Consider the following 144,179-nt stretch of genomic DNA (forward strand, 5'->3'; position numbering starts at 1 on the left):
TCCTCCTTACTCCCTGCTCGTAATGATATATAACTGGAAATTAGGCAGATAGCAGAACAGGCTACTAATCTGCGGTATAGGCAGAGGAAGCCAGCAGCATGTCAGGCACCTATGTAGGCTACTGGTGAAAACTGCTGTGACCAGATAGTAGCTAACTAGATTATATTATATTCATTGATTTCAAACAATAGAAAGCGCTAGCTACAATCAGGGTGGCTATTGTGGGAGCATGTCTATGTTCCCCGGGTCCTATGTTCCCCGCTTGATTGATTGATTGATTGAAAATTTTAGACCACCAGCCCTGATTCCAAACTCTAACCTTAACCAACTTCGAAAGAGGGCCTAAGCTTAACCAGTTCGAAACAAGGCGGACATATGTGCGGCTAGGTGGTGTAGTGGGCAAGGCGCTCGCCACCAATGCGGGAGAGACGCTGGGTTCGAGCCCAGCTCTCCGCATTGCTATCAGCTTGGCTGGTCGTTCATACTAACACAATTTGCAGTGTTAGGGGTGGGAAAGCTGATGAGTGGAGATCGGACGTTGTGGACAGCGACTCCTACAGGTCGGTTGGTGCGCTTGCGCAGCAGAATCAGGAAGCGACGGGGGCGGCGTGTCCCTCCCACGCAGACCCCCGCCGCTGAGAGATTGCGCTGTGCAGGTGAAAAAATGCGACAGCTGCTTCCTCGAGTACCGGAGGGGACACGTGATGTAAGGCTTCGTCCACATTGCAGCCGGCTTGTGGGAGGCATGGCCTAACAGCGTTCGAGACAGGGGAGGGTAGAATTGGACGATACGAAATTGGGATGGGAGAAAAATAGAAAATTGGAGAAAAAAGTAGATAAAAAAAAGAAACAAGGCGGACATTAATAATTAATAAAATAATAAAAATGTATACAATTTTCAATCTATTAATCAATCAAGCAGGGAACATAGGACCCGGGGAACATAGGACCCGGGGAACATAGGGATGATCCCGCTATGGTAACCGAGTGAACCTGATGCCTCTCACCGTTTAGTGTTTTTAATTTGGATTTTAGTGTGCAGTGCTTTTATTTTGAATGTTTTTAGATGTGTTTGATTCTTATTCCTGCGTTTGCAGTGATTTTATTTTGCACGTGGCCGTGGGGGATCCTGATGTAAACAAGACAAACGTCTTTCTCTGGTCTGCATCCCCTTAACAATCGTGTGTATTGAGCGTACTGTATTGTACCCATTCTGCAATCTGTTAAATAAAGTTTTCATTCATTCACGCTTTGATTTGCTGTAAATTGCGCACGGTTTCTTGATTTCTCCTCAGCTAATTGTTTTATCTGTCACAGGTGTGCTGTTGACCTGCCCTTGTGTATATAAGCCCTCACCTCATGGCAACAGCAGAGCAGTTGGATGTTGGTCCAGTACAGGAGGACACCTTATTGTCTTGTCGTTTTGAGGTCTGTAGTAATTTGAATATGGTTGACCTTTCTTGTATTTTGGTTTGTGTTCCATCCTGTGCTGGACCAACAAGGTATGTAAACTGTCTCTTTTTATAGTGTTTTTTGTTGTTGTTTTAATTGGTTTTAAACATGGACTACTAAAATAAACACTATACTCTGGATATAATATAGAAGAAATAAAGTGGTAACTTGGTGTCTGTGGTTTTGGACACTCTTGCCGGAGACCTATAAAGGAAGCTCCTCTTTTAAATGTGGGAACAAAGGAATAGCCTAGACAAGGTGAACACTCCAGGAGGAACCCCTAATGTAATGTTATATTGATAATAATAATAATAATAATAATAATAATAATAATAATAATAATAATAATAATAATAATAATAATAATAATAATAATAATAATAATAATAATAATAATAATAATAATAATAATAATAATAATGCATTTTATTTATAAGGCGCCTTTCAAGGCACTCAAGGTCGCCGTACAACAATTTAAAAACAGTTCATTTACAATCACAATCCATTAAAAAATAAAATCAGACAAAAAAATTAAATCAGACATACGCCTAAACAGGTGGGTTTTGAGGTGGGTTTTAAATGGGATGATGGAGTCAATGTTCCTGATGTCGAGGGGGAGGGAGTTCCAGAGGCGGGGGGGCAGAGCAGCTGAAGGCTCTTGACCCCATGGTGGACAGACGGGCTGGGGGGACGGTCAGGTTGATGGAGGAGGCAGACCTGAGGGACCGGGTGGGAATGTTGATGTGGAGGAGGTCGGACAGGTATGGAGGGGCGAGGGACGTTTCCACAGCCCATGTGAAGCAGACATGACCCCTGGTTGTACAAAAATAATATATATATACATATGGAGCATAGAAGTGCTCCACATATATACACCATAAGACATAATCAAACCAATAGTTTTAGTCATGTGTCAAATGCTCCTTTTTCGTTTTCATCATATTTAGTCACCTTCATTTATTTTTCATTTTAGTCAGTTTTAGTCTCGATTAGTCTTTTTTGTTTTAGTCTAGTCAGGGGGAAAAGTTAACAAAATTAACACTGCAGCCACACGCTCATCCTTGTGCCTCTGTAACTTTCTGCATCAAAGCACAGGCTCATAGTTTGTGAAATATTGTGCAGACTCACACACCTTGATCTTGTGCAAATAAAGTACTAATCGACCACAGGCCAAAAGGTACATATTGTATGTTATATTATAGCCATAAGTAATATTGACATAATTACGAAAATAAGTAAATATATTACATATTCAAACATTTTAACGTTTTCAGAAAACATCTGAGCTGCCCTGCTGGGGAACAAACCTAGGCACCTATGGGAGGCAAGTGCCTTTACCTCAAGACTAGCACGATATCCCAGGGGTGAAATGTCCACTAGGGACAGGGGGGACCATGTGATACCCTCACTTTTCAAAATCTTGTTTTTGACCCTCTTTTTACAGTGTGAAAACTGACATTATATAACGTTAATTAATATGCAAGACTTTTTCTGTGATTAAATAGAAATCGTCGTGGGTATGATTTGAGCTTCACACACGTGCGTTCTTCACATGCATGAAAAAATCAATCAAATAATTGTGTGTCCCCCCACTTCTCAAACTAAAGTTTCGCCCTTGAGATCCATTTCTAATAGCCTCACCAAAACCCTAATCCTAACCGTAATCACAATTACCTTAAACTAACCATAACTGTCGAACCGTAACTTTATATCCCATAACAATTAAATATTAAAATAAACCATCATCAGGGCGGTCAGGTGGCGTAGCGGAGATTGCGTTCGTCACCAACGCCGGAGACGCTGGATTCGCCTGTTCGAATCCAGCTCCCGGCGTTGTCACCAGCTTGGCTGGCCGTTCACACTAATACAATTGGCAGTATTAGAGGGTGGGAAAGCTGGCGGGGTGGGTCCGGGTCGTTGTAAACAGCGACTCCTACAGTTCGGTCGGGGCGCCTGCTCAGCGCGGATAGGATCTAAAGGGGGGTAGTGTGATCCTTCCACACGTTACACCCTCTCAGTGAGAGTCCACGCTGCCAGGTGAAAAGAAGCGGTTGATTGGCTAGACGTGTGTCGGAGGAAGCATGTGATAGCCTCCACTCTCCCAGACCGACTGTGGGGGGTAAGTGCGCAGCGACCAGGAAGGGGATTGGGAATTGGCATAACGACTAACATTGGGATGGGAGAAAATCGGAGGAAAAAGGAGGGGGAAAAAAGACCAATAAAAAAAAATAAAAAATAAACCATCATCATAGTATTACTGTGTTTGTATCAGGGTTAGCAGGTGGTTGGGACAGCTTAATCTAGTGGTGAGAGCACTTGCCCATGACTACAATCATGTAAATACATTACTTATGGCTAACATAACATACATTATGTACCTTTTTTTTCTGTGGTCAATTAGTACTTTATTTACATTTTCTGATGAGACAGCCCCCCCCCCCCCCCCCCCCCCCCCCCCCACACACACAGGCGCTACTGAATGCATACTGTCTCCGTAGGCTCTGCCTCTGCAGACCTAACAAAAAAAACATTCTTCCCCAATTTCCGACAAAAGACGGGATACATTCAATATGAAACAGAAATGCTCATGCTGACATGTCACGTTTCCTGGCCTTTCCAACGCGCCCGTGTCCAAAAGGACCTCTCTCTCTCTCTCTCTCTGAGAAGAAAAGAACATTCAGGATCCCCACCGGCAGGCATCTTGGTAATAAATGAAACGGCGCTCCCTGCAAAGTACAAGAACACCTGGCTGACTGGTGGAAAACAGGACCAATCAACATGTAATGCCTGGAGTTAATGGCGTCCCACGCCCACTAAGTGAATTCCAGGGGAGAGAGGATTAAACAACGGGGCCTTTGAACCTTTCGCTTTAATGCAGGCAACAAAGACGAAATCCACAGGAGAAACCCAGCAGTAATGGAACAAGACAGCCTCATTTGCATATATATTCCCCATGAACATCACCCAAAATCAGACTGAATAAAGCAACAATTTTGACTTGTGCGGGGAAAATATGTATGCATTCCCCTTGAAGTGACAAAAAAACTAAACTAAAATCGAATGCACCTTGTCATGATTTATGTCTCAAAATTCTAATTAATATCTGTTTTAGACTGTCTCACCGACCTGTCTTATTCACTGGCGTAAAGGGATATTTCACTTTAGTAGAACGTGTCAAGTTTCAGCAGTCTTACCTCAATGTAAGGTCTTCTACAAGTAGGCTAGCGACCACTGCTGTCCCTGTTGTCTGCCGTTATACCTGTATGTCATGTATGTCAGAAATGTCATGATAATATCTGTATGTTGTATGTCATTAATGTCATTATGAATTGAAAATGGGGGACCCTGATGTAAACAAGACGAAAGTCTTTCTCTGGTCTGCATCCCCTTAAAAATGGTGTGTATTGAGCCGTACTGTATTGTACCCATTCTGCAATCTGTTAATAAAGTTTTCAATCAATCAATCAATCCCCCCTGGTGTCCCACGTCCCTGATTCACTTCAGTCCATTTTGAAGACCTAGTCTAAATATCATACTTTTGAGGTATAAACAAACCGATGCTTTGCATATTTCAATAAAACAAACAATAAAGGTGAAGGAGCTCTACAGAGGTTAATTTTAGGTTCACCTCACACCTTTTGGCTATAGGGGTTTTAGCATGACTTGGCAACATTAACTCTTTGACGGCCACGCTGTTTTTCCATCTTTTTTTACCATTTTCACGATGTTTGCAGACCCATCGTATATTCTATATTATACTATGGAGACAATAGTATGGCTCATTTGAAAGGCACTATTTATACTCCAACGCTGGGATCATTATAAAGGCATGTTTTATGATGGGGTTCGGTAAAACCTTTGTCAGCAGGTCCACCAAAACCCTGTCCACTCTTGTTTCAAGTGTCTTGGGTCAGAACAGGATCAATAAATATAACGTTAGTTGGCCTGTTAGCATCACCAGGGTAACGTTAAGGCCTCTGCATGCTACAGAAACTTCAAAGCAACTGCAACACAACATCGACAAAGCAACAGTGTTTTAGACACTCTGCCTTTATGCTTCTGCAACATCGACGCGCAGTTAGTTTAACTAAAGTTAGTTTAACTAAAGTTAGTTTAGGTTCGTGTTAACGATAGATAATGTACAAAATAAACGTATTTCCGGTGATTTTAGACGTCGCTCTTTTATTTTGAAATCCCGACCGGAAGTGTTATAGTGTCTGTTGCTAGCAGCTTAACTTTCTGTGCTTTTCGAGCTAACGTTACCGTAACATCATTAGTTTCCAATGGAGAGGACCGCGGCTCACATGCAGCTCAAACTACCTGTTGGAATAAATTAATTGATTGATGTTTAACTTGTCCCTGTGTGTGTCCAGTCATTTCGACTAGCAACCGTTGTATTTAACGTTACCTCAGGACGGATACCATTGTATTTACTTGGTTAGCTATGTAGCTAATGTGGATAGCATTTTGAATAGACCCAATGCTAGCTGGCTGGCTACAGCTTTATTTACTAAATTATGGAGGCTTTTTAATCGTCAAGGTAAGAGAGGATTTGTCATGATCAACTGAAGGCGTATGCTATGGAACAATATGTGCTTGGGTTTTCAGAAAAAGGCGAGCTATGTGACGCTAATTATTTAGCGTCAACGCTGGAAACAACAATGGAGGATGATATTCTCTGCTGGACTAATATTATTCTATGACAGCCCCGCCCCCATTCGCTAACCAACCAATCACTGCTACGCAATATCAACGCAACGGTTGTTTAGGTTAGATTTGAGGGACATGTACGCAACGTCCAAGCAACACAGTCTACAAGACCCTCTAAAACAACCGCGCTGAAATCGCGCCGATGTTGTGTTGCAGTTGCTCTGAAGTTTCTGTAGCATGCAGAGGCCTTTACATCTAGGTAACGTTACATCCAAGCAGCCGGTTTGAAAATACTAGAATCCAACATCCAAGTCTGGTGAAAACACACCTTATCATCCATAAGTGTGATCGTTTTGTCCTCTCCATAATAATCTCCAATAGTTTGCGGTCACCATTGGTACCTCTCTACTCACTGCTACTCCCTCTCGAGTGCTCTCAACTGCGGTGTGAGAGCCCCCCACACTAAACTAGCTCAGTTCAAAAGGTAGGCGATACTCAGGATTCGATCGTCATTTCAATTCTAATTACTCAGAGGTCCCAGGAACATACACCAAGGTCCCTGTGACTGTTTAGAATAATAATAATAAAAAAAAAAGGAAAAACAAAAATATGAGAAATCTCATTTTTGGCGTTTAATGAGTTAAAGTAATAATCTCGAACATTTTCATATTAATAAATGTCTATTTTTGCCAACTGATATAACACAATACTGATTTATATCTATACCCAGTTCATGAATGGTTCATGGATTTGCTGTTCTCAGCTGTTCTAAACACATGGTGTCTGGTAGGACATCCCGCACACAGGAAGTGAAATATTTTACATCACAAGCAGCACCAGCAGATAGTTTGGAATTAATAGAAGACTAACTCAATAGTTGGCATGAATCTTCAAGATGGAAAGAAAGTCAATATAGTGTGAAATTGCAACAAACGATCGCTTATTACCAAAAGAGGTCGCCAAAATAAACAGGAATTTTGATCTTACTGATTCCCACTTTAAACATTCTAAATGGACTATGTCAGTTGTTTCTATTAGCAAACACTGCAACTAAGAGGATGTGTCATCATAGGAATATTTGAAAATGTCTTCCCTCATTACCACTGGGAGGGAGACTAAATGCACAAGTGTTGGGGCTGTGACCCACGCTCTTCGCTTAAACATTTTAGGCAACCAACTTGCGCCTAGCTACGCCCCCGCGGCGGAGCTCTGCCGCAGCATTATGTAGCCGTAATCCCCCCTCTTTTAACATCGACGGTTAGCTCAAATTGTTCGCTGCCTTGCTGTGGAACGCATGGTGTGTCCCTTCAATTTTTTTTTTATTATTTTTTTTAACATGCATTCTTTCGCCGGTTAAGTTTAGGCATTGTTTCGGAGTTGGTTAAGGTTAGGGTTAAGTTTAGGCATTATTTCAGAGTTGGTTAAGGTTAGGGTTAAGTTTAGGCATTGTTTCGGAGTTGGTTAAGGTTAGGGTTAAGTTTAGGCATTGTTTCGGAGTTGGTTAAGGTTAGAGTTTGTCGCAGAGCATGGCAATAGAATGCAGCCTATTTCCGCACTGCCGCTGTCTCGCGCTGCCACGGTCACATGGGCGTCATGGCCAATCAGAGAAACGCTGAACACAAGTTGGTTGCCTAAAATGTTGACGCGGAACTTCTTGTTAGCACTGTGCATAAGTGTTGGGGCTGTGACCCATCCACCTCTTGGATGTGTTAGCACTGTGCATAAGTGTTGGGGCTGTGACCCATCCACCTCTTGGATGTGTTAGCACTGTGCATAAGTGTTGGGGCTGTGACCCATCCACCTCTTGGATGTGTTAGCACTGTGCATAAGTGTTGGGGCTGTGACCCATCCACCTCTTGGATGTGTTAGCACTGTGCATAAGTGTTGGGGCTGTGACCCATCCACTTCTTGGATGTGTTAGCACTGTGCATAAGTGTTGGGGCTGTGACCCATCCACCTCTTGGATGTGTTAGCACTGTGCATAAGTGTTGGGGCTGTGACCCATCCACCTCTTGGATGTGTTAGCACTGTGTATAAGTGTTGGGGCTGTGACCCATCCACCTCTTGGATGTGTTAGCACTGTGCATAAGTGTTGGGGCTGTGACCCATCCACCTCTTGGATGTGTTAGCACTGTGCATAAGTGTTGGGGCTGTGACCCATCCACCTCTTGGATGTGTTAGCACTGTGCATAAGTGTTGGGGCTGTGACCCATCCACCTCTTGGATGTGTTAGCACCAGGGTTAGAAATTAACATTTTTTTTCAAGGGCTTTTTTTGCCCCCCTTAATTGCTTTTCGGGGGCTTTTTTTTGTATTTCGGGGGCACTGAATTTTTATGATGAAAATTAACATAAGGATTATAAAACATTCTTGACACTTTTTTTTTACAGTCTTCGTCCCTATGTTTGATAATGTAATGTTAATGTCTCCATATATAGGGCTCTACGCTAACCTTTTTCCCAAGGAGCACATGTGCTCCTAAATAAAATGTTAATAAATAAAATCTAAATAAAAATTTAGGAGCACACAAAGAAATTTAGGAGCACAGTGAAAATTGTTCAAGTAACACAGAGTTAATTAACTATTTATCTCATGCATTATTATACTGTGCGTGTGCACACTATGAATTGAAAATGGGGGACCCTGATGTAAACAAGACGAAAGTCTTTCTCTGGTCTGCATCCCCTTAACTTGTGTGTATTGAGCTGTACTGTATTGTACCCATTCTGCAATCTGTTAATAAAGTTTTCAATCAATCAAACGCAAAGGATATCGGTTGTCAAGCTGCTTTTGTATGTTGTAGTGTTGTTATGATACCAACATTTTGACTTTGATACAGATAGGAAAGGTAATGGAATATATTATTAGATGACAGAACATTGAAAATTCTTTATACAATTATTTAATTCATTATGAAATAGAAATTCCGTTTTTGGGTGGAACGTTTGTTGCAAGGAGGGAGGAGGCGGGGACCGCTGCGTGTTACACACAACACGGAGAAATGGTCTAGCTGCTTCGGTGCGTCGTTAACGTTAACGTCGGAAGAAATTCCCCACTAAGCCCTAAATTCAGAGCAGAGCAGTATCCTAATGACTTTTATGCTTCAGTCGATAAGGTGTTTTGCGAATTCTGTCAACATACCGTGGGGACTGGACCCGCAAAAACACGTGCGAATATCACTTCAAAAGCCATGTCAGCCGGATTCCTCTCTTTCTCCTCGTCTATCTTTTGCTCAAAATAAAAATGAATGGGCTTCATGGCTGGCTGATTTTTTTGCGTTGTCTGATTCTGAATGTATAACTTGCCTAAGCCGGTACCGTGACTTTGTTTTCGGGCGCTACTGTGATTGGACGTTTATGCGCCTTGTGTAATGTGGGACTATTATAACAGCGGAGCTGTTTTGTAATCGTCACTCGTCTCGAGTAAATGATTTTTCCGGGTGGCGCACACACACATATTATTAGGGCCAAATACAAGGGAAATGCTCGCACTGTAGATCATATATATAATTATATATATAATTAGTAAACTGTCGGGGGCATTTTCTGCCCCCCTTAACTGATATTCGGGGGCATTTTGTCCATTTTCAAGGGCATTTTGCCCCGAGCCCCCGTTAATTTCGAACCCTGGTTAGCACTGTGCATAAGTGTTGGGGCTGTGACCCATCCACCTCTTGGATGTGTTAGCACTGCAACAGGAAACCAACTGCAGTCCAAGTTGTTCCCTAGCAATGCAATTCCAATTAAACATCTAGACATATTATATTTCTATGCAGATATTTATATATATCTGTCTGAATACCTGCATATAATCCTTTTATACCTATTTATTCACCTGCATAATAACCCATATAACTCTGTATAACATGTACAATAATGCTGTACCATGTGTGTATATATGTATCCACATGTCTATATACCTGCATATAATCTGTAGATACTATACCGTAATTTTCGGACTATAAGCCACGCCATTTTTCGACCCTGCGGCTTATATAACGGTGCGGCTAATCTATGGATTTTTACAGCTACACAGCACAGTACATGTTCTGTAGCTACTATTGCACTAAATGGTAACACTTGAATACGTTATGTATATGCAACTTGTTTGTTGAAATGTTAATAAATTCTTCGAGAAGTTCCAGTCTGGTTTCCGCTCCGCGCACAGTACAGAGACAGCCCTGGTCAGGGTAACCAACGATCTACTGATGGCGGCGGATGCTGGAACCCCATCCATTCCGGTCCTTCTCGACCTATTGGCAGCCTTCGACACGGTGGATCATCCCATTCTACTGGACTGTCTCCTAGACTCCGCGACCTAGCCATTGGCTTATTCCAGTCCCTCTTGGCTGGTCGGACTGAGTGTGTCTCCCTCGGAGGCGCAACATCCTCCAACCACCCTGTCACCTGCGGTGTCCCCCAGGGATCCGTCCTCGGCCCCCTGCTGTTCACCCTGTACATGCTCCCCCTCGGCCGCATCATCGGCCGGCACGGTGTGTCGTTCCACTGCTACGCTGACGACACCCAGTTATATATCCGGATCACACCATCATCACCTTCATCACCCCCCACACTGACCGCTTGCCTGGAGGAGACTAAGGCGTGGATGAACCACAGGTTTCTCCAGGTCAACAGTTCCAAAACACAAGCCATGCTGATCGGTACCCCACACCAGGTCCGGTCAACCACCATCACCACCATCTCCTTCTCCGGTCAGGACATTCCCCTCTCCACCCTTGTCACCAACTTGGGCGTGAAAATGGACCCCCACCTCAGATATGAAACACACATCAAACACCTCTGCAAGACCTCTTTCTTTCACCTCCGAAACATCACTAAACTCCGCCTCTCACTCACCCTGGCAGATTCCGAGAAACTCGTCCACGCTTTTGTTTCCTCCAGGCTGGACTATTGCAATGCACTCCTCATCGGGATCCCTAGTAAAAGCATTAAAAAACTGCAAACCATCCAGAATGTCGCTGCTAGGATCCTGATGAGGGTGCACAAATATGATCACATCACCCCCACCCTCAGATCCCTTCACTGGCTCCCCGTGGAACACAGAATTGAGTACAAGGTGTCCCTCCTCACTCACCAGTGCCTACACGGTGGTGCCCCTGCCTATCTCAAGGAACTCCTCACCCCCCAGTCCTCCTCACGTTCTCTCCGCTCCGGCACACGATCGCGCCTTCTGCTCTACACTGTAGCACTCAACACTTTGATGAACAATGTTACTCAGCGGATAGAGTTGTGCCCTTCCTGATGACTTGTAAGTCGCTTTGGATAAAAGCATCAGCTAAATTACTAAATGTAAATGTTATGGTAAAATATTACAAGTAAAGGTAGCACCGGGCACTGGGCAGAGATGTTGACAGTGGAACGTTGTCCAACTCTGTGCAGATGATATTGTCCGATTCCCCTGCCTCCTCCAAGAGCCTGGCATACATACGTAGCAGCATGAACATGCCTTGCTTTAGCACCTGCCAACCTCAGTCATTTTGAACAAAGAGATAAAACTAAATACACTCATCAAACAAAGCTGAAGGTCCAATAAATATCTAGGCATAGGAATGATAACAAGCTTAATTCAAAACACACACAGACAAACTGACTAAGAGGTTGCAAATTAATTGAGGATTCTTCAACAACATTCTTGCACATCAGAGGCCACGCTTCAGGACGCACTCGATGACGTCGACTGGGGAATGTTTGAGGGAAGCGCCATTGACGTCAGCGAGTTCACAGACACTGTGGTGTCCTTCATAACAACACTGGCTGATAGTATTGTCCCCACAAAGAAGGTGCAGGTGTTCCCAAACCAGAAACCATGGGTGGACAGTACTATCAGAGCAGCTCTAAACTCTCGCACCACTGCCTACAACCTTGGCGAGTCAGGAAACATGGAAGAGTACAAGACAACAGTCTACACTCTGCGCAAGGCTGTTAAACTTGCGAAAAAGACATATGCTGACAAGATGGAGGCACAAATGGCACAAAATGACACAAGAGGCTTATGGCAGGGACTGAGGACGATAACTGACTACAAAGTCAGCGCCCCCTCAATGGGGAGCGACGACGCCTCCCTCGCGGACCAGCTCAACATCTTCTACACACGGTTTGGTGCAAACAGTGGCGCCGCTAGCTCAACGGCTAGTGACGTCACTGGCGCGCCGGCTGTTGTGGAGGGGGGGGGCATCCGCGGGGGGGTGGGGACGCTCTCTCATTGACGGAACACAGTGTGGGAAGAGCATTTATGCAGGTGAACACCAGAAAGGCTGCTGGCCCAGATGGAATAACAGGACGCATACTTAAGTCCTGTGCTAACCAGCTAGCCCCTGTGTTCACCACCATATTTAATCGATCCCTGAAGAGTCAGTGGTCCCTGCCTGCTTCAAGATGTCCACCATTATCCCGGTACCAAAGAAACCCTCCCCAGCAGGTCTCAACGACTACAGACCGGTGGCACTCACCTCTGTGGCCATGAAATGTTTCGAGAGGCTGGTCAAGGATCACATGTGTGCCTCCCTCCCCAGTGATATGGACCCTATGCAATTTGCATACAGGCCAAACAGGTCCACTGACGATGCGGCCTCCCAAGTACTGCACAGCACCCTCTCTCACCTGGACCGTCAGAAGGGGGGCTATGTGAGACTGTTGTTCATTGACTACAGCTCAGCGTTCAACACCATAGTCCCCACCAGACTGGTGGACAAGCTGATCGAGCTGGGTCTGAGCTCCGCTCTGAGCGCCTGGATACTGGACTTTCTGAGTGAAAGGCCCCAGGCGGTCAGGGTGGGGGGTCAGACCTCCAACACCATCACCCTGAGCATCGGGTCCCCCCAGGGCTGTGTTCTGAGCCCCCTGCTGTACTCACTATACACACATGACTGTGTGGCCAAGTTCAGCTCCAACTCCATAGTGAAGTTTGCGAACGACACAGTGGTGGTGGGGCTGATCTCGGACAACGACGAGAAGGCCTACCGGGAGGAGGTTGAGGTACTGGAACGCTGGTGCCAGGACAACAGCCTGCTCCTGAACATTGGTAAAAACAAGGAGCTGATCGTGGATTGTAGGAGAGGACAGCAGGAGACACACAGACCACTGAGGATAAACGGGGCTACCGTGGACAGGGTGAGCAGCTTTAAGTACCTGGGGGTCCACATCGCAGAGGATCTGACATGGACAACACACATAGACTCAGTTGTAAAAAAGGCGAAGCAACGCCTCTACCACCTGAGACAGTTAAGGAAGTTCAGAGTATCTGGGGAGATACTCCAGTCCTTCTACTCCGGAGCTGTAGAGAGCATCTTGACTGGAAACATCACTGCCTGGTATGGAAACAGCACGGCACAGGACAAGAAGGCCCTACAGAGAGTGGTGCGCTCAGCCGAGCGTACCACGGGTATTGCACTACCACCCCTGCAGGTTCTATACAACAAGAGGTGCAAATCCAGAGCCTGCAGAATAATGAAAGACCCACACCACCCCAACAACAGCCTGTTCATGCTGCTGAGGTCAGGCAGACGCCTGCGAACACCAGCTACTAGGACAGAGAGACTTCGGCTCAGCTTCTTCCCCCAGGCCATCAGAGCCCTAAACACTGAACTCTCCACACACAAGCACACACACAACACACACACTGTACACACTCACACACTAGCAGCCACTTTAACATGAGCAAGCACACACTCATGCTGCACACGCCCACACTTATGGCCACGAAGGAAAGGTCACTTTAAAAATAGTATAGTATAACTGGAGATTGTATAAATTAGCATGTACAGAAAGACACTACCAAAGGACCTAGCATGTCCTCCATGCTCTGTAAATAACTTATGTACATATACCGATATGCCCTAATATGTTACTTGTTTATTGCACAATGGTACTTGTTTATTGCACAATGTTGATTCTATTATGTTATTTGCACATCGTTGCGGGCAAGACCACCCGCATTTCATTGTATACTTGTATGCCGTGACAAATAAAACTTTTGAACAAGACTTGAACAATAGAGCACTATCTTTCTTTTGTGAAGACAGTAATGAGAATACATTTAACCCTTGTGGTGTTCATAGGTCTGGTGGACCCACAGCATTATTGGGATTTTAAGTCGAAGCAATTAATGTAAAAATACTTAACAGATGTTAACTATATCTCAATTACAACCGAGACAGAATATATGGTTAATATTTGCCATTTACCTGTGCTAATCACATTTAACAATAAAAGTGCTATTAATTTTTTTTTTTAATAAAATGTAATGTCTATACAAAAATTAAATACATTATAAACAAGACATGAATGGAATAAATCACATTTATCTTGAAAAATATAAATAAAACAAGGTGGAGGCAGACAGTGAAGGAACACAGTGAACCTTTTTGTTTAATTTTTACCATAATTTACTTTCGGGGTCCAGTGGACCAGAACACCACGTTTTTTAATAATAAACACTGACTAATTGAATACGCTTCATGAAAGCTGCTTCGCCATCCCTCATTGCAAGAGGAGAAACTTCCTTTCTTGAGGGTGTTGGGGGGAAAAATGAGATATTATCAAATGCCTCCAGTTAAAACTGACCATGTCAGTTAGTGAGGCAAAATCTGCACCTGGCTCGCTGATAACAAACTATCATTACACCTGGGTAAAACAGAGTCCATTCTCTTCGGATCAAATAACAAACTCAGCAAGACCGATGGCTTCTCAGTTACAGTGGGTGACAATATTGTCACAAGGAAAGATGAAATTACATACCTAGGTTCCATCCTAGAGGCAAATTTCTTTCCTGTGACAAAATGGCATCCAATGTAATAAAAAAAGTCAACCAACGAACTAGATTCTAGTACCGGATCTCCTCTCTGGTAAACAAGAATACCCTGAAGACTCTGGCAGGAGCACTCATTCAAGGGTACTACGACTATGCTTGCACCTCAAAGGCGCTAAAAACTAAATTACAAACATCACAAAACAAACTGGTCAGACTACTGCTTGACCTTACTCCTAGAACCCACCTCACCCCTGCCCACTTTGACAACCTAGGGTCGGCTTAGAGTAGACGAGAGTACAGCAACTTGCAATGGGCCTGGTCTACAAGATACACTACACGACTAAGGTACACATGTACATGTGAAATTACTTCCCAAAGGTCAGTGAATACCACGACCAACACCAGAGGGAGCTCCACAAATCATGTGAAACCCAGATTCGGCTCAAACAAGGGACTAAACACGTTTCGCAAATTATGCCACATCAATGTGGAACACCCTACCCACAGCTGTAAAGGAATGTGAATCACTACCCACTTTCAAAACCACTCTCAAAGAGCACCTACGAGAGACTGCAATTCGAAACTGGCCCCTGTAAATGTCCTAACCCAACCCCCTCCAATGTACAGTAAATGTCCTAACCCAATAATACACGAGACCCTCTTCTTGGGACCAAGTAAGGTTTCGTCGATAATCCAATATAGTTACCCCACCCCGCCTACCCACCCACCCACCCAACCACCTCCAATGTACAGTTCCCCCCCCCCCCCCCCCCAACCTCCTCCAATGTACAGTTTCTTGGTCAAATGTATATTACTCTCTTTTTTAGACGCTTTTTGTATCACAAACAGTACTGTATTTGTAGATCTGGTATGTCATAAATGTCTAGATGTAGCAGTACTGTCTATCTGTATGTCATGTATGTTATGATGAATTGAAAAATGGGGACCCTGATGTAAACAAGACAAAAGTCTTTCTCTGGTCTGCATCCCCTTAACAATTGTGTGTATTGAGCTGTACTGTATTGTACCCATTCTGCAATCTGTTAATACAATTGTCAATCAATTCAATCAATCAGTTTAGTGGTAGACTTGTCACTGGACCACCGCTGAGCTACTCAAGTAGCTGGAGACCCGCTGGAGAAACCATTAGCAATCCACCACAGGACATCTGGCTCCAGCCACTGGCAAGAGTGATGATAATAACAGTTTTTTTGGGGGGGGATGGAATGAATTGAAAAGAATAAATAAAAGCTTGATCCCCTGTTGAACAGTTCGGGGGCGTCGATGGTGTACCATGTTAACGCGTTTATTTTGTTCTGTCCTCCCTCCATGCTGTGAGTTATGGTTGAATAAAAGAGAATTGCTTCCCTCATACACTAAAATAAAAGTAAAACACAATCAAATAAATTCTCTTCCTCTGGAGTCTGCATTCGATCCATCGCCGTGTCCACACGTCTCCCGCGGCTGTTTTGATTTGCTGCGTGACCCGACTGAGGCTTAGAGCTCCACTGTGTCCTATGATTAACAGGAAGCCACAGATCTCCATAGAACCCCAGGAGTGAGCCAAACAAAACAAAAAAGGGCAGCATAAATTTTGATGTAAAAGGATACGAGGCTCCCTTCTCTACAAAGAGCTGCGTTGTTGCATTCGGAATCAAGCGTGAGAAGGGTATATAATGTCCTACAGGGATTTCTATCGTCTCTTCCAGACCTGGATACCAGGTTTAAGATGTTCGCCGTGGCATCTCCCATCCGGCCCGTTCTACTGTAGATCGGTGATTAGATTGAAGGGCCCGGCAGAGGTGAAAGAGACCCTCTTCAAGCGCGCTGCGAGGAAAAGCAATGTTCCACAAGACTACACATTCATTACTCAAAATAAATCTCCATTACACAAACGCCGTATGCATAATTATAGGAATAATTATAATTGTGATTATTTTTTCCGCGAGCCGAACTACCCAAATTGTGATTGACACAGAGTGAACGTGGAGGACTGCCTCTGTGCTCTACGCTGAATGAATAAATCCAGTGGCGTAGCTTCCGCACACGTGGATATTCGTTATGAATGTGCATTGGCACAATGACAAAACATTTGAATATACAAAGAGACAACAATGGGATTTAGGGCATGGGTGGCTGCTAACAACACATTCATAATCCAAGCCATGCAAGATAGAACATAGCTACTGCATGTATTGTGTTGTGAATAAACGAGGGAGGTAGTCAAACATTACATGGGTATACAACGTTAGGCATACCTTACTATAAAATGGTAAATGAGTCATTCCACCAATCCGGTCCGATTTGAGTCCCTCTGATGTTTTTAAGTGTCTTTTATCTAATCAGTTACCAAAATGTGCTTTGAAATGCTATTTATTTCAGTTGCAATGTCCTCTTTAATAAAGTGTAAAAACATTGCATGAATGTAATTTTTTTTATTATGCATTAATGTTGTTATTTCAGTTGACACCATGTATTTTGACATGTCCCTCGTGGCATTTCATGAAAATGTATTTGGGATATGACCAAGAAAATTTGTAAAAAGTCCATATTTTTTTCCATGAACATACACATCCATCTGTGCTGTTAATGCTGGTAATGATTTATTTCAAAATAAATGAATAATTATTCATTAAAATAACATTATTCAGTCTGTCCCTCAGTAACCCTCAACCCCCTTACACTGAGCATTCTCCCCCCCACAAAAATAATGGTTCAATCCATAGAAGCATGTGAAACAGGAAGTGACAACTTTGAAGTATTTTGGAAAACACAACACCAGGAACAGGCAAGTAGCTACCTCATTGTACTATGTCATTTATCATGTAATATTATGGTAGTCAAGCATAATTACTCAACACCGTTACTTGAAAAAAATATAGCAAACTATTACTTGTGAATATGATCTTTGTTATTAAAAAAATGTAGATGCTTTCTTAACACTTTGATCGCCGGGGTTAAATTCATAATTTACCATCCCTCGCCAGCCCTATTTAACATGGAGAAGTTCCCCTTCTTTGCAGGGCTATAACTTTTTAAATTGTATTGCTCAATTGACATTACTATGGCCCATTCAATGTCCTATATCTATTGTTCAGGGTGTAGCAACGTTATACTTTTTCATTCACATATTCATACTAAAATACGGTCTAAAGTATAAGTATGTTTTTATCGTTTTCTGCAGCTTTCTCCAGAACTTGATTTATAGCCCTAAATGCATTATATTGATGATCAAATACAGTTTGGTAGGAATCTGTGCGAGATAAAACATTTCAAATGGACGTGGTTCTAGGAGTTACTACGTATGATCTGATGTTGACCGGATGGGCGGGGGGTCGTTTATAATTCCGTGGGCAACGTTATATCATTCATCTAGTGTGGGTGATATGATCATCAGAGCAGTTAGTATCGAAGACATTAACAAATAACGCTGAAACTCACCGTAGCTTCCTCTCGCCGTTGGGAGATTTTTTCTATTATGGGATGTCGAAATATCCGATCCATTTCCAGGTTGTATAATAGTATATACGTCCAAATCATGTTGTTTATCGAGTTATTGGTAACGGATCACTATCCATTGTGTCGAGCTCGAGTCCCGGGACCTATAGCGAGTGGTCGGACCAAATTGAAATGAGCACCAGCTTCCACTTCCTGTTTCTCCCCTGGGCGATCCGCCGATCGGCCACCAGATGGCGCTCTTGAACCGTTGTAGAGTTGAGAGGGACTCAACAGTACATCTCATGTCTCCGGGGGAGAAATATGATTTCGATCACAGATTTTTGAAATATTGATATCAAAGACGCTGTCCAGCGTCTTCGGCAGAATGAGCATGGCGGGGAAAGACGCGTTTCAGCGTCAACAGCGATTAAAGTGTTAATATCATGCATGCCATGTGCTCTCCTGGTATTCACCACATGTGGAGTATAGCAACCATTTTGTGCAAAAAATCACAACCCAGTTACGTTTGAATGTAACGTTTGAATGTAACAGGGTTGTGAGATTGTAACAGGGTTGTGATTTTAACACTGATTTTGAAGTTATACAATAATAGTTAAATTAATTATTGAGCTTTTTCAACATGCTTATGCCACATACATATTAGTAATGTGCATGTTGCTGTGTGTGTGCTCACACATTACCCTAGACTCAACCCTGTTACAGCTACATGTTTATTAATTATTTCTTTAAGTTTATGAAAAACAAATTCAACTTTTGAAATTTTTGTCTGAAACGTTTAGAGCAAACATAAGAATATCGATTTTAGTTCAAAATCTGAGGTCAAATCACATTTCTGATGAAAAAGCTTGCGGCCGCTGTCAAAAAAAGGCAAATTTCAGGGTTCAGAATAGCAAAAGTGTAGGATTTTACGTAATTTTTAGACGAGCAATTATAGAAATGGTGTAAAGGACATCTAATTATTATAGAAATGTTGACTTTAGCACAAATACATGTTTTAATCTTATTCAGAGAGCTTCCAGAGTGTCCGTAACGGGGTTGAAGAATAATGGTGTCCATATCATACAATAATGACCAAAAATAATAGAGATTTCATGCCTGAGATGGGGAAATATATTTGTCTGGAAGTTAAATATGTCATTCATCTTGAGGGGTGTTCAGAAAAGTAATACCTATTGGTAAAAAAAAATCCCAAAGTCCAAATCGGACTGGATTGATGGAATGACTCAAATACTGTATGTTCTCAATCCGTCACAAGACGGTGACAGAATTTCCATCGTCGAGTCCTAATATAAAAAGGCAGAGAATAGCAATTTGTACCTTTTTAAAACACTTATACCTGTGAATTTCATGCAATAGAACAGGCCTAGCGAGTGGACTTTGATTCCCCCCTCCCCTCTTTTCTATATTGTCAAAGTCAACACAGTCACATGGACACTGGACAGACAAAGAGAAGGGTTCCTGGTCCTTCTCTTCAAAAGGAACCGATTACGGGCAAAGCCTTGATCTGCCCCGACAGCACTGCGATCGTGCTGGCAGGGCTGGACTTGATATTCAAAGTGAAGATGGAGGGAGGCCCCCCCATTATTATCAGTCTGGGCCCGTTAAGGATTCCGCTTGATGTGTGGCTTTCATCTCCGGAGCCATCATCTCTCGGGGAGACAATGAGCAGCTCTGGCCCCTCTTTTTCAAGCCGCCATGTGAGGGCAGCAACGCAGACGCACGGTGAACAGGTGCCCTGGGCTTGTGGTTTGCCTTTTCCTTTGCTTTTTCCTTTTTCTTAATTCATGCATTTCGGACCGGATGGCTCTTTTCCGTCAATGCATATGGTAAATCCGACGTCAGCCGGTTTAATACATATGCTAAACCGGGAGGCGGAGTGTGTGGCTTCCTTTTTTACATTTTAATGAAAATGCTGGGGAAGCCTGATAAAAGCCCCACCGATCGAAAATGGGACATTTCATTGGTTCAACAACCGGTTACCAAAGGAAACATTGTCAAGCGGATCTATAGTCCAGAGCTGCCCTTTGGAATCCAATCGTTCACATTCACTTGGCTTCACATACTGTAGCCAAAAACATCATCCAGATTCACTTGGCTTCACATACTGTAGCCAAAAACATCATTCAGATTCACTTGGCTTCACATACTGTAGCCAAAAACATCATTCCGATTCACTTGGTTTCATCATACTGTAGCCAAAAACCTCAGATTCACTTGGCTTCACATACTGTAGCCAAAAACATCATTCAGATTCACTTGGCTTCATCATACTGTAGCCAAAAACCTCAGATTCACTTGGCTTCACATACTGTAGCCAAAACAATCCTTCAGGTTCACATAGCCAAAAACATCATTCAGATTCACTTGGCTTCACATAGCCAAAAACATCATTCAGATTCACTTGGCTTCACGTAACCAAAAACATCATTCAGATTCACTTGGCTTCACATAGCCAAAAACATCATTCAGATTCACTTGGCTTCACGTAACCAAAAACATCATTCAGATTCACTTGGCTTCACATACTGTAGCCAAAAACAGGCAAACCATGTCACTTGGCTCATTCCGAAATAAGGAGACTACATGACAAAACAATTAAGATATGTTGACATTTATTGTGCAGTGACTTTTATATACATACATTTTTATACACCTAATTTACATAAAAAGTAAATAAATTAATCTGCTAATGTTCCATAAATCATTTTTGCTTTAGTGTTGACTTTGGAAAAGCTAAAATCAAAAAGAAAAAGGGCGACACAGTTCCAAGTGACACAGGTGAGTAACGAGGCATGAATACAAGGTGTCATGTCAGTCTACTTTCAATTAGTTCAAGTCTTACACATATTCAAAGATGCAGTCTGTACAATTTTAAGATTGAAAACATTGCTTCTAGTGTTATCGTAACGCAAGGGCCTGTTATCACAGAACACTGCTTTGCCCCACACACACACTAACTAAATCTGGTGTCTGGTCTCCAAACCAAAAACAAAAAGAAGCCACGTAGCTTGAGATCTTTCTCTCAGAGGGATGCAGCTAATCGCAGTCACACCTATGCATAGTGAGGTTATTTGAGCCAAAAGATGATCGATAAAGGTAGCTAGTGGCAATGTCTCAAGACGAGATGGCAAAGCAAAACAAACCAGTCTTTAAGACCGTTCTTAAAAAAAAAAAAAAAAAAAAGTACAAACTGCATCTTTTAGACAAAAAAAAAGGTGAAATGACTTATTCTGCTGAGTACTTATTACAAATACACACGTAGCAAACGTAGCGACTTCTAATTAATGTGTTCTTTATATATATAAAAAAAAGTTAATCTATAATATGTAGTGTACAATTTAGTGTATGGAAACGATACAAAAAGAATACATGATGGCCTGGGCCCAAAACAGATCAACACATGGCCAAAGGAAGCACAAAAAAAGACAAAAAGACAAATGTAAACCAATAAGAACTCATCTCAAGGTTACCGCGTTCCAAGAACTGTGAATATAAAAAAAGGGACACCGACCAGCTCTCAGCTTTTCAGTCCAAAAAAAAAAAAGAGAAAAGGGAACCGACAGTGAAGTTGATTCTACGTCTGCTAGTTTATTATAGATTAAAACACGGATACGAACTAGTGTGACATGCCTTAGAAACACTACAACAACACAGATTCCAACCTCCCCACACCGTACAGAAGCACATATAGCATCTACTATGATACAATAACAGGTCTTCTTAGCGCTAAAAACGGCTGCAGGCAGCAATCGTCGCTCGTTATTTCTCTAAGCTATTAAAACATGCAGCTTTGCAGCGAGGCTCTACAGTACTATTGCGTGGCGGCGGTGGTGGTGGTAAGTGGCCGTGTGTAACTTGCTCTGACGGAACGGCCAGAGTTCATATTTATTACTCTGTCCATCACCAGACTTATTATGTTCGCCGTAGCCCTCTCTTGTCCACGAAGTCGTCAACCGAATAACCCCGACTCCCTCTTAAGTTAATTGGACCAAAAAAAGAAATCCTGTGGCCATCTTATCACCACGACATACAGTGAAAAGATTTTTTTTCTTTTTTATTATGGCACACGAGCACCGAAATTGCTAAAATGTTCATGCAGAACGTTATGAGAAACACCACTACACTCAAATCAGTGGGCCGGCTGTACGCCGTGTGACACAGCGATGGTAGCAGTTCTTTGGAAGACTAAAATGCATTGTTCAGAGGTTGGGGGGGGGGGTTACATCTAACTATGTGGCTACTTAGGCTCCTTCCTGGTTAGTATTACAATCGGAGTTGGGCAGGAATAATGTTTTTCAGAAAACGTAACATCGGGACACTCCACACTAAGCTTTTGACAGCCATTGCATTGCCTTTTTTTTTTTGTAGAAAAGAAAAATCTTTTGACTACTATAATTGCACTGAGGAGAGAAAGATTATTAGATATATAGTGCTATTTCTGTGAGGGAATCTACTAGCAATCAAACTTTGTCGACAAATATTCTCTGCACTTGTGTGATTTTAAAAACATATCATTACATCCATATCCAACATTCCTAAGCATGGTTTCTGTTAAAACACAAAAATAGTTATTTTTAAACACTTGCAGGAAGAATCCCAGCAAAGTAAAAAGATAGGCGTGCCGGGGCTCGTTCATTTTGGAGTAGAGAGCGAAGGAGACTCAAAAGATAGAAAAACGCCCCCCAAAACATAAAAACACCTTTGCAACAACTCATACCATTTCCCCCCGGGAACAACTCCATGCACAACTACACTAGTAGTGACAGTAGGGTTGCACGATACACCGATACTAGAAAGGTATCACGATACCAAGCCGCGTGTGTGTGTGTGTGTGTGTGTGTGTGTGTGTGTGTGTGTGTGTGTGTACGCTTTGCTTAGTGGAATTTTCCACATTCTGTCATCCAATATTATATTCCATTACTTTTCCTGATATTTTAGGTTTTTGCCGTGGTATCATTTTAGAACCGGTATCGCGATACTTAGGCTGGTATCAGTATCGAAGTCAAAATGTTACTTCACCCTAAGTGACAGGACATGTGGTAGAACAATAAGGTGAGACGATGAGCAGGAGAGAGAGAGGGGGAGGGGGAGGGGAGAATTAGGAGTGAGATAGTGTTAGGAGTGAGATAGAGAGAGTGTTAGGAGTGAGAGGGCTTGTTGTGATAGAGTTGGTGCTTCTCTTGGGGGGGGGGGGGGGATCATCATCGTCTCATCGCCTCTGGTCTTCAGGGGGACTGAGAGCCTGAGCGGTAGCTCTTGAAGCTGCCCAGCAGACTCTGGACGCCCTTCCTGACGCGGCGGGCCACGGAGTCGGCAGGCGGGGTGGGCAGGCAGGAGCCCAGGCTGGGGGGCCGCGCATCCAGACACTTCTGGTAGCGGAGCTGAGGACACGCACAACATTTTATTATACACAATATTAAAGACCAGTCTGTGTTTTGTTTCCCCTACTGTTGCCTTGAGGAGCGGGAAACTAAATATTTTATTCATGTTATTTACCTCATTTATGTACACTGGTTTCATTTCAGCCCAGTGTTAAGAGTCTCTACTGTGTTTTGCTGTCATTTTATGGTTGCGCTAGATTCTCTCCTCTCCTCTGCTCTCTGCGTTTCAGAGGGCGGGGCTTAGTCCCTCCGCAGGAAAAACAAGCATCTCACGTTTTTCTGAATTTATGTACATTTTAAAACGCTGCGACAATAAAATAATCTGAATCACACACACGGAGCAGAGGAGAGACGGGCACTGAATCAGATATGAGGGAAGTGCGGAAATATAGCAAAATGCATAAAATACAAATTCAATAACAGGTTGAGCACCATTTTATGGAAGAGGGAACTCTTATGAAAAGGTAGAGCAGGTATATCTTACATTTCTGAGTTTGTTTGATTGGTTTCCCTGTGTCCATTGGTTTTGTGAGAACAGTAATGTTTACAGGCAGAGCAGGAGTGACACTGACAGTGTTGTGCAGGGTCTAGTCCAGGGGTCGGAAACCTTTACTATCAAAAGAGCCATTTTGCCCCCTCCTGCACAAAATAAAATGGAGCCACAAAACCTATTCACCCTTAAAATTAAGTGTATAACATTTTATATATATACTTATACTGGACTGGAATGTATTCAAAATGTATTCAAAAGCTTATTTCTAGTATGTACCTATTGTTATTTTTCGTTCGTCTCAAGTGTCAGAGAGGAGACGGGCAGAAATGACAGCTGGCACCAAATCGCTTCCGAATAAGAGACAACAGACCCAGTACTTTGTTGGTGGTGTGAAAATATTGGTGACAGTAGGGTTTACAGTACATTAGTATTGCCGACAGTAGCCATGGTAACATTACAGTAATGGTGCCAATAGCGATGGTTAGGGCTGCAACTAACAACTATTTTGATTATGATTAATCTGTCGATTAATACTTCGATTAATCAGATAAAAAACATTATTCATTGTGTACAATGCTCTTTCAAACTACTTGCAAATTGATGGTTATAAAACAAAAAGTTAACATAAATGTATGCTATACATCAATAGTGCATTTTTACTGAATCCTGTTCCAAGTCTTCAGTTTGAATACGGTATAACTAATAATAAAGAAAAACACAAACTAATAGATTATAGAAATAGTTGGCAACTATTTTTATAATCGATTAGTTGTTGCAGTCCTAGCGATGGTACAGTAATGGTGGCTGTAATTTGGCTGTGTTCTAAAAGTCCACCGATAGTCCGGACTTTGTGGTGGACCAAATGTGAGAATGATACATTGTTTGATTTTGGTTTGTGTTCACTGGCCTTTTTTGAGCAAACCTACTTTGTAGTAGAGTTGAGAGAGATACTGTCATTACGCGCGCCGCACGAGTCGACTAGAGAGAGCGAGAGAGACTGTCATTACGCGCGCGCCGCGAGTCTGACTACGGAGCGCACTGTAGGCTACTTTGCTTCCTAGATTAGGTACTATAGTTCGATTGCGTTCACACCAACAGCAAAGCGCACCATGCTCCACTTTGAAACTGACCAAGTCCCAACTTTTCAAGAGGACCATGTTGTTTGGTCCTCATAATAGTTTGGTTTGTGTTCACACCTCTCCAAACGAAACAGACTATTGATTTAAAGGGACCATGGTTCACTTAAAATGGACCAAACAGGCTAGGTGTGAACGTGACCTAAGTGCAACGTTTATCAAGTCACGACTGTGCAGGCAAAATGAGTCCTGCCTGCAACGATGCCCCAACTCCTCTCCAGTGGTAACCTGCACCGATGCCCCAACTCCTCTCCAGTGGTAACCTGCACTGATGCCCCAACTCCTCCAGTGGTAACCTGCACCGATGCCCCAACTCCTCTCCAGTGGTAACCTGCACTGATGCCCCAACTCCTCTCCAGTGGTAACCTGCACTGATGCCCCACCTCCTCTCCAGTGGTAACCTGCACTGATGCCCCAACTCCTCTCCAGTGGTAACCTGCACTGATGCCCCACCTCCTCTCCAGTGGTAACCTGCACTGATGCCCCACCTCCTCTCCAGTGGTAACCTGCACTGAGGCCACTGCTATAAACAAACAAACTCAGAAATACAAGATACAAGCATTTCCTCCAGAAAATGTTTACATATTTGCAATGGAGCACTTTAGATCCATTAGGCCTATTATTTATTGAATAATTTCTTTGCCTGAGCAGCACCCCCCTTTGTGCTCCATTGCTAGATCAAATGTTTTTAGGTTGGAATCGATGGGGTGATGCTATGATAGGAAAATAGGGATCTAGCTTGAAAATAACCAGAAATATCCTCAAGTGTATCATCAACAGAGAAATAATTCTTAATTATTATACTATAGCTTTTTCGACCATCGGGCCATCTCTCTGAACCTCTTCCCTCAAAATGGGCATTCATGCCATCCGGCTATTTGTGCCGACTCACCATTAGGGCTAAGCCCAAAACGTTCGAACGTTCTGACCGCCGTTCGTTACGTTGGCATTCTAATCTTAATTAATGGGTTCGAACCTCCGCTTTTTATTAAAACATTTTTAATTTTTTAATTTTATTTATTTTACACGAAGAATATATATCAGAATGCGATATATATCAGAATTTCACAGTACTATGTTGCGTTTACAATAATTCGAATGTCACGCGCGAACACAGACACAACAACACAGTCTAGTCGGATGAGGAGGGGTCACCGTCATACATTATCAGGAAATTAATCAATCAAGCAAAAAAAGTAGTTGAGTGACTCACACTCACCCGTCTTATTTATGTTTATGTTTATTAGGATCCCCATTAGTCATCATCAACGTGTTGACTATTCTATATGCATTTCATAATGCAACGTTTCCGAATGGATGTTTGGATTCAACCAAGTGTATGCAGTGATGCTGAACTTTCCCAGCGGAACACAAGTTACTTAACATTACACAGGTATGTCGTGCACGTTAATTTAAGTCAGACTAAAACGTTTAGCTTGCCAACGTTAAGATAGCAGGAGCCGTCGGCCAACAAAGATGCTGTTTCAACAAATGGATTCACAAAATGGATTACCATCCAAACGTTATTGAAGCCTCCCGTGACCAGTAAGTTCAGTTCAGTTCAGAGTTTTTATTTGCCACATGGAATCATACAATCATAGTTTCTTCATTACACAATCATAAATAGTCATTCCATGGACAAAAAGGAGCAGGAAGAAGAATAAATCTTATAGTTACCTGCCCCTTATTCCTAAACTAACAAGTATTTACTTAATGGTCGGCGTACAACCTAATTTACACAAATAATCATTTATACCATTATAAAAGAAACACACAATCCACAGTTAAACAAGAAAAAATTAAATAATAATAATAATGATAAAGAATAAAGAAAAAAAAATCTCACTATTCAGATCACATTTGATTTTCATACTGACTCAATATTTTTTTTTAATATACATTTTTTTGAATTGATAAACACTATTACATCCCTTAAGTAGGTACTACTACTCGAACGTCCGTTCGATAAAACCATGGCGTTCAAATCCGAACAACAGGCTTCGGGGACAGCTCTACTCACCATGCAGGCGGCCTGTACAGCCTCGCTCAGACTGGCGGCGTTGGGTTCACACCAGAACATATGGCAGATGAAATCCCTGGGGCCCTCGGCCATGATGAAGGCGAAGGTGCGGACGTCCTTCCCCACGCCCATGAAGGACAGGAAGCGCACCCTGCACTCCGATAGCACCTCCTCGGTCTGTCGTCAGGAAAGGCAAACCATGCAACAGGAACAAAAGCTCAGTGTTCATGTTTGTTCAATACAGGTTTCAGGGTGTTTGACATAGCAATAGGGTTGCACGATACACCGCTACTAGCCATTAAAAGTCCAATACTCCATTTTATTAGTATCGATACTTTTTTTTTGCCTGGTGTATTTTCTATGAGTTGTGTGTGCATGTGTGCGTGTCTGAGCGCAAGCTTTGTGTAGTGGGCGTGTCAACAGTGTCAACTGATTTTAAGTAGCCAAACACAGATTAGCTATATAGCTCAGCAGCGGTAACAGAATATATATTTTTTTATTTTGTATTATTATTATATTTGAAAATGTAAATTTCAACAGCATACAAATATTTTCAGTTCTATTAATAAAAAAAAATTTCATAAAGAATTTTCCACATTCAGTCATCTAATATTATACTCAAACCGGTATCGTGATACTGGTGTCGGTATGGAAATCAAGACGTTGGTATCGTGACGACGCTACACGGTGATGTTCCGTGTGCGCTGCCTCACCTCTCTTGCCAGGATGGTGAGCGTGGCCGGGGCCACGTTGACGGAGACGGCAGTCCAGTCGTGTTTATCTTTGCCGTTAGTTGCAGCCGCCAGGGCGTCGTTGACTACTTCCATGCCTGAGAATGTATACACGCCACAATGCAATTAATCAAACCGTTGAAGACAGGCAAGGAGATAAGAATAGGAATAAATAAATGTGAATAAATGAAAAGTATTTCTTTACCCATGTGCTTCTTACCCACTGGCTTGGCCACCGCCTCGCTGCCAAGGTAATACACCTGGAACCTCTGGAAAAGCTCATTCTTAGGGGCAGGGAACTCTGTTGGTCAACAACAAAATAGTTTGCAGCGTTAGGATTCACTGTTGTATTCGATTATGGTGTATATATAAAACGTAGAATAAAACATGTGTGCTGATAGAAAGGCTTTGCTGTAGGGATGTCCTGGTCAAGTTTTTCTGCGCCCGATCAGTCGTTTAATATAGAATATCTGATCCGAGTTGTTTAATATAGAGTATCTGATTTGAGTTGTTTAATATGGAGTATCTGATCAGTCATTTAATATGGAGTATCTGATCAGTCATTTAATATGGAGTATCTGATCAGAGTCGTTTAATATGGAGTATCTGATCAGAGTCGTTTAATAGAGTATCTGATCAGTCATTTAATATGGAGTATCTGATCAGAGTCGTTTAATAGAGTATCTGATCAGTCATTTAATATAGAGTATCTGATCAGAGTCGTTTAATATGGAGTATCTGCCGATACAGAGTAACGATCTGATATTTGTATTTTCCTAGATAATATGCAGAACAGTGAACACGTCAAATATATTAAAGTTAGTAAAACCATTTCAATATAGGTAAGATATGCTTGGTAATCGAATGCTTAAAGAACGAAAAAAGCCTATATTACAGCTTTCCCTTAATGATTTTTGAATCCGAATTTTATTGGGCTTAATATATATGATACCGATCAATACCGATCAATTAAAATATGCCGCGATCGGCTCTGATCAGGACATCCCTACGTCGCTATACCTGGAACAGGAATACCCATGGGTTTAGAAGGGTCAGAGATGAGCCTGCTCAGGCCTGGCCTGGACAACTTCCTCTCAGTCATTATCTGAGGACAGATAGAGAAAGACATGTCATTTTACAAAAACACATACAATAAGGCGGTTAGGTGGCCGAGCGGAGATTGCGTTCGTCACCAACCCCGGAGCTGTGAGCTGGATTCGCCTGTTCGAATCCAGCTCACAGCTCCGGGGTTGTCACCAGCTTGGCTGGCCGTCTGCACTAATACAATTGGCTGTATTAGAGGGTGGGAGAAGCTGGCGGGGTGGGTCCGGGTCGTTGTAAACAGCGACTCCTACAGTTCGGTCGGGGCGCCTGCTAAGCGCGGATAGGACTTGAGGGGGATAGTGTGATCCTCCCACACGCTACGCCCTCTCGATGAGAATCCGCGCTGCCAGGTGAAAAGAAGCTGTGATTGGCTGGACGTGTGTCGGAGGAAGCACGTGGTAGCCTCCACTCTCCCAGATGATCTGACTGTGGGGGGGTAAGTGCGCAGCAACCAGGAAGGGACTGGGAATTGGCATACGACTAACATTGGGATGGGAGAAAATCGGAGGAAAATGGAGGGGGAAAAAGACAGTAAGAAAAAAAAAAAAAAAAACACATACAATACATAATGACACAACATTGGCGTGTGGAGGGGTGGGCTGACCTTGGAGCACATCTCGTGCAGGGTGGTGGCGATGTTCTTGGCAGGCGAGTCGCAGCGGAAAACGTGACACTTAAGAACCTGGGTCAGGTTGTCACGAGCCACGTAAGCAAAGTCTCTGCAGAACCGGTGAACACAACAGTCACTTTGTGTTATGAGCCAAGCGGATACAAATATAAGCTCTTTAGAGCTTTAATGTAAATTAAATATACACATGCAGGCACACGACGGAACAGACAGTTCACACAATGACTTATTAAAACAATCTGTCAACTATACCTTTCCCTGTTCAAGACAGCAAAATGCAGCATGGAAAAACAAAACAAATAAATGCTAGTTAGAAAAAACATTGTATGGGGATATATATATCAAAAGCAATACTATGTTGTGTCCAGCAGAGGGCAGTGGTACATCAGAGAATGGAGCATGAGCTCACCAGGATGAATCGCTAAGGAATGCAAAGCCACTGCTATGAGTCATAATGACGAGCACAGCTGGCTGGCTGTACATTACGTTTAAAAAGGGCAAATAGCCACAGCGTACGAACTCGATGAGAAAATATTATACCATCCAGCAGTCCCAGAGGAAGACTGTCTGGGGCTAATTAGGGACACAATATGGAGCAAAATCCAAAATGGGACAATTATCTGCATTATATAATTGCCCAATATGTCTACAGGGGGTATAAGTTCACGATCCAGAAACAGTTACTGCAAGGACACCGTTAGGATGGATTAAATGCAGAGGACAAATTCCTGGTTTAATGTACTTGGCAATAAAGACATTCTAACTGTAGTTGTTACCGTAATTCATACCCCATTAACGCCATACCAAAATAGGTCAATTAAAAAAGCTTCCTCTCCTTTAAAGGAGGTTGTAAAAACACTAATGAGTGTGATCATGAAACGGGATTCTCAAATCATGTTAGCAAATCATTTTCTGCCTGTTACCCCCATTAGGGGGCCACTAACACTAGTGTCAAGGGTAAAGCTTCCCTTAGGAGGTTCATTGGAAAAACTAAAATAAATATAAAACACTACAATCCAAAAAGTACTGTAATGAAATACAATTAGAACAAAGCCTTGTGTTTTCAGTTAAAGTCCCCATGAAATGGCTAGCAGAACTCTATTTGATTCCACATATGAGTTTCCTGTAAAAACAGGAATCTAGGGAGGGACTCGTCACATGGATATTGATCTGCATTTATAGTAGCCAATAGTGCCGAATGTGACCCATTAGCAAGCAAGCTAATGTTAGCAACATTACGCAACATTAGTAACGTTAGCTAGCAAGCAAACATTGAACATTTGTTCCAATTAGTTAAAGAGGCAGAGTGCTAGCTCAGTTACAATGTGCTGTAAATGTCAATTCTAGAAAGCATTTCATAATTAGTATACGCCCCCCGTGTGCTGGATGACTCATCAACTTTTTCAGTTTTCCAGGAAATTATAAACATCCATTTTGATTTCATGGGGCCTTTAAGGCAAGTAGACCAGACAGTGCCTGGCCCTAGGTCTCGTGTTTTGCTCCGTCCTCCTGTCCCGTCGAGCACTGACCTGCCGTTGTCCCGGCCGACTCCCCACACGCGGATGCTGGCGATGGGCTGAGCGTGCAGCAGAGTCTGGCCCAGCGGGTCGATCAGGTTCATGGTATCGTTCTCCAGGACCATCCGCATGTCCTTGCCCTGTGTGTCAATAACACAAGACACACACTGGTTAGAATCTTGGAACAAAGGGGGGCAGCTGGGCTCGTTTCGAGGTCCAGGCACTCGCCTACCACCACAGAGACCCGGGGTTCAATTCCTGGCAGCGGCACCTCAACATCGACTCCTAATGGTTGGTCTTGTTCAGTGGGGAGGGGATCTGGGGGGAGATGGCGTGAAGCTCTGCAATGCGTTATGCTCTCTCTCAGTAAAAGTCCTAGCCGGCAGGTGAAAAGAAGCGGCTGGCAATTCCGCATGTATCGGAGGAGGGCATGTGGTCGTCTCTACACCCTCCCCAGATCGACAACAACCAGGAATGGAATTGGCATAAGGACTATATTAGGGTATGGGAGAAAAAGTAGAAAGGCAAAATAAATGGAATAATAATAATCTTGGAACAAGCACACGGCTGTCATAGATCAACAGCAAGTTATGGCTAATCCAGCGGGCTACACTAACAAAAGAAGAAATATTACCTTAATAAAAAAGACGTTTTGTAAATGTGGAGAGCAGATGACATCTGCATGGTACTTCATCAAGACATCATCGACCCACGGGTGTATTCATAGATCAATGCTGCCAGTTTAGCTACTTTGTTGCTATTGTTCATACCCCATTATATAATACACCATTTATGAAAAGGGACTAAAAAAAGGCCTCTGTGAAATTGTTTAGTGTTCAGATTCCTAATACTTTTGCCGACTTGACGAGACACAGCTGTAGCAGCACAGACCCTCCTCAGAGATTATGTGTGAGTGAGTGAGTGAGTGAGTGAGTGAGTGAGTGAGAGAAATGTCTCTCATACCTGGTGGATCATATGTCCATAAGCTCACTCGGTTAGCAACAGTTTAAGTCAAGTGAACCCTTTAACCCTTTCACTACCACACTACAGATGGTTAACCCTTTCACTACCACACCAGACGGTTAACCCTTTCACTACCACACTACAGGTTAACCCTTTCACTACCACACTGCAGCAGGTTAACCCTTTCACTACCACACTACAGACGGTTAACCCTTTCACTACCACACTACAGAATATCAACCCTTTCACTACCACATTACAGACGGTTAACCCTTTCACTAACAAGCTACAGAAGGTTAACCTTTCACTACAACACCACAGAAGGTTAACCTTTCACTACCACACTACAAAGGGTTAACCCTTTCACTACCACACTACATACGGTTAACCTTTCACTACCACACTACATACGGTTAACCTTTCACTACCCCACTACAGGTTAACCCTTTCACTACAGGTTAACCTTTCACTACCACACACTACAGACGGTTAACCTTTCACTACCACACTACATAAGGTTAACCTTTCACTACCACACTACAGAAGGTTAACCCTTTCACTACCACATTACAGATGGTTAACCCTTTCACTACCACACATTCATATGGTGAACAAATATCAGGATGAAATCGATCACACTGCAAAATATTCACAGCCCAGTTCAAATCTACAAATGGCAAAAAGCAGACGTTGGGTACAGCCCTACATCTAACAGCAGCAGAGAATTACGGCTGAACGGATAATCACATCATCTTGATGCCACAAGTCACATGCATCGTTTTATTGAACCCACGTGAGACAATGATCTAATAATCTGTGCAGCTGCCGCGCCCCTGTCTTTAAAAAGCCCGGGAGACAAGGCAGACATCTCATGGAGAGGAAGTGACTTTTACGACTTCCTGCATGATCCTCACCTCTCCCCAGATACCAGCGGTGTCGTGGAGGTTGTGTTTGTGGTAGGAGAGCTGCCTGATGCAGTTGTTGACGGCGACGCTGCTCTTCCCGGGAGCCATGTCCTCTTCCGACATCTCCACCCAGCCCAGGGAGCGCACGGCGAAACACTGCACCGGGGGCGCAAGCGGGGCCACGTATTGGGTGGGAGAGGAGAGGGAAAGAGAAAAGAGAAAAACAACCCAATTAGGGAAAGGGTGGAGGAGCTGGGGTTGTGTTGACAGTCGAGAGGACAACCCTCTTCCTGTCGGAGCTGCCTGTTTCAGTTGAGTCAGTGCTGGCGTATATATTATACCTTTGCCTCCAGGTTGGTGCAGAGTGGAGCCAGATGTTCCCCGTCCTCGGACTGGGAACAATTGTAGCTACAATGAGAGAGAGAGAGAGGATGAGAACAACTGGAAATACACAACTGTCAAAGGGAACGGCAAGATTCATCAGTCACAAAGAGTATTGCTGGTTTCTTTGGTTTTGTTTTAAAATTAGAACCCAACATCATTGTGTGCGTGTGCAGAGACAGCAGCATTGTCAAGGCGACAGTAGACATCTCTAGCCTATAATCACAGTAGCTACGGCTCCACTTCCCTAAACAAACTAGAGGAATGCCTCCTCGTTGCCATTGGCTAAGCGTAGGGTGGTCTACCGGTCAGTTACAAGAGGTTCGAACTGTGAACTTTCTGTCAGTCAAAAATAGATACAAATATATAATGTAGGGACTGGCGCGGTTATTTGAACAACATAGGTATCCGGTAGGGGTGCACAATATTGATTTTCTGACCCTGATATCGATACCGATAACTTTCTGCGCCTCAAGGTCGATACTGATAACCGATATATATATTTATTGTATTATAGTTTTTTTTTATTATGTATATTCCTGTAGTGTTGACCTAACCAGATTTATCATGACATGAGCGTTACTACTATGAACAAAACAAAGCCAAGAGAACAGTTTTGACTCTTCAAATAAAGTGACTATATTTATTTTTCCAAATAAATATAATTTGAGTCAATCACAAAATTCACAATCCGTCAATGTCATTAACAATGTGTTTCCCTGAACAATGAGTGAACTAAAAACCAACAGGTATTGTGCTTTGTCAGTAGGGATGGGTACCGTTCACATTTGAACCGATACGGTACCGGTACCTGTAAATCGGGAAAAGAAAAATTATTTCAATAATTCTATCTGGTTTATCGGGATGACGTCATAATTGCTTATATCGGCCCGATAATTATCGTGCATCCCTTGTATCCGGGTAAGAAAATGCGGTGACCAAACTTTTATTTTGAAGGCAAGTGCTGCTGCCTTGACGGATATTTGTGATTTGACAGGCTACGCGCTAGTGTAAGGCAGGCAGCCGTTTATTGGACTATTGACGATGACATTTTTCTATATGAGCTCCTGGAGAGGTGAAGACAGTGAGGCTAATATGTTTCTGTGTGGAGTACATTAGTCAGGCAGCTATTGGAGCTATGGAGCTTTAGAGCTATATGGCGAGTTATCTTCCAGAAGAGCCACATTGGTAGGTTTACTTTACCTTGAAATCGAATAGAAATATGCACTTGAGATTTGTTAAAGGGGAACTATCTTATAAATGGCCTTTTCAGTGTTTAGCATTGTTTCATAGCTATGTGGACTTATATTAATATGATCTATGTCTCTAATTCTCATATTGGCGCATTCTTCCAATTCTCCTCTCACAATATTCACCCTCACTGAACTGAGTCATCTGAAAATGTGCTGATCTGTGATGTCAGAGATGTCTCAGCTGCATAATAATGTGGCAGTGTGGCATCAGGCCCCACAGTGGTTGGAGCCCAACCTCAAAACGGCTCGAGATCTTGAGGTAGGAAAATGCTGTTTTTGAGTACTTGATTAGAAATACAAAACAATGAATTAAAAAAATAATAATTACAGAGGTGTTCCATAGACTCACGGGAATTGTGTAAAAGTGCCCAAATAGTGAAAGAAATAGTAAAATAGTTCCCCTTTAACTTGCCATCTGCGTTTGTAGCTGTGAAACGCAAGTAGTTGTGGCTAACGTTAGTAACTAGTGACTGATTGCACTGTAGCAGACTGTGTTTTGCCGCGTTAAGGCCCCCGCATTCGCAACACTGGTGACCGACGGCGCTAAATGGCTTTGGCGTTTCTGTCCGCACACTGGAATGGCGACAAACAAGAGCAACTTTGAAAAAGGGTCTCCAAAGGCACAAGAACGCAATGAAAAATGTTATCAATTTGACATGCATAACTCATGAGGCTGAGTTAAGACAAGCTTAAGACAAGCTTTCGCTAGGCTTTAAAAAATGTAGGGGAGACATTGCTGGTCACGGAGCAGCCGAGATAGGAGAGAGAAAAAAAAATTGCGCACAACTTTCCAAAAATGATACTAATATTTCCGGGGGTTCAAGCAAAGATACAAGAAAGTAACAATGGTGGTGTCCGTTTCAAAATGCCACCACGGGAAATGCATTTTTTCCAGCACCGAAATGCCCCAAATACCAATTCTACCCACAGTGGTAATGTCAAGTCCTACTGTGCTTGCAAGATTATAGGTTCAGAGAGTCGAGTGTAATCCAATTGTCCAATGCATTCTAATGAATGAAATATGACGTTATGTGTGGGGTCCACCACCGTTTCAATACCGGTTAGGATTTGGGATATCTTCTAGTCAGTGCATGCCAAGCATTACCCCTGCCCTCATTAAATGTTCACAAAACCTATATTTCCATGTACCAAAGATTGCTTTATCCCTAAGTAGATGGCACGGCGGGGCAGCCAGTTGATGTATCGTGAGCTGTTTTCTCACATTGCATATAATTTTAATTAGACATAAAACATGTAGCCTATTATTAATATTATTATTATGTGGTCACCCTTTGTTATATCCCACCTTTCATGTGACAACTGATAGACAAAACAATATTCCCGCAGGTTGGTGGTGCGGGGATAGTGGCATGGGGCAGCGCTCCACTAGTGAAAATAGTTGTAGTTATGATATAACCTACAAGCTAATCACCAGAGAATTAACCACCATGACCATCATGAAACCATAACCCCCTATCCCACAATGCCGGGGCAGTCCTTTTCACACAGATGCTGGGGCGAAACCACCCCGGCAATATCACCATACCTGAAAACGGCAGAATGTCGCATCAACTTTGACACCCCAGCTGTCAACGATGTAGGCTGGCAAGTTAATCTGTAGTGTTTATGCCATGGACAATAAATAGATTGTCTAGATTGCATGGATATAGCTTTGTTTTTCCTTTTGAAAAAATAAGACAAAGCAAAGTCTTTGCATGGGCGTGACATAGAAGTTAGCCAAACCCACTTCAATCAAACAAATTAAAGATTCCCATTAAAACAAGTGCATTCCTTGGCGCTTGGCAAATAGACACAAGTCGTAATCTATCCCGGGATGCTGTGCCAGCAGTATGGGGGGGGGGGGGGGGGGCTCCATAGATACAATGGGAATCGCTGTAATGGAATTGTCTTGGTGTGGCGTTGCGACTGCGGTCTGTGGGCCTTTACACAAAACAAAGCGCACCAAGCGAGAGAGAAATAGACACACACACACTTTAACGTTGAAAAAATATGATTGGCAAATTAGCTGTGTTTCCTTATGCAGTGCCCGTATTATTTATTGGGGGGCGGGATGGGTACTTGGGATGTCCGGTTAACCAATATTTTCAATAGAATAATCTAATATTGATATGCCTTCAAATTCCCATCACTAATATCAAGTCTTAAAGAGACTGCAAAAAAAACAGACAAACAAATAATTAAAAACAGACGCAGACAGTCTGAAAATCTGAATAGGCTCATCTTGCAATGCATTAGCTTCAACTGCGCTTACTTCAAGTTGATCGATGCATAGCGCAGAGTTGCTCCTTCAAACTCCTTCAGGCTTTGGTCAGAGGCCGCCTCTCCCTCCTGCAAAAGAAGAGACAGTCATACAAAGACAAAGAAACTTGAAACTTGAACTCTTGGAGCACAGGAGATAACGATGTAAACTCATGCAGAGAAATAGTCGATGCGTAGGCATATCCAACCGGTCTTTGACCAGGCACTGTGTGAAAGTAGACTAGCAGAACAACAGAATGCTAGTCAGCTGGTCAGGCTACTTGACAAGGTCTTGGTGAGGCAATTTATCTTTTTCAATTGCTGTGAATTTTCATTTGCGTCACTGTGCATTTCAAACCATCGACTCCAGAGGTTCTTCAACCGTTTCAGGGCGTGATTGAGAGTTGTGCCTCGAAGCACTAATTGCTACAAGACTAATTGCTACTCTTGTCATGTGTGGACCCAACATGCATGTACGCATTGGTTCCATCCGTCTACCGACCCAGTTTACAAAGAATTGGACTAGTCTAAAAATAGAATAGCACCAAAACAGACACGATTTACTCTGCATCTTATGCAATGTGATGCCCAAGGAGATTTGAAGGGCTCGAAATAAACAACATACCCGTTTTAAAATGTCAACATAAAATGCCATTACTAGCTCCTAGCATGAAAGACTTTTCATCATTCATATTGATCAAAGCAATTATTATTCTACTGTTAAGCATTCCAAAGCACTCAGACAGCACTTGCATTATAATGATGGAGGGACTGACAGGAAAATATTAGAAATACAGGAAGAAATAACCTCAGTTAAGGGTTGGAATAATTGGTTGAATATATAGGATTGTTGTCAGATAGATATATCTTAACCAGCTTGATTTTTCTGTGGTGGGCCCTTTCATATAATCTGTGGTGGACCATTTCATATAATCGGTGGTGAACCCTTTCATATAATCTGTGATGGACCATTTCATATAATCGGTGGTGAACCCTTTCATATAATCTGTGGTGGACCATTTCATATAATCTGTGGTGGACGGTTTCATATAATCTGTGGTGGTCCGTTTCATATAATCTGTGGTGGACCGTTTCATATAATCGGTGGTGAACCCTTTCATATAATCTGTGGTGAACCCTTTCATATAATCTGTGGTGGACCATTTCATATAATCGGTGGTGAACCCTTTCATATAATCTGTGGTGGACCCTTTCATATAATCTGTGGTGGACCCTTTCATATAATCTGTGGTGGACCCTTTCATATAATCTGTGGTGGACCATTTCATATAATCTGTGGTGGTCCGTTTCATATAATCTGTGGTGGTCCGTTTCATATAATCTGTGGTGGACCGTTTCACATAAACTGTGGTGGTCCGTTTCACATAATCTGTGGTGGTCCGTTTCATATAATCTGTGGTGGACCGTTTCATATAATCTGTGGTGGTCCGTTTCATATAATCTGTGGTGGACCGTTTCATATAATCTGTGGTGGACCGTTTCACATAATCTGTGTTTTACCTTCCACAGTTCCCCCTCAACGGCTGCTTCTTCTTCTTCTTCCTCTTCTTCTTCTGGGTTAGAAAGGTGAGTCCAAGATTCCTAGAAAATGTAAGGAATGGTATTCATCATCATCAGGAGATGTGATCATTCACTGCCTATATTGCTACCGGAGCAAAGCGTGGGTGTTAAGACCTCACCTCAGGCTCCTCGCAGGGCGTCGTCTCCAGGGACATACTGGAGGCCATGGAGTCCCCGACCTTGTCCTGGGGAGACGGAGGCTCCCACTGGGTGGTGCCTGTGGGAATGTGCCAGTAGTAGGTGCCCGATGTGTCTCGCACGCGCATCCAACCTGAGGGCAAGTCTGTGTCCGTCTCAAAGGCATTGGAATCCCAGAAGGATTCTGAGAAGGAAAGAGGGATGGAGAAGTTATAATAACAAACTAAGATATAGATGTAAAAAAAAAAGATGTATAATAATTTTTTAAAGGAATAAACAGAGGGCACCACTTCTGGCTGTAAATTAAACAATGCACTTTTGACCAGCTATGCCAGAGACAGCAGACAATCTAATATAGGTGACAGTCACTAATGCACAAACACTAAACACAGTTCCAATTTAATACAGGCCTAAAACATCAAACTAATGAATTCTCTTTACCTTTGTTGCCATTTGGAGTGCTGTCGGCAGTGGCTTCCTGTGACAGCGGGGGCCAGCTGGCCTCTTCGTCACTCGGTGTTCCGTTGACGCTGGAGAACAGGACACAGGCCGCCCTGCCCGCAACACCCCCCTCCCTCTGAGGATCCACACCGCTCGCTTCCTCGGACTCATTCTCTCCTCCGGCGAGACTCGAGGCCTCTTCGTCTACCTCCGACTTCTCCTCCTCCTTCTCCCTGTCGTCTTCCTCCCTCTCCTTGTCCTCCGTGGTCTCCAGGGTGTGGATGAGAAGGGACTCATTGAGGATGTTCTTGGACTCCTCCTCGGTCAGGCCCGGGGTGACGACGACTGTATTTGGAGACTTGGTCTCCTCCTGGTTTCCCTGTTGCTCTTCCTGAGTGCCGTTCTGATGTGGGAAGTCATCCGTGTTCCCATTCTGGTTGATATTGCAGTTGTGGTCCTGGTCCTGATGGTTCTCGGCGACTTTACGCAGCTGGTTCTGGCCTTCCTTGACCCATTTGGAATTGTTGCCAGTAGTGGACTCCTGGTCCCAGTGGCCGCTGTCATTCAGCTTGTTCTTAAGCTCCTCGTCTTGCCTTTGTTTATTGACCAAATATGGCATCTCGTCGTCATGCCCACCCATTGTATCATGCAACAGCTCTGAGGAAGAAAACAGGGAGAGGCTTTGATTAATTACCTTTAACAATGCAATCAATAAGGCACAGCTTTGGAAGCCAGTGCAGTATTAAAAGGTAACGACTGAAGATGGAAGGTCTTACGGATTTGCACTAGAGCTAAGGTTTGCCTGTCTAAGATCCGAGGCCTTTATGTTTGCTTTACACGTAGCAACGCTAACGTTAAGTTAGCCATCTAGCAGCTAGGCCTTTGACTGTTATGATATGTAGGTCAATTCGTCGACCACCATGGGCATTAGCGTCGCCGAGGATAATCCAGTCATCTTGGATACTAATTGAAACCAAAATCGCGAAGATAGTATGATGCAGAATATTTGCAAAGTGATGTGTAAATAGGATGGGCTCGCCTTTAAGTGAAAATAACGGGCAGAGTGAGTCCGCCATCATCAGTCTTGCTAACAGCGAACAGTGTGCTAACGTTAGCCAAGACGACAAGTCGAGGAAAAGCAAAGCGTTTAGGGAGGACAACGATTTAAATTCATAAAGGATTTCAACATACCGGTGCTGTCTGTCTCCTTGTTTTCAAACGTACGGTTCTGGTAGCTACATATTTCCATAAATCTCGGGGTCTGGAGTCGTTGTTAGTTAGGTGGTGTTGCTGCTGCTGCTGTCAGTGGGCTCGTCTGGTGATGGAGGAGGACCTGCGTCACGGTGACGTCACCACACTGTACCACCGCGGGACGGGGGAGCGTCCCACACAATGCGTGCCGCGGTACATCAATGATGAAGAAGTCAAGTGCCACATACCACTGACTGGCTTCCTTCCTTCCCCAAATATTAGTCATTGAATACAACTGATCATTTGCCACATCCGTCTGTACATACCTGCATATAACCCTTTTAACATATCTGTAGATACTATATATTATGTATTACACAAATCATGTTAAACCCAGATTCGGCTCAAACAAAGGACTAAACACGTTTCGCAATTATGCCACATCAATGTGCACCGCCCTACCCAAAGCTGTAAAGGAATGTGAATCACTACCCACTTTCAAAAACACCCTCAAAGAACACCTACGGGAGACTGCAATTCGAAACTGGCCCCTGTAAATGTCCTAACCCAACCCAATGTACAGTAAATGACCAAGTATGGTTTTGTCAATATTCCAATGTACAGTTTTGCTTGTACAGGTGTACAGTGTCCCACCCAACCTCCTCCAATGTACAGTCCCCCCCCCCCCCACCTACCCTCCAATGTACAGTTTCTACGTCAAATGTATATACTCTCTTTTCTGGACTCTTTTGGTAATTGGTATCACAAACAGTACTGTATTTGCAAATCTGATATGTCATAAATGTATAGATGTAGCAGTACTGTCTATCTGTATGTCATATGTTATGATGAATTGAAAATGGGGGACCCTGATGTAAACAAGACGAAAGTCTTTCTCTGGTCTGCATCCCCTTAACAATTGTATGTATTGAGCTGTACTGTACTGTACCCATTCTGCAACCTGTTAAAGTTTTCAATCAATCAATCATGTACACATAATATATCCTTGACCTAAGTTACCAGCATGACTAGTTTCTATATAATATATATATATATATCCAGTGTCTTTATACCTGCATCACTGTACATATTAATACAACTCTGTATATTTATACTTACCGTATATTTATTTTTATTCACATAATCCTTTTTACACATCTGTAGTAGATACTATATCTATATATTCCTTACCTACTCTTACTAGTTACACTGCTGGCCATTACGACTACTACTACCATACTGTCTTTATATCTGTAACTCTGTACATACATCCGATTAGCACTATACTCAGTAGTACTAATTTATACCCAGTATAATCACCTGTACATTGTATATTACTATTGCACTTTACCGTTACATTTGCACTCTGGTTGGATGCCAATCCTTTTTTTTCTCGTTGTACTGTATAATGACAATACATTTGAATATACATAGTGCTAACTTCATACATTGAAATAACAGTAAACCTTATTCCAATACAAAAGCATGGGGTCATTAAACACTGGATTCTCACACAAGATGCTCATGTTTTTCTTTTTAATATACTTATATATAAATACATACATTTTGTATAAGACATGCTCGGTTTTTACACCCTGTGAGTCAGCACAAACAAGCAAGCTGGTGGAGGCACAGAAACAATGCAGGTAGAAAAACAAGCCATGAGGATAACATTAAAGATAACGACGGTAGATCCAGAGGGTCAAAACAAAGAAGCACTGACAGTTGGAGAACGTTAGCATCTCCTTAATGTCCATGTCTTCTGTGAAATGTTGGCAACACCCTTTGGTGTGTGTGACCACAAAAGCCAACTCAATTGTATGGCAATGACATCCATGTAAAAGCAACAATCAAGAGTCGAGTAACCCGATTGAAAATACTTGAAAAAATGGAAATTAACATGTCTGAAGAGAAAAAAGGCATAGATTGTAAGATCATGGCGACAATAATGGTGGACGAGGCCTGTAGATGACAACACTTCAGAAAATGAATTACAGTGGGTAACTTAGAATCACTAATACTGCGTTTGAGTGATCTGGTGGACTCGGTCATCTGTAATGTTTTAACATGGTGAACATAATCATCCCAACCCTGGAAACATTCAATGTCGCCATTTCTGTTGCAAGCAAGCGTTCCCCTTGCTTGGCCAGACTTCCAGCTTCAGTAGATCGGAGAAGATGCAGAGTAGGGAACAATGCTACAGGCATAGGATCCATTCCATTCATTCATATCCATTTCCTAAAATGTTTAACAAGTGAAAAAAAAGTTGTAGAACACGCTCACCTCTCTCGACTTGACACTGGGTGCTGTAAAACATTTCTAAAGAATATCTACTGGATAAGAACCACCAAGAGAGCCTTCACCATATGGAGGCAGTCCCACTGAAGATGGCAGCCACTGGGGAGGTTAGTTACAAGACGAAGATGGAGACTGTATTCCAACACTACAACACCAAGAAGCAGGTCTCCCTAGAGGTGAAAGAGCAAGGCGGTCACCACGGAGAACAAACAGCTGCAGCTAGATCTGGAGAAGGCCCACAGAAACGAGAACACCCTGCTGACCAGAGTAGCCAGTCTACAGGCACGGATGATGAAATTCTACATTCTACGAGGGGGCTCTGAAGGGGCTTCATGACTATACATATGACAACACCTTCCCGCCAGATGCGCAAGTCTACCCGTTTCAGTTCCAGAAGAGGCACGAAGCTCCGGCGAGCAAGTTTGAGGAAAATGGTTGAAGCTGGCTTTTGCCGACCGTAATCTGCGGGAGTGTAACGGAGGTCCGTGAGTAATATCCACAGTCACGATAAACGCGTGTGTTTAATAGGGTTAATAGACACATAGATACGGTACCCAGGAGTGAATTCACCTCTTGATGATATCATATAGCCCAAAAAGAATATTCCAATTATCTGATCGCGAGTCCCAGTATTGGTGTCGATCGTGTCGCCAACATAATCCACCACACATCATGCATCGGGAGCATCCGACACTTCTCAATCCGATCGTTATAACCGCTCCATTTGCCCGACAAAGAAAAGTGAGCCCGGTGACATTTGACCGTTGCACAGGCCAAGATACAAGGTTTCAAAGGGTGCTCGATACCGCCGTCTAGCTGGATGCGGCCGATATTACACTTTGGCAATCTCAGACTCATTCCCTATGGTAACACCAAGGTCCCTGGATGAATAATGAATAAAAAATATCGAATAAAAGAATAAACATCCAAAACCCGAGATATCTCGGGTCCGGCAGCCAACGCATGTCGAGTTAACCCGACTTATCTCGGGTTTGGCAATTAATGAGTTAAGTAGAATGTTTAATGCTTGGCCTTGAGGCATTAATCATAAAAAAATAGGGACATTTTTTGGCAGCCTGAAATCAGGACGTTTCGGTGAACACACCTTCAGAAAATGGCTTGCATGAAGGGTAAGTGACCAAATGTATACAAATCAAACAGGAAGTGACAACACATTCCCACAAGACATCTGCACAAAATACAAAACCCTTCATGCAAGCCATTTTCTGAAGGTGTGTTCACCGAAACGTCATGATTTCAGGCTGCCAATAAATTTGAAAAACCTGGATTTTCGTTTCCCTATTTTTTTTATGTATAGTATCGGAGGTTACAGCACCCAGTGTCAAGTCAAGATAGGTGAGCGCGTTCTACAACTTTTTTCATTCACCATAAATCCCAATAGCATACAACTCATCCTGGTTATGGTGAACTTCCATTATTTCATTGCAAGCTTCCATTATTGGCAATAATAGGTAGCAGGTCGCTTACAGTGTGACCTTTGGATAGTGAGCCTCCTCCAGAAGTTTTAAAAAAAAAAAAAAAAAAAAAAAAAAAAAAAAGGAAGGAAGGAAGCAGAGCGACATATCGTCATTCTAGCCTCCACATGTTATTCAACCAGAGGAAGCAGTGCGACATGCAGTCATTCTATCCTCCCCAGGTTAACTCGGTCACAGAGAAGTCCACATGACTAGCACAACATAAACGCTGAACAGTCCATTCTTAGCTCCTGCAAGGATGTGAAGCAACAGTGTCAAAAGATGAACATATTAATAAAAACGTGCCTCGATAAAACACTCGTACTAAAAGAATAAAATAAGTGACCGTTTCTGGATTTGATTTCAGAGGCTGAAGTGGCGTCGAGTGCAGCGGTAGTGTGAGAGTAGGAGTTTAAGGCAATAATGGTGAGCACCGCGCCACCATCATCTGGACGATATCTGGGAGGAGATATCTGGGATTCTTCAGGGGGGGGGGGGTAATTCGCGGAGGGCAGCAGATTGGGGGGGGGGGGGGGGGGTCACTTGTCCTGCATCTTTTCCAGGATGGGCACAATCATGTCAAATTTGGGCCTCTTGGCAGGGTCTTCGTTCATGCAGATCTTCATGAGCTTGCAGATGTGAGGAGAGATGCCAGGAGGGATGGTGGGTCTCAGGCCTTCCAAGGCCACCTGAAGACCAGACAGACGAGACAAGGCGTTAGGCTAGAGAAAAGAGCAAGGTCAAAACCCTGTCTATAGCGACCCGTTCTCATCATAATGCAAATAACAAAACATGCGTCTCATTTGGTTGATCGGGCTATACATTGTACGCATCCAGGACCCTGAAGAGTGCAGGTGAGATTGTGGTCGACCCCCACCACCCGGTCACAATCTGTTTCAGACACTCCCATCCGGCAGGAGGCTGCAGTCCATCAGGGCCAAAACCTCACACCACAAGAACAGCTTCTACTCCTCTGCAGGGGGCCTCATCAACAAGGCTCGGGACCCCCACCAACACCCCCCACTGTGTTACATTAACACACCCTTACTGGACTATATATTTTTATATACACACACTCAACTCTTCATACTTGTTCATACCTTTTGCACATTACTGCTCAACCCCGTTAAATATTCCATCCCACTGTATTGTTATTTTTATTCTAATTAGTGTATATACACACACACACTCGACCACATCGAGCATATACAGCCCTGGCCCATTTTATAATTATATTATACTTCTATTTAAATTTAGTTTATATTCCATTTTATTTTCTTGTATTTTATTTTTTTATTATTTTTTAAACAAACATATTTTATTTTCTTCTACCTTAATTGTCTGTCCGTTAATGTCGCACCAAACGACCAAATGGTGGGGTGGGTCAAGCGCAGAGAGGCATTTCATCAGCGACCCAATGCATGTGTTCCTGTGTGTCGCCAATCTTACATGAGTGTGTTGCTGCATGACAAATAAAGACTTCTATATAATGGGGACAACAGTGGCTCAGGAGGTAGAGCAGTCCCGGTTCAACTACAGCTCCTCCCGGCAGCGCGTTGAAGTGTCCTTGAGCGAGACACTTACCCCCCCCAACTGCTCCCGATAAGCAGGTTGGCACCTCGCATGGTTGCCTCCGCCATAGGGGTGTGAATGAATGGGTGAATGTGAGGAACAAATTGTAAAGCGTTTTGGATAAAAGTGCTATATAAATGCACTATTTACATCCCAAAAAACTATGTTAGAATTAAATGTGGGTGTAAGTTGTAAAAGCGCTTTGGATAAAAGATGCTATATAAATGCTATTTATTTTGTGAATATCTCCCCATCTAGAACACAGATCGACAGTTTTTTGTCATCCTTTATTGTAGGTTGGCATCTATCCATCAAGTTTGACTAACTGTTACTTACCCTTAGCTGCCAGAGTTGTACCTTTCCTGTTGACTTGTTGTACAGAACTTGTTGTAAGTCACTTTGGATAAAAGTGTGAGCTAAATGACTAAAATGTAAATTTGTATAAAAACCTGGTGGTGGAATGTCCCTTTAATTGACAAACCTTGAGCAAATTTGGCTTTGATGCCTAATCTTAACTGCAACCTTATTGTGCCCCAGTTTGGTGCCCCGAGCAGCACGAGCACTCGTACCTTCATGCCTATCTCCATGTTGGACAGGTCGGCGAAGGGCACTTCTCTGGTCACCAGCTCCCACAGCAGCACAGCGAAGCTCCACATGTCTGACGACCGACGGTTGATCTCCTCTGGCTTCTTCTGCAGGGCTGGGGGGGGGGGGGGGGGGGGGGGGGGGGGGCGCAAAAGAGTGAATTTGAAAACACCATCTTCAGGGTATTGAATCTTTAACTAAACCTCATCTGGAAAGCATTTTTGGAATGTATATACACCGATATATCCATCCATCCACCCATCTTCTTAGGGGGTGGATAACTGGATATACATATATCTCGAGGGATCAGTCACTTTGGATGGACTTCACGAGTCAGACCTACCCTCAGGCGCTACCCATGCTGGGGAGTACATCCTGCCTGGACACTGGAAGGAGAACTTGACGTCCGCCATGCTGATCCTGGCCGTCATGTCCTCATCGATCTGTTCACCCGTGTCAAAAAGGAACAGAACGGTTACTTTCACATATTAAAAGGATGTCACTCAAGGAGAGACGGCCTTGTGGTTAAAAAGAAAACACACCGCTAAGACTGCCCACGGGAGACGGGCAGATAGCCATGGCACTGGTGACAGCTGGTCTGGAAGAGCATATCGCTGCTGTCGGGACAAAACCTCATAACTCCAAAAACCCAACTTTTCAGCAGATGAAAAAAACGAACACAGATTTGAGGGTGAATAGAGTTAGGAGGTTTAGACAGATGATCGGTTTAATGCTTTCCCATTGTTTAAACTTTGTAAAACCAACACACACATATGGAGGATGATCTACGGAGATGATTTATATAATAAAAAAAATATTTAAAAAATGGAGTTATGCGGTTTTGTCCCGACAGCAGCGATATCAAACCCACGCTCTTGACTGCATACGCCAATTCAACTAGCGGGACACTGAGAAACGACCTCCGACGCAGAACGTCTGAGGCAAACAACCCCAAACCCACATTAGAAGCAATTTTCTTATTAGTCTTGGATTATGGTGATCTATAGACATGCTGAGGCCTCAACCCTTCAATCCCCGGACTCTGCATATCACTGCCCTCAGATACTGATAAGACACTCATCACAGTGTCCTTTATGAGAAGGTTGGTTGGTTCTCTCTGACGGAGAGGCGCAACAAACACTGGTATTTGTTCATTTCTAAGTCTATTATTGGTAAGCTACCTCCTTATACAACATCATTATTGGAATGGAATGTTGGAACATATGGAACCCGTTATAGTGACTGGCAGGTCCGTAAGGTCCCCTGAGCTTTCTCGGAACAAGGTAAATCTGCATTTTGCTATGATTCCCCTAGCTTATGGAATGAACTCCAACAGTCCTTAAAGCTTGAGATTCTGTTGCAGAGTTTAAGACCTTGATCTCCAACCTTTGTCAATCAAGTTGTGCATGTTTTAATTGATTTGTTCTCCTTACCTTTTGCCTCGCCTTGTTGTCTCATTGTTATAAGACCCTTTTTTTTCTTTTTGTATGTACACTCGACGTGACTGTAAATGATGGATACCTCAGTTGCCTTTGAGTTTAAATAAAGATTTCCAATTAAATGAAATTACTATTTCTGGCAGTCTGGGAAGTGTGTATTGTGCTTTACTCATCAACCGGAGTCCTACAGAACCTTATTGATGGTTAAGACAATTGGTTTGATACTATGTAAGTTTCGCAAAATTCACATACAGAACACATAGGCTGTGTCCCCAAGTGACCAGTTTTTTCAGTGCTGGCTGTTTTCTGAGGTGTCGATGGAAACACCATGTTATTAGCGCAGAGAGCTCAGCATGCTTTCAGTGCTTGAAACTGAAAATATTTAAACTTTTTTTTGTTTGTTAATAGAGCGGCGCGCTTCTAATGGGTTTTCAATAGTTCCCTAGCAACAGGAGCAGCCATGACCGGCGCTTCCCTCAAGCATCTGTTCGGTGCTGGACCCTAAAAACAAAGCTCCCCTGTGGACACGCAGGCATAAGCCACAGCTGATATGTCACTTATGATTATGCTTAAGGTTGCTAAAAATAAGATAAGTTATTTCTTTATTGATCTCCTTGGGGAAATTCAGGCTTCATAGCAGCACAGGGGAGGGGGGGGGGGGGTACAGGTATGGGGTAATAAAATAAATACATAAATATAGGCAATAAAATGTAATCTGAATATAAAATATGAGAAAATTAAATAGTATAAACAAACGCTGCAGGTGAGAGTCTGTAAACCCCATCGGTCACAATATACGTTACAATAAATAGACAATTAAAAAAACAATTTATACGAATATATAATATGAGTAAAAGTAAACATCATGCATCGGAGCAATACGGCTGTACTGAAAACATGTCTCACCATAACACTCTTGCTGTTGAGATAGTGGCGAGGGATCATGGGCTCCAGCGTGTGCAAGAAGGCCATCCCACAGGCGATGTCCAGGGCAAACTTCACCGCCTGCGTCTGGTCCACCACGAAGTCTGACGAAGAACAGAGAATACCAGCTGTTTCAGCCCTTCGCTCTCTTCCCAGAGACGGAGTGTGGTCATTATAAACCTGTTAGTTATGACTAGGGCTGGGAGGTGAACTGAAGGTATACCATCTTGGATCCATGAAAAGGTATGGATTTTTACTATATCGTCCATGATATAATACATATTGTAAATAAATAAATATATATACACAAACTGTATATTTTTAAGTTACTGTATACGTTTTAAGTTCTTTGCAGCAGTATTTAAAAAGTTAAAGAAAATACCATTTTGAATGAAATAGGACCATGACAATTGTATTACAAGATAATAAAAAATGTAAATGTCATACTGCGATGAAAACTATACCGCCACATATAATTATATACCGTCAAAACTAAGGAAAATATTGTAATCTGATATTTTGGTCATATCGTCCCAGCCCTAGTTATGGCTACTTGTAGAGAGAGATAAGACCACACTCTGACAAACACCGTATCTGCAGCATACAGATCCAGGAAGTCCTGCACTGTATACCACAGATCCAGGAAGTCCTGCATGGTATACCACAGATCCAGGAAGTCCTGCACTGTATCCCACAGATCCAGGAAGTCCTGCACTGTATCCCACAGATCCAGGAAGTCCTGCACGGTATACCACAGATCCAGGAAGTCCTGCATGGTATCCAGGAAGTCCTGCACTGTATACCACAGATCCAGGAAGTCCTGCACTGTATACCACAGATCCAGGAAGTCCTGCACTGTATACCACAGATCCAGGAAGTCCTGCACTGTATCCCACAGATCCAGGCGCATCACAGTAACCGGTGAGAGGATTGGGTGAGCAGAGAGAGAGAGATAGAGAGATAGAGAGAGAGAGAGAGAGAGAGAGAGACAGAGACAGAGACACAGAGAGACACGGAGAGAGAGACACAGAGAGAGACACGGAGAGAGAGACACAGAGAGAGAGCGAGAGAGAGTACTCACTAGTGCCCTCATGCAGCACGTTGTAGAGGGAGCCGTAAGGCATCCAGTGTGTGATGATGATGGGGTGGGGGGCGGGAGGAGACTGACATCCTCCCAACATGGGCAGCACATTCGGGTGGGAAAATATCCTGGGGTGGGCCCAAGAGGGAGGGACAGGAAGGAAGAGGAAGACGGACCCCCCAAAAAACAGAGAGACACACACAGAGGAATGGACGTAAACAGGAGGTTTGTTCGAGGCACAACCCAAAGAGAAAATAATAATGTGCCAAAAAAAAAGAGATTGGATCAACACGGTGCAAAACAGACACATGGATGACTGTACAAACGGGGGGGGGGGGGGGGGGGGGGGGGGCGGTGAAGCAGAGCGATGGTGAAGCACTGACCTGAGTTTGGGATACTCCTCGTTGAAGTCTCTGCTCTTCCTCGTGGTCCAGTCACGAACCTTCAGCACCTTCACGATGATCTCGTTCCCTTGCCAGCGCCCTTGCCACAGCTACGGGAGGCCATGAGATAAGAAGGCAAAGACACATCGGCGGTTTAGTCAGAGAAACCACAGGGATGAACCACGTTAAAGGAATAGTCACTACAAAGAAACTAAAATGTATTCATTCATAAAAAAAAACACATACTTCTCCAGACTGGTTCTCGTTTAGCCTTTGCACGAGAGAGAGCTGTTTGAAGTCGATGCCCGCATGTTTGTTCAAAGTGCCATTACCTGGAAACGTAAAATTAAGACAAGCTAAAGAAACCAGCTAAAAAAAGAGCCAAAAGCCATATTATTATTGCGGAATTTAGCACACGATTTTAAACACTGCAAGGCAGTGGACATTTCAGAAGCCAGATTAGGGATTGCCAGGAAGACCACTGTGGAACCTGCCCCCACCCAGCCTCCATGCGTGCTACACAGCCTTATATTCCAAACAAGTGATGGTGACTAGCCCGCTGATAAATGACCGTCTGTGAGACTTACGGGGTCGAGTTCTGGTGGTGCCTTTCCAGAATGTGTCCTTGAAGGGAACCTTGGTCAAACTCTGGCCCAATGTCTCTGCCTTCTCTGGGCAGAGGAGACACAGAATGCAAATCAGACAAATCGATTAATAAACCGCAAAATGCTCGATCCGGACCGCCAACCTCAGCAGAACTCGGAAGAATCAGTGAATAATTGTCATATTGAGCGCCGTCTGTATGGACAGGTGAGGTTGGCTGTGTGGATCGAGTGTAAAACATCCATCAAGATGCAGTTCAAACTGATGTGTCGAGTGGTTCAGTGGTGATGGGAATACCTTTGAGGAGTTCTCGTAAGTGGGGTTTGGCTTTGTCCATGGGGGTCTCTCCATATTTGTTACAGATGCTCACCTGAGCCCCATTCATCAGCAAGTCCTGAGGAAGAGATGCAAAAATCGCTGAGATGCATATTGACTAAGCCTCTAAAAAGCCTGAGTAGTGAGTACTAATCTAGAGTCAGCTTGAGCCTAGTCGTTTGAATTAGGCCAGAAGGAGAAGTGATCCAAGTGACTACCAAATGTAATAATTTTGAAAGCCCCTTGAATATTGAATATTACTATAATGAAGAGCACTGCTCTGTTGTAATCCAAAATGTAACTATTTTATATGTTAAATACCCTGTTGTATGTCTGCTCCATTTTATAATTCAAAATTGAACTATTTTATCACACGTTTTACTTCTTACTGATGCACTGCTTTGTTGTATGTTAAATACCCTGTTGTATGTCCGTTCTATTTTATAATGTTTAGACAATTTTTAAACAGAATCATTTTAAACTATTTTTATTATTTGTATTACTGAATGAAACTGTAAACAGATAACCTATTGGGATGCTATATCCTAATGTGAAACACTGTGATTTACCTCTATCTTTTTCATGCTCGCTTATGCCTGTATTTATTTTACTGTTGTGAAGCACTTTGAACTGCAACTTCTGTATGAAAAGTGCTATACAAATAAAGTTATTATTATTATCCTAGTCACTGACCCCAGATCAGCACATGGCCCTGATGGCAATCATAGTAGGCATTACAAAGAAACAAACAAAGACATATTCCAGTAACGACCACCAGGGGGGGGAGGCACTGACCTCAGCCACCAGGTCCTGGCCCCAGAAGCAGGCATAATGCAGTGGTGTGTTGCCGTGTTCATTGGCAGTGTTGGTGTCTGCTTTGCACTGGATTAGCTGAAAGACAGAGACACACAAGATTATAAGTGAAACAAAGCGTGGCAGATGGTTGTTTGGGCTATATACAGTGATGCTATCGCCTAGCTTATGGCTGGCCTGGAGGAGGTTTCTCTTGCCTGCAGCTACATTCCAGAGGTATTGTGACACGTCTAATATTATACTAAATAACTGGCCTGCAGCGGTTCAGAAAGAGACACCCTAAAGCGGGCGCGTCACACTTTTGGCATCAGATACTGTAGGCTACAATGAAAGTAAATCCTTCATACCCGGTAGGCTTCGCTTGAGGGTAGCGAATGTAATCATTTTTGGTACACACCATACTTGCTGTAAGTATGATACAACAACTTCAAAATGTAGCCTATATGAGGCTTTCAAAGACACATTTTGAAAACACCCTCAGCGACTCGAGTAGTAAACGTTGTTTTACAGCCAAGACGACATGGCAGCAGTCAAAACATCAACATTCCCCATCAGCACAGACTAACTTTGCCAGCATTCTCTCCTCTGTTCAATGACTGATCTCAGTAGCGCAAGAACCGACATGTCTTTTCTGTCTGTAGAGGGTGTTGGGGGGGGGGGGGGGGGGGGGGATTATGAACTCCGATTTCATAAGTTCCTCGGTTTTATAAGTTATGACTTATGAGGCAATAATTTAATTGGGGAAAAAACGGTTGAGAATAACGTGCAACATGGGAATCAAGCGGCAGTCATGAATATACCAACTAGTATCTGGAACCATGTGTATGAAAACAACTCTGATCCGAGACAGAGTTTAGCTTTAAAGTCATAGGAACGTTATGATCATGTGACCTAACCACCAGTAATCCTAGATCAGCAGTCCTATTCCTAGAAGCTTAACTGGTCTCCGATCAGAGACGTTTGTGTGCATTCAAATCAATACTACCCGGTATTGAAAAATATTGAGAGAAATAATAATCTTTCAATATACAGTAAACAGTCACAAAATGCTGCTTTTGCAGCATTATATACTCAAACTAAAATAACTGGTGTGCTGCTCAACTGAAATGCCATAAATCACAAACCTGGAGCAAATAGAGTAGTCAGCAGCACTGACAAATAAGAATGAATACCTTTTATTAATGCAGAGCAGCAGGAATCACGTTTCAGGCCTAGGTTTTCCTCAGCATTACTCTGTGGAAAAGCCCAGGGCTGAAACCCATCTGTGATTACTGCTGCTGCACATTAAAGAGGGCTTTTTACAGAATGAGTTGTCCCAACACTGAGAAAATATTAAATATGTGCATTGTGCCTTTTCTGCGGTTCAACTGTGGCAAGAACCCTCTTGAAACAAGCAAGAACTACAGCCACAATCGCCGTTGTTATTAAGACCTCACATACGTGTATGTGCATTGTGCGTGTGAAGATATCATGAAATATGCACGAACAAGATGGGTGCTTGCGTGTAAATCGTCTCTACCTAAAAGATGTTTCCGACAACATTTAAATGTTTTACGGTAACATTGCTATGCTATTGCTTTATCTCGAGTCATATTTGATATGCAACTTTTAGTCCGATAGTTGGATCTGAATTTTGCTAAGAATTAAGCAAAAAACTGAAAAGACATGTTTCGGGGAACTCAAAAGACGTATATTAACTTGTTGAAAAGGACTAAAATAGGTCCCCTTTAATAAAGGTATTACATTCTTATTGGCGAGTGCCGACAACTCCGTTTGCAGCATTACATACTACCAGTGTTATTGTATCCAACATGACTTGACTGACAAATAAACTCCAAGCTTAAAAAGAAAAACTAAAAAGGTATCAGCATCTGTATTGTTGTTGGAAACATTTTCAAACAGTAGCCTCGGTGTGTTTCAGCCCCACCTTGGCCACGATGTCACGGTGTCCGTGGCTGGAGGCCAGGTGCAGGGGAGTGTCGTCTCCGCGGTTCATGACGTTGATGCGGGCGCCCCTCATGATGAGCATGTCCACCACGCTGGAGCGGCCCTCCCTGCAGGCCCAGTGGAGAGGACTGAAGCCGTGGTCGTCCCTGGGAGGGAGGAGACAACACAGCACAGGTTACACATTAGGCCCAGTGGAGAGGACTGAAGCCGTGGTCGTCCCTGGGAGGGAGGAGACAACAGCACAGGTCGGTCACACATTAGGCCCAGTGGAGAGGACTGAAGCCGTGGTCGTCCCTGGGAGGGAGGAGACAACACAGCACAGGTTACACATTAGGCCCAGTGGAGAGGACTGAAGCCGTGGTCGTCCCTGGGAGGGAGGAGAAAACAGCACAGGTCGGTCACACATAAGGCCCAGTGGAGAGGACTGAAGCTGTGGTCGTCCCTGGGAGGGAGGAGACAGCGTACACATTAGGCCTGTGCTGTAGGAGTACGTGTGGGACTACAGCACAGTTATCAACGAACACACGAGGGAGGAGAGGTTAAAACTAGAGATGCCCCCGAACACCATCTGCAGATATTCAGTGTGAATATGAGATTGGTGATTGTTAATTGTACATAATTCACCCACGGAACTATTGTTAGAAACAAGAGTTCCGCCCGAACATTATACCTGGTGATGGCACTACCTGCCATCACAGGTCAGTCGACTGCAAGCAACGTAGTTGCGAGCGAACGCTTGCAAAAATGTGTTAAAAAAAACAAAACAAACGTCTTTGATAGCTTCTTTGCAACGGGGAAATACCATACTTAAAATATGGGTTTATCGCAACAGGTGACTCTCGCGTGTTGACATGGCAACACGCGGTAATGACGCAACTTTGTTCAAGTCGCAGAAGATAAAGTAGTTGCATTCAATGCGAGTGGACATTTGACAAGGAGTCGGACATGTTTCAAAGTTGGGATTTTGCAGGATCCGAAACAATGGGCAGGGCTGCATTATGGTGAGTTGTGTTTTAATAATAATAATACATTCGATTTATAATACACCCGCTGAAGTTCTACAAATCAAATGCCCACCCTACTGATCTGTTCATATGTTATAATAATAATAATACATTCGATTTATAATGCAAGCACCTGCATTACAATCAAATGACTGATCTGTTATGTGTTATGCACCCGAGTCTCGAGAGGCACTTTATAATAGAAAAAAGACAGTGCAAACATGTATATGTCGCTTACAGTTTATTATGCCTATGCAGCTCGTTTATTTTGACAGAGTTAAAAAAAATTCACTAGTATCATTATATTAAATTAGCGGACGTGCAGCCGGACAAGCCCTGGCTCCACGATGACCACCTCTTACAAGAGGCGCCACCGCCTGGGAAAATGCGTATTGCACACCTGGTATTAGAAGAAGAAAAAAAAGTAGGGGGGCGACATCACTGACCACGCCCCCTAATATGTCCCCCCCACCACTAGCAACAAAGTTACGCCACTGCTTCCAGTACCCTCAATAAATGCAATAGTATCAGGTTGCATGCCCCAGAAGTAAAATGTGGACCGGAGTTATTTTTTCTGATGCAAGTCCCATCGACTCCAATCCAATGATGTGCAATACCATCCGGGAGACGATAGGGGGCGGTATTTGCCCTTTTCGAGCTCAGAGCCATTCCCAATGATAACGTCAGGCTGGATGGATGAAAAATGAATGGATATTGCTAATAAAAGAAATAACGATTAAATAACAAACGTTATTGGCACACAACGCATGGCGAGTTAGGACGAGAAATCTCGTTGTTGGCAACCAAAGTGTTAATACAAGCCTTTAAGTGTGCTCTCAAAGAGTTTATACATAGACCTAAAAGAGAGAGATGACAGCATGCAGTGGGTGTGTGCGATTTAGTGTTGCGGTGCACAGCTGGGAGGACGTAATGGGGAAGTTGTGAAAGCAGAAGATTGTGTCAGATATGACACATCTCTCGTCTATTCTTAAAAAAAAATAAAGGGAAGTCTGCTATGAAGGACAGACAAATTGGCTGCCAGCATCCGTGTCATTGTCATTGTGACAACACGTGTAGGACAGTGGGCATCAATGACAGCACAGAGTGACTGATAGGATGCCTTGCCTCCTCACAGCACAGAGAGAGAGAGAGACTGAGCACTGACTGTATTACAACAGTGAGCCAAGCATTCTCTGCAGTCCTTATAAGGTTGAGGGAGACTTCCTTCACACACACACTCCCCAGCTGCCGTATGTCATCCTGCATTTCTCTTGGCCCCCGCCTCCTTCCTCTACACTCTTCCCTCCCTGGTCTTCATCACCTCCTCCGCCTCCACTCCTCCCTCTGTCATCACAACTGCTCCAGCCTCCAGTTAGGGAAACACGGATATACTGCATCAGCGGACAATCGCCAATCAGCCAACTTTGGGCTTTCGTTAACGCTTTCACTACCACACTACAAAGGGTTGACCAGTGTTTCCCCTGAAAAAAAAATTCAGCAGCGGTGCTGTGCCTCTTGTGGGGTCCGGGGGCATGCCCCGCCCCCCTTTTTTTTTACATTTTAAAGTTAAATGTATCAATCAAATAAAGAGGCTAGATCTATGATGAACTTTGTGCTCAAAACACAAAATCGACTAGACTGCAGTGCTTTCTCCCTGCAGCCTTTTCCTCAGGTCAGTCTTTTACATTAAGCACCCCCCACAGCCCAAATGAAATGATAAAAATAAGAAAATAAAAAACATTATAATTTTTTTTTTTTTTTCTTTTTTTAATAGTCTAGTTCATAGCAGCGGCGGTCCTAATTCAGCGCTGCGCCGCTGCTGAATGCATATAGGGGAAACACTGGTTGACCCTTTGACTACCACACTACAGAAGGTTAACCCTTTCACCACACTACCAGTCACTAAATCTCGAGTCCCCAGTGTTAGAGTCCAAGTCACCAAAGAAGAGCCTGAGTCGAGTCCACATTACCCTAGTCCAAGTCATCAAGGTTGAGTCCACTCCACTCTGGCAGTCAAAGAGCTGACATACATTAACACATTCGGGGCCATTGGGATTAGACGGGGCCCACTCTATACGGCCAGCATATCAAAACAAACTTTCATTGTGCGTGAGGCTGTTTGTAGAGCTAAATCTATACTTTATATTATTGCTATCTGTCCATTCTCATTGTCAATTGACACTATAAACCATCCCTTCAATATGCCTTAAATAAATAATTTGTTCATCAATACATTCCCATTTTATAGCGTCTTGAATATGAATGTTATAGCAGAATGTCCTGGGGTATTTCCTGGAACGCGAGATATAGCCTATAGGGTGCTGCTAAGTAGGGATGTCCCGAGAAGATCGGGATCGAAATTATTTCTTTTTACACTTTTTTTTTATTCAACAAACATGACCATGTTCACGTCTTAAACTCATACTGATGCCTTAGTTTTGGTTTTAAATTGCATATCATCATTAATTTATTTATTGTCACACAGAGCAGAAGAATTTTGCCAAAAAAACGCATTTCCTTTGATTTAATTATACATCAAATGATTTATGTCAAGGATGAGGGACATCCACTAGTTGATTTTTTACAGACGATGGCACCATTGCTCTCATGAAGCAGCAGGTTGGAGGCGGAGTTTTTAGATTACTCCGGTTGCAATGCCTCGCTTGAATGAAGTTAACTTTTCACCTGGATAACGTCAACCTGCAGCCGACCAGTGGGAGGCATAGTCTAGCAACGTTCGAGACAGGGGAGGGGAGAATTGAAGGAAGAATTGGCGAGGCGAAATTGGGATGGGAGAAAAATAGAAAAAAGATATATTATACCGTACTTTTCGCACTATAAGCCGCAGCAGCTAAATTGAATAATGTGTACATATATAAGCCGCACTGGACTATAAGCCGCATGTGTTTTTTTTTTGGTCTTTTTCCCCCTCCATTTTCCTCCGATTTTCTCCCATCCCAATGTTAGTCGTATGCCAATTCCCAGTCCCTTCCTGGTCGCTGCGCACTTACCCCCCCACAGTCAGATCATCTGGGAGAGTGGAGGCTACCACGTGCTTCCTCCGACACACGTCCAGCCAATCACCGCTTCTTTTCACCTGGCAGCGCGGATTCTCATCGAGAGGGCGTAGCGTGTGGGAGGACCACACTATCCCCCTCGAGTCCTATCCGCGCTTAGCAGGCGCCCCGACCGAACTGTAGGAGTCGCTGTTTACAACGACCCGGACCCACCCCGCCAGCTTCTCCCACCCTCTAATACAGCCAATTGTATTAGTGCAGACGGCCAGCCAAGCTGGTGACAACCCCGGAGCTGTGAGCTGGATTCGAACAGGCGAATCCAGCTCACAGCTCTGGGGCTGGTGACGAACGCAATCTCCGCTCGGCCACCTAACCGCCTACAAGCCGCATGTGTTTTAATGTTTAATTACCATATGTAAGGAGTGGAGTCTGCGGCTTAATTTGACTCAACGCGGGAAACCTCACCCGGCCCGGACACGGAAAGGATTGACAGATTGATTGCTCTTTCTCGATTCTGTGAGTGGTGGTGCATGGCCGTTCTTATATTGAGCTTTAAGTTCCCACCTCTACAGAGAATGACTCCCATTGGGACACAATACTGTCGGACAAATAACATTAACTCATTTACAAGTTGTATTAAGTTTAGCAAATAAGGGAACAGATAAATAACATTTCAATGCAGTAAAAAAAGCAATATTTTGATTTTCGGGTTTTGTCCACATATAAGCCGCACCGTTATATAAGCCGCAGGGTCGAAAAATGGGGAAAAAAGCCGCGGCTTATAGTCCGAAAAGTACGGTATATATATATATTTTTTTTTTTATTATTATAATTTTTATCCGTTACTAATGTGAAAGATCGGATCGGGAAAGATTGGTATCGGTAGATACTAAAAATCACATGATCGGGAGCAAAACAATTTGATCGGGACAGGGGACATCCCTAGTGCTAAGCTAATAACGTTAAATCGAATGGCATTTCGGCTATAGACAAGCTAGAGCTAAAACTCAAAATGCATATTGTCGGTATCATGGTCCACCATGAATGCATGAAAGGGGGGGGGGGGGGGGACGTCGTTTCTGATTATTGATTACCAATAACGGCATTAGCCTCAGTAGCCTTATTCGCTGACCGGGTGGATGGCTATGAGAGCAAGGCCCGATCGTGCTGTAATTGACGTCAAATTGCTCTTACCTGTGGCCGGTTGGACTGCAAAAAGGATTTCCCAGTTATCGATCGCCATCTGGTAGATCCATATGTCCATTAGCTGATGATATATTCCTTTACTGCATACTGAATTCAGCGTCCCAAAAACTATTCCAGGACATCGGCTACACGCATAGCTTTAGGCTAACAGAAAAGTCCATTCATAATACAATTTAAAAAAAAAATCTGTAACAGGGAACACTGCATTATCGAGACAGCGCCCCTACGAGGATCTGGCCAGTAATACACTTTTCCGAATTCCAAGAGTAGGGTAAATCTGCAGTGCCGCTCGGTGACATTGAGTAGGATATTACAATGGAATAAAAGCCAAAACAACCTTAACACGTATATATACATGTGGTTGGCCCTTTAAGCATGGCGCCGAAACACGTATATATACACGTGGTTGGCCCCGAATGTGTTAAACAGAAATGACAGCGGTAGGGCTGGGCGATATGGCCAAGGATTTGATCACGATAACATTTTTCATATCGTTCGATATCGATTTTTATTTTTTTTGTATTTTATTTTTTTATTATTTTTTAAACAAACATGACAACACACGATAAGATATACAAGCATTATTAACAGTGCACATCCAATGAAATCACCATTTAGTTAAATGCATTATACAGGATATACCCCTAATACCTGCTATCTAATACCCTACACACATGCTCTAGCTCGTACCCCCCCCTCTCGGACCCCCCATTGGATAATCCATCCATTATCCCTCGCTCCTAACCAGACACTACCATTATATGCTAGCTTTTATTCTCTCCACCACTTCTAACCACATTGTCATTTTGGATTCATTGAGACCCAAAATTCTTGCTGTAGATATTTCTTGATAAATCACATCGAGATATGTAATAATCCATTACAATCCAATTTTTTTCCGGTTGGAACCATCGTGATGCTATCAGCTTTTTAGCCACTGTGATACCCGATAAAACCAATCTCTTTAGCTGTGGATGTACTGCACACTCAAAAACATCATTCAGCAGTAATACAGAGGGGTGTACAGGTATATTCAGAGTTAAGAGATTTGATAATTGCTGGGTCACCTCTTTCCATAACGATATCGATATTTCTATTAGCATTAAAAAATATTTTTTATTATTATTTAAACAAATGTATGTTTATTTTGCAGCAATTCTTTGTAGTTGCTGCCATGTTTAGTGTTACAGCCCCTCACACTCAGTTATCAGGCTACAGCTGGTTTGAAAGCGAAAGTACCAAAAAAAGTGGCTGTGGCTCCAGGGGAGTTGAACAGTTCTGACTCTGCTAGTTTCTTTTCCCATCTTTTGGTGCTTTTTTGGTGGACAAACCACCGCACAAATGCACCGTGACTCGCGACTGGAGACTAGCTCTGCTAGCACATATAGCCTACTGTGTGTACAGACGGTTTCAAACTGTATTTTAAATTAGAAAGCAAACTAAATAAATGGACAAGAGAAAAATAAATCAATTTGGTCAGTATTGTCATTTGGACAAGCAAAGCCATTGCTTTAAGTTGCAGGCAAAGACAAGTCTGTCCACCGTCTCTGGTTTTAAAGCTGCCCTGTTGCAGGTCACAATACAAATAAATGTATTAGTAGCAAAGATTAGAATATATCGCAATAATTATCGTTTCATCGTCCAGCCCTACACAGTGGCCAAAGACATGCACTCCCACTAGCCATCAATATCTTATGCCAAATGATTAGGGCCCATTACAATTTTTTTTTTTATAAATAACTATTTATCAATTAACAAGTCAAGAGTCCTCGTCTGCACCTTCCGAGTCCGAATGCAGTCAATGCTCGAGTCCAACTAATCAGTGCTCAAGTCAAGTCACTCGAGCACTGCACACTAGAAAGGGTTAACCCTTTTCACTACCACTACAAAGGGTTAACCCTTTCAATACCACACTACAAAGGGTTAACCCTTCCACTACCACATTACAGAGGGTTGACCCTTCCACTACCACACTACAAAGGGTTAACCCTTTTCACTAGGGATGCCCCGATCGGTATCGGCCGATATTCAGTATAAATATGAGATTGGGGAATTCCAATAATGCTTTCTAGTCGCCGATTGCAAAAACCGATCGATGACGAGCACGAAAAACATGATCCAATTCTCAGCGGAGTTGGAATCTCACGTCTTCTCTCCTACAGCAAGTTGTTGACACACACACGCTGTGCAGTGCACGCATTGCCCCTCCCCTCACAGACCCGTCTAGTCAACAAATCCTCTCATTCGCTCCGAAGATGGCAAGAGACGAGTGCAGCTCCTCTTTCAATATCACTGAAGCATTAAACAAAATGGCCCAGTAAACTATTCACGTTAGTTTAATACATGAGGCGTTGTCTAACGTCATCTAGCTGGCTAGCTACTGATGGCTCATAATATCAATGTCTGATAACATCATTGGCATTCATTTTTGCAGCTGTTGGCTAGCGTTGGCTAACTAGCTATCGTTCTTCATAGCTGTAACTGAACGCCAATGATGTTAGCCTTATGTGATCTTATGAGTTTCAGTTCATAGGAAAATACTTTGATTATAATGGTCAGAAGTAAATTAACTTAGATGCTGTTATGCTTAACACCCAGTACTATTCACTTTACGTCATTTCTAAGATTAGATTAGATAATTTAGTCCGGACTTTGAGAATGCCTGTGTTAGACCTAGTGTTGTCACGATACTGGAATTTCGAACTTCGATACGATACCTTGAAAAGTATCGATATTCGATACCATAGGGAAAAAGGTTCAATCTTAAAATGTAAAAAAAAAATATATATATATAAAATATTTTATTTATAAATTTTGCTTTTGTTGCTGGTTGATTCTCCTCAGCTTCTCTCTGGTACTATAAGATAAATATAACACTTTTAAAACCCTTTGTTTATCTTTAGATCACACATTTAAAAATAACTGTTCATCTCACTTCAATAATTTTTATTGCAGAACATGGTATTTTCTCAAGCAGACAGATGTAAACACTAATCTGTGTTGCATGTACCTGACAAACTGAACTGTTTGTATTAGTCATATTCCGACTTAACTGAATGTGTGTGTGTGTGTGTGTGTGTGTGTACTACTGTACTATTACAGGTATTGAAATGAACAATGCAACTTCCTTATACAAATTCTTTTATTTTTTATGAATAATTAAATATCGATATTTTGGGAAATGAGTATTGAAACAGTTTTAAATATTCAGAATCGATATGTATCGATTTTTCGATATTTTTGGCAACACTAGTTAGACCTACAGTATAATCAGTGTTGCGATGCTCATTTCAACACTGGTTGCACGCACGCTAATGACGCCACGTGCACGCACGCTCCCAGGCGCATGCGCATAAATGTTCCCTCGCATAAGGACAGACTAAAAACAGTGCCTAATTGCCTCTACGAATGGAATGTAACACCTGACGACCGGCGCTATTGATATGCAAAGTAGCCAGGTAGGTACTGCAAGATTGGCGCATCAGTCGAGTGCAGCACATTCCTGTGTGCACACGCGTGCGTGTGCATGCACGCGCTTCTGCTCACTGGTTGCACGGAGTGCAACCTCGTCCCATGAGCAACGCATCACTGAGTATAATACTGCCAGCTGCTATAACAAAACCAAAAACGATCAGTATCGGCCAATATGGCTCATAGACGATCGGTGACAAAAAACATGATCGGGACATCCCTACCTTTCACTACCACACTACAAAGGGTGGACCGGCATGATAAGCATACCTGAAAACCCATTATGGACCTGCATGATAAGCATACCTGAAAACCCATCCTGGACCTGCATTTATACCAAAATACTACAATAATCAGTAGGGAGAAAGAAAACGCTCCCTCCCTCTTATCTCTCTTTCCCTAGTCTACACTGTCTGGTAGTCCATCCATCCTCTCCATTACAAGGGAACAGCTGGATGATGATGGTGATTATGATAGTGATTCTTTGCATTTTCCACGCTCATCTGTGAACTTTGATATTTGATAAAGGCTTCACACACAGGCTTTCTATTTAGCACAACCCTCGGCATGTAATGAAGTAATTATACACTTGCTCTGACATGATGAGGGACAAGAAGAGTGCATAATGTTTTCATCTAACAGAGAACTGAGGGAGTATTGTGATGCGAGGAGGAATCTAAACCCACTGCCCTCTTGCATGCAGGCACATGCTCACACACACACACAAGCTTACACACATAGGGCAGTGTTCCAGTAAAAACATCAGAATCCAGTAGAGACCCTCAGTCCCCAGACACTCATTCATCTGTGCGTCTGGGTGACCTGCTTGAGAGACACTAGACCTGCTCTGGGTGCAATTTCCTCTTGCATTAAGAAGAGGTCACAGCCTTCTAATTAATGAGCTTAGGACGGTCAAGGCAAGCAGAAGTCGTCCCAGTAAATAATGTGTAAATACCAGACTCATCTGTATTCTGAAGCGGAAATCGACCCAGAAATACAATTAAACCCTTGCACTGAAGAACCATTATAAGCCTAGCTAACCCAACCCAAAAAAGATTGGCTGAAGAAACGTCTTGGTTTTGTGCATAGATCACAATCATCAATGAATTCATCATCTTGTAATAAGATCATCAAATGAGCATTTCCTGGTTGATAACACGATAACAGTGGGCAAAAGTGAACAATAGTAATCCTGCAAACATAAGACTGTTCTGACGGCACAATGTTGATGTAACTTAGTAAGTAAATCAACTACAATACAAGGTTCAAGATAGCATGTCCATGTTGTAAACTGGTGCCAGTCTCCGAGCAGCAAACCAGTGTAGAATCTCCATTGTGCGTTCAAACTAAAAGGGTGTAACCCAAATATTGATTTCAATGGAAAATGGTAGTAATGAATTCAAATAAAATACTTGTCATTGACCGATTCAAATAATATTTGAGAATATTGGCCTCCTGTGAACCTAAGTTTTATCCAAATTGGATCAGAAGTGTAGGAAGACACACAGACCGGAGCGATCACAATACCCCTCCGCAGTGCTCCTTGCATGTGGGTGTAAAAATAGAACCTAAATCTCCAATCTATGATGTTATCCAGAGGTAACATCTAGGAGTTGCTCCATTGCCAAGGAATAGGAGACCGACCGGACTGAGAATGTTTGTTATGAACCAAAAATGGGCACTGATATCTCTAATAAAAACAACCTTGGCCTGGACACAACCCCAAGAAGACAATGGATTTTGTTTGCAAGTCAAGAATATTGGGGCATCTTAGAATAGCTCTGCAGGCAGCAACGTGGGGTTTAGGGGCCCCAATCTGTCCCAGTGAGCAGCCGCTATTACAGGGGGCTTGGGAGCCAGGGTCCCCCCCCCCCCTTCAACCTCCTCCTGCTGCTGGCTGGGGTTTTATTTCAAGCACTCCCACCTGCCAACAGCGCTCAGACTGGCAGACCAAGAGTCCAGGGAAGAGCCCCCTGTCTGGAAGCCTGTGCACTGACACCGCCTCCCGCTCACATAACAAGGAGGGGGGGGGGGGGGGGGGGTAGATTCACTTTTCAGGAGATCACACCCACACAGCAAAGGCACCAACCCAACAATCAAACCAGTCATACAAAGAGAGGAAGAGTCTGGTTCCCAGTTAAGGGCAGGCTAGGCTTAAAAGTCAAATGACCTTGATGACTGTGAGGCCACATGACACACCAGCACCGCTCCAGGGTGGAAATTAACACCAGTCAGCACTGCAGCCAAATGCTGCCAAGTTTGTCTACTCGACTAGACACTTTGGCAGGTAAACAGCTGTTATACAATTCAATTTGGCTGGTCGAATAATGAAAGTGTTTGAATTCATTAATCAGCTAGAGTAGCTGGTGGCTGAAAACATTAGGTTTCCTGTCCTGCACTGGAGACTAGAGAATAGTAGGACTACTAGCAGAAGGCTGCAGAGGGAGCCGAGAGAGCCCAGGATGACCCGACCCCCCCCCCCCCCCCCGGGAAAAAGTCTGCTGCCCCGTTTCATGGGTGAAACACAGGCAGGGCTATAAGAGTTAAATATAAATAGATAAATCACCCTGTAAATCCATCGCCTCACCTAACAAGGAACCCCAAAACTGAGCCACATGGTAAACAGGGCTGGGCGATAGCAAACATCACGAGGGCTTTTTGTTTAGGTATGGAAAGTCCAGATCAGTGCATCGAACTGAAATGCATGGTAATGTAAAATGATGACATTAAAAAACTAAATTTCAACTGACACTCAAATATTTCAGAAATCATTTTAGGTCAGAAATACGACTTCTTATACATATGAATATTTGTCTTATCATTAATTCAGACAACAAGATGGTGTGAATTAAGAGAAAGGGTCCCAACGAGCCAAACACTCAACACTGGGATTCGACCTTGGATGTAAGATACATTTTAAGTATAAAGAGATGGATAGCCACCATTACCATGTATTACACGATCCTACGGCAGCCGAAATAGCTCTCCGCCCACTGTTTCAAAACCAAACAACCGAAGCGGGGCAGATCATGAGGAGTGGGGGGGGTTGGGTACTACCGAGACTCTGTGCTTAGTGTGCTACACACCATTTTCACTTCGAATTGCATTGACCTTCTATGAATGAATCTGACAAAAACAAATAACCTACACTAGAGCTAGACGATAAAAATAAATGATCAAGTATTCAGATCTAACACACAGCATGTTAAATGACCATGTGATGGCCAATAGGGGAGGGATTACACACCAAAAACACAAGTGTAGCAGGCGCTCGAAACACTCGACGGGCTTGCGAGTAACGTAAAGAAAGGGAAGACGGGACAGCGTTCTAAAATAGGCTTTAAGGAGGCATCTCTTTTTAACTCTTCAAGCGGTAGGAAACGTGAAGGGGAAATGAATGGCACTATCCAATACCACTGGGGAACGAATACAGGAAACACAGTAACGTAGGAGAGGAAGGTCATGCGTTCTTCCACAGCTTCTCGTGCATTCCTTCAGTCAAAAAAATGCAGACACACTTTCAGCTACACACACACACACAAGAAATCTCTCTCCCCCATCACAGACGTGTTCATAACCCTTCCGGTCTTGCCCACTACAATAATCTCCTCCCCCTCGCCGCTCTCTCTCTCTCTCTCTCCCTCTCATTTTGGGAGGCTGGGAGAGCGTTCCCTTGAGGGCTGCGTGTTATTCCTTGTAAGGACATTCTGCATTCCACTACTACTGACAACTGTGTAAACGTACTGACACCACGTCAGTAATGAATGACCTCACAAAACACACATTCAAGCGAGGTGGCCACCGATAGGCGTGTACTAGGCTTACGTCATAAATAAGAAACATTGGAGTGGGCCTAGATGTTTTGATCTTAGAAAAATCTAGGTATCACACAGCAACCGGGGGGGGGGGGAAATGGAAGGAACAGAGCGGATGCTTTCCTCCCACTGGGATATATATTACAGCCCATCTCGACACACCATCAGCTAATGAAAAAGGGCTACATGTGGAGCCGCATGCACTCACACCAGCTGGATCAATTTATACTACGAGTAAAAATATATACACAAACCGATAAGGACAATGAAAATGAATACGAAAAAAAACTAGTACACTAGCTTGTAAATCATCTAGCCAATCCACGCCTTCAGAGCAATAGCGTATGAATTCTATTTCTCCAAACACCGTTGCCTATACTCAATCGAGGCGGTATCTACCGCTTTCACTGCCTTACACTGTATTCAGTAGGATAGCCATGTGCAATAACACTGTATATATTACACACATGTATCTATTCTCTACCTGTATGAATTTCTCTCTCTCTCTCCCTCTCCCTACTGGTTCAATTAACGTTTAAATAGCAAAATGTTGCAGTATAAAAACGAACTTGATAGTAGTTAGTTGATGATAAACATTTAACTTCATTAGCTGAAGTATTCTAAAATCATTTAAGCCATTCCCTGTGTGTGTGTGCGCACGCACACGTCCCATATCTGGTCTTTGGAAAGACCAGATTATATCAGAGGAGTTGATAGTATTTACTGAGGATTTCCAGATAATGTTGATATTTAAACATTAAAGAAATTATTATACAAAATAAATACATTAATTTTGTATTTTCATGAAACATAAAAAAAAAAATGGTTGTAGGAACGGTTTGGGAGAGGGAGGGGTTTTATATTGTGTGTTGTGAAGTTTTAGACTTCAGAGAGAGAGAGTAAAGTACAGAAAAAATGTACCGTTGGGTCCCGGCATCGATTCCCAGGTAAAAAAGAAACATTTCCATGATCGGTGTCCCGAGCAGACAGAGTAGGCCAGATGCAAGCCGTATTTTACAATAAACCTCCATTGGGCTGCTTAATTATTATTATTTTTTCGCACATTTTATCGCAATCGCAAATATGTCAAAAAAATCGCAATTAGATTTCCCAAAATCGTGCAGCCCTATGACATACACACTGTACATGCTTTATATACTGTAAATAACAATACTGTACATACATTAGATGAGTAGCTTCGTATATATTCCATATAATCACTTGTTACACTGTATATTGTTATGCACTTTACTGTTACTGTGCACTCTTGGTTAGATGCATTTTCTTTGTACTGTAGGCCTACTTGTGCGGTGCAATGACAATAAATTTGAATCTAATGTAGTCTATTTGTTTACTCCATCCTACATCTGGGACAAATAGACGAGGTCAAAAATAGACAACTTCCTCCCAAAAAGTGTGGGAGCTCCATCAGTAGCAGCAAGCTCTCTGCCAAGCTTCTCTCTGCAGTCACCCAGGGATAAAGAAGAAGGAGGGGGGCGGCCTGGGCCGCAGAACATAACTAAATACTCAGAATTACAACCTTACGAACATGGCTTATTCTTTTGGGGGTAATGTGGAGATTCATTTGTCTTTTTAGCCATTTTCTCCATAGAGACTTCATCAAAATACAACAAAAATGCAGTAGTGTTGGAATTCCAGCAACGTGACGGCGGTCTGGAGGTAAACAAAACCGCAGGTTTTACCACGCGGTGAAATTTGCCACCATGCTTTTTGATTCATTTCATTCCCATTCCAGGGCAAGTCATGTGCTACCCGGGGACATAGGCTCGCATCTCAGGTCAGGATCACACTGGGAGTTAAGACTGAGGACAGGCTCGCCAAGGCAAAAAAATTTGTTTGTGGAAGACATCAGCAGAAGGTAAACAAACGACACTGCGATGTGAAAAGGAGAATACTGGCATTAGAGTTTTACATGAGTTTTACAGTGATGACTTTAGTTCTGTATTGCCTCTGAAGAAATGTAGAATTAAAATTGACTTAGTAGCTCCCACTGCATCTAAAACCCACTCACTCCAGAGACTACCGTCTGTATGACCTATTTATCATTGTGACAGTTGTGACTCATGTCACTAACTGAACAATCCATCTGAATCATCTTCAGAAAAATACTTTGGTGATCCCACCTCTTGGGAGATGCGACACATGCACAAACTGTTCTGGTGGAGTGTTTGGGTGGTAAATGGAATGGTAACGTTGACCAGTCTGAACTATGCATGTGTTACAACAACTACAGTTCTCGCGGGACGTGGCAGCTGTGTTCTTTCCTCCATTAACACTTTGGCTGCCATGGGTTAAATTCATTATCAACCGTAGGTTGCCGGCTCGATTTGTCTATAGAGAAAGTCCCCTTCTTTGCAGGGCTATAACTTTTTAAATTCTATTGCTACATTGCCATTATTAGGGCCCATTCAAAGTCCTATATGTATTGTTCATTGTGTAGCAACGTTAAACTTTTTCATTCACATATTCATAGTAAAGTATGGTCTAATGTATAAGTATGTTTTCATCTCTTTCTGCAGCTTTCTCCAGAACGTGATCTATAGCCCCAAATAGGGCTGGGCGATAAAACGATAACGATCGCGATAAATTATTTCCTCGAAATAAACATGAAACGTGGTCGCAAAGTTTCGATATATCGATTTTCCAAGCTTGGCTCCGTTCAGCCTCGGCTCAGCTCACTCACTAACAACAACCAACCTTACGTGATGACGTGCTACGCACAACAGCTAACAACCAATCAGTGAAGGAGATGGCCGAGATCGACGGAGACCCGGAAGGAGACCCAGAGCGGTAGGACTCACTGACACTCAACAACAAGGCTTGCTAGGCTAATTAGCTTGCACGGCGTTGTTTTATATATTTACGTGCCGAGTATGTGTGTGTGGTGAATTCTGAGGCCACGTTTATAGTAGTGGGGGTATACAGTGGTAGTCGTTTCAATATATTGTGGCGGAAGAGAGTATTTTAGTGTGATATTTAGCACATTGTCATGGAATACACAGCGTAGAAGCAACAGGCTGGCTAGGTTAACTAGCTTGCACGGCACTGTTTTATATATTTACGTGCCGAGTATGTGTGTGTTTTGAATTCTGAGGCCACGTTTATAGTAGTGGGGGTATACAGTGGTAGTCGTTTCAATATATTGTGGCGGAAGAGAGTATTTTAGTGTGATATTTAGCACATTGTCATGGAATACACCGCGTAGAAGCAACAGGCTGGCTAGGTTAACTAGCTTGCACGGCACTGTTTTATATATTTACGTGCCGAGTATGTGTGTGTTTTGAATTCTGAGGCCGTTTCAATATATTGTGGCGGAAGAGAGTATTTTAGTGTCATATTTATTGTCATGAGATACTCCGCTTGTCGGCTAACTGCTAACGTGCGAGGACTGATGACGACATCAACTCGACTTGAGACATTCGCAGCAGCATATTAGAAGTTAATTAAACTTGACAGACATTATATCGACGATAATTATCGATATCGAATTATATGAAAATAATTTTATAATTTTATCGCGATAACGTTTTTGGTCATATCGCCCAGCCCTAGCCCCAAATACATTATATTGATGATGCAATACAGTTTTATGGCAATCAGCGCGATATAAAAAATTCCAACTAGACGTACTTCTAGAAGTTACTACACGTCATCTGATGTTGACCGGATGGGCTAGGGGGCGTTTATAATTCCGTGGGCAGCGTTATACCAATCATCTAATGTGGGTCAAATGTTGATAATAGCAGTTAGTATCGAAGACGGTAACTTTACACGCTAAAACTCACCCCAGTCTCCGCGCGCCGTTGGGCGATCATCGTAGAGTAGACATTTTATCATTATGGGATGTAGATTTACCCGGTCCATCTCCAGCTTGTATAATGGTATATACGTCCAAATCATGTTGTTTATCGAGTTATTGGCAATCGATCGCTATGTAGTGTGACGAGCCAGAGTCCCGGGACATGTACCGAGTGCCCGGAAGTAATACAGCCGTCCAGCACAACCTCTACGGCACTTCCTGTTAAGCGATTGCGCCGATCGGCCACCAGATGGCGCTCCTGAACCGCCAGAGAGCTCAGTGGGTCCTCCTGGTGGATCTCAGGCCAGCGGAGGGGACATATGAATCCGATCCCAGATTTTTTTAAATATTGATATTAAAGACGCTGTAAAGTGTCTTCGGCAACTTGAGCATGGCCGGGAATGACGTGTTAAGCGTTTCCTGGCACCCAAAGTGTTAAGCCTCCTTGTTGTAAACATGGATGTTTACCTTTACCTTGTTTACAAGAAAGTACATTACCACATACAACAACAGGTGTCTTGACGACATTTTAGCCATGATGGAATAACAATGTACAAACAAGGTCTCCTTGTGGTGTTTTGGATGGATTTTAAAAGATACCTATGAAACGCTGCCAATGGGAGTTGTGCGGTAAGCTCATGCACAATAGAGAGCATCCTGACTGGTAACATCACCTCCTGGTTTGGGAATAGCACCGCACAAGACCATAGCAGACTACAGAGAGTGGCCCGTTCAGCCGAACGCACAATTGGAGGTGGGCTTCCCACTCTCCAAGACATTTACAACAAACGTTGCAGGGGTAAGGCTAAGAGAATAATCAAAGACTCTAGTCACCCAAACAACTGCCTCTTTGAACTGCTGCAGTCAGGCAAGCGATACGGAGTCTCATGGCCAGTACAGATAGACTCAGGAGCTTCTATCCCCAGGCCATCAGGATGCTCAACGACAATAACACTATGTAACAAACCATCAAATACACTCACAGCACACGTACACACTCACTTTAAATAAACTCACAGCCACCCACTTTACATTTATTGGTAAAGAGATTTGCACTACAAGTCATACCTCATTCATACCTCATTGCACCTTACCCTAAGTTGTACCCCATCCCATTTCTACATTGTACTGTATTGAAACTGTTACTTTTTTTTCTCTACTCTGTATTGTATATGTATATTGATGAACACTTTTGTTTACATACTTTTGACTTTCTATTTTATACTTTATCTATTTGTATTTGTATCTAGCACACAAAACGGAAAAAAGCATTTCATATAAAAGTATTCTGTATTTTTGTATGACAACATAAAGAAAAACTTGTAAGCACAACTATGCTAAAACTCTGAATTACTGCCAAATTTGTAAATGCAGTATTTTACTTTAAAATGTTATTTTGATCGATTCATCATCACATTGCCATTCAAACAGTAAGTATGGTGGTTCTTCCTGTGAATATTTTTTACTCCTTTCCAAATTTCTCTAACTAATAATAATTATTATTAACACATTGTCTGCCATGCAGTATGCCCATCCTTATGCCCAGTCTGCCAGTGCTGTAACCCTATGGAGATGTTTACCTTCTTTGCAGGGCTATAACCTTTTAAATATTATAGCTATATCGACATTACTATGGCCCATTCAACATCGGGTATCTATCGTTCCGGATGTGGGAACGTTATATATTTTCATTCATACATTGTCGTGTTAATACCGTCGAGAATATAAGTATGTTTTTAAGGTTTTCTGCAGTAATTCCTAAAACGCAAGTTATAGGCCCTGACGCATATGATAGATTATCAATTGGCGTTTCTTTCCTATACACGCGATATTAAAAAATTCAAATGTATATGATCAGTATACATTATGCTTCATCATGCGTGAAGGAAGGGGGGGGGGTCGTTTATAATTCCTTGATCGTCAGTAACGGCTTTATTTAGTATGGGTTGATATGTTGATCAGATGGATTGCCGTGAAATGAATAAACAATCTGGCTGAAAATAACATTATATTCCTCTTACCGTTCGCCGATGAGACTGGAGGAAAAATATTCCAATTATTTGACATCGATCTGCTAGATCCATTTCCCATTTGTATGACGCAATAAACGCCTAAATCATATTGATTATTGTGTTTCGAAAGCTATCCCATGATGCACTCGAGTGTGTATCTAGACCCACGTTACAAGATATTACTGCCGGAGGAATTTCCTCGATGCACCGAGCGCCACTTTCGGTTTGGCTTAGAGTGTAACTCACCCGATCATCCACCAGGCGGCGGTATTGAGGCGTTGCAATATCAGACAGGGTCCAGCTGCAGTCCCGGAGGGAGGCTGGATGAATTATGAATGCCATGGCGAAAAAATGAAATATTGATCCCAAAAACAAGTTAACTCGTTTCTGGCGCACAACGCATGGCGGGCAATAACGAGTACTCGGTTTTGGCGTCCAATGTGTTAAGATAAAAACAGAGAACCTCTTTAAACTAGAAACTATGCAAAAAATATTTCGATATTTTTTACATTATGCTTTAGGCAATCTTTAGTTAAAGTTTATATAAGATTTATTGGCTAGAGCTGGCCTACCATTTTGAAAAAATAAGTCATTCAGGTCCAGGTAATGTGGAATAAGGAGTGATTAGTCCAAATGTGTTCAAATGCACATTCAACTGGACTAGCAGGCCAAATAAATGGCACATTTTTGCATCTTGGAAGAGAGAAGGGGGAAAAAATTATTTTCAGTGTTGTTGACCCTTGGCTCACCCTTGATTGAGGTCATTCTCTGTGTTGTCCAACCATAAGCGAACGGCCACCGCATTGCCTTCCCGACATTGCGTGAAGATATCATCCATAGTGGCTCACTCTTCCTCCGTTACACTGGCACTCCTGAGGGCAGATGTAGGACTGGAGTGGGAGAGGAGGGACAAACGGGGGAGGCTGCCAGAGGTATTCAGAGGTGGCCTGGAGAGCATCCGTCCCTCATCTAGGACTGTCTGGACACAATCCAAGATGCTCACTGGCAATCACAATCCTAAAAGATAAACCGAAATAATCAAGATTATTTTAGCCAACCAAAGAATTCTTTAAAAAAAACTATTGTTATGGCTTGACATAGCCTATTAGCCTACCAAAACAAATCCAATTAGTTTGTGTGCAACTCGACTTAAACTCAAGCCAGGATGTTTAACAGCAACACAGCCAAGAAAGACCGGCACACAGTATTGATTGAAAACTTTATTAACAGATTGCAGAATGGGTACAGTACAGCTCAATACATACAATTGTTAAGGGGATGCAGACCAGAGAAAGACTTTCGTCTTGTTTACATCAGGGTCCCCCATTTTCAATTCATCATATACAGTACAAGACACCAGAGAGTTTTGCAATCCTATCTGCATTAACAGTAATGGGTCAGGTGGGTGTGTGCAGTTGAGCCAACTATTGCATAGTGATTCATCTGAAGCTTGAACATGATTCACGTCTGGGATAGATGACTAATAACTAACCCTTTCCCAGTCAAAAGCGGCCGTCACAAATTCAACTTTAAAAGGCAGACACAATTATTATTAACTTGCTCAGGTTATAAACATCAAAGTTTTGGGTGCCGAATTGCAAGAACGAAGAATGATGTATGCATGTATGGTCAAATGTATACTCTCTTTTCTGGACTCTTTTTGTATCACAAACAGTACTGTATTTGCAAATCTGGTATGTCATAAATGTATAGATGTAGCAGTACTGTCCATCTGTATGTCATGTATGTCATATATGTTATGATGAATTGAAAATGGGGACCCTGATGTAAACAAGACGAAAGTCTTTCTCTGGTCTGCATCCCCTTAACAATTGTGTGTATTGAGCTGTACTGTATTGTACCCATTCTGCAATCTGTTAATAAAGTTTTCAATCAATCAATCAATGGTGCACTTCAGTTGCTAGCTAGATTGATTGATTGATTGATTGATTGAAAACTTTATTAACAGATTGCAGAATGGGTACAGTACAGTACGGCTCAATACATACAATTGTAAGACTTTAGTCTTGTTTACATCAGGGTCCCCCATTTTCAATTCATCATAACATATATATGACATACATGACATACAGATGGACAGTACTGCTACATCTATACATGTATGACATACCAGATTTGCAAATACAGTATATGGTGCACTTCAGTTGCTAGCTAGCAGCTCTGCACAACACAAAATAAACGAAGTGCGGCCAAACAACGTGATCTAGTGAACACAGCCATACATTTGACTGATGACGGACTGAGCAGGTTTCTGTGTACTAATGGGGAGAGATAGTTAGCCCAAATGAGCTAACGTTAACGTTATGCTGCCCCAGGCAACAAGACATCAATGCTAACGTTAAGCTAATGGTCAGGAGGTAACCGACTGAAATGTCACATCCTGATATCAGCAACGATGAACGTTACCGTGTTGTGTATCGGAAGTGATATTAAACATGGTTTTGTTTAGCTAGGTGGCTAACTAAGTTTCAGTCAGAGGATGTTGTTTATTAACAAGCTAACTTTACTAGCCTAGTCTAGCTAAGTTAGTAGTATCTCCTGACGCCACGGTCCTATGCTTCTCTCATTGACGTTAATAAGAACCGGACACACAGACAAAACCACATCGTCCTAATAATAATACAGCTAGGAATATATACATATTGTTATGAGAACAACTTACCCGGTGTGTTCAAGTGTATTCAGGCAGGCACCAGGAGGAAAGTTCTTCTAAGCAAAATATATCTGATCTTCTCCAGAGCATTGAATGCCTTACTACAGTACCTACGTCCACACCCTCGTCGCCGTCGTTCTTTTGCGTGGTGTCGATAGAGGAGGAAATATTCGCCTTCATTTATAGCGCCCTCTATCGGAGAGCAACCCGTGTCTCCGGCATGCTCTGAAAATATCCACTCCTTCAGGCTATACTTTTCTTAATTGTTTTTTTAACACGGCCTTTTGGCATTTGGCATGATATATAAATATGCAGGGACGAGGAGTACGAGATGCATTACAGAGTTGATTGAGAAAAAGTTATTCGTTACAGGTTACAGCAGCTAATGAAAAATACAGTAATTCAATTCAAGTTTTGTTTTATTTGTCACAGTCACACATGAATGAATGAATCAAAAACTGTATTGAACAGATTGCAGAATGGGTCCAATGAATACAGTACGGCTCAATACACACAATTGGTAAGGGGGTGCAGACCAGAGAAAGGCGTTTTTCTTGTTTACACCAGGGTCCCCCATTTTCAATTCGTAGTGAATTAAGGTAAGTGAACATAAGGTACATACTTGTACATTACAGTGCAATACTTCATGGTTCTGTATGAGCCTCCTGAGATTGTGCTTCATACAGTAAAAAGTTAAAAGAATAAGGCCAAACACTATACAAAATATACAACCTAAAGTACAAAATGTAAACAATGAAGTACAGAATGCAGCTTTCTTTTTTTCTAATGGAAACATTTGGTAGGGATGTAGTGCAAATATTTTAGTAATAAATATATAACAATATGATAAGTATTTAAAGTGACACTTTAATGTTAAAAGCTATTAGATTGTTATTGAAGTAATAGAAGTTATATATTCGTATCTGGCTTATCGCGTCCCGCTCTTAAAGCCTATCGAGATACCTCTTATCTCCTGTACCTATTGTACTCCATCACGAAAACAACTTGTACACCCACACCTGACCGGGTCCCGCCTCTATGGAGGCGTAGCCTATAAGACCATGACCATGGTCACCAACACACCCTTCCTCTATTTTCGTTCCATCATATTGGATGCAGTGCACCTTATAGTAGTATGAAAAGATTAGAGAAATTGCGTAATGTTGAAAGCTTACCGGAGGTTTGCTTGCCCCTGGCATCTTCGGAGCATGTTTCAGTGACACATTGGGCCTGTGCTGATGTTTCCTCGGCTGACGGCGGCAGACCGAGGGGCAGCGTACAAGGTTTGGCTATCAAGTCGGCTTGTACAAAGGTAAGGCCTGTGTCATTAGGCATCAATGTCGGTATTGGTAATGCTGTGGAGTATGTTTCGGCGCCAGGGCCGGGGTGGCTTGGTGATCGTTCCACTGCAGTGGACGTTTTCCTGGCAATCCTGGAGCACGCTGCTAACGCTAATGCTACTACTGCTACTTCTGCTAATGCTAACGTTGACGCTGAAATGGGTCGTTGTTCTAATAATCCCCGCCGCGGGATACCGCTTTTCCCTCCTCTTACCAGCTTCATTGATGAAGGTCAGTCGGTTGTTGATGTGGAGGGTTTCGCTGAGTCCTATTTACCTTTTTTACAGGTAAACGGGCTAACACCAGGGTGCAGGCCGGGTGTACCGTGGCTACCAGGGGTGCAGTGCTGGGCAAACGCGGTCAAACGGCGTTTGGCCTTCGTCACTGAGGCCGAAGTGCGCGCATCCTATTATTATGCAAAGTCTAGGTGATAAAATGACTCGTCGCGCCACTTATCACCTAGACTTTGCATAATAATAGGATACCGACAACCAAATACAAGCCCTGTAGGTGTGGTGGGGGGTTGCTTGATCTCCCGACTTCACTGGAAGGATGAGACAAGGTGTATCATCTGTTTTGTGCGCAACAGAGGGAACATGTATGCACGTGCGCGGGCGTTTGGCCTTCGCCCATATTACGACTGCACCCCTGGTGGCTACGTAGCCAGGTAGCTTTGTTCCTGTGCCCCGGCGAGGATGAACGACGTCCCACCCGGCCGATGCTTGATAGCGAATCGGCTCGGAGGGTGGCAGTATGGACGGATGAGTTGTATACTGCTACAGGATGGTATTTAGCGGCGGCCAGTGTTATGACTCAGCTGGCTAGTTTCCTATCCACATTGGCGTCGGGTAGTAGGACTTTGGGTCCAGCCGACATTGTAAACATGGTTCATGTTTGTGGTGTTATGGAGATCTTGACTCAGTCGCAAGCTATAACTGCAGGGAGGATTAGGATGCTATCAACGTTGGTTGTTAGGCATGTTTGGTTGGAGCAATCTCCTCTTGGGGAAGAGGATAGGTTTTCTCTCCTCACGACTCCTTTTTCCACAGATAGTCTTTTTTGGCGTTCTGTGGAGGCGCAGGCGGTTGTTGATCTGGGTCCTACACCGCCTCACGCTGTGCAGCCAGAGGTGGGAGCATGGTCTCGTCAACGACTGTGGCGAGATCCTCGACAGGCGGCCATGTTTCCCCCGCCAGTGGTGCCCTGGGTGGAGAGTCAACAGGGTCCCACAAGGCCGACAGCCTTGGCGGCCGAGGGATCGGCCATTTTGGGTGAATTCGAGTTTGGTAAAACAAGCCGTCGTTACTTTGCCGCGAGCAGCCCGCTCCCCGTTCAATCCTCTCTCTGTTACCCACGGAAGCGGGGCTCTGATCGTTCTCCTTTGGCTGCGGGCCGCGAACCTTCCTTGAAGCGTATGCGGCCCCATTCTTCACTTCTCATGGGGACAGGGGCTGACACCCAGTTGATGGCTGAGCCTGGGTCTGTCCGTGAGAATGTTCCGTCTTGTGGTTCCTGCACCACACGTTGTGTGTTGGATGAGCCTGGTGTTACAGCTGCCACTAGCTACAGTGGTCAGCAGGGGGACTCGAGGCCTCTTCTGTTGAATGCACAGCAAGGGTTACCCCGGCCTCGCCTTCGCCAGGCGGGGTATCGCGCTGATGCCTCCCACTCCCGTCACAGCGGCAGTGGTCTGCAAAGGAGAGGCGAGCGTGATTTGGGTGGTAGCAATATCACTGCAGGGCTTCGGCGTGTAGGAGCCCATGGGGTCCTCATGCCTTGCGTGTCTAGCTGCGGAACAACTCCTCAGCATGCGCTAGAGGGGTGTTCAGGGGGGGGGGGGGGGTGTGTCAACCAGTTTGATAACAGCTTCTCCCGTATCAAACCAGCCCTTTCTGTCGGGGTCCCCCCTTGGGTGCGTTGCACACAGCGGGAGGGACCGGGCCAACTATCTACTGTTCCTTGCGGCCCAGCGTCAGTTGACGGCGGGTGCGCTGTGGGATTATTTTCACATATGGCGACAAGAATGCCGTCTTGTGGGGTGGATGGCGAGAACGTTGAGGCAGGGGCTTATGTTGCACTTCGCACAACCCCACCCTCTGTTCTCAGGTTTGGTGCCGACCCTATTGTCAGGGTCAGACGCAGTGACAGCCCTGGCCGACGAGATCCAATCTCTGTTGGCGAAGCAGGCCATCGTTGTGGTTCCGAGAGAGGACGCAATGTCAGGCGTCTACTCCCGTTATTTTCTGATACCCAAGAAAACAGGGAGGGTCAGACCTATACTAGATCTGTCCGCGTTCAATCGGTTGATTGTAGCGAGACCGTTCAGAATGTTGACCGTCAAACTCCTTCTGCTTGCTGTCAGAAGGGGAGACTGGTTCACCTCCATAGACCTGAAGGATGTGTATTTTCACATCCCCATTTACCCTCCTCACAGGAAGTTCCTACGGTTCCTGTTTCAGGGCGTAGCGTACGAGTACCAGAGGATGCCGTTCGGTTATTCTCTGGCTCCCCACACATTCACCAAGTGCGTGGCGACTGCGCTGGAGCCTTTACGTCGTCGGGGGTTACGAGTTCTATTCTATCTCGACGACATTCTACTCCTCAGTCGTTCGGAGGAGGTTGCCAGGTCTCATACCAGGCTGGTGGTGGAATTCCTCACCAGGCTGGGTTTTGCTGTGAATTGGAAGAAGAGTACCCCTCTTCCCAGTCAACAGGTGGAGTACTTGGGCTTGACGTTGAGGTCAAGGCCCATGATTGCAACCCTCTCGGAGCAGCGCCAGGTGTCTATCCGTCGCACGCTCGGGGGTTTCCGTCTGGGAGGGACGGTCACGGCGCTGCAAGTGATGCGTCTGCTCGGCATTATGGCATCTGCTCACGCGGTGGTTCCTCTTGGCCTCCTCTTCATGAGGAGGATACAGAGGTGGTTTCTCTCTATGAGAATAGATCCGGTGAGGGACAAAGGGAAACGGTTGACGGTTCCTTTGTCGATATGGGGAGATCTCGCCCACTGGAGGAGGCTGGGTATCCTCACCATTGGGGTCCCCATAGGCAGCAGGCGCTCACACGTCACGGTCTTCACCGACGCCTCTCTCACGGGTTGGGGAGGGACGTGTCGGACCCACGCAGTGGGGGGCAGCTGGACGGGGGTTCATGCTGGCCCAGCTACCCTGCATATCAATGTGTTGGAGTTGAAGGCGGTCCTCCTGGTCCTCAAACGGTTCGACCACCTGGTGGTAGGCGAACACGTTTTGGTCAGGACAGACAGTATGGCGGCAGCGGCGTATATCAACAGGCAGGGTGGGACTCGTTCCATCCGCCTGCTCCGGGCGGCGGTCGAACTTTGGCTATGGGCATCCCGCAGGCTGCGCAGTCTGAGGGCGCTCCACATTCCTGGTACAGAGAATATGGGGGCGGATATGATGTCTCGGGGCGGTCCTCATTACGACAAGTGGGAACTCCGCCCCGACATAGTCAGACAGATCTGGGATCGGTTCGGGGAGGCCTCGGTAGATCTGTTTGCGTGCCGACGCTCTCACAAGTGCCCCTTGTGGTTCTCGCTCAGTCGAGCAGATCATCCCCCCTTGGGGGTGGATGCCTTCTCGACCTTTCCATGGCTGCCCGGTCTTCTGTATGCCTTTCCTCCTGTACAGCTGTTGAGTCAGCTGTTGGAGCGGATACGGAGGGAGCGCAGGATGGTGATCCTGGTCGCGCCGGACCGGGGCACGTCAGTGTGGTTCCCGGTCTTGATCCAGCTTCTGGTCGCTCCTCCTTGGGTCATTCCTTGGTCGGCGACGGCCCTCTCACAGCACAATGGGTCACTGTTCCAGTATCCGATGTTGGGCCAACGGCTGTTGGTGTGGCTGGTGGGAGGGTGAGTCTGGAGAGGATGGACCCTTCGGTGGTTGATACCATCCGGAGTGCACATGCTCCCTCCACTGTCGCGCTTTACGCGGGCAGATGGCGTGCGTTCCAAGAGTGGTGTAAGGCGGGGGGCTGGGACCCAGTCTCCTTCCCCCTGGATGCTGTCCTGAGTTATCTCCAGTCTCTTCTTGGTAGACTGTCGGCTTCGACGGTGAGGGTATATGCGGCGGCTATATCTTCCTATCATGAGGGAATTGAGGGGACTGTTTTGTTCAGCCACCCTCTTGTGAAGCGTTTCCTGCTTGGCGCTCGACGCGTTAAGCCGGTGCAACGCTCCTTGGGATCTTCAATTGGTCCTCGGTCGGTTGTCCTTGGCCCCGTTTGAGCCGCTCGAGCAGGCGCCGTTGGAACGGCTGTCTTTCAAGACCGCGTTCCTGCTGGCTGTCACTTCCGCTAAACGTGTGGGTGAGCTCTGTGCTCTCTCGGTACGTCCAGAGTGCCTGTCTTTTCGGGCCGATTGCGGTGCCACTCTGCGACCTAATCCTGCTTTCATGCCTAAGAATATCCGGAGTTCCTTCCGCTCCCGGGATATTGTGGTTCAGGCGTTTCGTCCTCCTCCTCACACTAGTGAGTTAGATGCGGGCCTTCACCTGTCATGTCCGGTCCGTGCTTTGGGAATTTACCTCAACCATACTCAGGACCTCAGGGTTACCGATCAGCTTTTTGTCTGTTACAGTGGTTCTCGTGCCGGTAAGGCACTGTCGAAACAGCGCCTGTCCCATTGGTTGTGCGAGGGCATTGCCCTCTGCTACACATTGGCTGGGCAGGATCCCCCTGGGGGCATCAGGGCGCACTCCACTCGTGGGGTGGCTGCCTCTGCCGCTCTCCTGGGTGGGGCCTCGGTGGAGGACATCTGTGCTGCAGCTTCATGGTCCTCCCCGGGCCCCTTTGTAAGGTTTTACCTCATGGACATGACCGGGGGTTCTGTCTCCCAGGCGGTTCTGGGGTCTGTGGCCTTTCCTGCTTCCCGTCCTTTGGTAGGGTAGCAGGAGTGTGTGGGTATGGGCCACAGTGTGTTAGGTCACACGTGGTTCCGCCTGTGCTGTGTGTTCAAGGGGTTCTAGTTCCCTTTTGCTCGCACTCAGGTGGAGTTGACTGCGCCCCCCCTTCATTAGGAAGGATGGGGTGACAGGGCTCCCCGAACCCCTTGATGTGGGCTTACGGGTCCTCAGGGGGTACATCTGTCGGGCCTCGCGTCCGCTCTAACCCATATCTCGATAGGCTTTAAGAGCGGGACGCGATAAGCCAGATATGAATATATAACGATAGGTTATGTATATAACCTAGTTATATGAGTACTGGCTGAGCGTCCCGCTCTTAAGCGGCCCTGAGTTCCCTTTTGAGGGATCTTTTACTGGAACGGGATTTTGGCGAGGAAGGGTGTGTTGGTGACCATGGTCATGGTCTTATAGGCTACGCCTCCATAGAGGCGGGACCCGGTCAGGTGTGGGTGTACAAGTTGTTTTTGTGATGGAGTACAATAGGTACAGGAGATAAGAGGTATCTCGATAGGCTTTAAGAGCGGGACACTCAGCCAGTACTCATATAACTAGGTTATATACATAACCTATCGATAATTATAATAATAATAATATTAGAAACACGTTTGGCGGCAAAAATAAGTGTATGGACAATATAGACAAATGTTTTAAGATAGATAATTTTGTAAATGGGAATGAAGCAAATACAGTAAATTAGGGAAATTAAATTAAGTAAATCTAGGAATAATCTGGTTATATGTGGCTAACGTTAAACCAGCCATTGAAAGGCTGATATTATGCAATGTGTTGAATCACGTCATATGGAGCCAACGTTAATCCAGAAGATTTTGATTTAAACTCTTAAGCCCGGAGCCCTATTTTCTGAAAATCTGCCTAAAATACATACTTAAGTAAATGGAATATTGCTCCACAAGGCTCATTTGCATATTCTTGGTATCTAGGGACATCTATGGACCTCAGTGAATGTATTCCCAGTGTCAGAAATATTGTGTCTATTACTAGGCTTGCTTAAATTGTGATGAAACAAAGGAGAATATGAATATTATAATAGAATATAGAATAGCAGTCTTATAAATTACCTTATTATAGCCAATTCGCACATTTATATATATACATATATTATCTTTCAAATGCCCAAGTTCAATTTGGATTTAGTATCACCAGGCGTGCATAAGAACAGATAATGAAATCTACTGTAATGTACAGTAGCTTTTTAATTTTTATCAGGTTTTGAAACTATTTTCAAATCTAATTGTTGCTACATGCTAAAAATAGGGAAGAGAAACTAACTGTGCTTCAATATATGTCAATAACGTTACGTTTTGCGGTTTATTATCCCGAATAATAAGAGATATTAAAAAAATTCATACAGAAGTAATGTGCTTGAAACCCCATAGAGGCTTTTGGGAAGTGTTGTTTGGAAAAATACACTCATCGAAAGCTGTCGGTGTGGCGACTTTCGCGAACTAAACTAGACCAAAATGAAAATGAAAATCTATCTAATAACACTTTAACCTATTGGTAAACTAACATATTGATGATAATATACATTATAACTGCTGTTGTGACATGGTTATGATGTTTATACTTGAATACGTTTGACAAAAAAAATGATACTTTTGTCAAACAGTCTGGAGAGATTGATTTATGACGTGATGTCATTTGCGGTCTGCCGATGGACCACACGGGTGGAAGAGGTTAAAATGGAAAACAACGTTTTGTCATTCCTGCCGTTGTTTATTGCCTAGTTAGATGATAGACAAACTGGATGTGGCCAATTACTTAAACATTTTCTTCACAAACATAGCCACGACACTGGTAAATAAACGACCCTCCCACTCAGGGCATTTTGGGGTAGAACACATCACAGCCTACTACAATAACCATATGGGTCCGCAAAGACGATTTCAAACTAGAAATGCAACAGCTGAGGTACTCAAAAAACTGAGCGCCCTCCAACCAAACAAGGCCACTGGCCATGACAATATCCCCTCCAAATTCCTCAGAGACTCAGCAGCCGCCATCACCCCAGTCATCACACACATAATAAACCTCTCCATAAAACAGGGACACGTACCCAAAGACTTCAAAATTGCGAGAGTAACCCCCCTGCACAAAAAGGGCAGCAAATTAGACCCAGGCAACTACCGCCCTGTTTCTATTCTTACCTCCATCTCGAAAGTCATGGAAAAAATAGTATACGAACTGGTCGAAAAGTACCTTGCTCCACAAGGAAGCATACTAGGGCCGCTACTGTTCCTAATTCAAATTACATGTCGTCAGCTTGTGACTGCAACTTGTTCCTGTTCGCAGACGACTCAGCCCTGCTGGTCTCTGACAAGAACAAGTTACAGGTTGAAAAAACCCTCAGCTCGGAACTAGGCAGAATCTGCACCTGGCTTGCTGATAACAAACTATCATTACACCTGAGTAAAACAAGGTCCATTTTCTTCGGTTCAAATAACAAACTCAGCAAGACCCACGGCTTCTCAGTTACAGTGGGTGACAATATTGTCACAAGAAAAGATGAAATTACATACCTGGGTTCCTGTTAGGGTTTGTAACCGACCCCAAGCGCAACGGCACAGAGAGAGTTGTTTCAGAGTTAGCCAAAGCAAGGGCGTATTTATTCTCAGAGTCACAAGATTGAATTAGGTGGAGAAACAGAACAAACGGGGAATCTGGCATGTGAAGAAGGTTGCGGCTCTGCAGATTCTCCCAGTAGGTGGTGGTGAGGAATTAGTTTGTGACGTCTGAAGCCGCTCTGCAGATCCTCCCAGCTCACTCCAGGTGGAAACGGGGAGAGAGAGAGAAATCCCAGTTAGCCAGCACACAACAGAAACAGAGAGGTGACTGATCCAAATAAATATCCAAGTGACTTGATCTTCGGTGTGAAACACACAGTTAGCAGAGTCCAGAGAAAAAACAATACGGTAATCCAAGGTGTAAATCCAACAACAAAAAATTGGTGAGAACAGTATAACAAAAACGGGATCTCTTCTGTGTTTCACAAACACACAAAAAACGGGTGATCCAAAAGAACTGTTTCCAAAAACTCACCAGAGCGCAACGCGTAAAGCGGGCAGATAAACGAGGCGCAGCTTCGTACGGGGAAATCAGGTTCTCCAACAGGGATACTTCACGAGAGTCCTGGGGAGCAACAGACAGGGAACAGCGACGGGAAAGAACAGGCAGATGCAGGGAATATTCAAAACGATCCAACATCGATATTAGGGAGATCAGGGTCTATAAAGCCACGGGGCGCTAATGACAAGCTGTGACAGCTGCGGGATGAAATTGCTCATTGCTCCAGAAGCGTGTGGTGGGGAGAGCACCAATCAACACGGCATCTTACAGAAAGAAGCGTGTGGCGGGGAATGCAATTAATTAACAAAATACCTTAAAGGAACGGAGCGAGTGGGTGGGGAGCGGACCAATCATCACAGTACTTTAGGAAGCCTGTGGTGGGGAAAGAACCAATCCTCACAGTACCCCCCCCTCCACGGGAGCCACCCGGCGACCCACTCGGCCCCGGCCTGCCCGGACGGGACCGAAGGAAGCCGGCGATCAGGGGCACTGGAGAGGGGGACAAAGACAGAGGCCCGGAGAGGGGGACCGGAGACGGGGACAGAGGACCGGCGAGGGAGGCCGGAGATGGGGACAGGGGCCCGACAGCGGAGGCCGGGCACGGGGACAGAGGACCGGCGAGGGAGGCCGGAGACGGGGACAGGGGCCCGACAGCGGAGGCCGGGCACGGGGACAGGTGCGGGATCGGGAGGCGCGGGACCTGCCAGGGCTGCGGGTGATGCTCCGGCCGAGGCTCCTGCTCTCGGAGTTCCTGTACAGCAGCCGCAGCCGCATCTAGCTGTAGGCTGTGTTCCTTGGTTGACTCTATCTGGACTGCCAATGCTGTTCTGACTCTCTCTGTGTCGGCTGGGGTCGTCATGGTTGGATCGTAATGTTAGGGTTTGTAACCGACCCCAAGCGCAACGGCACAGAGAGAGTTGTTTCAGAGTTAGCCAAAGCAAGGGCGTATTTATTCTCAGAGTCACAAGATTGAATTAGGTGGAGAAACAGAACAAACAGGGAATCTGGCATGTGAAGAAGGTTGCGGCTCTGCAGATTCTCCCAGTAGGTGGTGGTGAGGAATTAGTTTGTGACGTCTGAAGCCGCTCTGCAGATCCTCCCAGCTCACTCCAGGTGGAAACGGGGAGAGAGAGAGAAATCCCAGTTAGCCAGCGCACAACAGAAACAGAGAGGTGACTGATCCAAATAAATATCCAAGTGACTTGATCTTCGGTGTGAAACACACAGTTAGCAGAGTCCAGAGAAAAAACAATACGGTAATCCAAGGTGTAAATCCAACAACAAAAAATAGGTGAGAACAGTATAACAAAGACGGGATCTCTTCTGTGTTTCACAAACACACAAAAAACGGGTGATCCAAAAGAACTGTTTCCAAAAACTCACCAGAGCGCAACGCGTAAAGCGGGCAGATAAACGAGGCGCAGCTTCGTACGGGGAAATCAGGTTCTCCAACAGGGATACTTCACGAGAGTCCTGGGGAGCAACAGACAGGGAACAGCGACGGGAAAGAACAGGCAGATGCAGGGAATATTCAAAACGATCCAACATCGATATTAGGGAGATCAGGGTCTATAAAGCCACGGGGCGCTAATGACAAGCTGTGACAGCTGCGGGATGAAATTGCTCATTGCTCCAGAAGCGTGTGGTGGGGAGAGCACCAATCAACACGGCATCTTACAGAAAGAAGCGTGTGGCGGGGAATGCAATTAATTAACAAAATACCTTAAAGGAACGGAGCGAGTGGGTGGGGAGCGGACCAATCATCACAGTACTTTAGGAAGCCTGTGGTGGGGAAAGAACCAATCCTCACAGTACCCCCCCCTCCACGGGAGCCACCCGGCGACCCACTCGGCCCCGGCCTGCCCGGACGGGACCGAAGGAAGCCGGCGATCAGGGGCACTGGAGAGGGGGACAAAGACAGAGGCCCGGAGAGGGGGACCGGAGACGGGGACAGAGGACCGGCGAGGGAGGCTGGAGACGGGGACAGGGGCCCGACAGCGGAGGCCAGGCACGGGGACAGAGGACCGGCGAGGGAGGCCGGAGACGGGGACAGGGGCCCGACAGCGGAGGCCGGGCACGGGGACAGGTGCGGGATCGGGAGGCGCGGGACCTGCCAGGGCTGCGGGTGATGCTCCGGCCGAGGCTCCTGCTCTCGGAGTTCCTGTACAGCAGCCGCAGCCGCAGCCGCATCTAGCTGTAGGCTGTGTTCCTTGGTTGACTCTATCTGGACTGCCAATGCTGTTCTGACTCTCTCTGTGTCGGCTGGGGTCGTCATGGTTGGATCGTAATGTTAGGGTTTGTAACCGACCCCAAGCGCAACGGCACAGAGAGAGTTGTTTCAGAGTTAGCCAAAGCAAGGGCGTATTTATTCTCAGAGTCACAAGATTGAATTAGGTGGAGAAACAGAACAAACGGGGAATCTGGCATGTGAAGAAGGTTGCGGCTCTGCAGATTCTCCCAGTAGGTGGTGGTGAGGAATTAGTTTGTGACGTCTGAAGCCGCTCTGCAGATCCTCCCAGCTCACTCCAGGTGGAAACGGGGAGAGAGAGAGAAATCCCAGTTAGCCAGCGCACAACAGAAACAGAGAGGTGACTGATCCAAATAAATATCCAAGTGACTTGATCTTCGGTGTGAAACACACAGAGAAAAAACAATACGGTAATCCAAGGTGTAAATCCAACAACAAAAAATAGGTGAGAACAGTATAACAAAAACGGGATCTCTTCGGTGTTTCACAAACACACAAAAAACGGGTGATCCAAAAGAACTGTTTCCAAAAACTCACCAGAGCGCAACGCATAAAGCGGGCAGATAAACGAGGCGCAGCTCCGTACGGGGAAATCAGGTTCTCCAACAGGGATACTTCACAAGAGTCCTGGGGAGCAACAGACAGGGAACAGCGACGGGAAAGAACAGGCAGATGCAGGGAATATTCAAAACGATCCAACATCGATATTAGGGAGATCAGGGTCTATAAAGCCACGGGGCGCTAATGACAAGCTGTGACAGCTGCGGGATGAAATTGCTCATTGCTCCAGAAGCGTGTGGTGGGGAGAGCACCAATCAACACGGCATCTTACAGAAAGAAGCGTGTGGCGGGGAATGCAATTAATTAACAAAATACCTTAAAGGAACGGAGCGAGTGGGTGGGGAGCGGACCAATCATCACAGTACTTTAGGAAGCCTGTGGTGGGGAAAGAACCAATCCTCACAGTTCCATCCTAGAGGCAAATCTTTCCTGTGACAAAATGGCATCCAATGTAATCAAAAAAGTCAACCAACGAACTAGATTCCTGTACCGGATCTCCTCTCTGGTAAACAAGAATACCCTGAAGACTCTAGCAGGAGCACTCATTCAAGGGTACTACGACTATGCTTGCACCTCATGGTACCAAAGCACCTCAAAGGCGCTAAAAACAAAATTACAAACATCACAAAACAAACTGGTCAGACTACTGCTTGACCTTACTCCTAGAACCCACCTCACCCCTGCCCACTTTGACAACTTAGGATGGCTTAGAGTAGACGACAGAGTACAGCAACTTGCAATGGGCCTGGTCTACAAGATACACTACACCACTAAGGTACCCATGTACATGTCAAAATACTTCCCAAAGGTCAGTGAATACCACGACCAACACCAGAGGGAGCTCCACAAATCTTGTTAAACCCAGATTCGGCTCAAACAAGGGACTAAACATGTTTGGCAATTATGCCACATCAATGTGGAACGCCCTACCCACAGCTGTAAAGGAATGTGAATCACTACCCACTTTCAAAACCACTCTCAAAGAGCACCTACGGGAGACTGCAATTCGAAACTGGCCCCTGTAAATGTCTAAACCCAACCCCCTCCATTGTACAGCGCCCCCCCCCCCCCCCCCCCCCACCCAACCACCTCCAGTGTACAGTTCCCCCCCCCCCCCCCCACCCCACCTACCCAAGGTTATGGGCCCAGATCACACAGGGGCGAAATAATAAAGGGTAGCAAGTTTAGCTGAAGTATAGGCTAGTTTAGCACCGGGAGCACCGCGTGGCTAAAGCTAAGCTAATGGGAGCTAAAGCTACGCCTACCATCAAAAAGGGATGGCGACCAAAGGAAGGAGCAAATGGCCCTCGTTCAACGGAAGAGCAGAGGACTATGAGCTCTGGGAAGAGCGAATGTTGTGCTGCATGCACGGTGTGGGACTGAAGACAACGATCTTGACGGCCCCCACGGGAGAAGTAACGGCGGCCGTGCGAGCGCTGGACACCAAGCAAAATGCCGACGCATACTGCGAGTTAGCACGACACAAGCTTAGGGCTGATATTCCGCGACACTAAGGACAAAGGCCGAGAGAGCCTGAAAGTGTTGAGAGAACATTATATGGGACAGGGAAGACCCCGAATCGTATCCCTCTACATAACACTAACCGCGCTGAAGAAGGCGCACACCGAGACTGTGACCGAATACGTCATCAGAGCTGAGCAGATCATTACGGCGCTTAAGAGTGCAGGAGAAGCACCAAGCGATGGACTAATGATGGCGATGGTTATGAGAGGACTACCGGAGCTGTACAAACCGTTCACACTACTGGTGACACACGGTTCAGCGGACATGTCGCTGGGAGAGTTCAAGGCCAAGTTGCGGAACTTTGAGGCCTCAGAAGACACACACCCAGTCGCCGCGGAGGCGGGAGAGAGGGTGCTGAAGGCCCGGGCGGCACAGAGAGAGAAGACCAGATCCCAGACGGAGCTGGCGTGTTGGCGATGCGGAGAAAAAGGGCATCGGAAAGATAACTGCACAGACTGTTTGGTGTAGCTTCTGCAAATCCACAGGGCACACAGACAAAGTGTGCAGAAAGAAACGCGACCAGAGCGCACGGTACGCGCATGGACAAGATGGCGGCTGTGGACAAGATGGTGACGACGGTGGACGTGAGACGAGTCGAGAGGACGCCCGGAGAGTAACGGTACGAGAGGACTTCATCTTCTGGGCGCACCCAGCCAACGCAGCAGCAGCAGGCCCAAAGGAAGGGACTGATCTTGGACACAGGTGCGTCGTCCCACGTCATCAACGACAGGAATCGATTCAAGAACTTTGACAACACCTTCGAGCCGGAGAGACACAGCATGGAGCTGGCAGACGGGAAGCGCACTTACGGGTTGGCGCAAGGGAGAGGAGACGCACAGGTATGCCTCATAGACAGTGAGGGGCGCCGGTGTACAGTGACGTTAAAGAACGCTCTCTACATACCCTCGTTCCCACAAGAACTATTCTCTGTAAAATCTGCTACTGCGAACGGTGCCAAAGTGTTCTTCAATGAAGGTAAAGATGTTCTTGTAGAGCCTGACGGTACGCGATTTAACATAGAGGTGTACAAGAGAATGTACTATCTACAAACAGAGTGTAATGATGACGATAAGTGTAATAATAATGATATGTGTAATGTGGCTGTCAGTCACGATATTCAGACATGGCATGAGATCATGGGTCATTGTAATTACAAGGATTTACTGAAACTGCAAGCAGTGACAGAAGGCATGGACATTAAAGGTGAAAAGCGTAAACCTGACAAAGAATGTGAAGTGTGCATAAAGCGGAAGTTCACTCAATCGAGAAATAGAAGTCCCACAGAAAAAGTAAAGGTACCACTTGAGCTAGTTAACACAGATCTAGCCGGTCCAGTAAGCAACAAGTCCATAGGTGGCTTTAAATATGTACAGTCATTTACAGATGTGTGTACAGGCAGTGTTTGTTTACTTTCTCAAAGCAAAGAGTGACACACTCCAGGCCACAGAGAAATTCCTTGCCGATGTAGCCCCTTATGGCAACATAAGATGCAGGTCCGACAACGGAACCGAGTTCACAAATAGAGAGTTCCAATCACTGTTGAGAAGGAACAAGATAAGACACAATACGTCATGTCCGTACTCCCCGCACCAGAACGGGGTGGCAGAGAGGGAAGGACGTACTCTTTTCGAAATGGCTAGGTGTAAGCTAATAGATGGTGACTTACCTAAGAATCTATGGCATTATGCGGTACAAGAAGCCGCTTACACCAGAAACAGGTGTTTTAATAAGCACACAGGCACCACCCCGTATACAGCACTGACAGGGGGAAAGTGTAATCTAGCTAGAATGCACAAATTTGGATCAGTGTGTTATGCTTACCAGCAGGACAGAGGAAAGCTCGAGTCCAGATGTGAAAAAGGACTTTTTGTAGGGCACGACAAAGGAAGCCTCGCTTTTCTAGTCTATTATCCCGGTAAAGGGAAAGTGCGAAAACACAGGCTAGTCAAATTTGTCACAAAGACAATATGTGAGAACGAGACACAGACAGAGGAGCCAGAGCTGGACTCCAGAGTAAGGTGTGAAGAAACAGAGACACCTCAGCCTAGTGTACTTAGCACAGTCGTGCAGACAGACAGTCAGCAACCCCCAGAGGATGATGACGAGGAGCACCGAGGGTGACGTCACGTGCCTCATGCAGTGGGAGGTATCCCTCACGGGAACGCAAACCCCCAAAGTATCTGAAAGACTATTGTGGGATATTCGTGGATATCCTGAAGAAGAATGTTCTCAGTCAACCGAGGTTTGGATAATAACAAAGGTTTATTAACCAAACATATAGAAATATACACATAGTATTTAGAGAGAATGGCTGAGGCTCTCGCCCCAGGTGATCAGCTGAAATGACCCAGGTAAAGAGACCTGGAATGTTGTTGGGAGGAGTCTTATATAGTTAAAAGGGGGGCGAGGTGGTCCCATTTGATAGGTCAAATGGGGGGGGGGGGATACAGGATTGGGGAGAGGGGGGGGGGGACACAGGATTGGGGAGAAAGGGGAGGGGAATGTCTTTACATGAGGGAGTTGGGGAATCATTATATTATTCCACAGTTACTCACTTTTCTCTTCATAATGTGGGTGAGATTAATGTATTGGGGGATGTCTTTACATGAGAGAGTTGGGGAATCATTATATTATTCCACACTATGCCCGGAGAGAAAGTGACGAGGATGACAGTACACTTACCAGTATTGATTACTGCTACAGAGTAGTGAGTGGACTGGAGTACCTCAGACCTTTAAAGAGGCGATGGTGTCCCCTGAATCAAGAAAATGGGAGAGAGCAATGGATGAGGAGATGAGGTCCCTAGAGGACAACCACACCTTTACTCTAACCAAGTTACCAGAGGGCAGACAGACAGTGGGAGGAAAATGGGTGTATTCAATCAAGGAGGGTATTGAAGGCCACGACAAGTACAAAGCCAGGTTTGTAGCTAAATGTTTAAATACAGAAGGAGGGTACTCCATGTTTAAATACAGGAGGGTAGCTACATGTTTAAATACAGAAGGAGGGTACTCCATGTTTAAATACAGAAGGAGTGGATTCCACGTTTAAATACAGAAGTGGACTCCATGTTTAAATACAGAAGTGGATCAATGTTTAAATACAGAAGTGGATGATTTGATCATCGCAGCGGACAACACTAGAAACCTAGAGCAGGTGAAAAGTATGCTCTCCACCAGATTCAAATGAAAGACCTAGGCAGGTTAAAACATTTTCTAGGCATGCCAGCCAGTTGTGTAAAAATATCCCAGAAGAGATATGTGGAGAAGATCCTGAAACGTTTAGACATGCAAGAATGTAGGACAAGGGAAACACCATGTGATCAAAAACTAGACTACCAAGAGGATGCTCAGAAACTGACAGATGTAAAAAATGTACAGAGAAGCTGTAGGTAGCCTCATTTATTTGACAACATGTACTCGCCCTGACCTATGTTTTGTAGTGAGTAAATTGTCACAGCATTTTGCTGATCCCACAGAGGAGCACTGGATTACAGCAAAACATGTTTTTCGTTATCTCAAAGGTACAGCAGATAAACAGCTTTGTTTCAGAAAGAGCAGCGAGGGCTTAGGGCTTAAAGCCTACAGTGATGCAGATTTGGCGGCAGACGCCACAGACAGAAGAAGTACCACAGGGTATTGTGTGAGTTTGAACACAAACAGCTCACTGGTTTCGTGGAAAACAAAGAAACAGCCCACAGTGGCACTCTCAACTTATGAAGCCGAATACATGGCTCTAGCTATGACAATACAGGAATGTATTTATCTAGAACAACTGCTCGAAGGAATGGATACCTATGTATATAAGAAAACTGTTGTTTATGAAGACAACCAGGGAACCATTGCAATCACTAGAAACCCTGTGTGCCGACAGAGGTGTAAACATGTGGATATAAAAATCACTTCATCAGATCTGTCATCAGGGAAGAAAGGATGACACTTGTTTATTGTCCTACAGACGACATGGTAGCAGACGCTATGACAAAGCCTGTCTCCAAACTGAAATTGAGAAGATTTGCAGAGGTCATGTTTGGTGTGTAAATATTGCCTGTTATGTAATATTGACTGCTATATTCTTTTTGATGTTCTGAACTGTATTATTTTCTTTAAAAGATGTTGTTGAAAAAGTTGTACAGTATACAAGACAAGCATAAGTGGGACTGTTGAAGTTAGATGTTATGTATGATTGCATGTAACTGTCTAACTGTTTCCACAAGAGGGCGCTATAGGCGTAGCTATTATAGCTGACGCCAGGTGAGAAGTATAAAAGGAGATGTTACCTCCCCCTTCACTCTCTTCCTCCGTCGCTCTCACAAGAGAAGGACTCATGTGTACTGTTGGGTGCAATGTGAAATAAACCACGCCAAAGGCTAAAGAGAAACCTTGTCGTCATGAACACATTATTGTCGCTCCATAGCTGACTCTGTCAACAATGTCATATATGTTACGATGAATTGAAAATGGGGGACCCTGATGTAAACAAGTCTTTCTCTGGTCTGCATCCCCTTAATAATTGTGTGTATTGAGCTGTACTGTATTGTACCCATTCTGCAATATGTTAATACAATTTTCAACCAGTCAATTCAATCAATCAATGTACTTGTTTATTTGCCTAATTATAGAAATAGCGACATAATAATGTATATTTTATGTATATGTACATTATGCAATGCAATGTGTATCAAAAGCAATGTGTCTTGTAGTTTTTCGTTTATCTTTTTATTATTTTTTAGCAAGACCCAACAGTAAACTCATTATCCCATCATCCTTTGTATTGTGGCCTACGTCATTCACATGCGCTTGTACTAGTTTTGTTTGGCTTCCTTCATCATACACGTGAGGAGCTTCACTTTTCTCAACCAACGTGGTTTGAGCGAATAAAGAATAAGAGAGTGATATAACTACCCATAGCTCGAAACATTTATTTACCAACTACATTCCCTCGAAGAGAAGCCGTTTGACAGGTGAATTCAGCCGGGTTTTTTCCTGTATCAGTGTCTTGAAATACAAAAGTGTTAGCTAGCTAACGTCAGCCCCAGCTAGCCTAGTAAGTTAGCTCACGTTAGTTGGCAAAGTAATCGTGTTAGTAACATAAAGTTACTGATGTTAATGGGGTAGATATAATGTATTATGTGTTTGTGGATAACCTTTTATGGACTAACGTGTGCCTATTATTACATTGGCAGTCATTGGCTAATCATGTTCATTGAGGACCAAGAGTGGAACGATGAACCAGATGCTCAAGCCCTGAGTAAAACTGATCTCAATCTCAACGACACACAAAAGACAAACAGCGCCACTGTCAAGAAGGTAAGTTACATTTGATTTACACGTACGTTATTATTACACATCCTCAGTCAGTTTCAGGTGTCAAACAGTACTTTATATTTGCATATCATATATGTCACAAATGTAACTGTATTATATATGTCATGTATGTCCCTATGCCATTGATGTCATGTATGTTGTGTATGTCATAAATGTCACTGAATTGAAAATGGGGGACCCTGATGTAAACAAGACAAACGTCTTTCTCTGGTCTGCATCCCCTTAACAATTGTATGTATTGAGCCGTACTGTATTGTGCCCATTCTGCAATCTGTTAAATAAAGTTTTCATTAATTCATTCATTCCTCTGAACAGTCCAAGGGTGTTGGAAAAAAGAGTCTGTTGCGGACCCTCCAGGCACTGGGATCTGTCCCGAACTGGAAGAGCGATGTCCCTCGTCGTGGGGACAGTGACAGCGATACAGAAGCTGTCCAGCCACACCCCAAGAGAAAGAAGAAACGAAGCAAAAGGCGAAAGCAGCCAGACGTTACGGCAGCAGAGGTGGATAATGTGAACTTAGACCCGGGGGGCAACGAGGAGGAAACTGTACCAAAGAAGCTGAAGAAGGAAGATGTCAAATCTGGTAAGCAATGAGTTCCTTTTAAAGGGGCACATCGCCAAAAAACAATACTCTTTTTTTCTTTTCTTTTTTTGCACGTAATCTCTCACACATCCAAAAACAGTTTAGCACACATTCATTTAGTTTGACAGTTATTGGAAGTAAATGAGTTTGAATATGGCTGTCATTGATGTCATCCGGGACATTGAATCCTTGTTGTGTTATTTACAGCTGTAGATGAAAAATAGCAATACCATGTCTTATAAGGACTGCTACCTTATAATTTCATTGAGCTGTAAAATAATTTAACACAACACAAGGATTCAATGTCCCCGAAGACATCGCTGGTGGCCATATTCAAATGCATTTTACTAGTCTCAATAACTGTCAAACTAAATTAATGTGTGTAAAACTGTTTAGAGTTTTTGGACATGTGAGATTACCGGTATGTTCAAAATTAATTAGCTTTGTTTTTTTTTTTGGTGAAGTGCTCCTTTTTAAATATCAAAAGCCTCCCATTAGGAACAAGAATGTGAAATCGATGTGTTTTTATTCATTTCTCCCCCCTCCCCTTTCTTCTAAGGGTCATTAAAGGTAAAGAAGGCTAATCGCAAGGGAATTCCAAAAGCCGCCGGGGCTGAAGTACAAACGGGAGAGAATATCGAGAAACTCAACAGACAGCAGTGGAGAAACAAGACAAAGATGAAGAGGAAATGTACAAATAAATTTCGCCCGGATGAGCCTGGGCAAACTAAACCGGCGACCACCGAGAAACACAACTCGGGGGAACAGCTGAAAGCGTACGCCCGGGGCAACAGCGGCGAAAGACTGAGTGTTCCGACATCGTCCCAGAAGAAGCGAAAGGAGAAGGAATATAATAAACCGCAGAAAAGGAAAAAGGTGGACGAGGGAGAAGAAGAAACGTCGGACACTCAAACGCCAGAGAAAGATAAGCGCTTGAAAAAGACGACGAAAGGGGGCGCCGACCACGTCAAGACGGGCGTGTCTCTCGGTCAGCAATCAAAACCGGAAGTAGGACAGTCTCATCAGGGGGGGAGCGCGGGTGATCAACACCACCCGATGCCACCCGGTAAAAGACAGAAACCGGAGGAGATCAAGGCACAGATTCGCAAAAGGGAGAAGCTACGGCGGCTGCTCCAGAGTGCGGGTGAACGACAGCCTCCTGCCGAGCAGGAGGACGGAGACGAGGCGACGCCTGCAGAGGAAAGGGTTAACGAGGCGCCGGCTGACCGCTCCGCCTCCCTCCGGTCCCGCATGGAGCAGCGCTTGGAGTCGGCTCGCTTCCGCTACATCAACGAGGTCCTCTACACCACGTCGAGCGGGGAGGCCAAGCGCATGTTCAAACAGGACCCCCAGGCGTTTGGGATCTACCACCGAGGTTTTACTGCTCAGGTCCAGCGGTGGCCGGCTAATCCCGTGGACGCCATCATCTCCTACATTCGGCACAAGTGAGACATACTTTATTCCATCATGGTATTTTACATGCAGTCTTAAAAGAGCACACCAACATTTGGGGAAATTAGCTTATCGTCTTCTCCAGAGAGAGACAAGAAGATAGATACCAGTTTCCTCTCTGTGCGTTCAGTAGAAAGCTATCTGGGGAAGCGGATATTAGTGACTGGTAGCCTAGGTATTGTCCAACTAACACCTCTCCCGAAGGCTACCCATCACTGTCCGCTTCCATTCATTGTGCTAAGCTAGGCTAACATGCAGCCAGATAGCTTTCTACTGAACGCACAGAGAGGAAACTGGTATCTATCTTCTTGTCTTTCTAATTTCCCAGAATGTTGGCGTGTTCCTTTAACATATTTTCACCTCGGTTTCATTTGATAATGTGTACAAACACATCTGTTGTATTTTCTTCCCCAGACCTGCCTCGCTGGTCGTTGCAGACTTTGGCTGTGGGGACTGCAAGATCGCCCGCAGCGTGAACAACAAAGTGCACAGCTTTGACTTGGCACCTATCTCTGATCTTGTAACTGTCTGTGACATGGCCCACGTGAGTGTATTGTAATGTTGTGGCACTTCACCAAAAACAATGCTGCTTTATTTTGCACATAATCTCACACACATTTAGTTTGACAGTTATTGGGAGTAAATGAGTGTGAATATGGCCACCAGCGATGTCATCAGGAACATTTGCCTCCTGCATTGTGTTAATTACAGCTCAAAGAAATGATAAGGTAGCAGTCCCTACACCTTATCATTTCTTTGAGCTGTAATTAGCACAATGCAGGAGGCAAATGTTCCCGATGACATCACTGGTGGCCATATTCACACTCATTTACTCCCAATAACTGTCAAACTAAATGGATGTGTACAAAACTGTTTTCGGATGTGTGAGATCCGGCAAAATAAATCGGCATTTAAAAAAAAAAATTTGTTGGCTAACTTGTGTACACTGCTTATGTAGCTTATTGCTGTAAATGAACACGCGCTCTCCCTCTACAGGTCCCTCTTGCAGACAGTACGGTGGACATTGCAGTGTTCTGCCTCGCTCTCATGGGGACCAACCTGGGTGACTTCTTAGTGGAGGCCAATCGTGTCTTGGTGATGGGGTAGGAGACGTTATCTTCAGCAAATAATATCAATCTTGAGTTTTGTGTGTGTGTGTGTGTGTGTGTGTGTACATGTCATTGTAACCACTGTGTGCAATTGTCATAGGGGTGTCCTTAAAATAGCCGAAGTGGCCAGCAGATTTGATAACATACGGAGCTTCCTGAGCGCATTGGCAAAGCTTGGCTTCAAGTTGTCGTCCAAGGTAAGGTTTGATTGAAAACTTTAATTAACAGATTGCAAAATGGGTACAGTACAGCTCAATACACACAATTGTTAAGGGGATGCAGACCAGAGAAAGACTTTCGTCTTGTTTACATCAGGGTCCCCCATTTTCAATTCATAATGAAATGTGATGATGGTGACAAATGCTGATGGCATGTAAACACTAAGTCTTTTGATGTTCCTCTGTTGCCGTTTGTCTGATTCAGATTGTTGTTTTCTTGTCTTCAGGATGCAGAGAACAGCTACTTCTGCTCTTTCGAATTCGAGAAGATGGGAGATGCGCCAGAAAACGTAAAGAAATCGGGCCTGGAGTTGAAGCCGTGTGTATATAAGAAACGATAAGCATCTGTGAAAGGATTATATTTGCAAGGGTAACTAACTGTAAATATTTCACTTTTTATTTCTCAATACATTTTTGGAAATTAAACTGTAAAAGGACATGGTGTCTTTAACAGTTTTTTTTTTTTTTTTTTTTTTTTTTTTTTAACAACTTTCTGGATTTGTGTAAGCAAGAAAGGGCCTACCATTCTACCAGGTGCATAAAGGTGATGGCCCACATAACAGTGTCCAAATCATCCATCATCCAATCATCCATCTTGCCCTGTCCAGAGAGAGAAAAGGCACAACAAATGTTTTGTTGTCGGTTGCACCGACTAATTGACGGGAAAGACTTAGTAATTAAGTAATTAGTTTCTGGACAAATGAAATCACAAACTGGGTAGTTGTTAATACTATTTGTAATAGTAATAGTGACTTTTCCTGTTCAACATAATTAGAATACACTAACACAATTGATAGTTTAAAAAAATATAAAAGATCTATTTTCTTTATGTGAGAACCCTTCTTCCTTTAAAGAAAGATCATGTTCTTTAAATGTTCTATGTAATTATAAGGTACGACAGTGGCTCAGGAGGTAGAGCGGTCGTCTGGTAATAGGAAGGTTCCCGGTTCGATTCCCAGGCAGCATGTCGAAGTGTCCTTGAGCAATTGCTCCCTGCATGGTTGCCATCGATGTGTGAGTGAATGGGTGAATGTGAAGAAAAAAAAATTAAAGCGCTTTGGATAAAAGTGCTATATAAATGCACCATTTACCATTTGTAAGGTGTGTGTTGGGGGGGGGGGGGGGGTTCGATTCCCGCTCCTCCCGGGCAGAGTGTCGAAGTGTCCTTGAGCAAGACACTTAACCCCTAATTGCTCCTGATGAGCAGGTTGGCACCTTGCATGGTTGCCTCCGCCGTCGGTGTGTGAATGAATGGGTGAATGTGAGGAACAAAAAGCGGATAAAAGCTGCTATATAAATGCACCATTTACCATTTATTATGGTCTTGTCTCTCTTAATAACGAACACTATAGTTGCTCTGATCTGTAAAAACATAGGCACTAGCCAGGGGGAATTAGATTTACAATAACTACCTGGACGTCGTACAGGGATACATTCATGCCTCTTGTTGGGGCAGCCTGTCGTCATGACCTCCTAGGAGAGGTTAAATAGAATAGAATAGAATAGAAATACTTTATTCATCCCGAGGGAAATTTGGCACTACAAATCGCTCACAGTAAACAGTAGACATGTGGATAGACAGAAACAAAAGTTACGAATAAGAATAAAATAAGCTTAAGAGTAAAATACGGTCCGGGATATACATTTCCTATGTTACATTCTAATATAAAATATACAGAAATATACATTAAGTGTACATTTGTAAATGTAAAAGTCCAGGAAGGTAGTACTGTCACCCTGTGCTCAGTGATGCAGTGAGGCACATTGATGCCTTATAAAGTCTGATGGCTGTCGGAATGAAGGACTTCCTGTGCCGTTCAGTGCTACATCTAGGGCAGGGGTGGGCAACTTTGTATATGGTGAGGGCCACTAAATTTCCACAATCAATCTGGGGGGCCGCATTGTTTATCGGCAGTCCCGCCAGTAGTACCCCATCACTCAAATAGCCCATAATAGTCACAGATGTGATAAATAAGGCATAAACTATTATAATTTGTTGTAACTTTGTTTTTATTCCATTTAAAACGCATTTAGTAATGCTTAATTTCAACTTTATGAATTTATAAATACAGCTGAATTTGAAAGTATTGCTGTGTAACCCAAATATATACAAAAGTGACAAATTATAATGAAGGCTTCTATTAAAATAAATGTATGCACTTAAAGCCCACTGCTCAACAAACACAAACCAGCATTCCTGCTGCATTTCACTACAACAGTAAGTCAAAAGTGCAATAATACCTGATGTATAATGCAGTGCAGCATTGGACACTCAACGCCACTCTGCCTTAGAAGCCCGGCGAATCCTGTGTGTTTTCCTTTCATTGCGGGTGCTCCATCGGTAACAACAGCGGACAGTTTATCAAACCCCCCATATTGCTGCACGGCACTTTCAACAGTGTTGAATATGTCCACACTAGGGCTGACCCCTATTAGTCGACTAATCGATCGAAAGGAGCCATAGTCGACTGCCAACCTCTTAGTCGAATGCAAAAAATAAATATTATAATAATTTTTTTTTTTATAAATATTGGCCTGGGGCCGCATGGAGTGTCGGTGAGGGCCGCATGCGGCCCGCGGGCCGCCAGTTGCCCCTACCTGATCTAGGGAGTAGGGCTAGATCCATAAAGAATGGATTGCACAGTGCTAGTTGCACCCTTACTTAAATAAACGGTTAATAAAATTTTCAATCAATCACCGCGCAGATTGATTGAATGAAAATTGTATTAATAGATTGCAGAATGGGTACAATACAGTACGGCTCAATACACACAATTGTTAAGGCAATGCAGACCAGAGAAAGACTTTCGTCTTGTTTACATCAGGGTCCTCCATTTTCAATTCATAATGAATTGTAAGTAAGGGTGCAACTTGCACCGTGCAATCCATTCTTTGTGGATCTAGCCCTTAGTCTAGCACTGAACGTAATCCTAACTGTCAGCCAAGTCTGTGTATAGTGGGTGGGTGGGGTTGACCCTGATGGCGTGGAACTTAGCAAGGCCTATGTAGGGGCACTTCATCAAAAAACAATGCTGATTTATTTTGCACATAATCTCAGACACATCACATAACACACAGCTTACATTTCAAACTAATTTACTCAATAACTCAAAGAAAAAATGTGTGCAAAACAGTTTTTCGGATTTGCGTGAGATGTGCAAAAGAATCTCTTTTTTTTTTTGTGAAGTGTCCCTTTAATGGAAGATTGATGGCAGGCATTGGATGCGTCCGCCTATACATAGGCTCCATGTAGCTTTGATCTCTTATTTAGGGGAAGTTCAGATAGGGAGAGCAAGGAGATACATAAGGTCCTCCCATTGAGTGTGGAATAAGTTACTGTAGCTATGACACCAGGAGACCGTTTAAACGTGTCTCTGCCTTGCATACTACTAGGCTAGGCCATCACCCTGAAGTTTATCTCTGATTTAGCTTTTGCAAAGTGGAGCTTGCTGGAGCTAATTCAAAATTGTTTCATACATTTCTTCCCCGCATTCGTGTAAATTTGTTGCTTACAGAACTATTACAGATTATGATTATTAAAGTACATGACCTATGAGATAAATACTGCTGTGTAGTAATAGAAACAATTAGTTACTGCTGCTGAGGCTTAACAAGAAATTAAAAGAAGAAATAAAATGTATAATATACATATATTGTACAGTGGTGTAGTGAGGGGAGCACATATATATATATACATGTATATATGTTTATAACCAATTGCTGCATGCTACAACCTTATTCATTGATTTGTGTGCTATGTGCCACAAGAGGGCGCAATAACACTGCAGTAGTGACACTGCAGCACTCATGAGTGTGTGTGACAGAATGATGGTGAGGGGGGAGTTGGCTCCCTCTGCGTCTGCTCTACCTTGGAGTGTATGATGGAATTTCTTGTTATGGCAGCTGTTGCTGAACCGTTTGCACAGTAGTTATCAACATACGATAATCAAGCATTAAAGGTGGTGTTTTCTGTGTTCAAATAAGTGGTCTACGTGTTAAAATAATAGCTCTACATTCCGACACCCATCATCACTGTTATAGTGTTTGGTCAGTAACGTGGGTCTCCCAGTCCCTCCGCTCTGCAGTAGAACTATTGAACACTTATTTTAACCAAAGAAATGCCACTTACAGGACCTTTAAACATGGACAAATTCAAAACGTAGTGGACACTTCTCCAGATGTCACGTCCGTTGTCCTCGAGGACACTTCTCCAGATGTAGAATTGCATTTGTTGCTGAGAATCTGCAGTACTAATAAATTGGCTCTTCCTGTGACTTTGGAGCAAGATAGACAGGCTCATAACAGTGATTTATTGTATAGATCAACATGAAAATTCACCGTTTACATAACCTTTATACAACTGAGATTATGCAAATTGAGACTTAAAGGAACATGCCAACATTTTGGGAAATTAGTTTACCCTCTTCTCTAGAGAGAGACAAGAAGATAGTTACCAGTTTCCTCTGAGTTCAGTAGAAAACTCTGGCTGCATGTTAGCCTAGCTTAGCACAATGAATGGAAGTGGACATGACCGGTTAGCCTAGGCATTGTCCAACTAACGCCTCTCCCAAAGGCTAACCGGTCATGTCCACTTCCATTCATTGTGCTGTGCTAGGCTAACATGCAGCCAGATGGCTTTCTACTGAATGCACAGAGAGGAAACAGGTATATATCTTCTTGTCTCTCTTTGGAGAAGACGATAAGCTAATTTCCCAAAATGTTGGCGTGTTCTTTTAACCTGATTTACTACATTCTAGATGGAGATAATCTGGTTCCTTCTCTGCCACTCAGCAGAGCAGTTAGTAGGACAATCTCATTTCCCAGTCTCCCTTGGGGTTTGTGAGAAGCACAGCATTCAAGTGGGTGTGAATGAGGGAGAGGCAGGTCATATAATGTAGGCCTGCTGAAATAAGCGACATTGCTGAAAGTTGCCATGGTAACGCAAAATAAGCATTGCAAATATTTTTTACACAAAGTAGGCCTACAAACAGCAAAATGGAGAACTCAAATTCAAGTAAAACTGCAAAAAAAAAAGCAAACCCTGAGTATTGAAATCACTGGCGTGACCCTAATGGCTAAACAAAGCCTTCATATAATAGCAATACCCCATCAGTCCAAAAACGAGCACTGATCTCTTGAGTAAAGGTGCTGTAAGTGGTATTCTTTTGTTTGTTAAAATAACTGGTCTACGTGTTAAAATAATAGCTCTACTCTCCCGACAGCCATCACTTATATAGAGTGTCTCACACACATCCAAAGTAACGTGGGTCTCCCTGTCCCTCCGCTTTGCAGTAAACAGAAAATAAATGTTCTGGTATCCCGTTCTCACTTTATCCAATCAGGAGAGAGAACTCCACACTGCAAAAATAAAGAAATAACTAGTTTTAAGCAAATGTGTCCTTGAAACGAGTAAAATGATCTACCAGTGCAGTAAGCAAATCTGGCTTAAGCAAAGATACCAGGAAATGTGTTTTCTGTTTACTGCAGAGCAGAGGGACTGGGAGACCCACGTTACTGACCAAACACTAAATCAGTGATGGCTGTCAGAATGTAGAGCTATTGAACACTTATCTTAACAAAACAAAACACCACTTAGAGCATCTTTAATGCACCAGCCGTGTAACGCATTAAAAAGGTCAATAAGGAACCTTCATGGACGCCCGGACCTTCACCTTTGGTCTTTGAACGTAGCTGGTTGTGGAATCAATGTAGAGCTATTTGCTCAGACTGGTGTATCATAAGATGGCCAACTCTGTGTCCTGCAGCCACGCCCTCGTCTCTGGTCCTACGTCAAAAAGACCAGCTTCTGAGGGTGGGCTGTAGACTGGGCAGCCACGCCCTCGTCTCTGGTCCTACGTCGAAAAGACTAGCTTCTGAGGGTGGGCTGTAGAGGGGGCAGCCGGTGATTATATGCTCGGCAGTCTGTTCAGGCTCGCCACACTCGCATGCCGCACTGTCTGTGAGGCCCCACTTCTTTATGGAAGACTTGAAGCGCCCGACTCCAGTGCATAGACGGTTCAGCGAGGTCCATAGATGGCGTGGCAAATCGTCTCCTTTTACACCACTCCTGGGTCCTGGATGTATCGCTGGATACGGGAGGGCCCAGCCGACTCCCATGATCGTTTCCAGGAATTTTTCCTGATGAAATGAAAATGGCCAAGGTGGTTCCAATTTTTTTTAAAGTGGTGACATACATACAATATCAAATTATAGACCTATATCATTGCTACCTCAATTTTCAAAGATACTCGAAAAATTATTTGTAAATAGACTTGATGGCTTTATTGAAAAATATGGATTATTGAGTGACCATCAATATGGTTTTAGGAGCAATAGATCAACATCCTTAGCAGTGATAGATTTTGTGGAAAATATATCAACAGCAATTAATGAAAAACAACCCTCAATAGGTCTATTTATTGACTTACGTAAAACGTTTGAGTGACAATTGATCATTCCCTGCTTTTACAAAAAATGGAACGGTATGGAATAAGAGGTGTCACTCATTGGTTAAGAAGTTATTTAAATAATAGGTTTCAATATGTAAACATTAATAATACAGAATCACATCTTAGAAGAGTAACTTGTGGTTCCGTATTGGGACCCAAGTTATTTATACTTTATTTAAATGATATTTTTACAGTATCGAATATTTAGAAAATTGTTACGTTTGCTGATGATACTAATTTACTTTGTTCAGGGGAGGACATAAAAGAATGATTGAAAACAGTAGAAAGGGAATTGATAAAGTTAAAGAAATGGTTTGATAGGAATAAGTTGTCTCTTAATGAAAACAAAACTAAATGTATGGTATTTGGTGGTGTTCCTAACTTCCTACCGACATGCATTGCTATTCCTAGCACTATTTGGGCAACTTTACACAATTCTTGTGAGTCTATTGAACACACAAGCTTTTATTAAAAAAAATTCATTGTTTTATATTTCTAATCAAGTACTCAAAAGCCACATTTTTCTCCCTTTGGATTTCTGGCTGTGTTGGCCTGGCTCCGCCCATAAGCACTTTGAGTGACAGTCATCCACACAGTCTGCGACTGGCACACAGAGAGAGGGAGGGATACAGAGCATAAAGTTATCTCTCCACTGCTTCCCCGTGAGGTCCAGGTTGTATGTAAATGAGTATGTGCTACTGCTTCCCCGCGAGGTCCAGCCCAGGTTGTGTGTAAATGAGTGTGCTACTGCTGCTTCCCCGCGAGGTCCAGGTTGTGTGTAAATGAGTATGTGCTACTGCTGCTTCCCTGTGTGAGGTCCAGCCCAGGTTGTGTGTAAATGAGTATGTGCTACTGCTGCGTCCCCGCGAGGTCCAGCCCAGGTTGTGTGTAAATGAGTATGTGCTACTGCTGCTTCGTCACGCGCGGTTTGTTTCCCGACAGAAGCTCCTCTCTCTCTATCCCTCTCTCACTCGCTCGTTGTCTGCCTCGCTCTGTTTGAGGAAGTGAAGATAATTCTACTCGCTCTGCTGTCGCTGTCAACCATAGAGGGGGCGTTAGTTATGCAAATCAGTGCTATATTCACGTCAGCAAAACCGTCAAATCAGAACAGCTTAGTTGAGTGAGGGAAGATCTCGTGAACTCGAGACTAGACTGATGAGTCAATATGGTAATTAGAGACATTGATACTAACCCCTATTACTATAAAACCATGCTAAACACAGAAAAAAGCCTTTTATAATGCATGTCCCCTTTAAATGGAACCGAAATTGAAAGAGTATGAAACAAAATTCTTAGGTGTGATTATAGATCACAAACTCTGTTGAAAGCCACATATACAATATACTGTATCAAAGTTAATTAGCCAAATCTGTTGGCATTCTGTACAAAACAAGGGAGCTGTTAAATCAGAAATGTTTGCATATATTGTATTTTTCACTTGTTGTGCCATACATGTCATATTGTGTTGAGGTCTGGGGGAATGTTTATAAAACAAATATAGATCCTATTATTAAACTACAGAAAAGAGCTATTGGAATAATAAACAAAGCTAGTTACCTTGAATCGACAAATCCATTATTCATAAAGTCCTGCACATAAAAATGTGTAGATATGGTGTACATAAAAACCTTGGAGATCATTTTTCGTGCTAAGAGTAAGAACCTACCAGTTTGTATTCAATGTCTCTTTCAACCAAGTGAAGGAAAGTATAATTTAAGAGGGTTGTGTATTCTTAAAACATGTAAAAAGGTAATAACTAATGTAAAAGCTAGATGTGTTTTAAATTTTGGGAGTTAAATTGTAGAATAGCCTTAGTGACGGGTTGAAGTTGTGTACTTCTCAGGGGAGATTTAAAAACGCCCTAAAGGATAAAATAATTCAGGAGTACAGTTTTGAGTAAAACATCAAACCTTTTTTTATCTACTTTTTCTCCTTTTTTCTGTGATTTTTCTCCCCATCCCAATTTACCTCTCGTGCCAATTCTCCCTCCCCTGTCCTGATCATTGCTCGCATATGCCCCCCACTGGCCGGTTGTAGGGAGGATGGAAGCCTTGCATCACATGTTCCCTCCGATACATGTTGAGGCAGCCTGTCGCATCTTTTCACCTGCCAGCGCCGACTCTCATTTGGCGAGGAGTAACGTGTAGGAGGCTCACACTGCCCCCGCCATTTTCCTGACTTTTGCTGTGCAGGCGCCCCAACCGACCTGTAGGAGTCGCTGTTCACAACGACCAGACTACCACCCTTCGACTTCCCACCCGCTAACTCTGCCAATTGAGTTAGTATGACGGCCGGCCCAAGCCGGAGGCAACGCCGACAGCCGGATTAGAACCTGGTGTCTCTTGCGTTGGTGACGAGTGCAATGTCCGCTGCGCCACCCAGCCGCCTGTTTTTTTTTCTTAAACATTTTTTTTGTATATCTTGCAGCAAATTTTAAGTTTTTCTTTCTTATATTAAAGTATATTTAGTTTTTAAGAATTGTAAAAGATAGGCAAAAATAAGCATGTGCTTCAGCCTATTCCTTTTTTCGGTCTTACTTTGAATATGTACATTTGTGATTTTTCTTTTTTTTCTTTTTTCTTTTGAAAGTCCACACAAGTGTGTTTTTGATTGATCTGTAAACAAAGACAGAAAATAAACTATTCATCATCAGGATGCTGCCAGCCAGGCGTCTCTGGACAAGTTCTCCGATATAGACTGTAGCATTTCTTGTGCTGCCTTGTTGTAGGGATGGCGAGAGTTTAGCCTGCCTGGTGGTGCCGGTGTTGTTGTGGCTTTGTGCAGGATGTGCCAGTCGTAATTGACGTCGATGACGCTGGAGTAGCTGACCAGCTGGGCGTATTCCTGGCTGGCCTTCTGCAAAGCTGCTGCCTTGCTGGGCTAAGGAGTATAAGGCTGCTGCATTAAAGATGTCAGGGCAGCAAGAGACTCCCGCTTCTGGATATGCAGCGACAGGAGAAACAAGACTATGAGAAAACATTAGACGTAGTGTTGTTAAAATGCTTGTTGAGGAGGCCTGTGTGTGGTGAGGACATTGAGGAAAAGGTAGAGAAATGGCATGGTGAAGCTACAAAACACAGACATTGTTTGTTACACAAACGTCATAAAAAAAACATAATGACCGTTTCACACTAAATGACTGTCCAGATTTGAGTTGTGAATTTTTTTTTTTTTATTATTATTGCAAAACAAAAATTATTAAAAGTCAGTACTCAACACACAATGCATAATGAAACTAACAATTAAGGTGGCTAAAATGACATGCAAGTACAGAAACAGAAAACAAAAAAAAGTCTATAATAATATTTTACCGTATACAGTGTATATCCAACGAAATTACCAATTATACCAATGCCTTATACAGGATATACCCCTAATACCTATTATCTAAAACCCTACACACATATGCTCCAGCTCGAACCCCCCCCTCCCGGACCCCTCCTTGGATAGTACCTCCATTATCCCTCACTCCTAACCAGACACTACCATTATAAGCTAGCTTTTATTCTCTCCACCACTTCTAACCACATTGACATTTTGGATTTTTTCAATTTCGCTGTGCCAATTCTCCCCTCCCCTGTCTTGAACTTTGCTCGCATATGCCCCCCACGTTGCCGGAGGCAACGCCGACAGCCGCAGTCGAACCTGGTGTCTCTTGCGTTGGTGACGAGCGCAATGTCCGCTGCGCCACCCAGCCGCCTGAGTTGTGAAAATCTTTAATCATGCTTGCAGTGACCTTGTTTGCTCCAACTGATCTGCAGGGGGAAGGTATTAGATGGAATCCAGCCCCTCTCACGCTATAAGATTATGCCCACCGTGGTTCAGACCACTCTAAATCTGCACAAACTCGGCCTGATTTAGAAAATTGCCAAATCGGTCCTGAAGAGACGTGGCAAATATGGCAAAAGTCCTACCTTAGTTCGATTTCCTTTGTCACTGTTTATTTGGCTGAAAAACTAAATGATACAAAAAAAAAGCATTTGTATTAGTCACGATTGATAAGATTCAGTATCAAATAGCCTATTACTGTAACAACGATATTACATTCATGACCTGCAGGACTGTACAACACCCATAGGTGGCATTGTGACTTAATCTAAGTCACAAGTCCAGCAGGCCACTGCTTGTGCGGGTGTGAACACATTATGCGACATGAATATCAATGGAGAACTGCGGTGACTCCCCTGTCATCATCATCATTCTCATTGATCTCTATGATGTCAGATGCAGTGCCTCAGCTCGTAGATCACGAGCCCTGTGACATCAGCCATGCCAATGCCCGTCATACAGTATCCCTGGCACTAGAGGGGTGGCGCGAATCCCAAAATAGCTTTTCTCCTGGGGAGTCATGTTTTCTCTGTGTACGCTGTCTCGCTGACCTTCCCAAATTAGCCTGACTGGACCCTCCCACAGGAACAAGGGATAACGGGACAGAGAGGCCCAGGCGACCAATGGCACCTTGACCAAACGATCTGACCAGGTCAGTTAAAATGGAACCCCCACCCCCTCCCGAAGGACTGCTGCGTGGAGCGCTGCACGTCTCCGTGTCTGTGTTCGCCATCTCTGCACTCCTGATGGTCTTGACATACGTTACATGGGGGAGAAGTTAAGATGTATCCTGGGATGTGGGAATGTGGAAACTTCCTGGAGACCGTGAAGGAGAGAAGGCCTTACGATCACAGCAGCCATCCCGTATCTGTCGTAATGAGATACTCCGCGTGGCGATCACGTCCAACAATAACAAAAGAGCAAAAGGGCTGGGTGTGGGCATTCTTTCATTCCACGAAAAACTGCAGTCTTTTTTTTTTTTTTTTATGATAGATACGACTTCACCAGATGTTGGGACTTCTTTTTTGGGGGGGGGGGGGAAACGCTTATCACAGCTCAAGCACGGCGAAGATGTCTCGGCGTGATAGTGGATCTTAGTAAAGACCAGACTACGAGGGGGGAAAAAACTTGCCGCTAGTGAGAGAAGCGAGAGAGATGGAAAACAAATCAGTCGCCCTCGCAGAGACAGAGAACAGACAGACAAGCAGAGCTGCGATGAAAGACGCACCTGCCTGCTCTCGCCACATTGCATCCTGTTCGTGAATTATAGCGGTGTGATGGGGTTACGGTGAGCCGGGGCTAACGATCCTCACATCCTGTTTTCTCATTCCGCCCCCCCCCCCACACCCTCCTTCCCCTCGTCCTTAATCTACCCTTCAACAGGTATACTGTTGCTACCTGCACCGGCGTTGTTCCACTTACCAGAATACAGATAGGGCGACGACAAGGAAGAGGGTGATGGCTGAGCCTGAAGAGATACAGACGATGACATGTATCGCTACATCACACACACACAAGACAGAAGAACAAAATGTTAAAACATCTGTCTCACCAAGACACGCCTTGGCGCAATAGTTTCAGGACTTCCCGAGCAATAAAAATACAGTGTCGATTTCTATCAAAGAGGAGAGAACTGGATCGTGCTTATAAAAACTTTATTGGACTACAAGTGCTTCTTCAGAAGCTGACACATCAAAACATTAGTCAATACTTGCACCTAATAAAGTGTTGTAAGACGATCTGTGTGCTCCATGCTCCTCTTTTATTACCGCAGTGGTCGATTTCTCAAGAGCGCCAGGGCCTTCGTCCTTAGTCCTTATGACAGGTTGAACACTCTTGTAGGCTACCACTAATACGGACTAGATATGATTAGAATGGCAGCGCAGCACTCACCAAACTGGGTGTCCTCACAGGTCACCTCCACCTGGACATGGACCGTGACCTTGTGGTGAAAGAAAGACTCGTGGCAGGTGTAGATCCCAACGAGCAGTCGCTCCTGACGCACGATAAATAAATGGTAAATGGTGCATCTAATGGGTATCGCTTTACAATTTTGTTCCTCACATTCACCCGGTCACTCACATTCATACACCGACGGCGGAGGTGACCATGCAAGGTGCCGACCTGCTCATCGGGAGCAATTAGGGGTTAAGTGTCTTGCTCAAGGACACTTCGACACGCTGCCTGAGAGGACAGCGAATCAAACCGGGAACCTTCCCGATTACCAGACGACCGCTCTACCTCCTGAGACACTGTCAGCAGTTTATTAAATGTGTTATAGTCTTTGAATTAATATGACTGGTAATATTTACAACAGGGGGGGACAGGGATGACGACAATGTTTATGTTGGCATTAAATAAGTGTTTCTTTATTTGTGAGACGCATGCGGCCGCGGCGATCTCTTAACCACGACTCCACGTGTGTAGATTTATGAGGGTAAGTAATGAAAGATTAGATGGTGTCGGGACCTCTGGAGCTTTTTGTGCGTAACTCATCGTCCCCTTTTTATGCCAATGGGTGCCCTCCCTCACAGTGGCCCAAGATATCTCAAATCCGCCCGACGACAGCTTGACGGCACCACAATATATATCCCCCTCGTTAACAGCTCACATAAAACATACAAAACAAGAGAACTCACTGGGTCAATAACCCATCATTCCCCTGATTTGGCACAAAGTGATATTAACACACAGCACCTGTCATTTGTCATTCTTAAAACTCCTTCCCAAAGAACGGGGAGAGAAGAGAGGACTCTCCCCGACGTGTTTTGCGGATGCCGTCTAAAAAAAAGAGTAAAGATGGTGGATTCACAGAAGCTAAAGTACCGTTGACAGGTAATGTTGGCACGCTGCCCTCAACGTGGAGCAGTATCCTCTGGCCGGGGAGTTTCCCCAGGAGAGTCAGTCAGTTTGTGACGTGTCTGTCGCCGTGGGGACCACCACGCAGCGGGGTGGTACGGTTTAGCCCTCTGACGGAGATGTCTGCGGGAGAAAGGTTTGAAAAGGTCAATCGCAGGGGGATAGTCTCGCGGACCTCCAAATAAATCTCACATGACGGCACTGTAATGGATTTCTCAAACACGCTGAATGGGCCTCGCTGCCTTCCTAACAAACTGTCCATCTGTGTTTGGTAAAAAAAGAAAAACATGATAGAAAATGATCTCATTAGGGTCCCTATTGACCGATCTCAAACCCCACCCGCTCTTCTCAGCTGTTGCTTCCCTCGGAAAACGTTGAGATAGGTCAATTGTGCTGTGCTCCGGTTTCTCCATACACTTACAATACCGAGGGACATGTGCCGTCCTCTCTGTGAGCCCCCGTCTGGCGCACGCAGGTCAGGTCCTGTCCTCCGTGAAAGGCCGGCGGGAACCGGCAGGTCGGCTTGGCCCATGCGGCGTGAGCCCATCCTACCCGGAGCGCAGTGACGTTTGGCTCTGTGGCGTTCTCCGGAAGGACCCCCGTGAGGCGAGCCTCGTCACCGTCTCCTCTGTAGAAGCACACTGGCAGCCAGAGAGGGGAGTCCTGCTGTCTCACTACAGACACCGTCAGCACAGACGCTTCTGAAGGAGGAAGGCAAGGAGTGAGAGGAAGTGAGTGAGTAGGTGCGTGTGTGTGGAAAACGGGATACAGACGGAACCTGATTGTGAGGTGAGTGAACAGCGAGAGATGACATGAGAAAATCATATCAAAGAACTACATGAGATGGGCATACTCCACAACGGCACGTATATCTCTCTTCTCTCTGGTCTGCTCAGGCTCTGGTGCTCCGTCACGCAGGTCATGTACCGACCAGAATACGCAGCAGACAGGAACCGAGGTTGAGAGGCTCGGACCTCATCCCGCCTCTCAACCTCCAAACCACCTCCAATGTACAGTTCCCCCCACCCACCCAAACCCACCCCACCTACCCAACCTCCTCCAATGTACAGTTTCTACGTCAAATGTATATACTCTCTTTTCTGGACTCTTTTTGTATCACAAACAGTACTGTATTTGCAAATCTGGTATGTCATAAATGTATAGATGTAGCAGTACTGTATCTGTGTCGTGTGTGTCATATATGTTATGATGAATTGAAAATGGGGGACCCTGATGTAAACCAGACGAAAGTCTTTCTCTGGTCTTGATCCCCTTAACAATTGTATGTATTGAGCCGTACTGTACTGTACCCATTCTGCAATCTGTTAAAGTTTTCAATCAATCAATCGTTGACGCCGCGGCTGTCCCCGACTTGCCAGGAGGCCGCTGCAGTTCCCACACTGTCCATGTGGCACTGCACCGCAGTAAACTCCTCACCGCTCAGCGCTGGAATTTATGGTGATGTTAGGGGGAGCTGCGTAGAAACGGGGGAACTAACGTTTTCACACAAAAAAAGGGGATTGTTGTAGAGGCGGATGAAGAAAAGTGAGAATTTATGGAACGTTAATGCGGCATAGGGCGGCCATGACTCAAATGAAAAGTAGTCATTGTTTTGATTTGTCGTACGTACCACACAGGGGAAGCGTTATGCTCCTGTTCTCAGGGCTGCTCGAAAACAGGATGATCGATCACACACTGTGCTGTGAGCTCCTGAGGCGAGCAGGCGGGGAGGACTAAAACTGCTCTGACAGAGTGGCTTTCATTATGAGAGGTGAGATTGAACCAGGAGACCCCGGACACACCCTCTGGTCGGAGCCAAGACACACTGGCTGTGGGGACAGCATCAGCAGCTAAGCACTCAACGAGCCTGTCTTCAATTCCGTTCTGCAAATCAAGTCTTATCCTGGGGGGGGGGGACTATAACACAGACAGAGAGGGGTATCACTAGCGATCATTCACCATTATATAAGGGATGGAATCGATTACATAAGGGATGGAATTCAAATTCCTAAACATTTTATAGACCTCTTTGTTCAAGTTCTCAAGTTCTTTAATAGTTGTCATACAGAAGTACAGAATACTTTCATACAAAATGCTTCTTACTGTTACGCTCCAGAGACTGTGCTAGACAAGATAGTATCAAATAACATAATAACATAATATAGCATGAATTTAGAAGAAGAAAATGAGGTCACAGTTGTTCGGTATAGACATATGTACAATGTTCTGAGTTACCATATAATATACAATACACAACTATGCAGTGTACTAATGTACAGTACTATCTAGTGCAAAGCAGAAATGGGATGAGGTACAATTTTAGGTACAATTTACAGTAAGGTGTACGAGTTGTAGTGCAATCCTTCATCCATAAATATAAAGTGTGGGGAGTGGGTGCTACAGTGTGTTTGTTTAAAGTGGGTGTGTGCTATAAAGTGTGTGTAGTGGGTGCTACAGTGTGTTTGTTTAAAGTGAGTGTGTGCGTGTGGATGTGTGTGCTATGTGTGTTTGGTGGTTGTTGTTGTGTAGTGTTCATTCATTGTTCGTTTAGCAGCCTGATGGCCTGGGGATAGAAGCTACTTCTGAGTCTTTCTGTGCTCGCCTTGAGACTCCTGTATCGCTTGCCTGACGGCAGCAGTTCAAAGAGGCAGTTGTTCGGGTGGCTCGAGTCCTTAATAATTCTCTTAGCCTTCCCCTTGCAACGCTTGTAGTAAATGTTCTGGAGGGTGGGGAGCCCCCCTCCAATTGTGCGTTCGGCTGAACGTGTCACTCTTTGTAGTCTGCTTTGGTCTTTTGCAGTGCTATTCCCAAACCAGGAGGTGATGTTGCCGGTCAAGATGCTCTCTATTGTACATGAGTAGAAGTTCTTAAGGATCTTCTGGCTGACTTGGAACTTCCTTAGGCGCCTGAGGAAGTAGAGGCGTTGTCGTGCCTTCTTCACCACACTGTTAATGTGTATGGTCCATTTCAAGTCCTCGGATATGTGGGCTCCGAGGTACTTGAAGCTGTTGACTCTCTCAACCGGTGCCCCGTCGATGCTGAGGGGGCTGTAGTCCTTGACCCCCGACCTCCTGAAGTCCACAATCATCTCCTTTGTTTTGCTGACGTTCAGGGAGAGGCTGTTTTCCTGGCACCATCCCGCCAGGACCTTGACCTCTTCCAGGTAGGCCCTCTCGTCGTTGGCAGAGATCAGGCCCACCACCACTGTGTCGTCAGCAAATTTGACGATTGTATTGCTACTCCGCTGAGCCACACAGTCGTGTGTGTACAGGGAGTAGAGGAGGGGACTCAGAACACAGCCCTGGGGGGCCCCTATGTTGAGGGTGATGGATGAGGAGGTGCAGTTGCCTGCTCTCACCACCTGGGGTCTGCCAGTCAGGAAGTCCAAGACCCACTGGCAGAGGTCATAGCCCAAGCCCAGGTCCCTGAGCTTGGCTATGAGTATGGAGGGGACTATGGTATTGAATGCCGAGCTGTAGTCGATGAATAGCATTCTCACATAGTTCCCCTGCCTCTTGTCCAGGTGTGATGCTGCTGTGTGCAGCACATGGGATATGGCGTCCTCCGTGGACCTGTTGGGGCGGTATGCAAATTGCAGGGGGTCCATGTTGATGGGGAGGGAGGAGCAGAACGTTCGCAAAGGGGGTCAAAAGGGGTTTCACGTACCGGGCTGCGGGAAACGTGGCTTGACCGAGATGTCGAGTCGTATCACGGCCTTGTGTCTGTGATAGGAGGCTTCACATTCATAGAGGCCGGCGTGCCGATGCTCCAGAGGACCCTGGACTGTGAGGACGCTGCCCACCACCTCTACACCCTCAGGCAAGGGCTGCTCATCTCTAAGAGGAAGCATGAATTAACTCATTGACTGCCACGCTGTTTTCCCATCTTTAATATCTGGCACCAGCATTTCAGACCGTTTTAACGATGTTTGTAAACCCATCGTATATTATAGCTATAGAGACATACTATGGCTCATTTGAAATGCTTATATTTATACTCCCAACAGGGAACAAACCGTTTGTTTCTACATACATCCGTTGCTGCGCAACCCCTGGCTACAGAGTGGCCCATTTAAGAAAAATCCATGCTCACTTTCAAGAAAGCAAGATATTGCGTGTTTTGTGTGCAGTTCGTGTTTGTTGCTCGACACGAATACATTTCCAGGTCAAGGGCCAATGCCTCATGTTGATACATAGATTGTTCTATTCACAAAACCACAATGGGTATTCTCAGCATTCTCGACTTGGCATCCATTTCGGCTCTCCGGTAATCTCGCTGTCTGTGTCGTTATCGCTGAACATTTCAGTGAAATATTCTGGCTCTGGAGTGCTCTGGCGACTACTGGGGCAGCGCGGTGAACAGATAACGTTACATCCTCTGCCGGTTTGACTTTAGTATTTTTTATGATTTACCAGAAATGCTGAGTCTGATGAAAACGCACCTTATGGATGGATCATCACCTTTTTTCCTTCTTCATAATAATCTCCAATAGTTCGCTACACACGATCGCAATTGCAGAGTCCGTTTGCGGCCCGAGTGCAAATTCCCTACAGGAAACTAGTCGCCAGCTCTGCGGCCCCCCGCTTCTGCTTTTTTCCCCCAGGAGGCGATGTAAACAGACCCGGTGTGCCCGGAGGTCTGACGATGTCTTTCGGTCCATCGAAAAAATATGGAAATCAAATATCCAGTAATCCGACATGTGAACCAATGTCCAGTAGCTCTTGTCTTGTCTACAAAGGGTCAGCGTGAATATGCTGGTTGAATAGACTGAACATGACATGCAAATAATAGTTGATTTGAGACAAAGAGCCGCTGCTTGATCAAGCGCCGCCCTCCTAGCTCAAAAATGTACTCCAAAGGTAGGCGAGACTGCCACCTATTGGGATTCGATCGTCATTTATTTCAATTGTAATTATCTCAGGGTTACCAGGATCACACACAACGTCCGGGGGACTGTTTAGTATCATAATAATAAAAAAAAACACAAAAACGAGTATACTAGTTTTTGGCAGTCTATGAGTTAACAACATGCCTCAGATTCTGCCACAGATTCAGATTCCTTTAAAGTTTATTGTCATGTATTTCAGTACCTTACAGAAAATAAAGAGTGAAATTCTATTTGTTGTGGTTCCTCGACCATAGCAGCTTCCAATAATATAAATACAATAACATTTGCATAAAATATGACTAAAATAAAGAGGACTATATACAGTTCTAAAAAGTGCAGGGCAGATAACAGGATGTAGATATTATACTATATAAAATGTAAATAACAAAATGGCTATGTACAGTTCCAAAGAAAGTATGGATGTGCGTATGTGTAATGAGCAATGTGCATATTTTTACCAGTGTGTAAAATGCAATGTGCAACACAGTGGACAACAGCAACAACGACAAAGCTACCATTGACGAGAGCCCCTAAAGATTCCATTGTTCGAACTTAAACACAGTAAAGGGCGGTTAATGGAGAACTACGCTCAATGTCAGAGTTGTTATTCCTCTGGTCTAAGATGGTACAAGAATATTAGTGTAAATGAAGCAACTCTCTCCCAAATCCAAAAAGTGCTAAAACTGAAACTTGTGACGGCAACAAGTATAATGTCTGAAGCTGCTCCATACACAATGAATTGGGAAGGGTTTTATAGAGGACACTGAGAGCACCCGGGAGAATGTTCTGAGTTCATAGGTACAAGAAAACTAACATACTGTGGCTCCACAAAATCAGTCTCCCATGCATTGTCAGTGGAGCAGCTCCAGACTTTATACTTGATGACATCACAGGTATGATTGTTACTTCTCTGGTTGCTGGCTTTGGGAGAGAGAGTAGCTCATGTTCACACATATAGATTGAATTGTCTTACGCCATGGAAATAACATTTTAATAGCAACAATTTTTTTATTTGAGTTGTGTTCCCCTTTCAGCTAAACTCAGACATATTGGTATTTTGTTCTGGTGTACAGTAAAGAAGTAAAGACAAATCTGCAGAATGAAACCCTGCAGGATCCATTTTCGGTAACTTCTATCGTATAAGAATCAGTAAGCTAGTTCTTATTTGTTTGGCTTTAAAAGAAAACCACAGGGACGGCTGGGTAGCGCAGTGGACTAAGCACTCGCCTACAACCGCAGAGACTCTGGGATTTAATTCATCTGTCAGCGGTACCTCCGGCTTGGTCAGTCGACCCTACTAACACAATTGGCGGTGTTAGCGGGTGGGAAGCCGGTGGGGTATGTGTCCTGGTCGTTGTAAACTGCAACTCCTACTGGTCGGTCGGGCGCCTGTTCAGCGGGAGGGGATCTGGGGGAAATGGCGTGAACCTCTGCATGCGTTACGTTCCCCCAGTGAAACTCCTTGCTGTCAGGTGAAAAGAAGCGGCTGGCGACATGTATCGGAGGAGGGATGTGGTAGTTCTACACCCTCCCCAGGCCGACAGTGGGGCAATGCGCGCAACGACCAGGAAGCGAATTGGCATAACGACTAAATTGGGATGGGTGAAAAATACAGAAAGCCCCCCCCCCTAAAAAAAATGAAAAAGAAAACCACACACACAAAAAAACGGGAACCATGTCTGTGTCACCTGTTCATCTGTCACCTACACAGACGTCTCTGTCACCACATCAGTAGATACAGTAAGTAGGTCATATCAGTCTACACATGCATTATGCTTATTAGAACCATCCCACTTGTCTCTGAATGATCTAGCCTGATACATAGATGTTTTTAAAACACCACAGAACCGTCCCACTTGTCTCCGAATGCTCTAGCCTGATGATGTTTTAAAAATTCTTTTGTTGTAACGTCCGTCTTATTAGAACCAGTGAGCTCTGTCCTCTCTTCTGAGAGAATGATGAATGAATTATTTTATTTCGAATGTTTACAAATACAAATAAATAAACATAAACAAATAATTTTTTTAAATGTTTCACAAATAAACAAATGAAAAGGATAGGTTTGAATCCGAAGGCTTATAGAGCAACCTACCCCTAATTCAAAAACAAATTAAAAAAAGTTAAAGTTTGCAAAATATGACAAACAAAAAAGTCAACAAAAGACAACAAAAACAGACCCCGAAAAGAACAAAAAAAATTCAAGTTTGCAAGATAAAACAAACAAACAAACAAAAAAATCAACAATCAATTAAAACCGTTCCCGAAAAGAACATAAGCCAACATAGGAAACTCAATACTTAATCTGCAATACCCGAGTTTCATAGTAGAGAAAAGCAGATTCTACATGTAGGTTAAATTTGACTATAAGATTCTAGAACCCTGTTTTTAAACATCTTTTTAAACTTAAAAATACTCCTGCTGTTTTTTATTTCATCCGGTAGATTGTTCCAGAGTTTCACTCCTTTAACTGACGGAGAGAAACAGAACGTGTGTACTCACTGAAGATGGGTAATGAAATCTCCCGGAGCTCCCTGTGTGTAAACCTGGGGTGGTCAAACACACAGCTGACGCCGTGCCCCTCGTACAGCTGTGCTGGGGAGGCGGTATGAGCTCCACTCTGAGCACGTCTCGTCCTCCCCGCGCCACCCGCTGCGGCCCACCTCATCAACGCCCGACACCAAGGAGAGGCCAGTCTCAGGTCTGCCTCCAGACACCCTACAGGTCACCTCCCAGACGTCCTCCCCCTGCCCCTCTACCACCAGTTCCGCTTCCACCGTCACATTCAGAGCGACTGTAAATATGTAAAAACAAAAGAGGAATTAATTCACAAGCCGTTCTGAAGGTTCTTCGGTCTTTCGATTCAAAATATGTCTACCGGCTGATACCGCTGGCTAATACTAATGCTAGTGGTTGAGGATGTGTTTTCTTGTTTGTTTGTTTAAACAGGAAGCAGGGGGCCGGATGAACTAAATGTTAGCTAAACACGGGCCATAAGGGACCGCTGTTTGGGTTTGGGGTGGGTGCTGACTTAGACTTATCACCTGCTCCATCTGTTGGCTGAGGAGCAGCTGAGAACAGATGTCTATCCCAGCTGCTGACAGAACTAGCAGGGACTAGAAGGCTGATTAACTCATACAGATGATTTTCGTTTTACTAAATGGTGTTATGCTATTACAACACAGTAGTAACAGTATGACACCAATGGTAGCATATTATTTATATAATACCATAGTGTTTCCTATTACCGAATGGGACATGTTATGTTCTCTGATAATACTTGACACACCAATGTGATATAGTGCAATGTAATACTCTGTCATGAGCAGCTTGTGAACACAGGAGGACATTATTATCGTGGAAAAACCTTTCAAATACTTTTTTTTAAAGGCAATCTGTGGTACTTCCTATGAGCTCAGCGTGGTTTGAGGTATTAAAACCAGTTCCTGCCAAAAGATCACAGATAGAGATGTTTTAAAAAGACCACAGAACCGTCCCACTTGTCTCTGAATGATCGAGACTGATACATAGATGTTTTAAAAACACCACAGAACCGTCCCACTTGTCTCTGAATCCTCAAGCCTGCTCACCATATGTACCCACCCTCACCGCCGTGAGTGTGGGGCGCGGTATGGTCGGGTGTCAGACCTCGCAGGTGACCCTGTCCTCGTCCTGCAGGTAGGTGGGGAAAACGGAGGGTGCTGCTCGCAGTGCCGTCTGGGTGACCGGTGTCGCTCCGTTCCACAGTGAAGCGGTCACCGGCGGGAGGCCTGTCGCCGATCACCCAGCCGATCTGAGGCGCGGGTCTCCTGTTGGCGGCAGAGCACGAGGCGGACTGGTAGTGAGTGCCGTTGACTATCTCCGCAGTCACCAGTATGTTCGTGTCAGGTTGCGCTGTTCAAGCAGACACGTAAATGGATGAGGAGATTAATGATTGAATAACATAACCATTTAGGGGATTTTCACTTTTAGATAGATTGTTATCTTGATTCTATATAAAGCACTTCACAGTGTCATGAGTGTGACAACTTGACATGGGGCAGCCCCGTGGGAATCGGTAGGCCTTACACCCAGACGATATTTAAAATGGGAGTTTCCAATGGTAAATGGTGCATTTATATAGCATTTATATCCAAAGCGCTTTACAAATTGTTCCTCACATTTGACCCATTCACTCACACATTCACACACCGACGGCAGGGGTGACCGTGCAAGGTGCCGACCTGCTCATCGGGAGCAATTAGGGGGTTAAGTGTCTTGCTCAAGGACACTTCGACACGCTGCCCGGGGGGAGTGCGAATCAAACCGGGGCGACTGTGTGTGTGTTGTGTGCACCAGACGACTGTTCTACCTCCCGAGCCACTGTCGCCCCCGGTTCAATGGTCGAATGGTCAATGGTTTTGAGTGAGTGAGTGAATACATGAATGAATGGCCTTCGTGTCACATTTTGTCATATGATCCATCCAATCAATCGACTGACGCCTCCTATATCGACCCTCATTTGGACCTAATACAGAGAGAAACACGCTGTCCGTCATCATCTCCTCGTCCGATTCGAACACGCAATCGTATTCTCCCTCCGCCTCCACGCTGGACACCCTCATCCTCACCGAGAGGTTGGTGGGAGGCCGGGGGGAGACGTCGGGGTCTCGGCTGAACGGATCGCCTTAAACCCCGTCAGCCTCTTCGTTTTAGCTCTAGAGTTACTCCGGCGCTTCCATGCGGCGTCGCGGAGCGGGTTCTCGCCCAGATACCGGCAGCTCAGGTGCACGTCCTCTCCCAGGATCTTCTGTGACGTTGTGCATGGTCGCCGTGTCCGAATTTTCCCCCACATCTGTGACACAGATCACGACTTACACACATGCAACAATGGGACCCAATATGTACAGTAGAGGTGCTTGTTTTCAAGGCTGATTCCAAGTTCACTGATTCCACAAGACACGGCTGAAATCACAAACAATGGAAAGTATGATTTCTATTAAGGAAGACAAAAACGTCATTGTTCCCTTCAGGAGGAAGAAAAATAGACCGCAAGATTATATATTATGTCTATTGGCTTGACAATGAAAAGTGTGTCTGTCTGCTGTCCTTTTGTCTTTCAGTAACTGAGGTTCTGAAATGTGACGGATGAGGCAGACTGTTCCAGCCAGCAGACAGTCTTAAGGAATGGGCCTCATGGGTCGGAGAGAGCAGCGCTCTGCTGTCATTAATCCGTGTTTCTTAAACTATAGGTCGGGACCCAAAATGGGCCGGAGGTGGGTTTCTTTTGGGTCACAGTCTCGGTATAACAACCTGGTTACCGGGAAATATGACATTTTGTTCAATTTGGGTATATAGGATTAAAAAGGTTTAGGAACCCCTTCTTTATATGTTGCTAAGTATACAACAGCCATTGAAAAAGCATCTCTCTAAGCAGCATGGCGCACGTGGAGACAAGAGCCTGATAGCGATGTAACGGTGATTCACAGCTGTAAGAAACGGATGCAGCTTGCATCGCGTCCTCATTCAATGCTATAGAGACGGGGGAGGTGGACTCTATGCAAAGAGTGACACTTGACAAATGTGACCTTGTCCCACGTACAGATTTAATGGGAGGTGTCCATTATGATGATGAAATGAAAACTGTCCAAAAGTTGCAGTGCTCTGATCCCTTATTGCCCAGACAGCTCTGTTCAGCTGTTCTCTCCCCCCCCCATGCTGTTGAGACAGCAGGCGCGGTTAAGACAAGCATTAGAAGAGAGGACGTTTCATAAACACTCCCCTGGCTGCTCTGGTGTCTTTATCGTGGGACACTAGAGGACATCATTTGTACTATTAAGACAGCTGAAACTAGGAAAGCGAACTTTTATTACTCTTGAGGTGCACACCAAAACGATGACATACGTGCCGAATGTATGACCTAGATGCAAACGATGACAGCTTAGTGCCTCTCCACTGTCCCATGAAGGCCATTTGAGTCAGCGTCGACCAATCAGGCTATACTTAAAAAGTAAACCAAACGCAGAAGAAAATAATTAGAAAAAGGTTTTTCGGGAACCTATACTGCATAATATCACCCAACGCGTGGAAACAATGTGAAGTATTTTCCACATTAACCACTTGAGAAAAAGGAGCGGGGGAGAAATAAAATGCTGTGCATACTACATCATGTCTCATGGGTTTATAATCCATAAAATGGATTTGCCCTTGCAGATTACTGCTCGCAGATTACTGCCAAAATGAAATCCAGCCAAGCGTGGAGAAAGCACACTTTAAGGATATACAATACAAGCAAGTTATCACTGAGCAACAACCAGAAATCACACTATCATCTCCCCTCGCTAGATTTATTGAGCCCCGGGGGCCACTTACACCATAACAAACCATAAACCCACGACGCAGAGCAAATACGTCTGTGCAGAGACTCCGGTATAACAAATAACATACATATGTTTTCAAATCTAAAGGTCTCCGATCAGCAGTGGGCCGTCAGACAACGGGGGGGGACTTAAACCCTAAACCGAAAGTGAAGATGTTTCGCCCCGAGTGGCATTCTCAAGAGGTGTCTTCTCGTTTTAGAACCCTGTAGAAAGAGGAGTCTCGGAGGTTTCCCCTTCGACAAGAACAAATGTGCATATTTATACGGAGCACTTGATGGAGTCATAACAATACTATTAATAATATTAACGGCATCGTTGAAAGCGATGCATTACATTTAATAGACGGTAAAGCAATGTAAATGGTTTTTATTAAGTGCCACTTTTGGTCAATAATAGCGGACTACAACCGAAGTAATGATACAAACAATCAACAATAATGAGTTCTGTAAAAGAAAAAAGTTTTATTTTAAAGGTGCAACTCATGCTCCTTGGGTGTGTTGGTGACATTATTCAAGATGCATTCAGAATATTTCAAACACGTTCCGCATGTGACTTGATAATTATTAGACTAATCACTTAGGAAAACGATTGCACCTCTGTTCGGGACCGGGACGCGTTCGGGACACATACCACAGGTTAAATAAGGCTTTAAGGGCTAATAAACTAATAAACGTTACCCCATAAACAGCACACACTCGCAGAGGCGTTGTAAATGGAGACGTACCATGAGTTTCCAAGCAGTGAGGACAAAACCCAAGAACAGCAACGGGCCGCAGCGTCCCATGCTGGTGTCACAGAGTGGATGGAGAGGAATCTGACTACCATATGTCTGGCTGGGAGGGTACACCTATTTTAATGTGTGTGGGTGTGGGAAGGTGTGAGTGATTGTGTGTGTGTTGTGTGCATATGGGAAGGTGTGTGAGTGATTGTGTGTGTGTTATGTGCATGTGGGAAGATGTGTCTGTGAAGGTGTGTGTGTAATTGTGCTTTGTGGTCTCGCTGGGAGGCTAGACCTATTTGAATGTGTGTGTGTTGTGTGGGTGCATGTGTGTGTGTGAATGTGCTTTGTGGTTTCTCCAGCTGACTGTGACCCCTTTTTCATGCACACACATAACCACTCACAAGGATATAGGTCTACTACCGCACACACAACTACGCACACGTGTGTGTGCGTGTGTGACTGCATGCGTCTCTTGTGTTTTAAACCACTTCTCCCCTCGTGTTCTTTAAAATAACAGTCGCGATCCCGTATCTCCAAGTGTATGTTCGATGTCTATCACGTTTCACTTCTCAAGAGAGCCGTTTTCTCTCTTTAACCAACGGAGAGTTCCTGTGCTCCTCCGTCACCTTGTGTGGCGGGTCTCTCTCTGCCTTGGGGGACGTGGCAAGGCCGACGCATCATGCATCATTCGGCTCAGCTCACCCCTACTGCTGCGGAGACCCTCAGAGAGAGACTGAGCCTGTCTGGAAGCCACCGCCGCTTCTTCTCACGCCCCGCCGCCTGGAAAGCCGTTTACTTTTTTAAGGCATTGTTTTATAGTCTAATAATTTCCCACCGATTCACTTTGTGCCCATGTTTTTCTTGTACTCGGACTCGAGACTTATTTGCCGAAACACAATTTGTCATCGCAATAGCACACAGGGGGAATTGCAATCGGAAACTAAATGTGAATGGAGCGTTTGATGGAGTGTTCTTCTCTTACTCTCGCAGCTGGCTGCACGGCATTTTAGCTTGAACTGGACGGGTTAGAGGTTGTCATCTTTGATTTCCTGTTTCGGTCGATTTTTGTGTTGTCATACAGGCCTTGAAGTAATGATGTTTCTGGACGATATGAAAACTGACGATACTCATAACTAGAGATGTCCGATATTATCGGCCTACCGATATTATTGGCAGATATTTTAAATTTTATTTACCCTTTATTTACCCAGGCAAGCAAGTAAGAACAAATTATTATATACAAAAGCAGCCTGACCAAAAACTAAATCCTTTGGGGGGGGGGGGCTGCAACAAAAAAAGGTTATGTACATGCATACAAGTAAATAAAATACAAAATTACAGTAGCAATAGTATACAAGGAAAATTACAATAAATAAGCGAGAGAGAAGGAAAAGAGGGGAGAAAGGGAGAGTGAGAACCAGAGGGAGAGAGAGAAGAAAAGGGGAGATGCACAGATAATGTTTACATTTAGAATGCCTTGTTGAATGCATCCAGTGAAATTAACCCATCAATGCAAACTTTTATTGTCAAAAGTATGCATAATGTGTTAATTCCAGGGAGATTAATTAATTCCAAGAGATATGCAATGTTAGTTACCTGAAATTATTTCGTTTTTTGGGGTGGAAACTCTGCATATATAGGTATCGGTTGATATCGGTATCAGAAATTAAGAGTTGGACAATATCGGTATATCGGATATCGGTAAAAAAGTCAATATTGAACATCCCTACACATAACACTTTGATACACTGAGGTATGAAACTTACAGCTTCAGGTTTCCCATTCGGTGGCCGTTTCTTCACAGTGAATTGCAAATACTATACTTTTTCCCACGGTGCGCAGGACTGCAGCCGTGGACCATACACAGCAAATTGTACTCACTCACTCACTCACTCACTCACTCACTCACTCACTCACTCACTCACTCACTCACTCACTCACTCACTCACTCACTCACTCACTCACTCACTCACTCATTCACTCATTCATTCACTCATTCACTCATTCACTCACCCACCCACCCACCCACCCACTCACTCACATGGAAGTTTTGTAGGACACATGCGCTGGTCATGTAGGCTCTTCCAGTGAGACATTTCCCTGCATCTTCCTAAATCATCACCTCGAACGGCATTGTCCACAATACCCCTTATAGTCTCTCACATTCTCTCTCACACGCACGCACGCACATGCACGCACGCACACCGCAGACAGACAACCTCAGAAGTAAACAGGAAGAGCCTCACGTTAATAACCTTGGTTTCAACATTGTTTTTATCCATTAAGTTATTTTGCTCCGACTCCCACAAAGAACAATAATAGACAAGACAGACAACACAATCCCATATTTGTCCTATGCAGTATATTATGTATATTTAAAAGCAAGCCCATACCTCTAAACTGCAAGGATGGATGCATATAATCTTCTCTGTGAGACATCTAACAAAGATTCAGGCTTGATCATTTTTACTGCTCTCCTGTCTCTTATTACAGATGATCCTATCTCCAGAAGGTGAAACATTCTTTCAAACCATTAGATGAATTACATGCCACATTTCCTTTTTGGGGGGCAAATATCCAACACAAAGATGAATTACTACAGTACACCGTGTCTCGAAACACTGACTAAATATAGATAATTAGATGAGAAGGAAGCCTTAATTAGTTTTTCGTGCAAATTAGATTACCCTAACTGGTATTCCTCAAAGTTGGACAGAGGAGTGGAATTATATGGGTACACTCAGGACTCATAATACATGAAGATGAGAGATTTATTTAGCAATTTTACAGATGTATAATTGGCATCATACTCACTTTTCTGTCATGATCACATATACTGTATGGACACATACGTAAGTGTGCACATGCACGCACACACACATACTTGGACAGAAGGCTGGAAACAGTTGACTGATGATCAGGCCAGGCCAGGGTCATTGAGACTTGTCTCCTGTAAGTTGTGTTAACGTTACTTCATGCAATGGAAAGGACCATACCATTATTCTCGGAAAGGGGGGAATCATTGATCATGGCTGTCATTGAACTCGTGGCTATGCCTTATTTGTTGCAGTATCGCCGCTGATGCTCCTTCCCTTCTCAGACAGGGCACACTTACCACAATGATTCACCTTGATGACTACTAGCTTTCTGAAACATGTGCCAGATTAAAATTTCCTTTAATGGTAATTTCTCTTTCATACATAAAAAAAGAAAAAACTATGTTTCACTTAAAAACATCAGGCAAAAAAAGGAAAATACAAAGACAGTGCAAATGTAAATAAATAGTCTCTAGATAGCATAGGTAAAAGGTCAATAAATAGTCTCCAGATATCATAGGTAAAAGATCAATAAATAGTCATTCGATATCATAGGAAAAGGTCAATAAATAGTCACTATATATCATAGGTAAAAGGTCAATAAATAGTCTTTAGATATCATAGATCAATATAGTCACTAGATATCATAGGTAAAAGGTCAATAAAGTCTAGATATCATAGATCAATAAATAGTCACTAGATATCATAGATCAATAAATAGTCACTAGATATCATAGGTAAAAGGTCAATAAATAGTCTCTAGATATTATAGATCAATAAATAGTCACTAGATATCATAGGAAAAAGGTCAATAAATAAAACCGTAGTGGCCAGTAAAAATATGTCGGCCTAAAGCAGTTCACATTGGCCAGGGTTAACTAGAAAATGATACTTCTAGCATTGGACTAAGATGGTAAAGAAACACAAAACTCATGATATTAGCGTCACTTGTTTAGCGTATTGCATAAGATCATCTTTTTGTTTTATCTGCACTGTTTAACTTTTTCATGAAAGAAAGGCTGTCAAAGTTAACGCGGTATTAACGTGTTAACGCCCGATTCTATTAACGCCACTATTTTTTTTAACTCACGATTAACTTTTAAGAATTATTATTATAATTTTTTTTTTACTAGACTTCACTCAGGTGTATTATTGATGCTCTCATTGATACTATGTTTGTTTCTGAAGTGTGTGAGAGATAGAGAGGGAGAGGGGGGTGAGAGATGAGGAAGGGGCAAGAGAGAAAGAGCTGGGAGAGTGTGTGTGTGAGAGAGAGGGGGGGGGGGTGTGTGATTACTCAGCCCTTGTGTGGGTGAATGTAACAAGTTCCTAACGTTTTCTTTCCCCTATTATTTCATGCACACTTTATTCATTGTTTTAAATTATTATTTTCTTTTAAGTTATTTTCTGCATCACTCTGTTTTGAATTTGATGCAAATTTGCAATGCATGAGGGTCATCCTTTTGTGTTAAATGGCTGCATAAAGCAAGCATTTGTTGACTCATGTTGATAAGAGTATTAAAACTTGGAACTTGAAAAAGATCCGTTTAAGGTAGATACAAAAATATGCGATTAATTTGTGATTAATCGCGAGTTAACTATGGACAATCATGCGATGAATCAGATTAAATTTTTTAATCGATTGACGGCACTAGAAAGAATATTGTGTTTCCGAAATCACAGAGTTGGGCTGAGTTAGACATAACAAGAGAAAACCCTCCAAACACTGATGCATGAAACACAGTCAAATTCCCCATACGATCTATTCTATTCTAAAAGCAGGGGCTCTCAAAGTTTGGATGACCAAGGGCCAATTCAGGGACCTAACATTGGATTGAGGTTCCACCCACAACGGAAGCTTTAATTAAAGTCAAACTTTCAATCTTGCTGTAGTGTGGTAGTGAAAGTGTTAACCCTTTGTAGTGTGGTAGTGAAAGTGTTAACCCTTTGTAGTGTGGTAGTGAAAGTGTTAACCCTTTGTAGTGTGGTAGTGAAAGTGTTAACCCTTTATAGTGTGGCAGTGAAAGGTAGGGCTGTACTACCTTTCGCTGTAATAATAATAATTCTTAAAAAAAAATTTATAAACTAAATCCTCAATTTGAATAAAGTGATTAATCTGATTAAATTAGTATTTTTCTTTTATTAAATCAACTTTCTTTAATGAATATAATATCAGTTTCGTCAACATAAATAATCCAATAAGGGCACGGTTGGTATGAAAGTGATGGTGACGACATATTTAGTATAATATTATAATATTAGTGTAGCCTAATCTTTAACTGCAACTGTGAAGAAAACCCCCATTGGTTTAAACAGATTGAATAGACACACACAAAAAAAGATTAAAATGTTTTTTTTTAATATTTTTTTTATTACAAATTAAAAATTTGAATGTTGATTTAGAATTCGAATGTCAACATTATGATCGAAGCTTCGAAGCATTCGGTACAGCCCTAGTGAAAGGGTTGACAACTCGCTGTGGGCCGCACTTTGAGAAAGTCTCCGCAAAAAGGCTACATTCTAATTTCTAGACTGCATAAAATGTGAACTTCAAATGTAAAACAATGCTCCAAGTTATCTAGCTTGAGGAAGTATCTTCACTGTTTCTGTTTTCTCTTATCCTCCATGTTTGAACGCGGCACAGTTACCTCTCATGGCCACAAGGTGACACTCATCTGTAGGAAAGGTGGCGGTGAGAGAAGTAGTTTTATAATAGTTACCATTTTTTTCTAGATAGATTTAATCTCTTATCCTCCATGTTTGACGGCGAGAGAAGTACAGTTTTATAATAGTTAAAAAATAAATTCTAGATAGATTTCTTCTCTTATCCTCCATGTTTGAACATGGTGCAGTCACCTCTCATGGCCACAAGGTGACACTCTTCCATAGGAAAGGTGACGGCGAGAGAAGTAGAGTTTTATAATAGTTAAACAATTATTTCAGTCAGTACGGAAGCCACTCCTTTCTTTTAGCACTTTAATACTATTTTTTTTTCACTGTGCAAAAAAAACAGGCCCGACTTCCTTCAATCTATTGTCCCCGATTCATGTCCCATTATTCACGATAATGGATCTAGCTAATGCTCCGCTCACGGACCCTCTGCGTACTTGAATGGGGAATCCATTGAGTCTGAAACGCTGAGTGCTTAATGGTCATTTAGTAGAAAAGACACACACACACACCCACAGTATAGACAGTGCAGTAGCAAATACTGTTGACTGATCTGCCATTACAGTAAGTGGTAGATGTACAGTAGAGTGTTCATGGTAAATGGCCTTGCTATGAAATACCATTCAGGGTGTGTGCGTGTATGCATGCGTGTGTGTGTGTGTGTTTAGAAAATAACTTACACTCTTCCATTAACTATGGTTACTGTACTGTAGACAGTAAACCGTACAGACGAGCAGCCATAGGGAATGGGTGCGCTCCCCTGCCCAGATACAGTAGGGAGCCGCCACCCAGGGAAGGGCTCAGGTGGTTGGTCAGTGGGTAGGGGATTAAGATTACTCCTGATGCGCAACCTGTTGGCGAGAGAGAGAGAGAGAGAGAGAGAATAGGAGTGAAATTGGACAGCAGATGGTTCTGGTTTGGGGGAGTGGGGGTTTTAGCCGCGCCGGGGCCTGGCTACGCCTGCCAGATCTAGGGTGTAGCCTACCAGTTCTGGCACTACTCCTGGCATCAACCCACCACAGGGCTCCTTCCAGAGCCGGCTGAGAGGCTGTGCTGACGCCAGCACTACTACTACTACTACAGGTCTCCATGCGCTGGGGGAGGTGATGCACTCTGGCTCATCTGAGAGCTTGACGTCACACACTGTAGGAAAAAGTTGTCGATCCGCAGAGAAGAACTCTTTTTGATGAACTGGTTGTTTGGAGTTTGAACTGGGGATCGTTTCTTGGCCGTGCCTATAACCCTCCATCATGACACTCTGGCCCTAATAAAGTCACCGTGGGACAAGGAGTAAAGTAAACCCAGTAAAGTAAACATTGGAGAAAGTATGTAAGCATCTTTTAAACCGCAATGTTTTGACGCTGTGCAGAACCGAGGCGACCACGCCTCTGAATCCACTTCCAGTGTTGTCTGGGTTAAGAGGTCGACCGCGTGCCTGATTTGGCTCTCGTTGTAAATCATTTGTTCTCAATTGGCCTCACTGGTCAAATTAAGTTAAAACAAATAGGTGAATTATCGTAATAATTCCAAAGAGTCAACGATAAGAGGAGGGTCATTAATCAAACAGCAGAGTCCAACATCTTACTTTCTGTCAGATTTCTCAACACTTTCACGGAGAGTAAACATGCGGCCGCACCATATTCACACGGTGGCCATTTTGCTCTTATGTCACGCTTGGGTTGGGATTCCTTTCCGCCCCCCATGTGAATATGGTCAAGTGCCTGTGGGAGACTGTCTACCGCTCGGGGGCAATAAATGATTTCAATACGCCGCTTTCCTTGACAGCCGGCTCTTAATTAAAGGCGGTGGAGGCTAATTAGAGCTCCACCTCCTCTCGGGCGAGGGCTGCCCGGCGCTGCTGCACTCAGATCAGCTGACACGACGGAAAATTCACACGCAACCCTAAGACCTGAGGGACATATTACTCCGGCGCTGGCCCAGGACAGGGAGCTCTGTGCTGGGAGGCAAGCAGCAAATCAATACAGTTTTATGGTCCTGAATCATACATAAATGTTCCCTCTTAGCCGGGGCTACTTTCAGTCATCTTTGATCGAACCTCTCCTGGGGGGGGGGGCAAGGGAGGCCTGCGCAGATTAAGACGTGACGTGATGGAGGGCATGGTGTCTTTTCTTACATCCGTCTCCTCCGTCGCCCCCTTCGACTGCCTGAGAAAGCTGTATTCCCCGAACAGCTCACTGTGTGAGGTCTGTTTTTATAGTTAATACGTTGTATTTGATGATTACCCCTGTCAGATGACAAATGTAAAAGACACGTAACGTAATGAAGGGGGAGATAACGTTCATTGCATTGCATGTGGGTTTCAGGGTCTGAGGTCCATTTGTATTAAATTCAGGGGGGGGGGGGGGTTTCATGAAAATAAAATAAAAACCTGGCAATGGATAGGTTGTCATATTTCTGTTCTATCGTGAGCTAATTAATTAGCAGTTTCAACGTATCTTCTGAATTGATGAAATAGGTTGTGAATTGACACCAACGTCAGCCTACTATGTTATCGAACAAGTTGCTTTGTTTTGTTTTGACAAAAAAAACTCGCAGCATGCCATCTGTAGGCATGTAGGCTACACATCCATGACAAGAGCCATGATGACAATGATACCCTACTGCTGGGATTGTAAACAAAGCAAAAGAGTCTAAATACATTTTGAACTAACGTGATTTTGTGAACGAGTACAGTATACAAAATGATTTTATGATTGAGTACAGTATACAAAATGATTTTATGAATGAGTACAGTAATACAAACCCCTCTTTTGAGGAATGAGAAGAGGAATGCAGGCTACAGATAAGTATGAGAAATGAATGTTGCACACCTCATTTTTCCCTCCTGGTGCTGGATCATTCCCTAGTGTTGTGCAGGACAATTTACAATTTAGTCATTTAGCTGACGCTTTTATCCAAAGCGATTTACAGATTGTGAACAACAAGTCACCAGGAGGGGTACATCTCTGGCAGCTACTGTAAGGTTCAGTGGCATTTGTTCATCAAATAGTATCAAGCTTGAGTGTTACACTCTGACTGCATAGTAGTATAGACATATTGGCAAGATGGGTAGTAGTATAAGAACAGTAGCATAGAATTAGGGTACATAATAGTAAAAAGGTTAGAGGGTTATTATTTATTATTATTTTATTTCTCAGATATTATTTCAGATATTGTTTGAAGAGGTGTGTTTTTAGTCGATGGTGAAAATGTGGCCGGGTTTCAGCTGTCCTGACTGCGGTGGGGAGTTCATTCCACCATTGTGGAGCGAGGACAGAGAATAGCCTGGTTCATTCAGGAGCTCGGATAGGAGTGGGTCTGATGCGGCCAGGAGATGCAGAGCAGGGAAGTAGCTTTGCAGAAATGCTGCGTCATCCTTTACTTTTGCCCAAAGCCTTGCTCCAGTTCACAACATTAGCACTATTGATCAGGTCATAATGAAGCTAAAATTAGCACTAAATCAGTCCAGCATGCAGTAAGTATAAATATTTCAAAACTCTTGCTTATATGATAATGTACGGAAGCGTATTGCTGCCACACCAGAAAAAATAAATAAAATCTGTATGACGTTATAACATAAAGGTTTCACGTTATAACGTGATAACTTCTTGTTTTAACATAAAACGTTTCACGTTATAACGTGATAACTTCTTGTTTTAACATAAAACGTTTCATGTTATAACGTGATAACTTCTTGTTATAACATAAAACGTTTCACGTTATAACGTGATAACTTAAAACAAGAAGTTATCACGTTATAACATGAAACGTTTTATGTTAAAACAAAAAGTTATCACGTTATAACATGAAACCTTTATGTTATAACAAAAAGTTATCACGTTATAACGTGAAACGTTTTATGTTAAAACAAGAAGTTATCACGTTATAACGTGAAACCTTTATGTTATAACAAAAAGTTATCACGTTATAACGTGAAACGTTTTATGTTAAAACAAGACGTTATAACGTGAAACCTTTATCAATGTTATAACGTGATACGGATATTCTTTTTCTGGTGTGGCAGCAATACGCTTCCGTAATAATGCCATCTAATGTCATTTCCACTTAAGATGGCGCGGCCGAGGTCAGTCGCCGTCTGGTTTGCTCCGCTCTATTTTATGTCTATTTTATTATCTTCTACTTATTTTATTTACTATTGTATTATTGCACAATCGAAGCGGGCATGGCCACCCGCATTTCACTGTATGCCCTGGTATGTGTGTGACAAATAAACCTCTTGAATCTTGAATAATGCAATCAACTTGTGAGTCGGAGAAATGCAGCATGTTGGCTCCACGGCAAGCGGTGACCATCAGAATCTCTGAGGTCCAAGAATAAACAGGACCAACCGGAAGGCACTGAGAAATCCCCCCCCGGCGCCCCTTGTGTCTGGAGGGGCCGCTCAACCAACGCATTCCTGCGACACACTGTACTGTAGGTCTGCCCATGTTGATGCAAGTATCCACACAATAACAACTAGAGTCTGCAGAGGCCAGAGTTAGCCTTTAGCCCGCCAAAAGCATTGGATGGTATCACCGCTGCCATTGACCATATCCACACGGTGCCCATTTTGCTCTTATGTCATGCTCAGGTTGGGATTCCTTTCCACCCTGTTCCCCGCCCAACCTGAGCATGACATAAGAGCAAAATGACACTCAATTTACGCAATTCATAAGCGAATCCATATGCAAAGAGGTGTGTTTTTGCTGAGCTGAAATTACCTCCGCTCTGGTCATAGATAGACCTTGGCCTCCTCTTGACCTATACTGAGTCAGCATTCGCAGACGAACCAGGCGATGGCAAACGATGGTAGTGTTGATGGTGATGCGCCAACATGGTTTCAGAGGCACAGTCCTGCGTTAGTTCCACTTCTCTATCCACATTGAGCCTGTAAACCTCATCTATCTTCAATCACCGCTGGTATGGACTTCTGGATGATTCTTTTAATGGACCAAAGTGAATTAGCAATTAGTCCGGTGTTGTAGAGTGTATAGTCCAGTGGAGGTTATTGCATGACTACTAGTGAGGCAGTGCTTCACTAGTATACAGACGACATTTCTTATTTTTTTTATTAATACATAAATATTTTTTTATTAAATCTTTTATTTTGTTTATTACAAATGTTTTCCTCTAGGGGCGCCCCAGTGGCGAACCACATAACGCGCTGAGTCGCGGCACGGCCGACCCGGGTTCGATTCCCGGACCCGTCGTTATTTGCCGAATGTCTTCCCCCCCACTCTGTCTCCCGTTTCTCCTCTCTCTCTCTCTCTCTCTCTACTGGACTGCCCAGTAGTAAAAAGCGATAAACGCTAAAAAAGAAATATTAAAAAAAAAATGTATCCACTTTTTCTCCCATTTTCTATTTTTTTCTCCCATCCTAATTTTCATATCGTCCAATTCAACCCTCCCCTGTCTTCGAACGTTGTTTCTTGCCTCCCACAAGCCGGCTGCAATGTGGACTAAGTCATACATAGCACGAGTCCCCTCCGATACTCGAGGTAACAGCCGTCGCATCTTTTCACCTGCGCGGCTCGATCTTTCAGCGTCGGGGGTCTGGGCTTTGGAGGGGCCCCGCCGCCGTCGCTTCTTGATTCTACTGCGCAGGCGCACCAACCGACCTGTAGGAGTCGCTGTCCACAACGCCCGATCCCCACCCTTCAGTTTCCCTCCCTGTAATACGGCCAATGTGTATTACTGTGGACGACCAGCTAAACTGAAAGCAATGTGGAGAGCGGGGCTCGAACAGGAGGCGTCCTGTTCGAGCCCTGTCTCCAGCATTCGTTGCGAGCGCCTTGCCCACTGCGCCACGTAGCCAAAAAAAAAAAAAAAAAAAAATCTCTGTCAAAAATGTCCAAGTGACAGCTCTCTGAACCTGATCCCATAACACATTGATGCTGGTCAGGCTGTCAGCTGTCAATCATCCACATACACAGAATCTAATAATCCAATCAAAATAGGGTATTTGAGTTTAAAAAAGGCGGGTAGGGAGGCTTAGCGCACTTGATTGATTGGCGTTCATGCCGTGTTACATTGTGTTGACAACCTTGAGATCCAATCAGAGAATAGCCCCAGCTAATGAGACGGCGCTGCAGCTGGACCCTATTGACTGTGTGTGCAACTTGATTTGAAAGAGACTGACATAACCTTAGAGAAAAGAAGAGATTCATTTGCCTAATATAATAATTCATATTTTAAGAACTTTATTCAATTGTTCATCAACTTATTGTGCATCGTTTGATGATATATATATATTTGTATCTCAGTTGAAGTAGTGTAGTTGACGTGAACGTGCCGTCTTGGACTGTCTGTAAGCTAACTTGTTGTAGCTAATGTTAGCTAATAGCTATTCTAGCTACTAGGTTAGCAACCTGTCCTGCAATCTTTGTTCCCAAAGTCATCGAAACGTTCACCCAGGAAGATGGGATAGGTGAGCCCACAGCTTTGGTGAGTGCACTGCTTTGGCAATCGCTTGGGTGACTGTCTGAGTTACCACCTGTCGGAGTCGGATAGTCCCGAAAATGGAACGTGTCACGCATCAACAGAACAATGTTTAGTGGATTTTGACAGCATCCTCACGCAAATGAAGGATCGATTAGATTACAAAAGACTGCTGTTTGTTGCATTGCTGGATTTGCAACTGTTTGCAAGCAGAGGAGGTCATTGAACGTTTCATCAGAAAATATCGAAGGATGGATTTAATTTACAAGCGATCAGATGGGAGGGACACTATGTCCTCGTAAGAAGTAATATCGTCAATGGTGAGTGAAACAATTTTTTTTTATATTTAGTAGCTGTGTGGGGCGGGCCTGTGTTGATTATGAATTAATTGGCTGTATTTTACTGCGTGCGTTGGTTTGGCTGTGGTTGGGTCCGCTGTGGCCTTGCATGTGTAATGCAGGACCTCTTTAGGGGGTCTTTATTCGGCATGCAACGAACTGGACATGCAATTGGAGCGGCACACACACACCGGGATACACACACACATGCATTGTCTTTTTCTCAGTCGCCGATGCGATTGAGTCTCTGCGCCTAACCCATCCCGTCCTTGTGTGTGTGTGTGTGTGCAGTGCACGCGTGTGTGTGTGTCCATTTCCTATAGTGCTGAGTGATGTGCATGTGAATGTCCTAACCCAAGAATACACGAGACCCTCTTCTACCAAGTATGGTTTCGTCGATATTCCAATGTACAGTTTTGCTTGTACAGTTGTACAGTTTCCCCCACCCCGCCTACCCATATAATTTCCTATAATTTCCTTTGTTGTGAGGGACCAGATTGGGAGACAGTAAGATATTGGTGAAAGAAAAATGTTATGTAGATATGTGTTTGAAACAGTGAGGGTGAGAAATGGTCTGATCTGGCTGTAAACAAATAGTTTTTGATTTGCCTTCTTGACTAAGCTATTGATGTGATGTTTGTAAGTGAGGCCTGTGTGTCAAAAGTTACTCCAAGTGTTAAAGTTAGAGGTTCTATGTAGGATTGTTAGTAACTGTCTAACTGCATATATAACTGTTTCCACTAGAGGGCGCTCTAGGCGGAGCCACTCCTGATACCACCAGGTGGTGAGTATAAATAGAGATGTCTCCTCCCCCTCTACCTCTTTCTCCACCAGCCTCTCAGTGAGAGGAGAACTCATGTGCTGCTGCTCATACCATGTGAATGAATAAACGTTAGGTTAGTTGTAACGTTAGTTTAGGTTCGTGTTAACGTTAGATAATGTACAAAATAAACGTATTCCGCTGCTATAGACGTCGCTCTTTTATTTTGAAACCCCCCAGAAAGGAAGTCATTGCTCTCGTTAGCTAGCAGCCTATCAAGACCAGCCATTGGAATACTGTTTTCTAAATTGGGGAGGCTTTTAATCGTCAAGGTAAGAGGATTTTAAGTCATGGTATCCATAAACTTCAATCGGTTCGGATCCTTTGAATGAATGAGAATGTCAACAAACACGGCGACATGTTGAAATCACTGACTGCGCCCAGAGACGAGTGGTTAGGCAAAAAATAGTTCCGAGTATATTTGCTTAGAAAACGTAATTGTCGAATTCAATTATTTTTTATTTCTCCACGTGGTAAATACACAGGTCACAACATGTTTACAGGAACGTTTTGGAGTTGTATTTGGAGTGTATTTCGTGACTGTAGGGCACTGTAGGGAACGTCAGGCTACAACTCTGACCCACTTCCAGGGATGAAGCTAAGCTACGCTAACGGAGCGGCTGTTCCCTAAGCCTAATGCATGCACAGAGACAAAAAAGGTATGTATCTTCTTGTCTAACTCCAGGGAAGATGTTAAATAAGCTAATTTCCCAAAATGTTGGAGTTTTCCTTTAAAGGCTAAAGATAGAAACCATGCCTCTTGACCACGTTATTGTCGCCCCATAGCCAGATTCTGTCAACAGGTTATGGGCCCAGATCACGCCGGGGCGAAATAATAAGGGTAGCAAGTTTAGAGAGAGAGGGTGCTGAAGGCCCGAGCGACGCCAAGGGAGAGAACCAGGACCACGGCGGAACTGGCGTGTTGGCGATGCAGAGAGAAAGGTCATCGGAGAGGCGACTGCACAAAGACTGTCTGGTGTAGCTTCTGCAAATCCACGGGGCACACAGACAGAGCGTGCATGAAGAAACACGACCAGAGCGCGCGATACGCGCATGGACAAGATGACGGCCATGGATGAGACGGCGGCTACGGACAAGATGGCGGCTGTGGACAAGATGGCGGCAGCGGACACGATGGTGGTGACGTGAGACGTGAGACGGATCGAGACGACGCCCGGAGAATAACGGGAAAAGAAGACTTCGCTTTCGGGGCGCGGACAGCGTGCATCGCCAGGCCGGCACAGCTGCAGCGGGCCCAGAGGAAGGAACTGATCGTGGACACAGGTGCGTCGTCCCATGTCATCAACGACAGGAGTTGGTTCAAGAACTTTGACAACACTTTCCACCCGGAGAGGCACAGCATGGAGCTGGCAGATGGGAAGCGCACCTACGGGTTGGCGCAAGAGAGAGGAGACGCACAGGTATGCCTCACGGACAGTGGGGGGCGCCGGCGTACAGTGACGTTAAAGAACGCTCTCTACGTACCATCGTTCCCACAAGGACTATTCTCTGTAATAGCTGCTACTGCAAGTGGTGCCAAGGTATTCTTCGATAAAGGTAAAAATGTTCTTGTAGAACCTGACGGTACACGGTTTGACATAAAGATGTACCAGAGAATGTATTATCTGCAAACAGAGTGTAATGACAACGACAAGTGTAATGATAATAATGATATGTGTAGCGTGACGGCCATTCACGATATTCAGACATGGCACGAGATTATGGGTCATTGTAATTATGAGGATTTACTGAAACTGCAAGCAGTGACAGAAGGCATGCACATTGAAGGTGAAAAGCATAGACCTGACAAAAAATGTGTAGTGTGCAAAACGGGGAAGTTTACTCAATCGAGAAACAGAAATCCCACAGAAAAAGTAAAGGTACCACTTGCACTAGTTAACACGGATCTAGCCGGTCCAGTAAGCAACAAGTCCATAGGAGGCTTTAGATATGTACAGTCTTTTACAGATGTGTGCACAGGAGCAGTGTTTGTTTACTTTCTCAAAGCAAAGAGTGACACACTCCAGGCCACGGAGAAATTCCTGGCAGACGTAGCCCCTTATGGTAACGTAGGATGCTTGAGGTCCGACAACGAAACCGAGTTCACAAACGGAGAGTTCCAATCACTGTTGAGAAGGTACAAGATAAGACACGAGACGTCATGTCCATATCCCCCACACCAGAACGGAGTGGCAGAGAGGAAATGGCGCACCCTTTTCGAAATGGCTAGGTGTAAGCTAGTAGACAGTAACTTACCTAAGAGGCTATGGCATTATGCGGTGCAAGAAGCCGCTTACACCAGAAACGGGTGCTTTAATAAGCACACAGGCACCACCCCGTATACAGCACTGACAGGAAAGAAGTGTAATCTAGCTAGAATGCACCGATTTGGATCAGTGTGTTATGCGTACCTGCAGGACAGGGGAAAGCCCGAGTCCAGATGTGTAAAAGGACTCTTTGTAGGGCACGACAAGGGAAGCCCCGTTTTCCTAGTTTATCATCCCGGTAAAGGGAGAGTGCAGAAACACATGCTAGTCAAGTTTGTCACAAAGACAACATGTGAGAGCGAGACACAGACAGAGGAGCCAGAGCAGGACTCCAGAGTAAGGTGTGTAGAAACAGAGACGCATCAGCCCAGTGTACTTAGCACGGTCGTGCAGGCAGACAGTCAGCCACCCCCAGAGGGCGATGACGAGGGTGACGTCAAGTGCCCCAAGCAGTGGGAGGTATCCCTCAAGGGAACACAAACCCCCAAAGTATCTGACAGACTATACCCGGAAAGGGAGTGACAAGGATGACAGTACACTCACCATCGTTGATTACTGCTACAGGGTAGTCAGTGGGGTACCCCCGACCTTTAAGGAGGCCATAGTGTCCCCCGAATCAAGTAAATGGGAGAGACCAAGGGATGAGGAGATGAGGTCCCTAGAGGACAACCACACATTTACTCTAACCAAGTTACCAGAGGGCAGACAGACAGTGGGAGGGAAATGGTTGTATTCAACCAAGTTACCAGAGGGCAGACAGACAGTGGGAGGGAAATGGGTGTATTAAATCCAGGAGGGTATTGAAGGCCACGACCAGGGCCGCCTCAGGGGGTGTGCGAGCAGTGCGGTCGCACATGGCCTCGCAGGAAGGGGGGCCTCGCACAAAAAATTAAAAAAAAATATTTGTAATTTCTTTTTTTTTTTAAACATTTTTTTAAAATTTTTGCGAGGCCCCCCTTCCCGCGAGGCCCTTTTTCATCACAGACCTAAAATCTAGTTTTGCTTATATGCTTATATATTTCACATTAGACACGTTTGTAGAATGTGTCTGACTTGTTCCTGGCTCTGAGGCTCTGCAGATACACTATTGGAGGCAGCTCTGAGGCTCTGCAGGCAGCAGAATTGGTTTCAATGAGGGGAGGGGTTACAGGTAAGGTAGCGTCTGACTATTTCGCGCGTGCAGCATTGGAGGTTATGCCAGCCAAGATGAAGAGGACATCGTTCGGCAGATGGACTGAAGATGAAAGTTGTTGCATGTTAGACAGTTCAGTCAGGCTAGCCATCCCGGCTAAAGACAGGGACAGCTAGTTAGCTTTAGCTACGTTATAATATTGAGTGCTAACGTGTGGTTCAGTCGGGATATAGCCATGATGATGTCGGCTAGTAGCTAGCTTAGCTAAAGGCTAACTAGCGTTAGCTAACCTAGAGACAGCGCGTGCAGCATTGTTATGCCAAGATGAAGAGGACGGTCGTTCGGCAGATGAACTTCGTCAACTCCACGCGGTTGTCTCCATCCTCTTGGACGTTTGATGAGTTTTTAATGCACTCTATTCTATTCCCACCGTGGATATCTCTCTCTCTCTCTCTCTCTCTCTCTCTCTCTCTCTCTCTCTCTCTCTCTCTCTCGGGAGCCAAACGGGCCGACTAGCTGTTGTAGTACTAGTAGCTAACGGTGTGTGGCCTGGTGTCAGCACCTGGTGCGAGGGAGGTGAGCTTGGTGTTTCATTATGAGAATATCTCCATGCTCAAGTCGGCTATAGTCCGCGAGGGACTTGTTGCCGGCACCGCTATGGTAAACACCACTCTGTAGTGGGACGTGTATTGCCTTCTTTTTCCCTTCTCTCTTCGGATGAGAAGAGGAAAACACAGCGGCTGTCTGAAGTGTTGGCCTGTATTGCTTTTCTCACGTTGTACAGTTTTTCAGTGGTAGCCGCATAGCTTGCTTCTGCGTTAGCTAATGGTTAGCGATAGCCGGGTTGAGCTAACTGTTAGCCAGTTAGCTGTTTAGCTACGACGTTAGCTGCTCGTTTTCGCTCGGCTGGGAACGTTAGCTTGATGCTATCAGTTAGCCTAGAGTTAGCTGTTAGCTTGTGCTACGACCAATGACATTAGCCGTGAGAATAGCAGGCCCTGGCACTCTGACTACGACATCATCTTTGACAGAAGATGTAGTCGGGCCTGCACCATGACAAGGCTCCAGCCATAGCTTCTTTTTGTCCCGCCAGCGAGAGGCCTTTCGTCAACGTGGAGACCTGTGTTGCGGCCTTTCGCCCTGCGTTCCTTGGTGCAGGTAAGATGTCCATTGGACATTACCCCACTCTTCCTTCCTTCCCCTCCCGAATGTTTTGTTAATAACGATGTTTTTTTCCAGGCAAAACATATGTTACTTCACAACATTTGGAGATACGACATGTGCTGTGTGTGAATTGTCTTGGTCGTTTGTGTAGCTTGGGTAGTGTTGGCCAAAGCTGTGTGTGGCCTGGTGTCAGTACCTGGCTACTCTATTTGCAGTTAGCCTATTTAGCTGATGTCGGCCATTGGCTCCTTGCTACTTTGTTTTCTCTGGTATAGACCCTCTTCTCTTTGGATTTAAGTGTTGATCTTTGTCCTTTTGGATCTATGTATATTCATGTTGCCTTTGTGTTATCTTTTCCTTCTGTTTTGTTCTTCCATTAAAAGTTGAATATCCTTTAGGGGTTCATCTTTGCGTATCTCTCTCATACATGCTCTCTCTCTAACACACACACACACGACACACAGACATGCTCTCTCTCTAACACACAAACACACATGCTCTCTCTCTCTCTCTCTTTCTAACACACACAGTCTGCCTATGGCGGCCTTTCTCGATGGCTAGGCTGTGCTCGCTGAGTCTGTACCTAGTCAAGGATCTTCAGTCACAGTGCTCAGGTATTCTGCCACTGTGTACTCTCTGTTTAGGGCCAAATAGCATTTCAATTTCTTTCCAATGTGTCTCTCTCTCTCGCTCTCTCTCTCTCTCTCTGTACACTGTATTGACTGTAGAACAGGAGCTCTCTCTCGCTCTCTCTCTTGCTATATGTTGACTGTATCATGCCCAGCCTCGGGCAGCGCTATTATTTAAGAATATGTTGACTGTATGAAAAAAATAAAAAATAAAAAAAAATCTTGCACAGGGCCTCGCATTTCTCCCAGGCGGCCCTGGCCACGACAAATACAAAGTATGGTTCGTAGCCAATTGCTTAAATGCTGAAGGAGGGTACTCCATGTTTAAATACTGAAGGAGGGTGGCTACACTGCTTAAATGCAGGAGGAGGATACTTCTGGTTTAAATACGGGAGGAGTAGAATCCAGGTTTAAATACCTGAGTGGATTCCACGTTTAAATACAGAAATGGGTCCCATGTTTAAATACAGAGGTGGATGACTTACCATGTTCTAAATGATTTAATTATGTGGAAAAGATCCTGAGTTGTTTTGACTGATGTAAGAGATGTATAGAGAAGCTGTGGGTAGCCTCATTTGTTAGACAACCTGTACTCGCCCTGACCTATGTTTTGTAGTGAGTACAAAATTGTCACAGTATTTTGCTGACCCCACAGAGAAGCATTGAACTACGTCAAAAACATGTTTTTCGTTATCCCAAAGGTGCAGCAGACGAACAGCTGTGTTTCAGAAAGGGCAGCAAGGTTTTAGGACTTAAAGCCCACAGTGATACTATCAACCTGTGAAGCCGAGTGTATGTTTCTAGCTATGACAATACAGGAATGTGTTTATCTAGAACAACTACTCGAAGTGATGGACACCTATGTATATATGAAGACTGTTGTTTATGAGGGCAACCAGGGAACCATTGTGATTGCTAGGAACCCAGTGTGCTGACATAGATGTAAACATGTCGATATAAAATATCATCTCATCAGATCTGTCATCAGAGAAGAAAGAATGACACTGATTTATTGTCCAAACGGACGACATGGTAGCAGACACTATGAGGAAACCTGTTCCAAATAGAAATTGAAGAGATTTGCAGAGGTCATGTTGTAAATATTGACTGCCATACTCTTTTGATGTTTTGGATTGTATCCTTTGTAAAATGTTTTTCGGAGAAGTTATCCAGTATGCTAATACAACCCTAAATGGGAGTGTTAAAGTTAGAGGTTCTATGTAGGATTGTTAGTAACTGTCTAACTGCATATATAACTGTTTCCACTAGAGGGCGCTCTAGGCGGAGCCACTCCTGATACCACCAGGTGGCAAGTATAAATAGAGATGCCTCCTCCCCCTCTACCTCTTTCTCCACCAGCCTCTCAGTGAGAGGATAACTCATGTGCTGCTGCTCATACCATGTGAATGAATAAACCACGCCGCTTAAAGGCTAAAGATAGAAACCATGCCTCTTGACCACGTTATTGTCGCCCCATAGCCAGATTCTGTAAACACCAAGGTATTTATTACTAGTGCCTGTTGTCTTTAACTGTAGTGTCTGTCTGCTGTCTTCATAACCACACTGTGTGTCTGTACTTCTTTATTAATTTTTTTTTTATCTCTCCCGTCCTCCCCAATATGTTTTACTCACAGACACCACTGACACACACATTGGGGGATGTTTTAAAAATATAATTTAACATATAATATAATAATTTGTGCTTCACCAAAGAATTTGGTCAGCAGCCGCCACTAGTATAGTCCACTTCTTAAAGTAACATGTTCCGATGTTATACAATGTGCAACCTTCTACATTGCCCCCCTTTGTATTATAAGCGTCACCCCTGCATTTTACTATGACGCCCTGAGCTCATGGAATGAACTCTCCAAGTTTAAAACCTTGATTTCCAACCAGCCAATCAAGTTGTACGTGTTTTAATTGATTTATTATCCTTACTTTTGTCTCACCTTGTTGTTTTATTGTTATGATTTTATTTGCCTTTTATTTGTATGTACACTCGACGTGACTGTAAATGAGGGAAACCTCAGTCGCCTTTCGAGTTTAAATAAAGGTTTGAAATGAAGAGCATGGTCTCATTCCTTATCCCTTATCGATAAAGCATAACTTTTTAAACATTTTGGTCTCGCATTGTGGCAATAGGGCCGCGTGAAGGGACTTTTGAGAGAGAAAATGCACAGACAAGAAAGGAGCCGTGATCTGGTCTAGTGCGGAGTCACCTGAATGTCAAGCGAAATGTCAGTGACTGGAGGATTTGGCGCCACACCAGATATAGACGGAAGGGGATTTGATGCACGGCACACAGCCACCCCTCCCCCCACCTCATCTGAGAACTACACAAAATCCATTATTCCCCAGACGAAACACAGCATTAAAGATAGGGAGAAAATATCCCTCAGAAACAATCTCCGGAGCTCTTTAAAGGTTATGTTATAGTCGTATGCCTCGAGTCACGAGACGGCATGCAACTCACCAGGTGATTACGTTTAGTTTATTGCATGATGGTGAAAAGTTTGGGCGGACATTTTGACTTTGAAAACTCACATAGAAAGAAACTATGAGATGTAGGGAATGAGTTTAATAAGGTAGGGTTGTGTTTCAGTGACTCTGTCAATGGCATAATGAAATGGGAGGCATTTGAAATCATCAACCCACAGTATATTTTATGGTTTCACATTTTTCAGCATGGATGCACAATACATTCTCTGCTGTGGCTCCAGAAACTGATAATGACAAAGTTATATTATATATATATACAATTTTGGTGATTTTTTTCCCCCTTGTTTTGACTTTTCCAATGTTTTTCTATACATTGTGAGCAAGTTTCATTGACCATATTCATACGGTGGCCATTTCATTCTTATGTAATAGTCAGGTTGGGGTTTCTTTAACAGGGTGGAAAGATATCCCAACCAGAGCATGATATAACTGCAAAATGGCCGCTGTGTGAATAGGTCAATTGCTGAAAAGTTAACTCTTGGAGATACAAGGTTTCCACCCGACAGCAGCAATATCCAAAACAAATGAAATAAAGAATTAGATTTGTTGAAAGAACATAAGAAAACGTTAAGACGTCACCCAATGAGAGCAATGGGCGCAGGGACACCTCTGTGTTGACAGCATTATTAACTAAATCTAAACAATTATCAGTGAAAGTGTAGTTTTCAGATTCTAGATTACCACTTCACCAGGAGATTGTGTATTTAGAAGTCCTCAAGCTGCTGTCAAAGTCTCCGAGAATAGAACATCTGGTTCAGAAGGAGTACAGTGGACTTACTTTAGGATCCTACTATGAAATGAAAACTCCACTCAGAAAAGACACAACTCTGCACAACTTTGGTTGCCAACAAAAACAAAGCCTGACCAGATTTGCTATGACCTCTGTCCCCAGTGACAGAATTATGGTGTCCTGGTTTGGTTGGGATGCAGTCCCTCATTAAAACACATTCCACTATGTCTCCTATATAATTAGTGACTCATTCTCGTCCCACATCTCCTTAATGACGTCCAATATTTCGAGGGAGAGAC

The 144,179-nt window shown here is 44.0% G+C and overlaps 3 protein-coding genes across 6 annotated transcripts; 1 reads left to right on the forward strand and 2 right to left on the reverse strand.

The window, feature by feature from the left end:
• Positions 1 to 22,668: 22,668 nt before the first annotated feature.
• On the reverse strand, positions 22,669 to 40,574 carry apbb1 (amyloid beta (A4) precursor protein-binding, family B, member 1 (Fe65)). 4 transcript variants are annotated; one of them, XM_084319918.1, is made up of 14 exons: positions 40,452 to 40,574; positions 39,261 to 39,917; positions 38,801 to 39,003; positions 38,622 to 38,702; positions 37,114 to 37,190; positions 33,549 to 33,615; positions 33,217 to 33,363; positions 31,352 to 31,479; positions 29,799 to 29,913; positions 29,126 to 29,195; positions 28,311 to 28,391; positions 28,073 to 28,188; positions 27,360 to 27,536; positions 22,669 to 23,710 (listed from the first exon to the last, which is right to left on the reverse strand). In XM_084319918.1, exons 1-14 carry the CDS (start codon positions 40,507 to 40,509, stop codon positions 23,555 to 23,557), a joined length of 2,133 nt encoding a protein of 710 aa, XP_084176044.1. In that variant the 5' UTR covers positions 40,510 to 40,574; the 3' UTR covers positions 22,669 to 23,554. The 4 variants fall into 4 exon arrangements, with proteins under 4 accessions (XP_084176044.1, XP_084176042.1, XP_084176043.1 ...); XM_084319916.1 differs by having other exon boundaries at positions 28,296 to 28,391; XM_084319917.1 differs by having other exon boundaries at positions 29,111 to 29,195.
• Positions 40,575 to 44,282: 3,708 nt separating this feature from the next.
• On the reverse strand, positions 44,283 to 75,036 carry LOC311226867 (scaffold protein ILK). The gene is made up of 13 exons (XM_084312294.1): positions 74,915 to 75,036; positions 72,981 to 73,248; positions 53,867 to 54,032; positions 51,922 to 52,017; positions 51,109 to 51,205; positions 50,796 to 50,879; positions 50,455 to 50,540; positions 50,209 to 50,318; positions 49,826 to 49,953; positions 48,727 to 48,848; positions 46,725 to 46,824; positions 46,366 to 46,496; positions 44,283 to 44,913 (listed from the first exon to the last, which is right to left on the reverse strand). Exons 2-13 carry the CDS (start codon positions 73,067 to 73,069, stop codon positions 44,764 to 44,766), a joined length of 1,359 nt encoding a protein of 452 aa, XP_084168420.1. The 5' UTR covers positions 73,070 to 73,248; positions 74,915 to 75,036; the 3' UTR covers positions 44,283 to 44,763.
• An 18,379-nt stretch (positions 75,037 to 93,415) lies between these two features.
• Positions 93,416 to 101,337, forward strand: rrp8 (ribosomal RNA processing 8). The gene is made up of 8 exons (XM_084323827.1): positions 93,416 to 93,550; positions 93,773 to 93,896; positions 94,230 to 94,497; positions 95,057 to 95,942; positions 96,364 to 96,493; positions 96,946 to 97,052; positions 97,159 to 97,255; positions 97,504 to 101,337. Exons 2-8 carry the CDS (start codon positions 93,786 to 93,788, stop codon positions 97,615 to 97,617), a joined length of 1,713 nt encoding a protein of 570 aa, XP_084179953.1. The 5' UTR covers positions 93,416 to 93,550; positions 93,773 to 93,785; the 3' UTR covers positions 97,618 to 101,337.
• Positions 101,338 to 144,179: the final 42,842 nt, after the last annotated feature.

The sequence above is a fragment of the Notolepis coatsorum genome (assembly GCF_963971535.1).
Source record: "Notolepis coatsorum genome assembly, chromosome: 1".
Taxonomy (NCBI): domain Eukaryota; kingdom Metazoa; phylum Chordata; class Actinopteri; order Aulopiformes; family Paralepididae; genus Notolepis; species Notolepis coatsorum.

What these genes read in the sequence shown, in the direction of transcription:
- LOC311226867 (XM_084312294.1), bottom strand. Translation starts at nt 73,069, where the DNA reads ATGGATGATATCTTCACGCAATGTCGGGAAGGCAATGCGGTGGCCGTT. An exon ending in ACCGTGACATCGTGGCCAAG is followed by an intron (nt 52,018 to 53,866) that starts GTGGGGCTGAAA and finishes TCTGTCTTTCAG; the next exon opens with CTAATCCAGTGCAAAGCAGA. An exon ending in CTTACGAGAACTCCTCAAAG is followed by an intron (nt 50,880 to 51,108) that starts GTATTCCCATCA and finishes TCCTCTGCCCAG; the next exon opens with AGAAGGCAGAGACATTGGGC.
- apbb1 (XM_084319915.1), bottom strand. Translation starts at nt 40,509, where the DNA reads ATGGAAATATGTAGCTACCAGAACCGTACGTTTGAAAACAAGGAGACA. An exon ending in CATGGGTATTCCTGTTCCAG is followed by an intron (nt 28,392 to 29,110) that starts GTATAGCGACGT and finishes GTTGACCAACAG; the next exon opens with AGTTCCCTGCCCCTAAGAAT. An exon ending in TCACCATCCTGGCAAGAGAG is followed by an intron (nt 27,537 to 28,072) that starts GTGAGGCAGCGC and finishes TCCTGACGACAG; the next exon opens with ACCGAGGAGGTGCTATCGGA.
- rrp8 (XM_084323827.1), top strand. Translation starts at nt 93,786, where the DNA reads ATGTTCATTGAGGACCAAGAGTGGAACGATGAACCAGATGCTCAAGCC. An exon ending in ACAGCGCCACTGTCAAGAAG is followed by an intron (nt 93,897 to 94,229) that starts GTAAGTTACATT and finishes TCCTCTGAACAG; the next exon opens with TCCAAGGGTGTTGGAAAAAA. An exon ending in CTGTCTGTGACATGGCCCAC is followed by an intron (nt 96,494 to 96,945) that starts GTGAGTGTATTG and finishes CTCCCTCTACAG; the next exon opens with GTCCCTCTTGCAGACAGTAC.